The sequence below is a fragment of the Periplaneta americana genome, chromosome 4 (assembly GCF_040183065.1).
Source record: "Periplaneta americana isolate PAMFEO1 chromosome 4, P.americana_PAMFEO1_priV1, whole genome shotgun sequence".
Classification (NCBI taxonomy): domain Eukaryota; kingdom Metazoa; phylum Arthropoda; class Insecta; order Blattodea; family Blattidae; genus Periplaneta; species Periplaneta americana.
The window spans coordinates 176,533,902-176,659,487 of NC_091120.1; the positions used below are offsets into that span (position 1 = coordinate 176,533,902).

At 34.5% G+C, this 125,586-nt stretch overlaps 2 protein-coding genes across 3 annotated transcripts; one reads left to right on the forward strand and one right to left on the reverse strand.

Moving 5' to 3' along the window:
- The first annotated feature begins 40,591 nt into the window (after positions 1–40,591).
- LOC138698466 (uncharacterized) lies at positions 40,592–71,840 on the forward strand. Of its 2 annotated transcripts, XM_069824408.1 has the most exons (3): positions 40,592–40,893; positions 44,548–44,702; positions 66,240–71,840. In XM_069824408.1, exon 3 carries the CDS (start codon positions 66,270–66,272, stop codon positions 67,131–67,133), a length of 864 nt encoding a protein of 287 aa, XP_069680509.1. In that variant the 5' UTR covers positions 40,592–40,893; positions 44,548–44,702; positions 66,240–66,269; the 3' UTR covers positions 67,134–71,840. The 2 variants fall into 2 exon arrangements, with proteins under 2 accessions (XP_069680509.1, XP_069680510.1); XM_069824409.1 differs by lacking the exon at positions 44,548–44,702.
- On the reverse strand, positions 48,701–116,331 carry LOC138698465 (uncharacterized). Its single transcript, XM_069824407.1, has 7 exons — positions 115,918–116,331; positions 77,071–77,188; positions 60,766–60,795; positions 60,495–60,679; positions 57,199–57,309; positions 54,933–55,117; positions 48,701–53,657 (listed from the first exon to the last, which is right to left on the reverse strand). Exons 1-7 carry the CDS (start codon positions 116,224–116,226, stop codon positions 53,501–53,503), a joined length of 1,095 nt encoding a protein of 364 aa, XP_069680508.1. The 5' UTR covers positions 116,227–116,331; the 3' UTR covers positions 48,701–53,500.
- Between the last annotated feature and the right edge of the window lie 9,255 nt (positions 116,332–125,586).

Consider the following 125,586-nt stretch of genomic DNA (forward strand, 5'->3'; position numbering starts at 1 on the left):
GCAACGGATGCAGTATGCCTCTGATGTAAACACTGAGCAGTATACTGCGGTTACAATAAAACCTGTATCCTGCATTCAAGAAATATAATGAATGATCATTGAAGTAGCAAATGTCTAAACATGTAAATACACAATTATTTTGTAGTGAGATATATTAACTCTTAAAATTTAATGTAATATACTCACATCATCCTTGAATATGTGCATTGCAGTGAAGAGTTACGTACATTTTGAGCGACTGCAAAGTAACCTTCTCCGATGGTCACTTCAACAGTTTTTATTTTGGGAAAATGTACGTTCAACATCACACGATGTAATAGGTGCATTATTTGAAGAACGGGAAGTCATTACTTTTTAGTACATCAACTTCAGACGTCTTGTCGTGATATGATAGTACATCATTTATAGTACGAAGTTGTGAATAGGCAGAATTTTTAGCAATAATGTTTCTCAACTTACATTTCACTTTTTCTGAAATTAGTGAATTGTTATTTTGGATGACGGTTTGTGATACTTTATCCACTATATTTAGGGCTTTTGAGAGTTGTAGTTTAGACAATTCTAACAGGGTGATGCTTTTGGACACGATTTTAAAATTAGAATCAATGAACAGAATATCTTCCAATAGCTGTTCAGAAGGCAATGATTTTTACAACTGCAACAGCGGAAATGTCTGTGCTATCTAATGCATCAATTACCTCCATTATTTTGCCGTAATATTCTGAATAATAATTAACAGCATCCAACCACGTTTTTCAACGGGTCAAGACTGGCTGCGGGGGTAAGGGTATTCCAGGGGCAATTGTTTGGAACAGCAACACTCTCATTGTAGTATGTTTGATTTAATTCTTGTCTGCACTGAACAAATGTTAAGCTTTGACTATTCCAACCACAGTAATGCAAAAACATGTGCTTACATAGGTATACATTAGCTGTAGCTGCTCTATCTATTTGGATCGGTCACAACTCTTAACATGAACTGCTTATACTACGAGACCGGGCGGTCGCTCACCTCCTCTATACTACCGTATATCGGCAACCTGATAGCATGCTGCGTGTGGCAATTCAACGAAGTCTAGTAATAATAATGCAGGACGAGTCAATGCCTCTGTGACAAATCATGAGGAGTGATAGATCTCCCAGTGAGGAACACTTTTCTTAAAACAACCCATGTTCTCATACGCGTCATTTAGGAGCTATGTGCCATCGAAGAAAAGACAGGTTTTAGTGACATTCACAATTGAAGAGGTCGATTTCAAATTGGCCTAAAACCAAATGACAAGTTATGAGGAAAATGACAAAAATTGATAAAATAAATTTCACGCCGTCAGTTCCGTTTGAAAAGACATAAATCAGGGCTGGGCACATTACGTGATTCTGAGAAATGAGCGCTGTGTGCTTTAAAGAGCGGGTCTTGCGAGCGCTGTGACGTATGCATACTGTACGTCATTCAGTGACGGTGCAGTGGTGACTCTGCAGTATGATGGCGAACTATGAAGACGGAGCTTCCGCTCATACATTGAATCGGCCAGCTACTCCCAGTGCTTTTAATGTATCATGGGAGGAGGAGTTCTTTTTCGTAGAGAGCAGTGGATTAGCAAAGTGTTTAATTTGTCATAAAACACTCCAACTGATTAAGAAGTTCAATATCGAACGGCATTATTCTTTACAACATGCTACTGAATATCACAAATATGTTGGTAATGAACGCCATAAATTAATGCAACAACTTAAAGGAAATGTTTCTCAGGTACATTATATTAGAGAATCTATTTGATATTTATAATGCATTATAAGTTATTACACATTTAGTAATATATAATTTTAAATTATACAAGTATTATGTTATATCATAGTATAATATATTGCACTTCATGATATAATCATATATTTTATTATATTATATTATATTATATTATATTATATTATATTATATTATATTATATTATATTATAGAAAATTGCAGACTCCAACAACCATACGTACCTTCGTGTTACGAAATGACTTTAAATTTAGCTGCTGGTAACAATAGAAGAGTTAAAATAAAACTGAAGAGTGTCCTTGAAAAAATTCTGCATATTCTGAACTCTGTGAAGTCCAATATGAACTAAATAGTGAACATTTTTTTTTATTTTAGTAGGTTATTTTTCGACGCTTTATCAACATCTCAGGTTATTTAGCGTCTGAATGAGATGAAGGTGATAATGCCGGTGAAATGAGTCCGGGGTCCAATACCGCATGTTACCCAGCATTTGCTCATATTGGGTTGAGGGAAAACCCCGGGAAAAACCTCAACCAGATAACTTGCCCCGACCGGGAATCAAACCCGGGCCACCTGGTTTCGCGGCTAGACGCTCTAACCGTTACTCCACAGGTGTGGACAATAGTGAACAGGCATAACATTATAATAAATAAGAACTATTTCAAATTCGTACCAATAACATCGTGTGATGTCGAAGAAACTTGTTCTTGTTTGAGTGACAATCGAAACAGGTTTAGCCTATATTTAACTATTTACTGATGTATACAGTTGTACATTGAGGTCATAAAGTGGACGTAGCCCTCATGTATTACGAAACTACGATAGTTATGGTTGATTGATTGATTGATTGATTGATTGATTGATTGATTGATTGATTGATTGATTGATTGATTGATTGATTGATTGATTGATCGGTTGGATTGATTGATTGGTTGGTTGGTTGGTTGATTGATTGATTAATTGATTGATTGGTTGGTTGATTGATTGATTGATTGATATGTACTTGATAGTTTAACTATCCAAGGCATCGGTATGAAGATCTCCATTTTCATAGCACAGCTGAATTCTGCGCCATGTCCTGGCAAATGTTTTGCAGAGATACTCAAGGGTCACTTCATTGAAGGCATCTTCCACAGCCGCTCATAATTGTGCCGTTGTGTTATAGCGGTGATTTAGCACTTTGTCCTTGATGAACCCTCAAACAAAGAGCATTATCAGGTGTTGTGAGGTCGGGGCTTGGTGGAGGCCAGGCAAAATGAGCTTCATCATCTGCAGACCTCTTCCAATCCACCGGTTGGGAAAAGTCGTATTCAGATAACGGAACCTTGGAGGAAGAAGAAGAAGAAGAAGAAGAAGAAGAAGAAGAAAAGGGCGTTGTTGTCGGCCTTCTACTTCTGAAACGGTCTTTCACACTACCCGTTGTGAATGCACGCTTTTCCCATCCCAACATTGTTGCTCTTATTGGCGTCCCACACCAAAACGGTCACGAAATTTCATCTTCATTGTTTCCACGTTGTCGCCGATATGATGTCTTTCATGAAGCCAAACCGCTGTTACTAATCTGTGTTCGATGGTAAACGGACTCTGGTCAGCCATGTTTGTTTATAACCGCACGGTTTAACATAGTAGCATGGTATGATTCCATACCTGTGGAATAACGGTTAGCGCGTCTGACCGCGAAACCAGCTGGCCTAGGTTCGATTCCCGGTCGGGGCAAATTACTTGTTTGAGCTTTTCTCCGGGGTTTTCCCTGAACCCAATATGAGCAAATGTTGAGTAACTTTCGGTGTTGGGCCCCGGACTCATTTTACCGGCATTATCAGTTTCATCTCATTCAGACGCTAAATAATCTAAGATGTTGATAAAGCGTCGTACAATAACCTACTAAAATAAAAAAAATTAATTATAGGGTACCGAGCAATATTTTAATTCCAGCATAGCAGTGCTCTGTAGAAGTCCCTGTATTCCCTGAGTTATCAACTTTCGTATCCCTGAGTCGCAGAAGTCTGCCGCCTGGGATCGGTATCAGTGTGTGACAGCGGTCTGCACCTCTCTGTTGATTCCATGGTATGACAAATTAATGTTTCATTTCCGCTGGGAAATGTGTTGAAAAAAGCTCAACAATTGCTGTATATGATGCAATAAATTTTTCCAATGAAATTATGTTTTCTTTCTGTAAGCGATTCCAGGCCACGGAAACTTATTTCTTTACGGCCCTCGTAATTGCGCTCGAGTGGCCAAAATTTGTACAAGCACTGACATTATTAACATATCGGAAGAAAAAAATAACTTTTATCTCTGCTCCCATAAGAATGTTTGCTTGTGAGAACACTCCAAGACATTGTCTCCAAAAGTTGTGCATGGTGTCAAAAAGGAAATGGCGTTTGTTGAACAAGAGAACAACGGACATATTCTCATTTTGTAAAAACCAGTCCCTATTATTTACACAAAACAGTGGTGTTCATTTTCTTTTTACCTCAAATTTTACTATAATTAGTGACTTTCGAATTATTTATTTATTTATTTATTTATGTATATGTATTTATTTATTTTTATTTATTTTATTTTATTTCTATTTATTTTATTTAGGCTATGTTGTTTTTATTTATTTATTTTAATTAATTAATTATGTAATTAATTAATTATTTAATTATTTATTTTTTATTTATTCAATTATTTATTCATTTATTTATTTAATTATTTATTTATTCATTTATTTATTCATTTATTCATTCTTTAAAAAACAAAGTAAAGCCACACAAAAATATACACAGGTTGCACTCACACAAACTTTAGATGAGTGATTAAGTATCATGATTAATTATATCCTAACTAATTAACGAACATACATAAGAAACTTGCCATTTTAATCTAGAGTAAAGAGCACAAATCAGCATTTCTAGCAATACCTGAAAATCATTAAATAAGACAAAATTTTCCAATTCTTCTGCCCCGAACTCTTCTCCCGTTCACCATTCCTTCCAGTGCGTCCTTCAGTAGGCAGTTTCTTTTCAGCCAGTGACCAAACCAATTCCTTTTTATTTTCCTAATCAATGTACGAATAACATTTGTTATTAAATTAAAATTATGTTGAATAATTCGTTAAAATTTTACATTTACTATGGCTAGGTCATTCGTTATCTCGTGAAACCAAATGCATTCGTGCGCCGTAGCTCATAGTAAGAACTTTATGGTGTGGGTTTAAGCGAGTTAGCTAGCTTGCAAGTCGAAGCGTAGCGAAGGAGGGAAGCTTCTCAGTACACTTTTCCTTCCCCTCACGCGCAGGCAGGTTTCACGAGATGCCGAATGGCCTATGCACATATCAGTAGCCTGAACGGAACAGCGCGGGTCTTAGCGTGACGTAGCGTGCTTAGATGACGTCACCGGGTAACCACATTTCTCAAATGTCAACCGCATAAATGTTTCGCTTAAAATTATAATTTGGAATTGTCGTCAATTAAAACTAAAATTATGGCCTTCAAGGGTTACCTGTCAGTGAGAAGCAAGGTTTTCATCGGAAAGTTCATACTGGAACAGGTTAATTCATTTACATGTTTGGGATTCACCTTAACATAACCTAGAAGTGTGTGACATATGCATGAGTTTTGCTATTACCAAATTATTATTCTTTTTATTATGGATTGTTTTTAAGATTTCAAGATTTAAAAAATTAAATTGACTGTTTTGTGGCTTATTGATCTCGTTTCATTCATTTTCTGAGATACTGTAATTTGTATAAAAATATGTTTAATTAAAAAATATGACTCACCTATTTTATCATTTCAGGCGTAATACAACTTCCATTATATTTTAATATGTAGCTATATTTTGATGATTACGTAGGCAATTGTCAGATATGATAGCAATTTTTCTGTAACGCGACACTGGACTTTCAACGGGGACGAAGAACGAAAGTGCATTTTTCACTAAATTCAAGTGGAACATAATGCATGATAAATTACACTAGTCTGCAACATTTTTTGTGCCGACAAACAGAATGCTGATTATTACCAAGTCTGATGCGCTGATTACGAATATGTAATCAGATTTTGCCCATCACGTCAGGTTTCTGAGCACTGCAACAATATTATATTTTATGAATAGCCACAAATACAGTGCGGGCGGGAAGTAACTAGATATTATTAATTGGCTGTAGAATTTTTAATATCGATGGAACCATAATGAAAATTGTGTGCATATATAAATCATTTAATAGAATTTGAACTTTTGTTCGTCCGTAGTATAGATGATGGCCGTGAGGGGCAGTTCGGGCAACAATAGCAAAGATGGTCGATCACCTATGTGTTCGCGAGAGTGCGCAGATTGCTGCTCGCTAAGGACTTCCGTTGTTTTCGTTCGAGATGGTGCCAAATGGAGAAAGGAAGGAATGCCATAATCCGTCCAGAGACGATAAAGAATTGGAATCACGGATTCGGGGCATTATCACCAATGCCCCACGCAACTTCCTCCAGAAGACTGTGGATTCCATTACCGGCCGCTTGAGGACATTGGTGGAAGCCACAGGTGCCTAAGTTTAATTTTGATATATGCATACGTATTCCCATTTAGCAAGGTACACATGAAATAAATTTCAATAATTTAATGTTGTAAATATAGAATTTATACACATTTTTCAATACCTAGTATATATGTAGCAGCGCTTCTTTGGTTTCTATCCATTATGCCAAGTCCCTCTTCACTTGACACATCTGAATCATGGTTTGTTGATACTTGAAAGATAAGATAGACTTATAGGGTACCTGGTAATGAAAACAGAGACAGTCTGTACTTTGTTTAGTTCGAGTGTAGAGGTTTTGTTAGTAGTGTGAGCTGTTCTGTGTGAAATGAAATGAAGAAACAAAGGCGTAGTTTTAAAAACTTTCCGAACCAATGATATGGTGTGAGCAAAAAAAACCACTAAGATGATTGTTATTTCTGCTTAATCAATGTTACTGGATTTTCTTAAAAAAATAAGAGACTCATTCAGTATCCTAATCTCCCGTCAGCTATAAGACCAATACCTCACGGAGAAAATTTACCTGTTCCCATTCCACCTTCTACATACCAAGAAGAATCGGAATCTGACATAACGTCATCTGATGATGTGCAGCCCTCTACACCAAGGGATGACGTCTACATCCCAGATGAAGAGAGAGAGAGAAGAAAAGCCACATTTAATAACATAGGTAGAACTCAATGGTTGGTATACGTGATTTGTACTTAACTAAACAGCTGACTGAGCTTCTAGGATCTCGTCTTCAGGAATGGAAGGTGCTGGATAAAGATGCTAATGTTTCAGTATTTAGAAACATAAATAAGGATCTACCATTTTTCATAGTTACAGGTTCTGGAGTTTGTGCATGCAGCGATGTAAATGGACAGATTAAAACTAGGTATTACACATAATGCTGAAGAGCGGCGCTTATTTATAGATGCTTCTAAAATTAGTCTGAAAGCCATTTTGTTACACAATTGCAATAAACTTCCCTCCATATCTGTAGCATACAGCGCAGCAATGAAAGAAACATACAGTACAAAAACATGTGTCGTATTCTTGAAGCCATTAAAATATGAAAACCATTGTTGGCATATTTGCGGGATCTTAAAGTCTTCTACATGGAATGCAGAGTGGATTCACTAAATATCCTTTTTCCTGTGCCTTTGGGACAGCCGAGATACTCAACATCACTATACAGTCAAGGAATGGCCAAGAAGAGAAGATTTCACTCCTGGAAAACATAATGTAAAATTTAAACCTTTAGTGGACCCACAAAAAATATATCTCCATCCTTTACACATTAAATTAGGGCTCATGAAGAACTTTATGAAAGATATGGACACAACAGGCGAAGGTCTGAAATATCTAAGAAGAATATTCCCTAGTTTGAGTGATACAAAATTAAAAGAAGGAATATTCATTGGACCTCAGATTAAAAAAGTGATGGGTGACCAATTTTTTTTAGAAAAATTAACTCCAAACGAAAGTGCAGCATGGGACTCATTTAAAAATGTTGTGAATGGGTCCGTCGGCAACAAGAAGGAAGAAAATCATGACGAACTAATTCAGAATCTTTTTCAAAATTATAAGAATTTTGGATGCAGGATGTCTGCCAAATTCACTTCCTGCATTCTCATTTAGATTTCTTTCCTAAAAACTTGGGTGCAATTAGTAACAAACAAAGGGAACGCTTTCACCAAGACATTTTACAGATGGAACAGCGTTATGAAGGGAGATAGGATCCAGGGGCTGCTTTCGAAGAGGGGCTGCGGAGCTGCAGCACCCCCAGACATTTGTGGCTCTTGTCTCGTTTTATGTTGTGAATTACATTTATTATACAGTCTCTATTTAGCGGGTCGATTTTTTTTTTTTTTAATTTCGCTCTCAATAATATGCACGCAATCGTTAGTGAAGTCACTTCCTCCCCTGGTGCTGCCAGAGCGAAACCAGAGACAAGGACTATAGGGTGAAGCCATTTCCTCCCCTGCAGCTGCCAGTCTCGTCTCGGATGCTTTGCGCTTTAGTTTTACCCCTTCACCCTGCTGCCCCTTGCCGTGATTCCAGATTTTCCAGGCGCTGCAAAATTTGCAGCAGTTTGTCAGTAGCGCGCAGTTTTAAATACATTTTCTTTAATGTTGTGAGTATAACAAGTGCAACAATGTTTAATTCTGTACAATATTTACAGTCTATTCAGTTCAGTACCTTAACAATTCAGGAGAAATGTGAAATGAAGTGCCCATCATAATGGAAAGAGCCGCTAAACAAAATACGAAGGCTCGCATATTTTTTCATAATTTACCCAGTATCCCTGCTTTCTTCTGTCGATCTCCACACAGTCTGTATTAGATTAATGTGTTTCAAAGATAATTCCATCAGCTGGGGCAACAAGATGGATTTAAAATAAGAACAGTAAATGTTATTCATGAGAATAAGTAGGCATTGCTAGAATGTTTTCAAACCATAATGGAATCTGAAACATCTAACATCACAATAAATGAGGCAAGCGCCCTGGTCCGTACTCTTGAATATCCTGAATTCAATTTCTGGCTCAGTTATTTTTTTCATTTATTGATGTATCATGTATATATAACCAACTACAACATCGCCAGTTAGATATTTCTAAGGTTCAAATCTTCATATAAAAAATTAAATTATGGTTTATTTAACGACACTCGCAACTGCAGGGGTTATATCAGCGTCGCCGGTGTGCCGAAATTTTGTCCGCAGGATTATTTTAAATGCCAGTAAATCTACTGGCATGAGCCTGTCTCATTTAAACACAATTTACCCACGAGCCGCCACTGATAGGATTCATCTATGATGAGTGATTACTGCTGGTTCATACAAAGAGAGAATACTACAACATACACAAAAAAGTGTTTTAAAACGATGCCTGCCTTCCACTACGTAAATGTAAATAGCCATTTACATCATTATAACATGAAGGATACTTTATTTTTAGTACTAACACCACTATAGTAGTGGAAGACTATGTTTGTGCATTCTGAATTAGATATTAAAAATGTGGAACTGCTTAGTTAGTATCGAACTTTTCAGAAGTGTAATAAGGGTAATAACTGAAAATCTGAGGGTGCTGCTGAAAAAATGGGTTCCATTTTTGGATTCAGCATGGCAAATATGTGGATAGTAACAATGTTTCATTTCGGCACAATTTTCAAAGTTAAAATTTGTAGACTAGTGTTATCTGTTAAATATTGCCAGCTGCTAATGTTACTTCATACTGTCGGCTACATTTTTGCATCACAATTATTTACTATTAGAAACAAGAACTATATATAGAGTGTAACAGAATAACTATGAGGACATGAAATTAAACATGTTTTCTTGATAAAGTAATGTCCGAAATGCTTCGTTTTCAAGTGATAGTGATATGAAGGAAAACATGAAAGAACTTGGAAAGTTACTCTATAATCATAGAAAGTAAATAACTTTCTATGATTACCTACAGAGTAACTTTTTTATATAATATTAGATATTAAGAAAATGGTATTGACGAACTATTAGGAACTGTTCAAAATTGCGACCACCATTGTTGACACACAAATTATAACGCCGTATGATTGAAAGACGACTTCGAAATATCTATGATCGGTTTCAATATTCGTCAAAAGCAAAAATAATTCTAGCAAATAATTCTTCTGCTATGCCCATGGATGTTTCATAAACAATTGATTTAATAGGACCCGAAACACAAAAAAATCAACTGGAGTCGTATCTGGGGAACGTGCTGGCCAAACAACTGCTGAAACATAAATACAACCATAATGTAAATGATGAGCTCTGTCTTTTATATGAAGCATTTCGGGACACTACTTGATAAAAAAAATGTTTGTTTTCATGTCCTCTATCACACCAGAAAATTAGGAATAGTTATTCTGCTACATCCTGTAGGTATAAATGTATTGTGTATTCTGATTTTGTTTCAAACCTGGGTAAAACTGCTCTAGAATCAATTCATGTCCTTATAAATCATCTATGTTTTTTACCCATAGTGGAACTGGAACCTTGTCACAAGCTTCGTACACCTCTCAACTGGCTGAGTGCGACAAGGAAATAAAGGAAACGCCAACCCCGAAATTGCTGGATCATTGATCAATACTTCGATGTCATTTTCTTGACATAGTTTTGAAAACTGGTGGTGCTGTAATTCAATTTTCGGCTTAACTAGTGCTGAGGTAGTTCCCTTTGTACTCAGTTTATACACCTTGCATATTCGAGTCTGTGATAAGTTAGGTTTGGTTAGCTTAGGCGTTTGTTATGCCTTGCATATTCGATCCCTTCTAAAGTAAGTGATTTTCACTTCCGAAATCACGAGAACTACCTCAACGCTAGTTTCACCTAAATAACGGTTTCAGTTCATCCATAGACGCATAGCAGGGAGTGGGGCCGAGCGGGCGCAATTATATGCCATTACTAGGGCTAGGATTTTGATGACCTATAAATCATGAAAAAATGTCCTAAAACAAAGCATTTATGAACTAAAAATCTTTCAAAAATGCCCTTAAAAATGCCCTAAAAATTGATCTTACATAATTGGCTTAGTAGGAATATTAATATTCAGACTAGTAATTAAATTAAATTCTAGTACCAACATTCAAGTTTATTTAATTTTACATAATTTTTCTAAGTAGTACACTTTAATTAATTATTTTGCCTGATGTAGTTCCATGTAGTCCACCACAAGGCCACTCTTATCCGGAACTAGCAGGTATAGAGGAGTCTATATTGAAGGGATGGTTGGACTGATCCATTACGTGAGGGTGTACTACGTTAAAATGACAATATTTGTGTAGAAAAACGATTAAAATAGTATACAATATAATGGGTATTAATTGAAAAAATATGTAGAGAAAATATCGAAGAAAATGAAAAATATTTTGCATTAATAATGGGGATTTATGGCCAAAATTAAATGAAAATACCCCAAAAATGACGGAATAAAATAAAAATGCTCTTATGAGTTGTAAGAGGTAAAAAATGCAAAAAATACCCAAACAATTATGTTTCAAAACACTCAATTTATCACATAACATATAAATACTAAAGCAGCTATGTTTCTGGCTTACTAGAAAAAAGATGCAATTTCATCAAAATCCTAGCCCTAGCCATTACCATTTCTACAATTTAATAGGACACTGTAGTTGCTTTGTTGAAATAACTTGAGACCTATTGAAGATTCGATTGCAAAACTGAAACAGGAACACGAAACAAATGGGGTAATTTGATAACTTGAGGTAGGCCTACCCCTATTTGCTTTCTGTATTTGAATTCGTAAGCGTGATGATGAGCATTCGACAAACACAGACCCTTCTGCTCTTTTTTTTTTTAAGATAAATTGCTGGCAATGAGGAAATCGTACACGTATTGAAGTTTTCCGAAATAAACATAATTAAATAACGTTATCGCGCTTTAATACATTGCAATGAGGTTATTAATATTCATCAAGTGTAACTACCTACGAAATATTATGGTTATTTCTCATTTTTTGTGCCAAAATCAATCAAAACACTCATATTCCATTAGACATACATTGGCCTTCCCATATCCCATATCGCTTCTGCCCTAGATCAACTGATCGAACTCTGGTGACACTACCCAACAAGCCTTGCCCCTTCTATCTATTTTATGTTCGAAGGTTCGGTCAAACGTGCTGGAAGTGAGATGGTTCAGACTGATTGGCATAGGTAGCCATTACGGTGCGGTCACACGTCGCTACTTTTGCAGCGCAACTTTTGTACTGCAGCTGCAAAAGTTGCGTGTCGTGTTCACACGTAAGCCAAAAGCAGCGCGCTGCACGCTACTTTTCGTGCTGTGCAACCCGAGTGCTGCAAAAGTTGCAACTGGAGGTTGCGAGTCTGTTCACACACAAGGCGCTACTTTTGCAGCCGCAGTCATGCTGCAGGTTTCCATCTCCGTGTTGACTTTTAATATACATTTTGTGGTTATGTTCGCATTATTAATAAACTCATGCGAAAGCTTACTTATCTATTATTTGCTTTTCTATCCTAACTAGTATTCAGAAATTGGCATTATTTTTACTATAGAGCTTTTAAAAACGCCTATATACTTAAATGATAACCAACAGCATATTCACGTAATCAATGTTGGCAACCCTCCTATTTGAAACTACGCTACATAAAATTAAAAAAAGTGAATTATATCGTCAGCAAATATGCTCAGACTGTGTTGTGCATTTAATAACTGTTACAAATAATTTATTTTCATCACATCTAACATTAAAATATATCCAAACAATAAAAGTATCATTGGCACATTTGGGTGGCAACACTGGTCGCAACCGCAGCAAAAGTTTCAACAAAACCGATATCAAAAATGCTGCGGCTGCAACCCTGGGAACCCTGTTCACGCGTCGCTACTTTTAAGCTGCGCGCAGCATGAAAAAGTAGCGGGCAGCAGGTTCGGCAGCCGCTACTTTTCGGGTTGCACCGTTGTTCACACGTCGCAGTACGAGAGTTGCGCAGTTTTTTGAACTCATCGCTGCAAAAGTAGCGACGTGTGACCGTACCTTTACGGTGGCTGAAATATGACTCTGGATGCTGTGAACGAAATTAATGCGTAGCACTCCGTGTAAAATTTCCACGTGCTGTCGCCCACATAACCTACGCGAGGTGACTAGACCAAGGTTCAACTACAGATCTACAGTGCAATGGCTTCTACTGTCTGTGGAGGTGATGACGTAAGACTGTACTATACTAGACTAAAAAATACGCCGCGGAGGAATGCGGCGTGGAAGCGATAAGCTGGTAATGGTGTAAGATGCAAGAGCTAATGTTTGTTAAAGTGATCAGGTGTACTAGGGAGGAAATTCCCACACACACTCCCTAGCTGGCCGTGCTGAGTCACGTCCCCCCGTTCCCCACTTCCTCCAATGCACGGTTTCAGAGCTGGCGCCAGTGTTACCAATTTAGCGATTTTGTCGCTAAATCTAGCGATTTTTAACAGTTTTTCGGCGACAGTTTCTTGTATCTTTTCTATTGCTTAAATAGGGATTTAGTGACTTCTTCAACACCCTCTAGCGACAAAAATAATACTTTATCTATTGATAATAAGGAATCTAGCGATTTTTCAAATACTATTTGGAGATTTTTCGGATCTTCAGTTGACAACACTGACAGGCACACAGACGTAGTGATGGAGGAAATAATTTAAATACCGATATATTAATATTGCAATATATTGCAAACCTAATTTCGATAATCGATATAAATGGCAGAAAATATACAATATATCGAACGATTATCGATATATCGCTATTCCGTAAGCAAATTGCATTTTCAGGTGTACATTTACTGTATTACAATAAAATCACTTAAATTTTATATTTCTTTTTACAGTCCAAATTAACATCATAACAGTCAAAAGCAAAAATGTAAAATTGTAACAATAAACAATATGTTTCATTTTCAATATCATATGATGTAGGTCTTAACCTAAATCAAAATTATGATGGCGGTAAGATGAGCTTAAATGATATAGAGGGAAAGAGTTACGTGAACTCTACATTGTTGAGTATTTCATATTGGAACACGATTCAATTATTCTAATTTTATATAGGACTCAATCCAGGACACAGACATAATTTCTACCTAACAACGTAATCATTTTTAAATGTAAGTAAACAAAACTTGTAATTATTTTTAAAAATAAGTAAACCGTATTTAATATCACAAGTTTTAACAAACTTCACAGTTGATTTGATACAATCCTTCTTCTATAGTAAGTTCCCACTGCAAGTTATTGTTACACTCCAACATTCCAAACAACAATGGTGATGATAGGGATACAATTTTTATGCACTAAAGACATAATGAGAAAACAATGTCAGTACTAGGTTGTGCATAGAAATCATAGCCGTAAACAAATGTCACATCGGCATTAAATCTTGTTTATCTTTCAATTTCAGAATATAGAAATAAAAGTTTTGACACCCGTATTGAGGTCAGACGGTTCCCTTTCAGGGTGGGAGTTGCTCCTCCTTGGAGAACATTAATAACGATATTGAAACAATAGTAGATAAACCTCTCGTTTGTCTCACGTTCACACACGCTGCATTTTGAATTTGGTGCTGCATATTAAACAGTTTGAATTAGAATTCCAGTCCAGCCAATTAGAGCAAGGTATTGAGTGAGGTTGCACAATTATGTAACTATCCACCTTCATTAGTTCCATATCTCGGGATTTATCGGAATTATCTAGTGTGGATTTTGTTGTTGTTGTTGATAATGATAATAATTCCACAAAAAAACTATAACTTTATGAGAAAACCGTTATAGCCTATTATACGATATATTGAATAAAAATTTCAATACCGATATATCGCTATATCGAAACGAAAATATCGGTATTTGGTAAAAACCAATATATCGTTCCCATCTCTACACAGATAATACGCGAAGTATCATTTCTATGTCAGCATCAATCCTGCGCCACAAGCTTGAAACGGTGGAACCAAAAAGGTGTACTAGTATGGCCGTCAAATTACCCATAGTTCATCTCTTTTTCCGGTGTGTTTATCAGCTGTTTGGTTCATATTATTACGGTTACAAATTGTTTCATGTTGTTTTAAATATTTCAAAAGTGTAATCAAGTTCACCAAGTGTTACTTTTTTTAAATAAGCTAATATTCTGCTCTGCTGAACTGTAGAATATGTCCTTTGATATGTTCCCCTATGCTTTAACATGTGAAGGAGTGCCAACATCCTTCTTGATAAAAGAAAGAATTTGGAAATGAAGTGTTCAGTCCATGTCGCAACCATAATACTTTTAATAAATATATAGTGAAATGTACATTGATACAATAATCTGCTAATATTCCTGTTACCTCCACATCCATTCTAAACCGTTTACGTATGACCGAAACGGAAAGTAGCAATTGAATATTTGGTGATTGCGGTATTTCGCGGAGGATTATGGGGCATATAAGGTGTAGTTTGACGTCATATCCGTCGCACCGACTATCAAGCATATTTGCTTGGAGTGCTGCCTCCTTTCTTTTTATCCTCTCAGGTCAGCACTCAGATTTGTGTATTTCTTACCATAAACATTAATTCAGAAGATTGGTTGTGGTCCGTTATTGTACAGATAGGAGAATCACTTATGATTTATTATCTTATTGTAGACCTGGGCCCTATTCTATGAAAATATGAATATTTGTATAGTATTAGCACAGTCTAGTACAGTATATACAGTCACGAAGCTTGAGTTGTTGAGGGTACTAGAAACAATAGACTGTCCCAGTACTATTTCGCATTGTCTGTGATGAGGCGATAGTAACGATCCTAGAGGTTAGCAACTATCTATGGATGCATATTCCCTACATATTGAGCTTCGTGACTGTATATACTAGATTGTGGTATTAGCAAAAAGTTATTAATGACGTCATAAAAGTGTATGGTGGAGAAACGGTTGCTTGCTACATGACATCATACCTTGAATTAGGTTATATTAACATCCTTGGCAATACATTCGTAGCCACCAGAGTTGTGCTTGGGCGTGGGTTCGATTTCCGCTTGGGCTGATTACCTGGTTGGGTTTTCCCGAGGTTTCTCCAATTGTAAGTCGATTGTCAGGTAATCTATAGCGAACCCTCGGCCTCATCTTGCCAAATATCTGGCTATCACCAAACTCATCGATGCTAAATAACCTCATAGTTGATGCAGCGTCGTCAAATAACCAACTAAAAAATAAAAAATAAATTCGTATTTTAGGATGCAAAAAACTGTTTATTATCATTCATGATATTTGTGTGAATTACTTTATCACGAATAATGATAATTTAAATACTCTGTTGTGTACCTATTTGTCAATATTTAAACGTAGCCTAATCTTCAACTTTAAGATGACCTTTGTAATTTTCCGTGTGTAATTTTAGTCTAGATATTGTGCAAGTATCGATCTAATTTGTTTGTTATTGTTTCGCGAACAAGGAAAATTCTTATGAAACCTAAAAGAGACGAAATTACTTATTTTAAAAGAGCTAGAGGCAAGGAAAGCCTTTTTTTTTTTTTTTTTACATTTAGCTAAAGTCTTAAAAAAAAAGTAAAATAAAATAAAAATAAGGAGCTGTACTGAAATTGTATCATATCTGATAGTAGTATCACAGAGTGAATTGATCTAAACACTGAAAATTTCTATATTCCATGCATATCTGGTATGTCATATTACCATTACCAAACCATTGAAGTGTATTTAGTGACTGATGCTTAGCTGATAATGATTTATTTCGATTCGTTGGATGTTCTAATTTATGTCTAATGTTAATGAAAAGTTCTTCTACTTCAAGTGCACTTAACCTAAAACACAGGAGTGACGCGAACTGGTATTCAGCAAGTTCAGCAAGCTCAGCAGAACAAGACCTCAATGCAAGCGAATGGAAATAGTGGACATCAGATGGGAGCAATTCCGAAGCGGGTGAAGGACCTAAGATCTAAATCGAGGCTGACTAGAAGTAGAGTAACGCAAGTAAGAGATAGTTCAGGGAGCAGTGATGAAGGAAGAGGGGAAAACAAGGAAAAAAAATAGTATGACTTAAGGAAATGGTGTGGAGGGGAAGGAAAGAAAACTAAGAGCTAAAAAGTAGCAATGTGGAAAAGGGAGTAGTGAAAAGTGCAAATAATTAGAGATGTAGAGTGAGGGGGGTTACAGTATGTTTGGTATAATGATGAGTTAGGAGTAAAGTAGAAGAAGAATTGATGACAGACAAGAAACATTAGTGGAAGGATTGCAATAATAAATTAAAAATAAGTAATGTCCTAATTGACTTATACGAGAGGTGTGTAAAACGGGGAGACGGCACGGTATACTAATAATGTGAAGTACCGCCTCACCGAAAGGTATATTGCTTAAAGACACATATATACATTCAAACATTCATACTTAACCTAAAACATTCATTGCACTCAAATACAGAGTTAAAATGGAAATTTATTCTTTCTTTGTATACGCGTATATTCTCATTATCATTATCAGCACTTTTACTACTATTGGACTATTATTATTTCAGTCAACTGTTGTCTTGGATAATTACACAAAAAGTTCACCGGTATTTGAAGTTAATAGTAAAATTACAACAGACTGACTAAGACTAATACGTACGTGGAACAGATCAATGTACTGTTGTAAGTTGTTGTTGTTTAGTAAACTGTCCGAAGACAGGTCTGAACCTCACAAGTGATACCAAGAATACACAACTTATGAGGCAACTCGGCCAGGAGATAATGGGGTAGGGCATCCAGTTCCTTTCCCCCTCCGTATACATCGCTGACTAGACTAGACTAGCTACATATTGCAATAGTCAGGCTTCAGATGCATACAAACAATTATTTGTTCTCCCCCTGAGATATAGGCTATCCTATTGTAAGTACAGAGTAATGAAGTACAAATGTACAAGAAACCTTCGTGTAACACAATTCTACTAATAACTGTTAGTTACAGCTCAATACATTGTAATATATTATACCAGCGTTTCTCAAACTATGGTTCGCGGACCATCTGTGGTCCTAGAGGTCTGCCCTTGTGGTCCTTCAAAAAATACAGAAGAAAAAATATAATTCAAACGAATTCCGTATCACACTATAGCTCAAAATCTCAGAGTTTGTAAATGACACATCGCAATCGCCTTTCGCTTTTTCTCCCGGTACTGACATTTTATGAAATTTATTTACCCTACCCGTCTATCGACTTCCCACTCTTCTCTCAACAAAAACAAAAAGGATTTAAAGCACTATGAACGTGGTGTTTCTCGCTATCTTTCCCCTGCACATCTGGCGCCGCGCCTGTAACCCATATAAGGACTACCCGAATTCATAACAGGACCAAAGTACCGAACCTTTTCATGTATTTATGACCTTCTTAATAGTTTGCACATTGAAATGGTCACGTACTGTACGTCGTACACCAATAATAGAACATGCAAAATTGCATCTTTACCTGTTGAAAATCGGGCATGTTTCTGTATTAATTTTTTTTTATTTCTCTTTTTGCAGATATAAGAAATTTTCTTCTATTAACATTAACTTAATTAGTTAATACTAATATAAAACTAATTAAATTAAATTAATTTTAATTATATCTACATTAAAATGTAAGTACTGTATATTGATATTAAAATATGCTACATAAATGATAAATTTGCTTTCGAAGGGAACAAGAGTAAGGTGGTCCGTGGAACTGTTCTGACTTAAAAAAGTGGTCCCCACTTCAGAAAAGTTTGAGAAACGCTGTATTATACCATACTTTTGAGGAATAGACCCTTAACTCTGTCGGCCTTAACTCTGTCGGGTAGAGTAAAATAAAATTCAAATTCAAATTCAGATTTATTCATAACTTACATTTGAAATGGTACATTTGAATAGATACCCGAAATGAATCAATAATAATGATGATTATAGAAATAATAGTAATAATAATACTAATAATAATAGAATAAAAGTGACTGAGATAATACAAAAATAGTAATACTAATTAATTATTAATAATAATAATAATAATAACTAAGACTGATAAAATAAAATATAAAACCATTTAGCTAGAGTTAACACAACTTATATAAGCATAATAATAATCAGGAAAAAAAAATAACGAACTCGAAAATCAACAAAAAAATTTCGATGTATCGCAGACGACAGCAACCGCCGTATTGATATTGTGTTATGCATTACTGATAGGAGGGGGAGCCGAAGGTCTACATCCTGACGCTCTCTTCGAATCTTCTCATACAATCATAGGAAGTTAATGCTGAAAAACAAAGTGTCTACGAGTCAAACTGTACATTATTACCAGGATAAATACAAATAACACTGAAATATATTAATCAAGTTTCAGTTATACTGAGTGTTCATTTCAAAGTGTGTCATGACGTCACTGTTGTGAGTCAGCGATTTGAAGCGAGTTTCAGCTTTTATGTCAGAGAAGTTGCCTATTAATCAAGGCGTTCAATCTGAACTTGAGAACGTGTACGGCTTAACTTGAACGTCGTAGCAACAGATGGCGGTCTGTACGGTCTGTGTGCTACCATAACCTCTTTCGAACTATGTTTTGCGCGGCCAAGTCGTACGCAGGGTATTTGTTGTTGCGTACGACAACATTCCACAACACAAATCAAATGCTCCGTGTCCATGTTGACCGTCCAAGTTAATGTCAACAAATACGTAAGAAATCGTCTTAACCCTAGCAATACCAACGGGGGGGGGTACTTTGTGTCCACCTTATCCAAAATTTATATTTTCAATATCTAACTGATGTATTAAAAATACGAAAATACTATTTATTGTCGGTTATGAATCTTTCTATCTTACTGTGTTATTGTTTAATAGTTTTCACTGATAGTTTTACCAAAACACGACTATATGTCAAAAAATATCCGCCCCTTAGTAAATGGTGTAACCCATAATACAAGATTTCACGTTATTTCAACTATTTCAAGAATGATGCAGGACTCATGGCCAATATAATTTTTGTGCTTTTGTGTTACTACACATGTAATGCACCAACAATGGACATATTTATTCTTTTTTTTGTTACGCTCCTACTGTCCCTACAATGGGCATATTTGGTCTTTCTATTTCTGTTACACCTGATTGGTCTGATGAAGTGGTGTGATATTTATGTATCCTACTTGTTTCCGACAATTACATTTGTTGTTCAGTCTACTAGCAATGAGTCGAAAGACCACAGAAGAGTTATTGGAAGAATCTACAGATTCCGAAACTGAAATTGAAAATGATGACGATGGTGAAGTAGTGAGTGAACCTGAAGACCAGTGTATCATGCGTGACAAAGTGGACGGGGATGAAGTGGAATCCAGTTCTGAAGATGACCCTGACAACTTATCTGAAATTGAAATCAGTGATAAATATATTACTAGTACTGGAAGAGTTTACGTTTCCAAACCACCTCGAATATCAAGACGAGCTGCACAGAATATTGTGAAAGAACGCGAAGGACTACGAAGTGAAGGTAAAGTGGCCACAATAATAGAGTCGTTTGAAAAGTTCTTTACTCCAGAAATTGTAGACAGCATTATAAAGTATTCTAATGAAGAAGCGATTAGGCAGAAAGTACCAGGAACAAGTAGACTTGAATTCCTTGCTTATATAGGGCTTCTTATCTTTATGGGCAAAGAAAGTGATAGCAAGACAGCTGTTACAGATCTTTGGTCCAATATTCCTGGAAGATTTGTTTATACTGCTACTATGAGCCGAACTAGATTCCAGCAGCTAACTAAAATAATAAGATTTGATAACAAAAACACACGAAATGAACGCAGGGAGTTTGATAAATTTGCCGCAATGCGTGAAGTATTCAACAAAATGAACTCAGTTTTACCAAAATATTATTCTGCTGGAATGCACACTGTTGTAGATGAAATGCTTACATTATTCCGTGGAAGATGTCCCTTCAAAGTTTTCATGAAGGATAAACCTGGGAAGTATGGCATACTTATACGTATGCTTACAGATTCAAAGTCAAGATATGTTATCAGTATGCAACCATATGCAGGGAAGAATAAGAATACAGCGCAACAAACAAATTCAGCTACAGCTGTCGTAAAACGTTTGGTTCATCCTATAAATAACTCCGGGCGCAATGTAACCACAGACAGGTACTACACATCTGTTGACTTGGCTGAGGATCTATGGAACAATCACAAGCTAACTCTTGTTGGAACTTTGCAGGCAAATAGGAAACACATTCCTCAAGAACTCAAAGAAGTTTCTGGAAGAGAATTATATTCCAGTAAATTTGCTTTCAGTGATCCTGATACTGGAAGTGTTCCAATTACAATTGTTTCATACATCCCTCGTGAAAAACCTAAGCGGTACCTTCTTATGTTATCCACTCAACATTATGATGATGCAATTGGTGCACCATCTGATCCAAAGAAGAAAACAGTAATAAATCTATACTACAATGACACTAAAGGCGGTGTCGACACAGTGGATCAAATGGTACGCAAATATTCAACAAAAAGAGCTACCAGAAGATGGCCAGTGTCTATTTTCTACACACTTCTTGATATAGCAGCTCTAAATGGCTACACCACATTTATACTGAACTTTCCAGCCTGGAATAAGAAGAAACCAAATCAGCGGCGACTTTATCTACAAGAATTGGGATTGAAGCTCATAACTCCGTATATTGAACGGGCAAGAAATGTTACAGGACTGCAAAAGTGTGTGATTTCGGCAATGGAAGGAATTCTGAAAAGGAAAATCAAGCAGACAAGTGGAGCAAAAGAAGTTTATGGTGGTAAGGGTCGATGCCATTTGTGTACTAGAGACTGCCGATCAAAAATAGAAAAGTACAACAAAGTGAGCAAGACAACAATCATTTGCAGTGTTTGTAAAAGGTACACATGTAGTAAAAATAGCAAGAAAACTGTGGTCTGTTCAATATGTGAGGACGAGTGTGAAGAAAGTGATGTGTAGCATTTTACAATTTATTTTGTGACTGTTACACTAAAGTATTTGTTGGAACATATACAATAACATTTCAATTTTTTTCTTTCATAATAGTACATACTATTCGCTGATTGTAAGTGTGGTAAACAAAGCAAGAAAACTTGTGTCCTGTTCACTGTGTGAGAACTAATGTGAAGAAAGTGATGCATAATATTTTCCAGTTCTATGATATTTTCTGGACTGTTGCATTCAAGTACTTGCTGAAAAATATACGACAACATTTAAACGTTTTTTGCTTTATGTATCCGTATAGTACACAGTATTTGCAGATTGTAAGTTTGGTATAAGTAGCCTATAACAAGGAAACGGTGGTTTGTTCAATATGTAACAACGAGGGTGAAAATAATAATACGTAATATTTTCAGACTGTTTTGTTGAAGTAAATTGTTCGAAAATATACAATGATATTTAAATTTTTATCTTTTATAGTAGTACATGCTATTTGCCGATTACAAATATTTAAAAGATGCTCAAAATTAAACATTTTTATAGTGGTCACAAAATATCCCCCCCTTGGTACTACAGGTCATCAAAATAGCTTGGTATTGCTAGGGTTAACCCTCTCCCCATATCCCGACAGTAAGAAAAAACCCACCTCAGTACATGTTTCCAAACAGTTCATATTCCTGCCACTACCGGCGTTGCCGTACTTATCAGTAAGTACTCTTCAGAATGAACGCCGTACTTGCTATGCAACTTCTCTGACACATAGGTAATACACCTCTGCGGAAGTGTAGGAAGATTGAATTCTCTAGGCTCATCGACTAGCCACATGACGGCATACAGCGAGCCATGACACACTTTGAACTGAACATCCAGTAGATCTCCCCTTTGGTGCAAGAGGTATCATATCAAAATATTTTATGACAGGCGGGGAAAATATAAATTTTAAGAACTCTCTAGTGATAGAGATAGTGATAAGTACAATAAAGTGTATCTGTGGCGATGCTAAGAAAATTATTTATGTGGAAACATACACCGTTATTAATTAAGAAAATGATCTATTTATATTTATTACAATGTTTTATCTAATAGCTTACATGCATCAGATATAATGTTATTATTGTTATTGTTATCATATTTATTCACAGTGACTATTACACTTTTACTACGTCATACTACTTTTGACTAATAAAACGGTACGAGAGGACGTGTTTCAACCAATCATATCTGTTTATCGCTGCAATTTTATCACTACCCTAGTATTTGTTTCTTTGTTTGCCAACATTTCAAAATGCAAATTCTTTACGGTGCTATAAAACTTGCTTTGCGATCGTTAATTGTTTCCCGCATAGATAGTCAACTGAAAATGACGGCTCCGTTCAAACGTTTTGGTGAAGCTAACATTAGTGAAATAGAATTTTAGTAAATAAATTAATACCTATTTTATTATATTAGAGTACTTTCTTCTAATCTTTATATACTTTCTTCTGTTTTTATCATCTCCCTATCATTTGTTTCTTTGTTTGCCAACATTTCAAACTGCAAATTCTTTACGGTACTATAAAACATGCTTCGCGATCGTCATTTGTTTACCGCATAGACAGTCAACAGAAAATGGCGGCTTCGTTCAAACGTTTTTGTAAATTAGTGAAATAGAATTTTAGTAAGTCAATTAATATTTTATTGCATTAGAGTACTTCATTTCTTCTAACCTTTATAAACTTTTTTCTAATCGTGTAGGCTAATAGTCAACTAAATTCCACTCGAGTTTTGATTTTCTCTAGATAAATCAAAATCTTTAGTGAGGTTGTTGAAAAAACTGTATTATTATTATTATTATTATTATTATTATTATTATTATTATTATTATTATTATTATTATTGTTGTTGTTGTTGTTATTATCATTATTGTCATTATCATGTTTATTCACACTGAAAAACCTTACTGAAGTAAAAACAACAGTAATAATTAATAACCAGAATTGACAATTATGTGCACTAAAAACTAAATAACTGGTATACCAAACGTTTATTCGAACAACTCTGAACAACATTCAAATTATAGGAATTCAAAAAAAAAAAAAAAAAAAAAAGGATTTAGTAATGTTTCTTAGTCCTAATTTAATTATTTTTGCAGAGGAAAACCTAATTTTCAATTATATGGACTTGCGAAACGATGGCCTTCCGCTATAACAGGAATTACTATAAAAATACGATATGCTCTAAGATTTGAGTGTCTCCCATGAACGGAATGAAATAAGCTATGAATAACAGTAAATCCTCCAGTAATACTTTACTTACTTACTTACTTAAAATGGCTTTTAAGTAAACCGCAGGTTCATTACCGCCCTCACATAAGCCCGCCATCGGTTCCTATCCTGTGCAAGATTAATCCAATCTCTATCATCATATCCCACCTCCCTCAAATACATTTTAATATTATCCTCCCATCTACTTCTCGGTATCCCCAAAGGTCTTTTCCCCTCCGGTCTCCCAACTAACACTCTAGCCTATATGCATTTCTGGATTCGTCCATACGTGCTACATGCCCTGCCCATCTCAAACGTCTGGATACAATGTTCCTAATTATGTCAGGTGAAGAATACAATGCGTGCAGTTCTGTGTTGTGTAACTTCCTCCATTCTCCTGTAACTTCATCCCTCTTAGCCTCAAATATTTTCCTAAGAAGCTTATTCTCAAACACCCTTAATCTCTGTCACCTCTCTCAAGGTGGGACTCCAAGTTTCACAACCTTACAGAACAACCGGTAATATAGCTGTTTTATAAATTCTAACTTTCAAATTTTTTGAGAACAGACTAGATGACAAAAGCTTTTCAACCGAATAACAGACATTTCCCATACTTATTATGCGTTTAATTTCCTCCCGAGTGTCATTCATATTTGTTATTGTTGCTCCAAGATGTTTGAATTTTACTACCTCATCGAAGGATAAATCTCCAATTTTTATATTTCCATTTCGTACAATATTCTGGTCACGAGAAATAATCATATACTTCGTCTTTTCGGGATTTACTTCCAAACCTATAGCTTTACTTGGTTCAAGTAAAATTTCCGCGTTTTCCCTAATCGTTCGTGGATTTTCTCCTAACATATTCAAGTCATCCGCATATAAATCCTCCAATAATAATAATAATAATAATAATAATAATAATAATAATAATAATAATAATAATAATACAGGGTGGTCCGAAAGTTTCTCACCTTACTGGTTTAAAAATAGAATTATCATATTTATTTTTCAAATGTCAAAAAATATATCATTTAATGATCTACCATGGTTTTCAGTAATTTGTGTGACGTCCATTGTTGCTGTGGCACTCCCAAATGCATTTTCGGAAACTCTCTATCAAAATCATGATTATTTCTTGGTCAATAAATGCCCATTCTTCCTTAAAATTTTCATTGAGCGTTTGTCTGGTGCGTGGTCTATATCTCTAAACACACTGCCTGTAGTCTAGCCCATAAATTCTGAATGACTTTTAAGTCGGGATGGTTTTTCGGCCAATGAGTCCAAGCATCATTGAAGTTATTTCGAATGTCATTCCTAGTTTGTTTTGCAATATGTGCTGATGAATCATCTTGCGTTAGAATTCGAAGTGAACGAAGTTGAAATTGTCTAGGGTCATGCATGTTTTTCTGGTACAGAGACAGAATTTTTTCTCGGTAGTAGGCTCCATCAACAGTTTGTTACTGATGCACAATATTCAACTGTCTATTAATATTACGACATATACCCCAAGGAACCATAATTTTAACGAGAAATTGGAAGTTACAATAGCCAAGTCTGTTCAGGGTTATTAACCACATGTTTAAGTGTCTATGATGTCACTATCGTCATTCCTTTTCTACTTCTTAATGTATTTCTGGTAACTTTCAAAGTTCGACTGAGCTGTTTGATTGATATACTGGACTGATAATGATATTGAATTTTAGACTTTACATGCTCTCATGGTGAGAGTAACATCTGCAAACATCGATAAAATAAGCTTTAATGGCAATAAATGTTACTCTAAATAATGATTAATTATCACACTGTTGTCAACTGAAAGTATGGACGGAAAGTTCCTCACCCCGGATGAGAAACTTTTGGTTTTTAAGTAACCGAATGTTAAAACGCTTTACATTCATAAACTTCTTCTTACGTGTACTGAATCCCAAACATTAGACTCTGAAGATTTCGAAAATATATTTTAGTGTCTAACTTAACTATCAATGGTAAAAAAAGAGCAATGACGCTGAGAGGGGAAGAAAAATCATTCAATTTCAGATAACACTTCTTCACATGTAGGCCTATGCTGTTTACGCAATGGAGGTGGACTTCAATTCAGCCAGGACAATTGTTGCTAACGTTAATATTATTAGAACAGCATGAAAGTGCCAGTGTTTTGAAGTAATGATAAAATAATAAAGTTGATTGACAAAAATGCAATAGGAGTGAGAAACTTTCGGACCATTCTATAATAATAATAATAATAATAATAATAATAATAATAATAATAATAATAATAATAATAATAATGTTAACGACAATGATTATAATAATAATGATGATTACTTATTTGTTTGTTTATTTATTTATTTCCTTATTTACTTATTTATTTATTTATTTATTTATTTATTTATTTATTTATTTATTTATTTACTTACTTATTTATTTGTTTGTTTATTTATTTATTTACTTCTTTATGTATTTATTTATTTAGTTATTTATTTACTTATTTATTTACTTACTTATTTATTTATGTATTTACTTATTTATTTATTTATTTATTTATTTATTTATTTATTTATTTATTTATTTATTTATTTATTTATTTATTTACTTCTTTTTTTTTTTAAATTTAGTGCTTGGCGTGGCATCCTCGTTCTAGGCATCTTGAGTATATGAGATTTCCATTTCTGTCTATAATTTATAATTTTCTCTAAAACTGTGTCAATATTTAATTCTTTCAAAAGAAAGGTAATTTTTTTTTATTAGTATAGATTACAGTAAATGTATGTTATTATGAAACATTTCTTCTGAACCCAAGTATTCGTGTTATATATAATGTATAATCTGTATTTTCTTTATTTATTTACTTATTTATTTGTTTATTTACTTACTTACTTACTTATTTACTTACTTCTTTATTTACTTACTTTTTTATTTACTTACTTATTCATTCATTCATTCATTCATTTATTTATTTGCGTCAACGCTTAAGTATTGCTATTCAACGCGGAAATGCAATGAGCGTTTTAGGTACTCTTCCCGAATCCAGCCCTTTGGACTTACTCTTTCTTCTGTAAAATTTATTAATTTTTCTTTATGTAAATATTTGTATTTATTATTATGAATTTAATATTAGCATATTGAATTTATTTTGAAATAGGTAGATTAATCATGTTGTATTTGTGTAACAATGTACAAAATTGTTTATTTATTTATTTATTTATTTATTTATTTATTTATTTATTTATTTATTTATTCATTCATTCATTTATTTATTTATCTATCTATCTTTATCTATCTATTTATCTATTGCCCTAAAGGAGAACTACTGAGGAATAATCGCCACCATAAAGTGAGAAGCTCCATCGCAACCACTCTTCGGAAGGCCAAGTGGGAGGTTTACGAAGAAGTGCACTGCTTGGCTGAGAATGGGTCAACGAGAAGAGCAGACATTATAGCCATCGATCGCTGGAATCAAAGAAGCCTCATTCTTGACCCCACTGTCCGTTTCGAGAAGGATGATCAACAAGCCAATAACGTTAACAATGAAAAGAAGTCTATTTACAACCCATGTATTCCTCACTTCAGTGAGAGATACAAAATGAATATTAATATATGGGAAGTGAAAGGACTTCTTTTTGGCGCTAGGGGAACTTCATTTAAGTTAACCAAAACCACTCTCCTTTCTCTTAAATTTTCTAATGAGGACGTTAACAAAATTTATCTAATGGTATTGAGAGATTCCTTATCCATTTTACACAATCACTTGTATAATAATATGTAATTTTTTTTTTCACTTCATCTCATTACTCTTCAATGTATTTTCATCTCATGTTTCTCTGAAATCAAATTGTACTTTATTTTTAAATTTATCATTGTTCCGTATTCTCTCCGCAATCATATTATTTTTCATTTAACCTCTGCTTTGTAGTCTGGATCCTAGTGGTCAGTCGTAGATTTCGGCCAGATGTCCCATATTGTGGAATTTGTTGTGTCTATCTCTTTATCTATCTATTTATTTGTCTATGTATCTATTTATTTATCTATCTATCTATTTATTTATCTATCTATTTATTTATCTATATCTTTATTTATTTATCTATTTATTTATTTATCTATTTATTTATTTATCTATCTATTTATTTATCTATCTATTTATTTATATATCTATTTATCTATTTATTTATCTATCTATTTATTTATTTATCTATCTATGTAATTATTTATCTATCTATTTATTTATTTATCTATCTATTTATTTATTATTTATTTATTTATCTATATATCTATTTATTTAATTATTGATTAATTTATTTATTTATTTACTGTGTTGTACAACAGCCAGAGGCCAATAACAGTTCAACACATGACATTTTCATAACAAAAACATTAGCAATGATAGAAATTACAATAAAAATGCATAGGAATAATTAAAATAATGACAATTAAAAATAATGATAATTGAAAATGAAAAGATGGAATCATACAAATTATATAATACAAATGATATGAAACATGACGAGAATAATATTATAATAATACATATCAAAACAAAAGACATAATTTAATAACAACTGACATAAAACTCAAAAACGCATATACTATACATTAAATGGATCCAACTTCAATCCATGCAAATTAGCATATTTTATACTTCTGCAGACCGGAGAGAGAGATTTAGAATTTCTATTATAAAAGATTTTTTTTTAATCTTAAACTCTTAGCAGGAATACGAAGACCGATATCGCTTCAGAAGGATTCACAATCATTGTCACCCTTAATTACTTTACAAAAAAATAATTAATCAAGATCTTGACGTCTGGCAAATAAACTACAGCAGTTTGCAGTTAATCTCATATTTATAATCGTCAGAATTAGGTAAAACTCTGTAGGAACACAAGGAAATAAATTTTCTTTGAATATTCTCCAATTTAGCGGAGTCAGTGAAAGTAATGGCGTTCATACAATAGGTCCATATTTAAACTTGGATCTAATCAACGTATAGTATAAATTTATTAAACACATAGCAGTGGAAAAAGAATGTTATAGATCTAATTAGACCAAGTACTCTTAATGAATGGGTATAAATATATAGCACATTATCATGGAAATATAGTTTAGAATCAAGTAACACACCAAGATCTCTAATACAATCTTTCCTAGTAATTATGACATTATTAAGAGAATAATTAAATTTTAGGGAAGTAGTTTTCCGTGAGAATAAAATGACAAAAGTTTTGGATTGATTAATTTTCATTCCATTTTCAACAGACTATAGTGCAAGTGAATTAACATCATTTTGAAGAATTTGACAATCAGCCAGACTATTAATTTTACGAAAGATAAAAGGCAGCTAGAACTTATTCTTTTACTTGTGTCATTTAATAATAATAATAATAATAATTATAATAATAATAATGATAATAATAATGATAATGATAATAATAATAATAATAGTAATAATAATATAATAACAATAACAATAATAGTGCATTAAAATAGAATTAACTATTAAAAGGACAAGTAAAGAATTGTTTTTGAGCCACAGATAACTTATTAACAATTAATAGTGTAGCCTATATTGTAAGGTATAAGAAAATGAGAATATCACATAAATATTATTAGATCTACTATAGTTTAACCATCTATATTAAACGCTTAACCCTTAAATTGACAACAGGTTAATAGGTTATATCTTATAATTTTAACAGAACAATAGAAAAAATTGGTAGGAAAATTAAAATTTCACAATACTATAATATTGGACAACATATAAAATATGGACATTGCGATAGTTGTTTTCTTTACAGTCCGACAAGGTTTAATAAACTAGTGTGAGAGAAGAAGTTTTGCCAATTTAAGGGTTAAACCTCATATTTATTTTAGTTATCACGAATATTATTAGATTTTAGGTTAGGTACATGCTCATCAAATGTAAAATTCTTAATTTTTATAATAACCCACAATATTTCAACAATTTTGGATGTAATCCATCTGGACCTGTTTGTTTTACATTTTTTTGTTTTGTTCCTTTTCTGATCTAGTTTATTTCATATTCATTGAGTCAATTTTTAATTATATTACATTATTTTTTTATCACAGACCTAAGTCTAGACAACTATTATCGAAATTTAAATTGCTCCAGACATGAGCTTGACCTTGGACTTGGATTGCATTGTTTGTCTTATTACTATATGTGGTATTGATAATTGTCTGATTAGACCGAAAGATGAGTTTACTTTGGTTGCAAAACTGATATTCACTGAGTTAAGGGTAAGTTGATTCTTGGCAAATTATCCTCTTAACTGAAGAGGCTGTCTAAATGTGATGATGCAACGATGTGGCAATCCAGCGGTAATCTTATATGATTCTTAGATAAAGCCGAAGTGCTCGAACAGAATGGAATTTTCACGAGGGAGGTACTATAACTCAGCACTGCGACCTTTTGCCATCTATTGCGCTAACCCTCAAGCTAAACGCATTCCCAAACCCACACCGGCTGACTACACTAAGGTTCGCTGAGTACCCCGGTTTCGAGCAGGCAACCCCACCCTTTCCTATAAAATCTTTTCGCTGTAAGAAAAATCCTAATGTAAACAATAGCACGTGACTGAAGTGAGGCTTCATTGGCCGCTGTTTGGCGCCATAGATTCTCAGTACGTGTTCCCGCCTACTGTTGTACATTCTGTTTCATGTTAAACATTTCCCGTTACTCGTCAAGTAGGCCTAACCTCACTACTCTGCATTCGTAAACATTTATTTTATAATTACTGTAATTAAATTATTTTTAAGTCTTATGTCTTCACAATGGACAGTTGAGGTTGCAAAAGCCATACTTCAGTACCGCGTGCTTACGTGAACAACCACGAGCTCAAGTGATGTCAGCTTGTTACAAGAACAGACTATTGTCGGACCATGGGATCTGTGCCCCTTCAGCGCTGTCGTCGTTCTTGGAAAAGTTAACGCCTCTACTCACCCCATTCCACCCGTTTCTCTCCCACTACGTCAAACAGCAGGCCACGAAACTTGCCGAATAGGGATGTTGCCAAACTTCCGTTAAACAATGTCATGTTTCTTGAATATTGCTTCTAGTAATGTAAGGTTAATTATTACTTATTCATAATTTAATTTAAGTAGGTCTGATGACGCTGATTGACTTATGCAAAATGCTATTACTTGCTTAATAATATTTCTTTCACCACTCCGTGCTAGGGATAGAAAAGAGAGAAATAGGAATACAGAGAGAGAAATGAATTGCCGAGGCTGAAAAGGAATTAAGGTTCAGTTCGCATATCTTACTGGGGCATAGATCCGATGGTCGGACTATACCTCGGTATTACTGTTGGTATTCATCCGCGTTCATAGTACATATATTATTTATTTAAGAAAATATAAAAGTAGCTTTTCTTTTACATAGCATTTTACATATGAGTAAAGTTAAATGTTTCATCGCATTTAACAACTAGAATTCATTTTTTTTTAATAATACAAGATTGTGGTTTCCAAATACGAACTATATTTTCCTGCGTCATGTGAGTGTTTCGACTGGGAGCCAAACACGGATATGACAGCAACGTGCTTATGTTTACACTAGGATTTTTCGTACAGCGAAAACAATAGAGGTCAGCCCCTCCCTGCGTCGCCAGCTGGCGTTCTGGGAATGCTATGGAATGATGATGAAATGATGAAATGGAGAAATGTTGATGGAATGATGTAGAAGCCTAATATAGGGAAACGGGTGAACCCCGAGAAAAACTCTAACTGCGACCAGCTCTGGTTAGGCTACACCGTTCTCGTTGTTCTTCATGCCGTACTTCGAACTTCATTGGAACTTGGAACTCGACTTGGTTATGGAAGGGGAAGCATGGATATTTAAAAAAAAAAACCCTTGAAGTGTCGCGTATTTTAATATAAAAAATTGGAAGAGCGACCATAACCTATAACGTTGCAGTAAAAACTATAATTTTCATCTTATTCAATTCCAGCTTTATTTCACCTTTGCCAATTCACCATTCAGTTGTTTTTCTGTTGAAATATTAGTCATTAGATGCTATGTAATTTAGTAAAATAATAAGTGGGGTAGGAGTTAAAGGGATAGATACCGGTAAATCTTACAATATTAAAAAATAACAATATTAAATATTTTTTTTCTCTGAGCCTATGTCATGGACAAAAGTGAACATTTTGTGCAAGAAAAACACTCTTTAGCCATTACTATGTAGTCACTAATAATCACCGGAGTTAAAAACACCCACGCAATGCGATCAAGCAGCTCGGAAGTGTATGTTTAGATACGAATCCTGACTCAGGATTTTGAAAGAGTGGGATAAGATTAACGACTATGGATATCAGGGTTGCCAACCCTCCTGTATTTCCCGGTATCTCCTGCATTTGCCCATGATTTTTAATAGTCCCCCGTCTCCCATATTTTTCTTCTCTTCGAGAATTTTTCTCCCTTATTTTTGAATAATGTAAAAATTGTAATTCTAAACATTTGATTTTATCGTGAATAATAATTACCGTTTTTTATATGATGAATTTTGTTGTTCAAGAGGAATTAAAATGTACAGGCTTTATAGAACGTAATGCTAGCCAAGAATGGGTTTTATAGTCGCGACGCTGTTATTCCCGGCGTGGCTCCTCCTCTTTGCTTACACTTTAGGAAGTGAAGGCTCTATAAAGTCTAGGTAGGTAGCATCGTCCGCCATTTTTGTTCTTTCGTCGCCTAGCTACAAGACGAGGAATCTATTTGCCGCACCGTTAAACATTATCATGTCGTAGCTCCTATGATAATAAATCAAACGCACTGTAATTGAGCAAATAATTGAGCGGCAAATAACGTCCTCATGTGCTTTCTGCGAACGCCAACGAAAGAGCCAAAATGGTGGGCGTTATATTAAGTATTTATCGAACCTTAGAAAATGCATAACGTCATCAGCAGCGAATGACAAAACGCACACGTTTAAATGTAGCCGACCTGCAACGTGATTGGCTGCCGGAAATAAGAGCGACGGGACTATAGTACTCACTCGTTTAAAATCAAACCGTGTTACTATGATAAATTTAGAAAATCTGGCTAGTTATGTTCTAATCATACCAAGTAGTAATGCTCATACAAAATGGATGTTTTATCTCATGAACAGGGGCAGGTATTTATGGAGATTAATTTTTTCATTTGTGTTTTTTTAATATTGGTGTTGGCGGAGATTGTTAGAGATTGATTTGTACTTTTATCGTAGATTAATAGAAATTTTGGAAAATAGGCCTACAATTATTTTGGAATTGGAGTATTAACTCAATATGAATATTACTTTCCAAATAATTAACATTAAAGGTTCGTTGGATTCTGATAAATGTGCGGTATGGCCAATAGACAATATTTGTTGGATTGAGACTGTATTTAACACACATTCATTTAAAAAAAACCGTGCAACCCTCAAATTAACACTTCCAAATTATTAGTTAAATGTTGAATTCTCCGTCTTTTGTGTTCACTAATGTAATCACAACACCTGGAATACCATGTAATGTGGCCTACTTGGATATATGTATAACAAATTCAAGTGAAAAAAAAAAATCCGAAAAAACTCAGAATATGAAATTTGCTACAAAACGACGCAATAGTAATAAATTCGCGAATGTGTTCATATTTCGCTATTAGAAATCTATTTCGCAATTTGTCGCGATTGTTTTATCCGCATATTATAAGAATCACTTAATTTGTAAATATTAGTAAAAATCTATTGTATAGGCCTATCTATTATGTCGTGATTTTCACGATCTCCGTAAATACCCAGCCCTGCTAATGAACAATAATTGGACAGATGTTCAAAACAGGAGTACGACACATCTAATCAAATCATAGCTGAAAACTGCAGTCGACTTCATCTATTACGCGAGACAAAATCTGTCCCAAAATACTCTAAATAAAATTTAAACCTTGCTGTCAAAATGTAGAACAAAGTTGTCTTTTAGTAACTGAACCAAATAATTTATATATTTTCTATGTGAAATTTTATCGATTCCTTGTCTCCCGTATTTTCTTCAGTAAAAGTTGGCAACCCTAATGGATACCCTCCCTCTTCAATCATGATATAAGACAGAACAATATTATGTTTCTAAGTTTTGGCCAGAAAATCGCTAAAATTTCCCAGTCCAAATGTCGAAAATGTCGAGTCCCGGTCTAACCTGGAATTTTTTAATTGATGAACTAGTGGACTTACTCGTGTTAAATATGTAATATTCGTCCGGCTTACAGCTGTTTCAGTGCATCACGCACCATCATCAGAGCCTACTAGATCGCGGCGTCATCTCGAACTTCTCTGCCTGTTAGGAGGGTGTGTTTTATTGTTGGAATGTGTTGGATTGTGGAGTCGAATAGTGTGTGTGTACTGAAATTGATCTGTGTGTTGAGGATTTGATCAGGGTGTGTTTTAGTGTGTTTGTATATTTCGTATTGTTCTAGTGTGTTGAGTTTTTGGTTCTTGGGTTGTATGTGTAGGATTTCCATGTCCGTATTTATGTTATTGTATGTATGGTTGGCATTGGTTATGTGATCGGCGTATGTAGATGTGTTGTGTCCTCTGGTTATAGCTTTAATGTGTTCTTTGTAGCGAGTTTGGAATGATCTGCCTGTCTGTCCTATGTAGAACTTGTCGCAACTATTACATGTGAGTTTGTATACACCTGTGTGGTCGTATTTATTTGTTTGTGTTTTTTGTGTGTTGAGATGTCTTTGTAGTGTGTTTTCTGTTCTGTATGTTATGTTGTATTTCTGTTTTCTGAATGAAGATGCGATCTTATGTGTGTTTTTGTTTTCATATGTTAGTGTGATGTATTTCTTGCGTTCTTGTGTTTGTGTTGTGTTTTGTGTATTTATGTGTTTGTTAAGTTTTTGTTTTGTCTTCCTTATGATGTTGTCTATTATGTTTGGATTGTATCAGTTTTCTTGTGCTATGAATTTGATTGTGTTCACTTCTTCATTGTAGTGTTGTTGGTTCATGGGTATGTTGAGTAATCTGTGTACCATTGTCCTGAATGCAGCATGTTTGTGTTGTATGGGGTGGTTAGATGTATTGTGTATGTGTGTGGTGGTGGTGGTTGGTTTTCTGTATATTTTGAAGGTGTGTTTGTTGTCGATTTTTGTTATGGTGATGTCTAGGAAATTTATGGAGTTGTTGTTCTCAAGTTCTAGTGTGTATTGACAACAAACACACCTTCAAAATATACAGAAAACCAACCACCACCACCACAGACATACACAACACATCTAACCACCCCATACAACACAAACATGCTGCATTCAGGACAATGGTACACAGATTACTCAACATACCCATGAACCAACAACACTACAATGAAGACGTGAACACAATCAAATTCATAGCACAAGAAAACGGATACAATCCAAACATAATAGACAACATCATAAGGAAGACAAAACAAAAACTTAACAAACACATAAATACACAAAACGCAACACAAACACAAGAACGCAAGAAATACATCACACTAACATATGAAAACAAAAACACACATAAGATCGCATCTTCATTCAGAAAACAGAAATACAACATATCATATAGAACAGAAAACACACTACAAAGACATCTCAACACACAAAAAACACAAACAAATAAATACGACCTCACAGGTGTATACAAACTCACATGTAATAATTGCGACAAGTTCTACATAGGACAGACAGGCAGATCATTCCAAACTCGCTACAAAGAACACATTAAAGCTATAACCAGAGGACACAACACATCTACATACGCCGATCACATAACCAATGCCAACCATACATACAATAACATAAATACGGACATGGAAATTCTATACACAGAACCCAAGAACCAAAAACTCAACAGACTAGAACAATACGAAATATACAAACACACTAAAACACACCCTGATCAAATCCTCAACATACAGATCGATTTCAGTACACACACACTATTCGACTCCACAATCCAACACATTCCAACAATAAAACACACCATCGTAACAGGCAGAGAAGTTCGAGATGACGCCGCGATCTAGTAGGCTCTGATGATGGTGCGTGATACACTGAAACAGCTGTAAGCCGGACGAATATTACATATTTAACACGAGTAAGTCCACTAGTTCATCAATTAATTATATTCAAGTGTTAAAAGTGGTGTACGCAAGATTCAAAAATGGAATTTTTTCATAAAAAATCCATAGTGACACTTGTGTCATTGGTTCAACGGAACGAGTTCCGACTCTTGTCTCCGAGTCGGAAGATGACTTGCTTGCGCAACACAGTATTGCTGGCGCCCAACCACAGTCTAGTATATACAGTCACGAAGCTCGAGTTTTGAGGGTGCTAGGAACAATAGACTGTGCAGGTACTATTTCGCATTGTCTGTAATGGGGTGATAGTAGCGATCCTAGTAGTGAGCAACTACCTATGGATGCATATTTATTTACTGCGTATTGAGCTTCGTGACTGTATATACTAGACTGTGGCCCAACTCTGAGTTGAAATTTCGGAACGGTAGGTTCCGAGCTACTGTTCATTTTTGCTACAGTTCCAAAATAACTGTTGCGTTATTTTTTACCCACCTCTAGTGAGGTGAATGCTTGCAGCATGAATTCAATTCCTGGAAGTACGTAGATCATTTCAGTATATTAACCGGTACTTGTTTAAAATGATGATGGATATAAATAGTCTGAAATGAATTAATGAACTGATGTGAAGTACAGTAGAGATAATGAAAGTCGCGGATTCATGCAGCAAGAAAGTTATCAATCCAGTGACATCATGTCAAATTTCGGGTTAGGTTTTGTAGCTGTATTTTTCGAATGTGAAAAAATATTCCACCCCTATTGCCACCTGGTTAAGGAACACACGTTTGGTATTGGAGACCACAGCGCGGTTATTTCTTTCAAGGTTGCAAATGGAATATCTCAATATCCATACCATGTAGCTAGTCATGTTTGGTTTGAAACCATTCATGTAAAGAGATGACTCTGATGATTTATTTTGCCGTGATTTTGTTCTGATTTAAGATAATATGATAAATGAAGTAGTATACAACTGTCATGGTTAACTTGCAAAATTCAGTATTCTGTGTACATGCTCAGAATTATGCTGGAGAAGTAAAGGAAATGCGTAGACAAGATAACGACGAAACAAGATATCAGACGCCTGTTTCTCATTGATACGGAGATCAACATCGACTGCGATGTGCTTAATTCTAAATACAATTAGGCTTTATTATTTATTTGTTCATCATTTATTTATTTATTTATTTACTTATTTTTCTGTTTATTTATTTCTGTTTATTTATTTATCTGTCTATTCATTTATTTATTTATTCATTTATATATTTACTTATTTATTAACGTGTTTATTTATTTATTTATTTATTTATTTATTTATTTATTTATTTATTTATTCATTCATTTGTACAGTTATTTATTTACTCATTCATTCATTTGTATATTTATTTATTTATTCGTTCATTTGTTCATTTATTTATTTTTTGTTCATTTTTTCATTTGTTAGTTTATTATTTATTTACTTATTTATTTATTCATTCATTCATTCGTTCGTTTATTTATTTAGTCATTCAATAATTCATTCATTCATTCATTCGTGTATTTATTTATTTTTCGTTCATTATTTATTTATTTATTTATTTACTTATTCATTTATTTATTCATTTGTATATTTATGTATTTATTCATTCATTTGTATAATTATTTATTTATTTATTCATTCATTTGTATATTTATTTATTTATTCATTCATTCATTTGTTCATTTATTTATTTTTGTTCATTTTTTCGTTTGTTTATTATTTATTTAGTTATTTATTCATTCGTGTATTTATTTATTTATTTATCTATTTATTTATTTATTTATTTATATAGTCATGTATTCATTCATACATTCATTCATTCGTGTATTTATTTATTTTTCGTTCATCATTTGTTCATTTATTTATTTATTTTATTTATTTATTTAATTATTTATTCATTCATTTGTATATTTATATATTTATTTATTCATTCATTCATTCATTCATTCATTCATTTGTATATTTATTTATTTATTCATTCATTTGTATATTTATTTATTTATTTTTCGTTCATCGTTTATGTATTTAGTTATTTATTTATTTATTTACTGGTTTCGCCTGATTCTACGTCACAAGAATATATTACATTCCTAAGAAGTCCTACATGTGCAGATTATTCAAGTCAAGTATCACCGTCACAGGTGAAAAGTGTTAATTAATTTATTTATTGTTTATTTATTTTTATTTATTTATCTGCTGTCTGTCTATTTATTTATTTTATTTGGAATATGATGAACTGGTGGAATATTTATTCGCAAGTTATTAAAATAAAATGAACAAACGATTAACATAATAAAATTTGGAATTATATACACACCATACAAAAGTTTTGTTTTATATTCGTAAATTTTTTCTCTTGTTTGCGGGTATTTCTGTTATTTTTTTCTTTTGTATTACGAGATATATTTTTTTATAAAGTATAGTAATTATTTGATAGTTCAGAAGTAAAATGCATATTTGTCTCTAATCTCTTCTAGTAGGTCCCAATAGTTGTTTAGTATATTGTGGTCTAATTGATTGGCTTGCGAAGAAAGAGGATCATCGAGTGAATTTGTTGCACAAGTATGTAGTAGTAATAACACGTGTCAGACCCTATATTTTAAAACTGTCTAATATTTAACAATGTAACCTTATTCTCTTGAAAAGCATTAATTAATTTCCTGATCAAAATAAAATCTTTCAATACATCATGTTGGAAACCTTATTCTATACTATGTTCCAGAAGTAATTTTAATATAATATTTCGTTTTTCAATAGTAGTTGGTTTCATTTTATTTGTCCTTGAGATAGGTCTAAATATACTGCAGAAGTATCATTATAAAATTGTGCCTTAAATAACTTTATTAGTTATCCATATCTTTATTGTATTGCACAATGATTGGTGATGGTTTCCTAGTTTCAGGCAAATTATACACTTGTGACAGACGCAGTAGTTTCGGGAGTAAAACTTGAATGATCCATTTGTTCAGATGTATTCAGCATTTCATATAGATTACATTGCTGGTTTCAATATTGCTTGTGATTTATGATGTTTAGAGAGAGAGAAAGAAATAAATCCCCTGGCCTTCATTAAGGATAACCACGAGGGTCTGGAAATTAATAGCAAATAAATATAATTAATTAAATATGAATATTGCTATAAAAATAAAATGTAATAATTAAACACCATTTATTATCAATTATAAAATAAAATCTTAGAAGATGACCTTAAAATTATACTTATAAATAAAATATTTTATTTAAAATTAGCATATCCTTAATTAAGACCTTCTGAGTGGTATAAATGAAATTGTTTAATCTGCAGGGAATCTTTAAGAATTTGCGAGATGATTTTTTGAATTTCAAAAGATGGTAGGCCTATTGATAATTGTTTTAAAAAATTATATGTAAATTTAGGTAAAGAACTCCGAGCACCAAAAAATAAACCTGTCACTGACCAATTGAAGAGAGGGATGTTATACTTGGCACAAGACTCATAAATGGCCCTCTTTTCATGGCCAACCTGATGAGCTTGGTTTAAATCTCTCTCCATGCGTGTAGTTAAATCTATGATAATAGTCTTTTGTTGTTGCCTTGTTTCACCTGGTAGTTGGAAACCATCTTCAAATTGTTGTGATCGATTGTCTTCGTTTAATTATCTCTCTGGTGATAGAGCTTTCTATATTGATCTGTTCCTGCTTCTTTTTTTATTAGATTATGTTGATATAGGCTAAATCTGGGTTAGTGTATTGTTTAAAGGTGGAAATTATTTTGCTTTTTCTCTGCATTTCTCTTTGAAATAAGGTACTTGATCATAGACAGACATTGTGAAAAAAAATGTTCAGACTAGAAATGTTATAATTTTAACATATCACAAAACTAGACGTTTATAACTATTTAATTGTGTTTAGTAACACCAATAAACCAAAAACAAGGAAAATAAAAACGATAATTATCATAAAACAAGAGACTCTCAACTTTCACTATTTTAGTTTGAATTTCGCGGCTCTCTCTCCTGGTTTTTTTCACCCCATCGTTCTTCAAGTAGTTTCATTGTAGCTACTAAAGATGGCAGCTAGAGAGCAGAACTTATTCTGAATTATATCAAAATTTGTGCGCATTGCCTCATTACTGTATGCAGATATAATTGTAATTAATGGAAATTGTAGATTAATTTTAATTTGTTATTATATGATTTGTTTTGTCCTACATCATGCTCAATTAACAGCAGTCGTAATATGAATAAAGGAATAAATACAGTGCACTGATACTCCACATAACTCAGACCAACTCGAGCTGTTACGAGTGTGTCGTTTTCATGGTATGAGTGCTTTGGTACATGTAAGGGAATGACAAAAGTTACAGCTTTAACAACCACCGCATGAATTCACTATTGTTTTAATCTTTAATATATATAAGCAACATTTGTTATATGTTTGAATAATTGTATGTAATGAAATTATTTAAAGTATTACATATTTGTAAAGTAAAATATTACCCAATTAAGACATAATAAAATCTTTAATAATCGGTATAGTGATTTTCACTCTGCGAATTTGTTCTATTGGCTGCAGTGCGACGCTTATTGTTTAGGTGTTTTGGTATTAATTGTGTGTGGTATAAAAGAACGAGGGCGATTCAAGGATACAAGAAGTATTGAAATTGCGTTTTATTTTCATTTGAGTTTTCAAGTGCAGGGATCATGACCTCAATAGAAATATAAGTTATATTCGTCATGACATCAATTCCTTGAAGAAAAGTTACTGTCACAAGGTTAATAATGAACAGTTCACCTTCTGCTATATAAGAATACGAACTTAAAAGTCTGCTTAAAATATATCGGGACAGTGTCACGAAGAGTGGTAAGTTAATTCGTGATATTTTTTGCTAAGGCGTATATGTAAAGGTACATTTTCGTTAATTCAGTGCATGGTCTTGTGAGAGTCGTACAGTAATACACTACTTTACCAAAGACCATTGCGAATGTTTCCAAGACTAGTAGGTACACTACACTCCGAAACAAATCAAGAGCAGGACCATCTAATTTCAATAGTGATGTAATGTAGAAAATTACATTGTCATGCCATTACATAGTTGAAATATTGCTGTGTTTTATTGCTTCAATGTCCAATTTCAAATTCCGAAGTTACTGATCATGTGAAATGACATGTTACGAGAATGGAACAAGAGTGGAATGGTTGACAGGGGAATGTGGAATAGTTAGGAAATCCGCTTCTAGCCGTAAGATAAATTGTTGGCAGTGAGGAAACCGTGGTTGAACTTCGGTATCCTCCCCACACTACATAGGGGGAGAAAACGTATTTAAATAATTTTCACATTCCTCGGCCTCGTATCACTACATAATCCCCTCAACTAACACACTAACCTTGTCACATAACTCGGCTTAATGTCACTTAGCTATACCCGCATTTAATCCATAAACAAACTTATAAATAAGACGTCAGTCCCGTGTATAGTGTGGGGCGATATCGAAGATTGGCCCTGTTATTATTATTATTATTATTATTATTATCATCATCATCATCATCATCATCATCATCATCATCATCAAACCTGGGAGATAAGCTTATTTAAGTTAATTCTAATTTATTTTTTAGAATAGTGTTGAGGTAATTCCGGTGATTTTAGAAGTGAAAATAGTTGAATTTGTAAGGGATTTCATGCGGAGATGGATTTCAGAAGTTTGGGATTTTATAGGGAATATTTCAAGAAAAGAAAATTGTTCGGAAATGTATTAAATTACGTGTGAAATGAGAGATGCGTGGTAATGGAAGTGCAAACGTTGTGGTTTCTAGTGAAGGAAAGGAATGTAGGGACATAAAACACAAGATACGATGTAATGTGAAGAACGTAAAACTTGTATTAATTCAATAACCACTGGAATATAGTGAAGCACAACAAATAATAATGAAATAGACACAAAGTTTCTATAATACGGAAACAATATTATTGTAACTTCGTTTCAAAGTCCGTCATTACGCTAGCCCTTTTTGACATCAGTAGGCCTAAACAAAAATCACCAGGCTTTGAAAATCCTGCAGAGATTGTATATGCAAGGCAAAACAAAAGCCTAAACTAACCTATCACAGATTCATATATTCATGGCATAGTGTGAGTGTACACTAGCGTGAAACTTTCGCAATGTCACCGAAGTTATGTTGGTATGAGAGGTAAAAACTTGAAGGTGCATAAGGGAAGTGGGAAGGAAACTACCTCAACTCTCGTTTAAATTTTTTTTTTACTTGAAATTGTCTCCTAACTAAAAATTTAGTTTAGCCTAGTTATTTGTGTGAGGTGGTATTATTAGTCCTTAGTCGGTATCTCAAAACAAATCTTTATTTATTCAACACAGTCTCCTTTTAGCTCCATTCACGTAGCACAAGGGTCATAAAACAATGCTAAGCCTTTTAAAAAATGTGGTACATATCGTCTTGATCTACAAACTGTTTTTTCATAGTTACTTAATCTTGCTTCATTAGATGAAAACTTCTTTCCTATCAGTATTTTCTTCTTTGTTTTATTTTTAAGATTCGTAAACGAGTAATAGTATAATTGGACTAAATCAATTAATTCAGAGTCACTTTCATCAGTTTTCTGTAATTCAGTCAGGGTCAACCAGTGCACTATCTTGCAAACACAGCACACCCCGACATAGTTTTCAAAATTGTGGTAGAGCAACATGGAAATTGTCACTTTGAGTATTTTCTATCAGTTTTCAGGCGTTTGGGGATCCATTTAGCAGATAATTGCTTATTAGGGCCTACTTAAATGATAATTTACGTTGTGAAAGAAATTTGATACGAAATTTTCAGTGTCTCTGATACACATTTGAACCCAATTCGTCAGTTCTCCAAAATCTTGTCCTGCATGACAATGATATTTTCTGGAATGATCACAGAAACAGTTTTCAACAGGATGTTCATCTTTCACCTCTGTTTTTCCTCTCTTAAAATCAGCAACTTCTTTGTGGTGATGAATGAAGGACAGTACATCCATTGTATCATCATAAATATTCTTGCTGGACAACCCTTTCAAAAATAGACAGGCCTACATTAACACCGGACATCCCTACTGCCATTAAATGCTGATTATCTGTGAAGGTGGAAGCCTTGACCTCTCGCCACCCTCTGGGCCAATTTGATTTGTCATGAAGATGACTTTACCTTTACATTATCACCAACTGATACTTAATTTTATCAAAATTGAATTTTTTTATCTGACATTATTTCTTTAAAAATCCACATTAAAGAACCGCTTAATCTTATCACCAAACCTGGAGTAACTATTAAGTGAAAAAAAACATACATGATAACTACTTTTACTTTTGTTTGTAACTGTGGTCCAGAGTTATGTAACAATTCCAGTAATTTCATAGAAACAGTGTACTAAATTCCAGTAGTTGTGGATAAGCATATAAGCCGGTGGTTTTGTGTGGGACAACATGTTGTAACTGATGTCATAATTATAGGCCCTATATAGTAGAAATAGAAATAAATATTTTTTTTATATCATAAGATAAGAGTAGGCGAAACTAGCGCATGGAAAGTTCATGTGATACCTTTAACCCCTGATCACATATTATACAGTATAACAGATTGGCCATCCTCATGTTAAAAACGGTAACATGTGGAAAAGAACAACCAGTAATGACCGCTAGATGGAAGTACAATTGCTCCATGCAATTCATGCTACCGCCTCCCCCCCACACCCCTGCTTATATGCTATCTCTCCCAAACCCCCCACTGGTGCTTAATAAAAATAAAAGAAACAGCATTATAACCAATTAAATACACAAAGACAATACTTCCAGCGAGGTTAAGTTGGTGGAAAAACTGTGTATTATGTAAAAGTAAGGCTTCTCCTATACAATTACCGAAATTTTTACATATGCTATAATTATTATTAACTTACCATTTTGAAAAATAATTTGTCTCTTTTTTTTTATTCTTTAGCATACGTAGGCCTAGTAGCATCTTAAGTATGTGCTTTGTGGTTTGCCTTTGTACCCAGTACACCACTTCTGTGAAATTACCGCAGTACATTTTGTACAGCTTTCTGTTACCATGCAGTTGCCATATTTAAAAAGTGAAAAACAGGATGAACCGAGAGGAATCATGCACTTAAATCGCATGTTTTATGTATTCGTGAAGGAAGTTCTTTATTTTCTACCCTTTTGAGCTGCCATATTCATAAATTGAAGAGAATAAAATTGTGTAAAAAGAAAGGAAACATATTTTTTTTTCCATTTATGTCGTGTTCGCTGGAAACTGGACATTTATGCATTCCAAAAATTAATGGGTACTCAGAGATCTCGATCCTGGTATGGTCCTGAAAAATCCAGGATGTAAGTATGGCAACCCTGTGTTACCGTTACTACTGACTGCAGCTATAGCTGGTGCTTACATTTTAGTGAAGGCTGTAAATAAATTTTCATTTATACAAAAGTTTTTGAAGGTGAATATTAAACTGTGTTGTGTATGCTTAAATTATTTCAGATAAGTTTAATTGAAGCCTCTCTCAGATTGCTGATGTTCATAGGGATCTCCTACAGAACAAAATGAAAATTATTAAATACATCAAACAGCTTCAGAGCCATCTTGCTGATGCAAAATATAAATGTGAAAAAGCAGCTGTGAGCATTGCATTATAGGTATGTAATTTGTTTCTTAACACAAATGAAGGGTACACGGGAAAAACGAACAATGTCACAATTCCTTTAAGGCTGATGTCATTAACTAATTCACTGTATTACTACAAACTTTAGTGTTATTTTTACCAAAAGTGGTAAAGGAGAATTAAAACCACGGATACACTCATCATTTCCTTCATTTCAAGTAGAAATATCAATAAATTTTGCAGTAATATACTGAAATAGATCATTATCTCACCCTTAATGGAAATGTGACATTGTTCGTTTTTCCCGTGTACCCTTCAAATGTAACACATCAGTTCCTATAACCTTCCAATGATTGGGAATTGGAGATAAACTAATTAGAAGAATTATCACTTTCCTTTCTCCTCTTCCTAATATTGTTTAACTTACTACTTAATTACTTAAGGGAAAATTTATAGATTCTGTAAACCCCTATGCAATACTATTCATTTTACATTGTTTGCAGACTTCATAAGGAAAAGTACTTGTTTCCGGTTTCAACCAAAATGCAATATTACCATGCGAGAATATTGATATGTTTGTTAGCGTAGTCAGTATAGCGCTGGCTTTCTGTGCTCGAGGTTGCAGGTTCGATCCTGGTCCAGGTCGATGGCATTTAATTGTGCTTAAATGCGACAGGTTCATGTCAGTAGATTTACTGGCATGTAAAAGAACTCCTGTGGGACAAAATTCCGGCACACCAGCGATGCTGATATAACCTCGGCAGTTGCGAGCGTCGTTAAATAAACCATAATTGATGATATGTTTGTTTTACTTCACTCTGAAGAAGTGGGTGGTTGGAATTGAAAGGGGAAGTATTGCCCCAAAGAGTGGCAGTTTCCTATCCTTGTTCGTGCTCCCATCTTCCACTTCAGCCGTCATGATACTGAGTGTATAGATTATAGAGAAGAAGAATCACAATGCAGTGGCCCAAACTATTAATGTATAATATCACTCAATAATTATAAGCAGTTAAAACATTTACTCACTCACATTACGATAGGAGATGTTGAATCTGTCTGCTTTCTTGTTCCAAATATTTGTAACACCTGTTCAAGAAGTGATGCATCATTCGCTGTAGTCTGTGTTATCAAATGAGAAGTTTTCGTGGATACTATTTTTCATTTCTTCCATGTTACTGGTAGCCTATGTAGATTATTTTTGTACACTTTGCTCGATTTCTCCAGAGATAAGTGACAAGAAGTTAGGCTTGGGTGACTTTGCTGGGATCACACTACCAATAATAATTCTATCCTCGAATACTACAATGTCCGTCCATAAAAGAGTTTGATATGCAGTCAACTTTGGATATAGTGATTTCGGTTATAGTGAACATTCAGCTGTAGTGAACCTAAATTGTTGGTCCCGACCTGCATACATTAAAAAGTACATTAATATTTCCGTTTATAGTGAACTCTCGCTTTGGTTATAGTGAACCTTGTATCCTGACAAATTCTTATTTGAAGTCAGACCTTCTTGTATAAAATTGAAAGAATATGTTGAGAACAACATTCTAAGTTTCTTACTCCTTTAGTCAAAGGACAAAAGTAAGATTAGTGATTCCTAGACAATGAGCTGTACTGTAAATCCAGGCAATGCGTGACAACAACCTTGCCTCACTCCACCGTCGAAGGTTTCCCATTCTGTTCTCAGGCACTCTACTGTTATTTCTAATCCTCCACCGTCAAAGGGTTACCTTTTGTTCTCAGAAACATTTCCATTACGACAGATAGCATTGAAACAATGAAATTGGCTTCCTTTATTAAAAGGGGATGGACATTATGCCCAGAGCATAAACGAAGATTTCGATGGCTTTCAAACTCCATCAACCCTCTCCCAGTTTCCATGAAGTGACCTGGGAAATTCCAGCTGAATATGCAGTCACACTATAACAGCATTTGTCATTTGTACCTTATCGTCTGTTTCTAGTGTTCCAACAGTGAATGTACTGTATAAATATGTTGAAGCGTAAAGTGTTTTTTTTTTTTTTTTTGAAGATAAGGCGAATATTATAAGTGACATTGAACGTGGTCTTTCGCAAGTGGACGTGGATCCACAGCATAGTTTAAGTAAATCAACTGTGAGTAACAGTATACAGTGTAATTCAATCCACAAAAATGAAATGTTTTATTTTCTTGTTCACAATTTCATTCATTTCTGTCATTTAAGATTAGGAAAGAAACACTTCGGATATAGTGAACGAAATATGCAAGTCCACAGAGGTTCACTATATCCGGAGTTGACTGTACTACGTGGTAGATTAAAAAAATTCTCGTAATCTTATTTCACTCAAACGAGAAATACTGTATGGGATATTTTAGTGCCAAGAATTGAAAGCTTTTGTGGTGTCACTTAAGAGTGAGTTTTATCATCTTAGATATTGTCATTAAATAGCAATCATTTGTTTGCTTGTTTCTGTGCATTGATGAAATGTCGCAATTGAAAATGTCATTTTCAGAACAACGAACGAAATTTTTGTGTTTTGCTGGAAAAAAAAAATCAGAGACATTAATGGCGTTAAGAATGCTTGAAGAAGCATAATATATGGTGAAGCGGCACAAGTCTGAACATCATTCATGTGAATGTAAATCGAAACCGTCTCCTAAGAAACAAAAAATTGATCAGGACAAGAGCAGAGGCAAGATCATGCTGAAGAATTTCTTTGATGGTAGGGATCTGGTCTAATGAATTCATTCCAGATGGGTGTACCATAAGCAGAGAAAAGTACATCGAAATTCTTTGTCACCTCCAGGATGCGGTAATAAAGGAAACATCCAGAAAGATGGACACAGAACAGTTGATTTCTTTTGCACGAAAATGCACCAACACATTCGTTACTGGTTAAATAATTCCTTGCCAAGCATAATGTAACAGTTTTGGAGTTTCTGCCATATTTCCTGGATCTCTCACCACCCAATTTTTTCCTGTTTCCGTGGCTCAAAAAGGTTCTGAAAGGACAACGATTTGCAAGTGCTGACAAAGTCATTGCAACTAAAATGAGGGCACTGAAAGACATCGAAAAATGGTTTCCAGAAATATTTCCATACACTTTACAATCATTGACTAAACTGTGCGTCATTGCCGAAGGAAATACTTCGAAGAAACTGTTGTGTAAATGGCTGTAAGGTTGCTGATTTGTGTGTAATAAACCAATTCCGGAATTTTTTTTTTAACTTAGGCCTAGTATGTGCTGTCACAGAATCCTGTTGGAAGGGGAACATGATTTTTTTAAATAATTTCAAGGGAAAAATTGTTCCGTGGCCGGGTATCGATCCCGGGACCTCTGGTTGAATGTACCAGTGCTCTACCACTGAGCTACCCGGGAACTCCACACGTCTCAACTTTTCCCTTTATATCCACACAACTCGCATGGGCTGACGAAACGCCAGAGACCCACAATGAGTGCACACAATCTCTGTGTGACTTGGAATTGTGGTTTTCTGTTAACGTACACAGTAACGTATATATTATGTAAATCTAGTCTTTCAGGTGAAGCTCCCTGTAAAGCAGATTTGAATAATTTCAAGGGAAAAATTGTTCCGGGGCCGGGTATCGATCCCGGGACCTCTGGTTGAACATACCAGCGCTCTACCACTGAGCTACCCGGCAGTGGTAGAGCGCTGGTACATTCAACCAGAGGTCCCGGGATCGATACCCGGCCCCGGAACAATTTTTCCCTTGAAATTATTCAAATCTGCTTTACAGGGAGCTTCACCTGAAAGACTAGATTTGCATGATTTTTTTTCTTTTTTCTGTGTACATTTCTATAAGTGTTGTTATTTCTTGTATAACTTATTGTACTACATCTATTTGTTTATTAATAATGATTTTACTCATTTTAATATTTTGGCCAGTAAGTACTAATACTTCAGTTTTAGGGAAGATATTATGAAACCATTCTTTGACAATATTTGCCTGTGTGAATGCTGCTTTTATTCTGTCATTTCACTTCTAGCATTATAACATCATTGCCTGCAAAAATGAAATAGGTCTAATAGTAATCCACAGCAGTCAATCATACTTTTATGCAACGGATCTCCCATGAAGATTATACATATACTGTATATATTTTACATGTTATGCTTTTTACAGAGGTTTTATATTATATTCACTACAATAAATACATGTACAATTGTGTTAGCTTCAAATTGCATTATTAAATGTTACTACAGTCTCATAACAAATACACAACTTTAATTTTCAACGATTCCCTCGTTATATTTGTAGACTAGTAATAATTCCAAAACAGTCTGATGTCCTTTCATATATTCTTTGGAATGGCCTATTCAAAAGTCTGTAGTGCTGAAGTTGCATGGAGTATAGTAGGGGTGGTTCCCAATGCTGAATACTAGATATCAGTTCCTCTTGACCAATCTTGGAGCATATTGTTGTTCATTTTAAATGTGTGCACTTTGTTAATATATATTTCAGTGAGTATCATTAGATGTAAAGAGCAGTGAACCAATGAAAGTTTGTTAGTCAGCATGTTCCCAGCGTTTTTATCAGTGACTTCCTACAGTTACAACAATAATGTCTTTACCAGACTGAAATATACAAAGCAATTCATATATAACTAGTGGTTTTTAAAATCTCATATTTCTGTTTGATAGAAGCTACAAAGGTGCAACTTCTTTCTAAGTATAAAGTATCTCTGGATGGATTGTTTACCCTCAGAGTAGATTTTGAAAATGACGTCCTCCTTCCTGTACATATATCTGTACCCATTGGTCTATGTTTCTCGCAGTTCACTGCAAGATTTCCTCATGAATTCCATTGATTTCGGTGTTTATTTTGTTCTTCAAATCGTCAATTGTTCGTGATAGATTCTTATAGACTCTGTTTTTAAGATAACTCCACAAGAAAAAAATCCAGTGTTGTTAAGGTAGGTGATTTGGGTGACCACAAATTTTTAGAAATTACTTTACCATCAGAGTAATTTGTGATCAGGTTGAAAGATTCATCTGACATATGTTAATGACCTCTCAAGTAATGTGCTTCATTGGCTGACCATGATAATATCTTTGAAGAAGTAAAAAATGGATTCTGTAGAGCAAGATCGCAAAGACTCTGGCGACACAAGCGACCTCGCGAATTGTACTACGTGTATGGTTAATCGTATTAGGGCCAGTATTATAAATGATTTGAAAAATAAACAATTTCCTTTTTATTTTAAAAACATTCCATTGAACCTCTGCATCAGTTACTTGTGCTGGTCTTTTTTCCTCTGTGGTAGAAGATATACTGTAAACGATGGGAGATTTAGGAGGTATCCGTAAATCTACTGTAAGCCTACTGTGTATTGTATTGTATGTGGCAGATATAGTCTCCTGGTAAGATTTACTACAGGACCTGATTTATAAACACAATAATAATATTATCTAATTTTACTAGATACATAAAACTAATTTTAAACAAAAGTGGAGGTAACGAAAATTAATGAAAACCACTTAAGCAAACTGTGATGTTAAAATTTATTTTAAAATACATTTTTAGGGGGAATGGAATTGAATTGGTGAAAATTTTGATTTCATTTTTATTTTCCAGATTTATTATTTGGTTTTCCTCTTTAAAAATGGTATTTCACATATGACTACTTGGAGTGCAAGAGGTCAAATGACTTTATTGTCAAACGCCTGGCATTAGAAAACAACAACAACATATGTGATCTCACTACCTTCTTCTGTTTCACTTGTTGCTGTTCATTTGTTATTGTTTGTGATCAAAATGCCACACACATTGCCTCAGCATATGTTTCCTCGCCAATCTCATTAAAGAAAGATCTTGTTTCCAATTTTCTGACTATGGTTAGTATTGTCTCTTTTTGGAGGAATGCACACTCTTTATTCTCTCTGAAAGGCCTTTTGTGTGGTAGTGATGGAGTTTGATTCCCAGTAATTTTTCAGGAGATAGTAGCTACATTACACATGTCAGATGAATCACAAATTACTTTCATGATAGAGTAACTTCTAAAAATTTATGACCACCCAGATCACCTGACTTAAGATCACCGCAATTATTTCTTGTGAGGTTATCTCAAATGTAGAGGTTATAAGAATCGACCACGAGCAATAGACGATTTGAAGAATAATATAATCACAAAAATCAATGGAATTAATGAGGAAATGTTGCAGCGAACTGCGAGAAACATGGAGTGATGGGTATGGATGTGTGTATAGGAAGGAGGAGGCCATTTTCAACATCTGCTGTGAAGGTAAGCAATACTTTATGTATAGGAGGAAGGTATGCACCTTCACAGCTTCTATCAAACAGAAATAGGAAGATTTTAAAAACTACCCATTTTATATTAACCATATGCAACTCAAAGAAGCAGTTGTAAAATTAAGAATGTATGTTGGACATGATTGCTTGGCTTCACGTCTACACTGCTTTAAAATTATCAATTCAGACAGTTGTCAAGTTTGTAAGGATCCTATTTCCATCATGAATGTAGAACATCAACATTAAGTACAACAACAAAAATTTACATTAATTCTGTCGGTAATGAAATATTGGGTGTTTCGCTTTTCTATCAAAGACATGAACTTTGAGATCATATAACTGCCTGTATCCTTAGATCAGAATCATAAACACTTATATCATTAATATATCCTGTCCCTTCAGCACAGTCTCACATAATATAACAGTCTTTTGTGAATGCATACAACTTTACAAGAAAAATACACAAATATACATTTATAAGATACTGTTTAGTTCTTAATAATCTAATGTTTATCTAGCTATACTATGCTTAAAATGCTACAAATATTACTTGAGTTCTCTATGGCCCAAAGGACACTATAATCCTATCTCCATGAACACTCACTCCTCTTGTACAGTGAGTTAGGATGTCACAAAGAAACAATTATACAGTAGAATCCCTTGTATCTGGCAACTACGGGACAAAGCCAGTGCCAGATAACGGAATTTGCCGATCAATTGGAAAATATTTTACAGGTTATTTAAATACATAATAGATATGCTTGTTCGGAGATTCCACCATCTTTCAAGTACTGTTCCCAAACCTATCTAGATGTCTTAACCGGCTATTTCTAAACGGAGCTGAGGTCGTGAATTAACTGTTCCGCCATTTGTCGAGCAGGCAAAAAAGTACATATTATTCACCTAATAGATATTTGTGTACCCGAAAGAGTCACATCTATGACATATAACAGAATTCTGTGAAGTGAACACAATTTGATTGTCTAGTTCAAAAATGCGACAACTCAAAAAAACAAGTTTTGAGATATCTTCAGTTGAAAGTTTCAAATAAATCACTTAGAAAGGAACAGAGTTCTGGTTCATAACCACGACAATTAGAAATGAGTCAGTATTCAGGACGAGTTTATTACAATCTTCCAGTTCATTATTAATGCATTTCGAAATGTACTAAAACTGAATTAGTAAAGTCCATAGTTATAATTATTTCTAAAGTAGTTTATTTAGTTTTTTTTTTCTTTTTGGTTGTAAATATGACTTATCTCAATATTGAATCGGAAAGAGCTCCGAAAGGGGCTTTCAGTAGTATAAAAAACTAAAAAATTACAATTTTTGAGTTGTCGCACTTTTGAACTGGACGATCAAATTGTCCAATATAAAATATACAGACACACAAAAACACACCCCAATGAAATTCTCAACACACAACTCAATTTCAGAACACACACACTCTTTGACTACATTACACCACACGAATATACCCTCACAGGAAACAAAACAAGAGGTGCCATGACCAACAACGACCAGTTCTGAGGATGACCCATAAAAGGTCGAAACATGTAAACCAGGTACGATAGAATTTAACACAAGAAAGTCATATAATACATATTCCGAAGTGATACAGTGTTAAAAGTTGTGTAATCAAGATTTACAATTGTCCACTTCAAAAATGGCAGCTTCCGAAAATCTAGATGGCTGTTTCTTTGTTTAGTTCTGAGAAGATAGTCTTTCTGTTCTCGAAGGTTTAGTTTGTGCAGTGACAGTTTGAACATTGATATTACTGCAATCTAGTGGTGCCTCATTAAAAAATATAGGTCGCTACATCAATTTGTAATCTACTTACTGGCTTTCCATCATATTTTTATTTTATTTTTTCCTTATTCAAAAGTGCCATTGTTTTGGAATTGCCGGATATCTGGGTGCCAGATATGAGGGATTCCACTGTACTATGTAATTTGATTTTTATAATTTTGTGATTCAATTGTTAACTAGTGGCACTTGTTGCATAAATAAATTATTTACATTAAGACTTTTTCTTGTACGTACTTACTAGTAAAGTGTTTTGTATCTAGGCCTATTTTCGTATAGCAGACCAATATTATTGCTCATGTTTCATTGTCCTTAAATTCCATTCATTAATTTGATGCTGAAAACCATATAAGCCTCATATTTAATGAAACACATTCATATTGGTTGTCTTCATCTCTACAATAATCTTTTCATCCTCATGTCTCCTCGGGTTCTGATGTTCTTTTTATACAATAACTAAACTGCTTTTGGTTATTGAGTTTTGTTAAAAAATATCTGACTGAATTTTTTATTAGAATGAAAAGTGTCACCAGATTATGCGAAAGTTACTGATGTACAAATTATACAGTTATAGAAGTCCATGAAACAAGAAGTATGATATTCTCTTATACACAATTTCTGCAGTAAGCCAAAAAGAAATGATCTTATTATACCAAAGTTGTTCTGTTTGTGAAATAATGCCACTATACCCTGTCGACAGTCTATCAAATAGATAGTTATTAATGTTTTGATATGGGCCATGTGATTTGTGTAAGGGTATTAAATCCTGTTCATTCATGCTCAACTTCCGTATCGGCAGAATTTTTGAGTGGGACAACTGCTTGTGGTGTTACTTTGTATATTAGTCGTGAGTTATTTCCTCTTCTGAAACGTGCATCCATGTTGCTTTCACTTACTCGTCGCCTGATTATAGGAACTGGTGAGCAACTGAAAATTAAAGTGCAATTTACTGACAAACACTTTCTCATTACCAGGCTTCGAGACTTTGGACCCGATACAGTAAGTTTACTGTGCATGCACTATGAGTTGTTGACTCGCTGCAGGTAGATAGAGATGTGTTGAGGTAACAACGTTGCTATTTAGAGTAGAGTACGGTAGTATGGGGAAACACACATATGTACATTCTGAAAGTAAATATACATTACACAATGATAATGCCAAAAGAATGTGAAAAGCATTTATTCTCCTGTCTTTTATAAGCATTTGTGTTTAATTATACACAGTGTTAATGATGGAAATAAGCATGTAGCAATTTTAATTTTTTCATTTATCCTATTGGTCGTCTTTAGGAAGTGCAGTTACAGTACCGAATTGCAATGTACCTACTACAAGATATATTCTCAGTGTCTCAAACGCAAATATTTTTCGGTTATCTGCCAAAGTTTGTACTGTAGAAAGCTGCGCTCTACGTCGCATGACGTGATAGGAGCAAAACGAAAAAATCTAACATCATGGCAGTCTCTAAGAGACAGTCCTTTATTCTCGGGGGAATCTATGTCCACTAATTTGCTCTTTATGTTACACAATGTTCCATATCCGTTATTTTTATATAAAATTGATTTCCACTTCTGTTTTACACGTTCAATACCGGTGTACTTGATGTCTCATTAATTCTCTGCATCATTTTCTAAATTAATTTGAGGGCTTCCGGCATCTCTTGCTCTGACTTTTCTAACCGTGTAATAGTTTCAGACACAGTTTGTATGAAAACCAAGTTATTCGTCAGAACCTTCAAATCCGAGCGTTTTCCTTTGCGTATTTGTTGGCATTCATTCTACAGTACCCCCACCCACTGTACGCTTTACCACTATACTCAGTACGCTGTTATGCGGATTTCCCACTGACCTGCTCCATTGCGTCCGAAGTCTCGAAGCCTGCTCATTACATATATGTTAGATACAGAATAAAAGTGATAGCTGTATTAAATAAAGGTTTATCCAATTAGCTATTAATACATTACAAATCTGTTCCTTTTCCAAAATCACAAAATTCCCATTGGTGTTTCTGTGCATTCTAAGAGGAATATAGTTCATATATATTGGATTAATACTAGTTAGAAAGAAAGTTTTTCCTCTGGAAGCGAGAAGCTTGTACTGACATAAAGTATTTTAACTTTAAATTCATGTCACTTATTCAAGACCTCTGATAGTCTGAAAATGTAAAGAATTTTATAACAAAATATGCTGAAACAGACACACTTACTTGCACGTTTTTTGGTCATAGTAAAACCCAGTGCTGCATTCTTTTATGTATCGGCAAGTACAGGCACACTCCTGTGGATCCCACAGTTTGGTGTCATTGTCTGCGATACATTTCTGTTCTTCATCTATATTTTGACAGACACAATTGCATTCTCCCTTTTCATATTTTTGCAGTTTATTGCAGTGCTGGAAAAGAAATTGTAAGCATGAATCAAAGATATGTAACAAACAGGTTTTCCAGGACAGAATGGGACTGTATATTTCGTAATAATTCTTTATGGTAGAGAGAGTAAGTAGCTCTGCTATTGCTGTTATCACTAGGGGGCGGAGTTTAGCATATTTGCATGTTTTATTCCTTTGTTGCTTTTGTGTGCTTTTGCTTCAGTAAAGTCTCATTTTATAAACCTATGGTTCAACAATTGGCTCTCTTCTGACGAAGGAAAAATTTTACAGTCTGTACAAGAGAAACCAAATGACCTGGAAATGTACAAAAACTTTCCCAGACATGTTCAAACATTTTTAACAGAGCCAGAACAGGTCACATTGTCACACAATTGTACCTACACCAATTTCACATTTCTGATAAATAATCCTACTTGTCTGTGGTGTAATAATCATGATGAAGATCTGGAACACATTCTTCTATACTGTCCATCCATAAACCACAAAAGAAGTAAATTAAAATCATCAGTACCAGTTGCAGAAGACACAGCCCTGCAGTATATATTGACTACCGGTACACCTCAACTCTGGCTACTAGCAAGAGGCATCTATAATGAACACTGATCAAAATACCCCTCATTTCTCGTGAAAACCAACAACTGAATAGACTACAGTGGACTATAGTGGATTTTATGTTGTCAGCAAACAGTTGGATACATTAAGAAGATTGATTGATTGATTGATTGATTGATTGATTGATTGATTGATTGATTGATTGATTGATTGATTGATTGCATATAAATCATATGCTCCCATTATATAAATGCACGACACCTTTTGAAGTAGAATGTCACCAGTCAGCCGAGGTCCACTTTGAGAAGAAGTCGATCTATGAGCTTACAGTCAACTATTTCAATCTGAAATATGCCTTAATTCACGTTGAGGTATTCGGCTTGCTCATAGGTGCTCGAGGGACTATACCAGCTTTTTTCGAAGAATTTCGACGGAAGTTTGCTCTGCCAACATCTCTGAGGGATGACATTGTGATAACTGTGTTTAAAAAATCCTGCCAAATCCTAATTAATCACATGGTGCCACATTAATAGCAATTGTAATTTTTCACGCCCTTTTCTTTGTTTCCCTTCTTTAAAATTTAATATCCATGTTTACATATGTATAATATATATATTTTTTTTTTTTGAGGATATACTGAGTCCGTAAGGGCTGCCCTCAATGGGGGGCAGTTTACTATCTATCTATCTACATGCATATTTAAGGGGTTAATGCATACTTCAGCTTTTAGCTCATATAAAAGCATATTTTCTTATTTTTTTAGCATTGTGATGCTTAAACCAAGATTAAGAATTCGAAAAATGGGAAAAACAGAATACCGAAGAAACTCAGACATTGAAACACATTACAGGAGTTACATTTTATTTATTGCAGACAGTGCACTGTTGTCGGCAAATCATTTTAGACAAATCCTTGGCAGTCAACAAAGCACTCAATTCTCATTTTATGGGTAATTGTCGTGGTTCTCACTAGAGTTAAAAAAAAAAAAAAGTTCCACAGAAGGCCTTGTTTTGAATTTGATACTGAGACTGAATTCCAGTCAAGACAAATATAAATTGTCTATACTTGAGGCAGTATCAATGACGCAAAGACATAGAACTCAGTCAACAAGGAAACCACTGCTAATTGCTTTAGAAAGGCTGAGTTCAGTGCGATTGCAACAGCACATGAAGGAGATGCTGATGGAAGTAAATCACAACTAAGAACAAGAAATGGAATCCATGGAGTTTTTGGACATTTATGACTATTTTCTTCAGTTGTCAGTGTACCAGAGCATATCACAAAAAGACTGTGGGTACTAAAAGATTATATATCCAACCCCTATAAAAAAGTGCCAAACGAACAACATTGGACAAATTCTTTGTTAGATTAGACTGCTACATTATACTTGTAGGATAAAAAATAATTGTACATGAGTAGTGTATGTCGTACATTGAATTCATCAGTTTCACGTTCGGGAATGTTCCAGTTATAATAAGATAAAATATATACGGTAATTTAAATTTGTATGTATGATGAATAATATAGCTTACCTCTTCCTTGATCTTACAGTCGCATTTGCATTTGGTATGCTGCTCCACAGTAATGTACTTCTTGCCTTTGAAGTTGAGTGTAGTTCCTCCCTCATATTGTGTCTCAATAACCTAAAAGTACACAAAATGAACATTTCTGCATTATTGTATTCATGAATGTAATCTTACTTCTTAATACTTTTCTAGTGCACATAAGCAGTAAAGATCATTCTGGTAATAACTATATTCTCATTGTAACATGATTGTCAGCTGTTTGCAGTTAGAGTGATATTGTTTTTGCAGATTACGAATGCAGAAAATGCAAGAATTTAGTATGAGAACTAATCTGTGTTATAGGATTTGTTCAAAGTGGTGTCCATCTGCATTTACACATTCCCTACATTTGACAGAATTGTTATTCACATGCAAAAGTACTACATATTTCCATTATGCTTGCAATTTCTCTTCTTATATTGTCTCTTAAGTTCGTCTATAGCGAGAGGTTATTCCTGTTTACTTAATTTTTAGTGTTTTTAGTATGTGGATAACCATTTCATCAAAATATATTTACAAAAGATCAGAAATCACAGCAAATAGTCCAAACAAAGCCACTTGTTCACACAGAACAAGAATTTAACAAAGATCGACACTCATTGGACAAGATGCACTGTGTAATGTCCTTCGCCATCTTTTATGAACTCCACACACACTGTTACGTAAAATGGTCGGGCACTGCAGTTAAGTATGTGGTACTGAATTGTGCCTACTAAACACCAAAACATATTGCTGAAAATTACATCGAAAATATTCTACAAAAATAGCATATTATGCAGGACTTGAGCACAACAAATGGGATATTTTATATAGGTGTTATATAGGAAATGTGCAGGGTCTGGACAAAAAAAAAGTGTATTACACGAGATAGCCTAATAAGCAGGCACGTATTATCGAGGTTTTACTGTATTACCAGACGTTTAGTTTACTTACAAATGGCTTTTAAGGAACCCGCAGGTTCATTGCCACCCTTACATAAGCCCGCCATTGGTCCCTATCCTGTGCAAGCTTAATCCAGTCTCTCTCATCATATCCCACCTCCCTCAAATCCATTTTAATATTATCCTCCCATCTACGTCTGCCCTCCCCAAAAGTTTTTTTTTTCGCTCTGGCTCCCAACTAACACTCTATATGCATTTCTGGATTCGCCCATAAGTGCTACATGCCCTGCCCATCTCAAACGTCTGGATTTAATGTTCCTAATTATGTCAGATGAAGAATACAATGCATGCAGTTCTGCATTGTGTAACTTTCTCCATTCTCCTGTAACTTCATCCCTTTTAGCCCCAAATATTTTCCTAACAACCTTATTCTCAAACACCCTTAATCTCTGTTCCTATCTCAAAGTGAGAGTGCAAGTTTCACAACCATACAGAACAACTGATACTGTTTCATAAATTCTGACTTTCAGCTTTTTTGAGAGCTGACTGGATGACAAAATCTTCTCAACCTAATAATAGCAGGCATTTCCTCTATTTATTCTGCTTTTAATTTCCTCCTGAGTGTCATTTACATTTGTTACTGTTGCTGTACTATGTTCTAGTCACGAGACGTGATCACATACTTTGTCTTTTCGGCATTTATTTGGAAATGCATCTCTTTACTTGCTTCAAATGTTTTCCCTAATAATTTATGGATTTTATAATACGTGTAACTTTCTCCATTCTCCTGTAACTTCATCCCTTTTAGCCCCAAATATTTTCCTAACAACCTTATTCTCAAACACCCTTAATCTCTGTTCCTCTCTCAAAGTGAGAGTCCAAGTTTCACAACCATACAGAATAACCGGTAATATAACTGTTTTATAAATTCTAACTTTCAGATTTTTTTATGGCAGACTAGATGACAAAAGTTTCTCAACCGAATAATAACAGGCATCTCCCATATTTATTCTGCGTTTAATTTCCTCCCGAGTGTCATTTATATTTGTTACTGTTGCTCCAAGATATTTGAATTTTTTCATCTCTTTGAAAGATAATCTCCAGTTTTACCAAATCTATACTAATAATAAATCTGTAATCGAAATTTTTCTGGTAATTTTCGCTTTTCCAAAAATAATTGGTGTTAACATGTATAATTAATCATCCTGAAACCGAAAATCGCTTTTTTGAAATTTTTTGTTTGTATGTCTGTCTGTCTGTCTGTCTGTCTGTCTGGATGTTTGTTACCTTTTCACGCGATAATGGCTGAACGGATTTCGATGAAAATTGGAACATAAATTAAGTTCGTTGTAACTTAGATTTTAGGCTATATGGCATTCAAAATACTTTATTTAAAAGGGGGGTTATAAGGGGGCCTGAATTAAATAAACTGAAATATCTCGCTTATTATTGATTTTTGTGAAAAATGTTACATAACAAAAATTTCTTTAAAAATGATTTCCGATAAGTTTTATTCCACGCAAAATTTTGATAGGACTGATATTTAAGTCTGTCTGTCTGGATGTTTGTTACCTTTTCACGTGATAATGGCTGAACGGACTTCGATGAAAATTGGAATATAGATTAAGTTCGTTGTAATTTAGATTCTAGGCTATATAGCATTCAAAATACTTTATTTAAAAGGGGGGTTATAAGGGGGCCTGAATTAAATAAACCGAAATATCTCGCTTATTATTGATTTTTGTGAAAACTGTTACATAACAAAAGTTTCTTTAAAAATGATTTCCGATAAGTTTTATTCCAGGCAAAATTTTGATAGGATTGATATTTAAGGATATACAAGAGTTTTAAAATAACAATACAATACATTTCCACCGCCGCCTCAGATTATAGTGTCGTTGTTCCGTAACTGCTATGTGCAAAATATTAAATTTTTTAGTAGGAAGAAAAGCAAATTTAATCATTCTATGGCAGTAGTGCATAGGAGATCGTGAATTCTTATATTTTTACACAATCGACTCTATTAATTTGGAGTGATTTATTAAAGGATGCATTCAAGACTAATTTAGAAAAATGTTAAACGAATTATCTTTGCACCAAATGAGTGGTCTCTGGACCAAAATGATAGCATTTTAATTATTTAAATACAATTTAAATTAAGTAGCATGTTAAACGATTTATTCTTCTATCAAACACGAATGTTCCCTGGACCCAATGTTCTATTTTAATTATGTAATTACTTTATATTTATTTCTAATAAGTGCAGCTGAGCGCACGGGTACAGCTAGTGTTTAATATAGATATTAAATGAGTCTTACACAGTTCTGACAACTCTTTGGAGAGAGAAAAAAACACTTTTGCATTGTTTTTTAGTGAAATTACCTGGAATGTTATCACTTCTGTGGCAGTTGGCTGACAACTCAGTAGATCGTGCGAACAGCATCCCCCACAGCGCTCCACTCGAGTGCATTGTGGGTAATAAAAGATGCTTCGGTCTTCCAAGTTCTGCAATGGAACTGTGACCAGCTCAGGTGCACATGTGCCAGGCTTTGGGGCTATGGCAGCTTCTGTGAGAAAAAAATATCATTATAGTTTTTTCCTTATTTGTCATAAGCACTTGATAATGCAATAGTACTTGGATTCTTGTACTCACTTCTTTCGTCGTCAGCACTGCCAAATCTATCTGGAAAAACAAAACAAGATATTTCGTTAATATTTTATGACTAATTTTCTTGTAATGTTTCATTTCTTGAACAATTTCGAGGGAAAAATTGTTCCGGGGCCATTAAACGTACCTATGCTCTACCAACTGAGGTAGTTGGTAAAGCGTTGGTACATTTAACCAAAGGTCCCGGGTTCGATGCCCATCCCCGGAACAATTTTTCCCTCGAAATTGTTCAAATCAACTTTACAGGGAGTTATACCTGAAAGTTTGATTTGCATAATACACGTCACTATTCGTTAACAGAAAAACCACAATTTAAGTCACACTGAGTTGGTGTGCACTCACTGCTGGTTGCTTGACGGTTGTCAGCCCACTTTGAGGTCTGTGGATATTTGAGAGAAAAATTGGATCGGTGTCTAGTAGAGTTCCCAAGTAGCTCAGTTGGTAGAGGGTTGGTATGTTTAACGAAAGGCCCGGGTTTGATGCCCGGTCCCGAAACAATTTTTCCCTCGAAATTGTTCAAATCAACTTTATAGGGAGTTATACCTGAAAGTTTGATTTGTGTTTCACTTCTTGCAATTCGTAGTTCAAATTTAATCCAATTAAATAATATACGTAGTATTGCAGTTATAATCTCAGAATTTCAGTTCCTTTCACTTTGTTAATATTTATTTATTTATTTACTTATAATGTGATAACTTGAGCTATATATAATCATAATTTTCCTTACTGTGTGTACCTAAAAATATTGTGTTCATTGTATGCTTTGCACTTCACTATTTTATTATTATTACTACTACTGTTATTATTATTATTATTATTATTATTATTACTACTATTATTATTATCAATATTATTATTGCCTTATATTTTTATACTTTGTATGTCTCACTTATTTTGAACTACTGTTCACATTTTATTATGCATTTTCCTTTCTTTCTATATGTTATATATTACGTCTGATTTCCACTGACTTGTTGTTTACATTATATTATGATTATCTACTTCAGTTTTGTGTGTAAAGTTGTAGTGTACTTTACTTTGCAAATTTCTAGTGTTCTTTGTATCTCAGTTTTACTCCTGGTTGAGTGTTAGAGAAGGCCGTATGTCCTTAACTCTGCCAGGTTAAACAATTATTATTGTTATTATAATTTTACACCTAATATTAAAATTCACTTACAATTTAAGATTGTAGAAAAGAAAAGTAAATTTGTTGTTTACAGTACAGTATTCTCTCGATTATTCACACAGTTTGAGCACCTATGCCACATTAATTTGTTAATTTACTGGCCGATTCTCCTTTCTCAATTTTTTCTATGATTTCTAATTTTTGTTTCACAGTTAATATAACTTCGTTTAGTACCTGACATGATTATTCACACACAATGTTTTCACAGATGACTGCAGTGAGAACAACATGTAGACAGCAAGTACACATAAAAACAGACTGGCCATTTGTATGACAGTATCAGGTACCTTTGGCTCAGATTTATCCCCTTCTTCTTTCACAAAGGGACAATCCTTTTCCCACCCCCTGAACAAGAAATCGTAAACTTCGAAGCAGCAAAGCTTAGTTCATAACCTACCATTTTAATTTGAAGACCAATATAATTTTTTCATGATTTCTTGTCACTTTGTATTAATAAGTAATAAATTATTTTCGACCATAAACCATGCATGGATAATCGAGAGTATACTGTATTAAATTTTTTTAATACATTTTCTAGCTGTGAAGTGTACGAACACCATGGAATGTAAATAAATACAATACAATACGTGCACATCATCAAGTCTGTATATAGTAGGATTTTTCAAAGGATCCCCAGTCGGTCTCTTTTGTTGCTGGAAGAACTTGGCCACACTGTCCAGCCCGGTCATTAAGGGACGCGTGCGGAAATTTCTAGGCGCGCAATTGTCACATTTTACATTGACTTCGCCACGTGGGTATGAAACAATCGTATATTTATTTCTATACAACAAATTGTACTTTCATTCAATCAATCACGAATTAATGAATGGTTAATTTTGAGTTACTGTGTACATAAAGATCCGTTATAGAACTATTGTAGGGTCAACTTCTTCAAATTAATATTATTTTCATACTTATATCAATAATAATAATAATAATAACACCAAAAGAAGATAATGTCAATTTGTATTTCGGTTCTAAATCCGCAGCGAAATCTAAAGTGGTATGTAATAAAATATGACAGCATTTTGTTTCTTTTACCTCTATTCGCCTTCACTCTCTCCTAAATGAATCACAAATCTCTCTTGGTTACTGTCCCTGTCGTGCTTCATGTAATTCTCTTCCGTTTTAATTGCATGTTGAACACAGGAGAACCAATTATGGGGACCGATTGTTGCAACTACGTCACACAGAAGTTAACACACTAGACTCATATCAGGGTAATATTGTTTTTCGTAACATAAGGCTTTAGTTGGTGCCAGATCATTTGCCAAGGATTTAGAATGCATTGGTATGGAGGAAGTCGTAACACTTCGTGTCCATATGAGGCTGCGAGCTCTCCACTGCATTTCTTACTAATATTGGCTGATTTGATTTCCTGCAACATAACTGCCTTGCTGGGTATGGGGTTGGGCACGGTAATATTATTGTGCCTCATAAAGTTAATTATGTCTTTAACATTGCTGTTCATCTATCATTGGTGTCTTGGAGTTGTAATTTACAATATACTCCACAAAACAATTGTAATAATAATAATAATAATAAAATTATAGAAGACTTTCAAACAGTGAACAAAAACACTATTTTTTTTTTCTTAACTCTACATTCACAGTACTTTAGTCCCTTTCACCATTGCTGAAAACAGTGCTGGAACTCTTGAGGCAGGATACTGTTCAAAGCCGTTATCGTGTTTTCTTTGATGTCATCCACATCACTGAATCGCTTTCCTTTCAGACATTTCTTCATCCGTGGAAACAAAAAAAGTCCGACAGAGTCAGATTGGGTGAGTAGGGTGGATGAGGCACAAGCACCATGTTGTTGTTTGTCAAAAACTGTCAGACTGTCAGAGCTGTGTGGGTTGGAGCATTGTCGTGGTGAAGCAACCAGTTCCCATTTCTCCACATTTCGGGGCGTTTTCGTTGCACACACTCTCGTAATCTTCGTAACACATCCAAATAGAAATGTTGGTTCACTGTTTATCCTGGCGAAACGAACTCTTTGTGAACAATGCCATTCACATCAAAAAAGCAAATCAACATTGTTTTCACATTGGATCGCACTTGACGTACTTTCTTGGGTCGTGGTGAATTTGGAGTTTTCACAGACTCGATGCTTGCTTTGATTCTGGATCGTACCCATAGCACCAAGACTCATCCCCAGTCACAGTTCTTTTAAGAAAATTTGGATCGTTCTGCACTTCACTCTTCAAGTTGCGGCAAACTCTTACGCAGTTTTCTCTTTGGTCATCTGTGAGCAAGTGAGGAACAAATTTTGCAGACACCCGTCTCATGTGCAAATCTTCGGTTAAAATTCACTGGACTGTGCTCCGTGACAGGTTCGTTTGCTCAGGAACTTCGTCAATGGTATTTCGACGATCTTCATCAATGCACGTTTGATTTTGGCAATGTTTTCGTCATTTTTTCCTGTCAAAGGATGCCTGGGGTGTGGGCATGTCTTCAGTTGACATGTTGCCAGATTTGAAACGGGAAAACTACTCGTAGACCTGTGATTTTCCCCAAAGCATCATCATTAAAGGCTTGCTGAAGCATCCCAACGTCTCAGCTGCACTTTACCCTGACAGAAAACAAAATTTCACACACACTCTTTGTTCCTTGTGGTCGACCATCTCACTAATCACCAAACGGTTGAAACAGGAATGTAAACAACACAGCACTACAAACAAACCACTTAACTCAGACTGACGCCAGCTCACTAATGATTGCGGGAGATCCCAAATTAACACCACCTAACAGCACAACTCTTAACTACAAAGCATGCGCTTGCAACAGTTCGGTTCCGGTTCTTTTGGGTCCATTCTCGTATGTTTGCTTCAAAAAGCGGAAACAAAGACTACCCCATCCCCCGAGTGGACAGAAAAGGTTGGGGGATAGTCTTGCTTCAAAAGGCAACCACTCAATGTGCAGTAGCCTCTGTCTTTAACTGGGGATGCATAGAACGATCCTACTATACATTTTATCAAGAAAGCATGAGTTATTTATTAGATGACTAGCCGTACCCATGCACTCCGCTGCACCCGTTAGAAATAAATATAAAGTAATTACATAATTAAAATAGGACATTTGATCCAGGGGACATTCGTGTTTGATAGAAGGATAAATCGTTTAATATGTTACTTAATTTAAATTGTATTTAAATAATTAAAATGCGATCATTTTGGTCCAGAGAGCACTCATTTGGTGCAATGACAATTCCTTTAACATCTTTCTTAATTGTTATTACATGCAACCTTAGTTTAATGAAGATTGACATCATTTAGGTTTATTGTGTATACTTTACATTACTTGCTATATGTTTCCATTGAATTATGGTAATAACTTAATTTTAACCCTTGTTTTCTACGTCTTCAGTAAATGGCGCTTGGCCCACTATGGTTCTGAAACCTTCATATAACTTAAATAGTGATACGTGATATGTAATTATATTTCTTTCTTTCGAAAATGTAAGAATTCACGATCTCCTATGTACCATTGCCATGGAATGAATAAATGTGTTTTTTCTTCCTACTAAAAAATTTTATATTTTGCACATAGGAGTTATTGCAGGAACAACAACGCTATAATCTGAGGCGGTGGTGAAAATGTATTATATTGTTATTTTAAGTCTTGTATATCCTTTAATCGATATTACTTCATACAAACACAGAAACATACTCTGTAGGCTATGTTTAATAGCTTTTGTTTATTGTTGTCCAAGGCCCCTTATAGATGAAGTCATTTGTTTTTTATTTCATCATAGCGCCTTTAGATGGCATTGTTACATAAATTTTAAAACTCATTTATCTCATGAAATATCAGTCCTATCAAAATTTTGCACAGAATAAAACTTATCGGAAATATTTAAAAAAAAAAACTTTTGTTATGTAACATTTTTCACGAAAATTAATAATAAGGGAGATATTTGGATTTATTTAATTCAAGCCCCCTTATAACCCCCTTTTAAATAAAGTATTTTGAATGCCATATAGCCTAAAATCTAAGTTACAACGAACTTAATTTATATTCCAATTTTCGTATAAATCAGTTCAGCCATTATCGCGTGAAAAGGTAACAAACATCCAGACAGACAGACATAGAAACAAAAATTTCAAAAAAGCGATTTTCGGTTTCAGGATGGTTAATTATACATGTTAACACCAATTATTTTTGGAAAATCGAAAATTACCAGAAAAATTTTGGCTACAGATTTATTATTAGTATAGATTTTAAATGTATACCTTTGCCAACAGTATTAAAATTGGATTTTAATGTTGCAGATGCTTATGTGCAACGTCTGATTTGTCACCATGGCATGTATGGGTGAGAAACAAGCTGCTGAACACTTCGCTGAAGTGTATTGCAATTTGCTAGATAAGCATCGTGAACGACTGGGATTTTACCTGGCAGATGATGCTGTTTTAGATTGGTTTGGTCGCACTGTTAGTGGGAAAGAATCTATCGCTGGTTTCATTAACCTAGAAGTGCCAGAAACCCAACACTGTTTAACATCAATTCTGCCTTCAGATCCCATTCAGCATCGTAAGAGGTCGTATGTTGAACCAATGGATGACAGTGTAATGTCATCTAAGGACCAGAAACACCTCGATGATTCTCTGTCAGATGATGAACTCGCAAAGCCATTGGTTAATACAGATTTTATTACTTCGTCAACCAAAGATATTGTGTCTGAAATTAACTTGAACAGGTTGTCTTTAGAACGCACTGGCCTCGAATCCACATTTGAATCTGTAGAATCTTGGGAGTCCCGTTTTACAACTCCAATGAACTGTGAGATTCCAACAGCCTCTGAGAATTATAACAAGTTTGAAGAGGGTCAAGGAGACTGTTTTCCAAAAGCCAGCATTAGTACTTCTGCCAAAGCAAACAGGTTTTTGGAAGCAAGAGGAAGCATTCAGTTCCTGCGTACCAAGCAGCCCAAGATGGCACCAAAGAATATGAAACTGCTGTCTGACACCATGAAATGGGGTCGCCACTTCAAGCTGCAGATAGCTTACACTGGGCCAAACACAGGATTTCATCAGGATCGCGGTGATGGGTTTACAGAAGACTTTAAGATATGGCTTCTGGTATATCAAGATAACACAAGCTGCAGAAGAAATCTCTCTAATGATTTTGATCGAGTAACCGGTAAAGCAACAGAAACTGGCTGATGTAAACTGTTTCACAGTCTTCAAATGCTTCTTAATTGTTGTTGTATAGTTCTATATTGCCTGTAGAGTTTCTTGCCTTATTGACTTGCTTTTAGAGATTATTTTAATACTGTAATATTAAGGCTCCTAGGCAATAATATGACATCACATTAAAAGTTGTGATCTGTTTTTAATTTACAGTACACTCTAGATTAATTTCCTTTTTAATTTAAAATATTGATTTGTGTATTTTCAGTCAAACGAAGACTTTGTATGCATTTCCGTTTCTTCATTATAAAAAGCATTCCAGTTAGCAGTTAAAAATAGTCTTTACACATTTAAAAATAGTCTTTTAATTTTATTACAATCCACTTTTTTTGCATACGGTTTGACCTCGATTTCTCAAATCGCAACAGGACCAAAAAATAGTTTTACTTGTAGAAATTTCGAGTTATTGAAATTTCATTTTAAAATTACAAAATAACATACTGTAAAAGATTACCTGTACATGCAGGATTATGTTTTACAAGAGGAGCACTGTATGACTGCAAATAGTCTGTCATTTTTTTCTGTTTCTTATCTTGTTTTCTTCCACGTAATTTTCCAACACATTAACAACACTGAAAAGATTATCATTCACATATGATTGTCCCTGGATGTAAGATCGAATTGTTGCTAGAGCACCTAATGTCTGGTTCACAGATGGTGTTAGATAACATTCAACCTGGCCAACCTCGACTAACTCATCTTCTTCTGATTCCCCCAGATCCACTGTTGCATTACTCTGGTCCATTCTGGCACTAAGTACACTTGCATCCATTGGATTCTCGGCCATGATAACTTGAGAGTCGAAGGTATCATAGTCAGCATCACAACTGACAATCCATTGGTGCTGTAACCATTCATCAAGACCAGAGGGTGGTTAGCTCCTTTTCATCTTCTTCACCGTCAACAGGCCTGAGTCACCGTACGAAAATCCTGCTTTTCGAAAGCAATTTGAGATTGTTTCTGTTTTGATATCGGTCCAAACTTGGGAAGTAACATTATAGAACCAAAAAGGTTAATCTCAGACACTATAGAATTCTAGATAAGAGTATTTTCTGTCTCTTGGGATCAAATTTTTGTCTCTAATTACCGAAAATTCGAAATATCGATGATTATTAACACGTAAAGTACATGTAATATGGTCGGGACCAAGAAAATTCTTCGAGAAATAGAATATTCGAGTTAAGCAGTTCGAGAAATCGAGATCAGACTGTATTATATATGAGCTCTTGGGAAAATTCACTACTTTCAAATGCAGTTTTGGAGAGGATGCATGTTTGTCTGTTATTGAAGGATTGTAAATTGTATCCTACACTGTTTTATCTCTTAACATAATTATATGTTTGCTTTCATGTAATAAAATTGTATTTTAACACTTTTAAAATCTTTACAGATGGAATTGAAATACCCATATTTTGGCTCATAATATTATGTATCATTGAAGTAATGCAAAATTATTTCATGGTGTGTTCATACTTGCAGTCCTCCCTTTTTTCTTTTTTTGTTTTCGGCTACTTATTAAGAAGATTTTTTTTCCACATGTTACGCTCTTGGCTCAGAGCATATGAGTTTATGCTAATAGCGTTTTTCTTTTCATTTTTATGTGCAAACATTCCAGTGTGACTACTTCCATAACATTTCAGCTATAGTAAATATACTCTTTCTTTTCTTTCCAGTATATGAATTAATACTTATTAAACTATAATGCTTATTTACGTCATTGGTAATTTGAATGATACAGGTATCAATTAATTCAAAAGGTGACAATCTTTTCCCACTGTTGTATAATAATTTTGGTTACAGTTTCTGACAATTTAGCCGCTTGAGTAAAACAGTCCAGTCAGCAATACCTTTAAAGTTTTTGCCAATCACATGTCACCCATGCTCACAACTCTTCCGCATTAGCATCAAAATGCGATATTGAAAAAGGACAGAGCTCTGAAAATATGGTACGAGTAATTTTATATCTTGTATCCTGAGTGCAGCCCTGCTTTGAATTGATGGTACTATTTTTATTGTAACATCATTGTCCTTGTTAAATTTTTGGGTATTTCAGCTTATTTAATCAAGTAAAAAGCTCCTCTCATTGTGTTGTTTTCACCCATCATCCCCTTAAAGAACTAATAAGTACTTGGAAGCAATAAATAACACTCAAGGAAGAAAAACAGCATTGAAACTAATTAATCTATAGTCCATACTAGATACAGTACTCATCAGACTGTCAGCAAAAAGGAAAATTAAAAAATAAAATTAGAATCAGTTTTCCTTGGAAAGAATTAAACTAATTGCTCCTCAGAAGAATAGTCATTGCCTACAAACTGATAATGAAGTAATAGAAGAGTTAGTATATGTATACCGCCGTTATAATGAAGATCTTTTTAGGGTAAATTGAATTTTCTTGATTTAGTTATATAAATTATTTCAGGTCAAGGTGCAGTTTATATTTTGGTGGAGATGGATTACATTTATATTTGTTATTGGATTAATATTTGAAATTTTGTTATGAAATTGGTATTTTCTCGCTGTTTAGCCGTTGTATTTCAGTAGGTTAGAACAAAACTTCCTTTGATGCAGAACACTAAGCAGTAGAAATAAAATTGTCTTCATTCAGCCATCATTCATACCCAAAACACCCAGAAAAATAGTGCTACTGGTTGATTTAAAATCAATAATAGAAGCAGTCACTTATGATACAAAACTTCAGTCAACGATTGATGAAAAAGAGTAACTGAGAGAAGTACAGAAATGTATAAGCTTTAAATAAATTGTTTTCATGTTTGTTTACATGATAATTAACGCATAATCTTTTGGCAAATGAGAGAAAAATCATAACAATAAAACATTTAATAAACTTAAATTAAAAGAATTATGAAAACAAGATCCAAATAATTTACACAAACAATTGCAATAAAATAATTAAAAGAAAAAATTGAGAAAATGTTCAAAAATGCCAGAAAACAAGTTTTACACGGCCAAAAAGAGGCAGTAGCACTTCTTGAGACTTTTCACAGTGGTCAGATTTTGTTGGTCACAACTTAATTCATTAGAGTTAGTCGTACATGAATAAATTACCCCAAGTTTTAAGTTATTTTTCTTAGTAACTTGTCATACAAGTAATAGTTCTACATTTCTTCCTTGACATAATGAATTCCATTTGTTGTCATTTCTTTATGCAATTTTCTTCAACTTATGAATTAGTTCATACTCATCGATGAAATGTTGTTCATTAATACATATGTTTTGATTTCATTATAGCATGAAGAGATGCTATAGCAATATATTCTGTTGGTGTATAATTTTAGTTTGAGCAACTTGCATTTTCTTGAAATAATTTACAAGAACAAACTTTGTTCACTATTCCAACATACAGGAAAAAGGAAATTACACTGTATTATAATTGATCTAAGTACTAATGTTATTTTTTTGTACCAAAGGCTTCATTTAATTTCTTTCATATTCTTGAAAATAGTTACATTTGCTGCCTTGCAAAGGTGGCAGGCATTAAAACATTTCATTATGGTTTCTGATTTTTATCGTAATCCAGTATATATTATAAATGAATTCATTCCACTTATAAAGATGATAAAAAATAGAGAAATGTAGTAAAATGTATAAGAGATGAATAGAATAAATTGTGTTTTATTTGCATTTGAACTTATAATTCACACCATGATAATTGTATCAATCATAAGTGTGTGTGTCGAAGGATATAAAAATCACTGGCAGTTTAAATCTGTAAAGTTATTTGGAGACTTCTTTTGCAGTATTTTTCTAAGCCTGTCTTCCTGTTTTAGTAATGAGATATTTTAACAGGGTTCAGTTAATCTAGAGTGTACAGTAATCAGAAAGTGAATGTTGTTACCTAGCATATGTCAGAGATATAATCTTGAAGCATAGGTTAACATTCTTAATAGCAACTTACCGTAATGAATATTTCCATCCAAACATTCTAATGTTTGTTCAATTTTTGGTAATTTATTGAATGATACGATAATCCATTTTTTATATAAAACAATTGTTCAAGAGTTGATCATGTCAGGGAAAAATATTTTATAAATTTATATCAAGTGTCTTAATTACGATATTATGTATAGATTAAGCTGTTTTATAAAGTACTTGAATTGCCTTAAATACTTAATTTAGTTGCTTTCTTGTAAGAGAGTATGATGAATATTTATTTGAGTCCTTCACAGAAGTTTTAGCCTTTCACTGTTGACATGAAAATACTCATTAAGAGGTCAGTACACAATGGCAATATATCATGTTATCAGTGGAAAAGGATTTATATATATTAAAGATGGAGAGTATTGACAACTGGTATGAAATGCAATGTGAGAATAGCCTATCATACTTTAGTTTTTTTCATCACTTTATGGTTATGTTATTGAATTAGCAGTTCTGAAGATGATAATATAGCTACAGATAGATTGTTGAATTCACATAGTAAGTTTTTTTTTTAACAAGTTTTAGTACAAATATATATTCTGTAAAATCTTAGAATTTTACTTGTGTACCTGATATAAACAAATTTGTATGTCTGTGTGAGTTACAGTAACAAAGTTGATTCACTTTTTGTTTAATGTAATCAAAGATTGAAGGACAATAATTTTCTTGTTCCAGTTTCTATTTTGTAACATCAAGTTTGTAACAAGATTTAATTAAAAATGTTCTGTGTTAATACTGCATTGTTTATTTTTTTTTTTTTTTTTGGTTTAAAATCTCGTACATCATCAGAATTTGTCAACATTTTATTGGCTGGTTTTTAAGGGTATATGTACGTGAACGACCACAAATATTATCAGAAAATGCAGGCTCTAAACTCCTAAAATTTTATAAGGAAATGAGCTCACAATTGGACAAAAATTACATGGTACCACAACAAGATTTATTAGAACTTAAATATCTTATAAAAGTATAGAAAAAGGTTACTAATAATATTTTTCAAAGCAGTTTTATCAGAGTATAAAAAAAAAAAAATTTGCAGTTACATCATTTGGTAACCATAACATTGTTATGGTTCCTCTGACATCTTTAATATTTTTCCTGCATGTAATAAACACTTATTTCTGAAAAGTAGACAATTCTCAGACATGTAGAGTTGTATTTTAATACAGTTAATTTTTTATTTGTCCTATATGTTGTTGTTGTTTTCTAATGCCAGGCGTTTGACGATAAAGTCATTTGACCTCTTCCACTCCAATATTTTTCAAAGATATTATCACGGCCAGCCACTGAAGCACAGATTTTGAGGTGTTCCGAATCCATTTCTTGGTTTGAGTTGCACAATGGGCACCTAGGGGACTGATATATTCCAATTCTATGCAGGTGTTTGGCCAAACAATCATGGCTTGTTGCCAACCTAAATGCAGCTACAGACGATTTTCGTGGTAAATCGGGAATTAACTGTGGATTTTGATGCAGAGAGTTCCATTTTTTCCCTTGAGATTGTGTTATCAAATTTTGTTTGTTGAAGTCTAAGTATGTAGATTTAATAAATCTTTTCACAGAGTAATACGTAGATTTAGTAACAGGTCTGTAAGTAGCAGTGGTACCCTTCTTTGCTAAAGCATCCGCATTCTCGTTTCCCAGGATTCCACAGTGGGATGGTATCCATTGGAATACAATTCTTTTATTGAGTGATATTAATTGAGAGAGCATTTTAGTTATTTCTGCTGTTTGAGAGGAAGGTGTGTGTTTAGAGACTATTGATAGAATAGCTGCTTTGGAGTCTGACAATATAACTGCATTCCTAAATTTATTGATGTGGCATAGAAGATTCCTGACACTTTCACTTATTGCAATGATTTCACCATCAAAACTTGTTGTTCCATATCCAAGAGATCTATAAAGTGAGAAGAGACAGCACGTAACACCTGCACCGCCACCTTGTTCTCTGGAGATCAAGGATCCGTCGGTGTATAAATGAAGCCAGTTTTGTGGAGGGTACCTAATATTAATTGTCTCTAAAGACAATTGTTTCAGTATTTCAGTGTTTACTTCTGATTTCAGTATTTCTTCTGTTAAATTTAGATTATATTCTGTATTTAATAGAGTTAAAGGGTTTGGTTTAATCTGTGAGTTTTCTTTTAAATTCTGGATAATGATTTCCTGTTTTAATTCTTGAACCATGGATATGAAACTTTTTTGAGTTTTCAATCTACAGAGAGGACTGTATGAATGCCAATTGTTTCCTGGTAATCTGATAAGTTTTTCATATTGAATCAGTGCTTTTTCTTCTATTGTCATTTTGATGCTGTTAATATTAGTGAGGAAGCTCATAGAATCTATTGGAGTTGTTTTGATTCCACCAGTAATGAGTCTGAGAGCTTGGTTTTGAACATATTCTATTTCGTTTATGAAAGGTGAAGTAATTAAAATTTCTCCGCAGTATGTCAGCACTGGCTGTATAAACATTTTGTATGTGGTGTTCAAAGTATTCCTAGAGCATCCCCATTTCTTTCCATTTGTCCTATATAAAATATATTAAAATTTACATAATTTCTCGTGACCTAGTTTTTCTATTTTCAAATAAATAGGCATTATTGTAGTCTACCTTTTGCATAAATTCATGTTAGATCAGTGTACAAAATTTCAGAAGTCTATTTCTAATAGCTGTGGAGTTATGAAGTAATGTGTGTGAAAATTTTCAAATTTTGGAAAATTTAATTTAAAGTAAAAAGTGAATTTTTTAAAATATTATTAGTAACCTTTTTATACTTTTATGCTCGACCATGCCGAAGTGTAGTAATTATACACCTGGTAGCAGTCCTTTAATGCATGTCATTAAAGTACACCTACTCATTAAAGTATAGGTGTTTTCAGCCAATGACAACTCAGCTTACAGGTGTTCAGCCAATGACAAGTCAGCTTTGTACCGTTATAAAACCGCAAGTATCGATTATTCTCGGATATGCAATCAAAAGAGAATTAGCGAAAAGTCACGGAGGCTGGAAATCCAATACTGTCGCAGAAGGTTATGTTCTGTTACTATAATAATTAGCGTTAATTGTAAATAATATTCAAATAAATTCAATTTGTCATCTCGTTTTTCAATGTCGAATTCAATAATCAAGGTTATACGAAGTTTAACAGGATTACACAAGGTCAATGACATTATTGTTCCTCGGAAAAAATCAATACTTTCGCATCTGCGCACATGTCATAATTCACGACCTAGAACAAGGTCACTTCCGATCTTGTCAGATACAAATAAAATGTATACATCTGAATAATTTCAAGTTAGAAATATGGTCGAGCATAAAAAGTCGTATGAAACTCGCCTATAATGTTAATTAAGAAGCTCTTATGAAAATTATGAAACTTGCTTGCGCTCATTTCATAAACATCCATACCCTCTTCTTAATTACTATCATTATAGGCTCGTTGCATAATATACTATTGTCAGATATTTAAGTTCTAATAAGTCTTGTTGTGGTACCTTGTAATTTTTGTCGAATTGTGAGTTCATTTCCTTATAAAATTTTAGAAACTTAGAGCCCGCATTTTCTGATAATAATTGTGCTCGTTCACGTACATATACCCGTAATGCCGACCATTTGACAATCATCTAATCCAGCGTTTCTCAAACTTTTTTGAAGTGGGGACCACTTTTTTAAGTCGGAACAGTTCCACAGACCACCTTACTCTCGTTCCCTTCGAAAGCAAATTTATCATTTTTATAGTACCATACTTATATTTCAACATCAATATGCTTATTAGAGTTTGGAAAATCTTTAACTTATTAACTAAAAAAATTAATAAATAAATGTTGGTACTCAGGAGATGGATGAGCCTGCCGATTCTTGCACATTCTTGTCTTGGATGTATGCTGGTAAGCGTAAGTCGGATATCATCACATACATCGAGTCGATTTTGGTAGCCTACTTTGTTTTTATTAGAGTTAGTGATGAAAACCCTTTCTCACAGAGATACGTAGAAACAAACTGAATTATAATCTCTAAAGCATCATTGTACAGTTCACTGTATTCTCTTTTCACTTCTGATGCGATCCAGAAATTAACTATACCTTCCGTTGGAATTTCATTTTAAGTCTGGTCTCATTCGAGAGTTCAATTAACTGTTCTCTTTCACTCAATGAAAGTTTGTTAGTTTCAGTATCGCAATGAAAGTGATCATGAACCCATGAAATACGTCATATTTACTTGGAAAATAAGTTTCAAATTGTGACCTCAGAGTTGTATTATTGGTGTACGATGTACAGTATGTGACCATTTCAATGTGCGGACTGGGTGTCGGCAAAACTATTAAGAAACATAAATACATGAAAAGGTTTGGTCCTCTGTTATGAATTTGGGTGAGCCCTGGCTGAATTACAGGGGCGGTGCCAGATGTGCAGGGAAAAGATGGCGAGAAACACCACGTTTATAGTGTTTTAAATCCCTCTTTTGTTGTTGAGAGTAGAGTGGGAAGTTAGTAGAAGGATCGGGTAATAAATTTCATAAAATGTCAGTACTGGGAGAAAAAGTGAAAGACGATTACCATGTGTCATTTCGAAACTCTGAGATTTTCAGCTATAGAGTGATACGCAATTCGTTTGAATTTGATTTTTTCTTCTGCCTTTTTTGAAGGACCACAAGGGCAGACCTCGAGGACCACAGGTGGTCCGCAGACCATAGTTTGAGAAATGCTGATCTAATATGTTAATGTCTAATGATCACACTTCCTTGAAACAGAAAAGAAATGTTTATTTTAATTATGAGAAGTTAATCATTTTATTTCTATTTTTTTTTTTGGTTTGTTTTTTGCAAAGAAAATATTTTCAGTATTTCCGAAGTTCTGTAAGAAGGGAGAGCTACTGCGTAACAACAGACACCATCGTGCCCGTACAGCAATTGCCAACCTGCTAAGAAACAGAGGATGGGAAGTACATGAGGAGATTCATTGTGTGCCTAAAGATGATTCTCATAGAAGAGTCGATATAATTGCCATCAATAGAAGAACCCAGAAAGCGATGGTCTTAGACCCTACGATTTGCTTTGAACGAGACACGAATCAAGCACTGCAGATAAATGATGACAAGCGAGCTAAATATGTACCTTGTCTTCCATACCTCAGTGAAAAATATGGCATTTCGCTTTACAACTGGGATGTTACAGGCTTACTATTTGGAGCGAGGGGCTGTTTACCAAAATTTACAAATAATATCCTTAAATCCTTTCAAATTCCCTTTTATGAGGTTCAGAAGATTGTAATGGAAATTCTGAAGGCCTCTCTTCAAATTCTACACTATCATCTATATGTTAACACGTAAATTTTTGTTTTAATGTACAAATCGAATCATTATTTTGCTCGTTTCATTTCCCTTTATCTTTTCTGTTTGTTAATTCCGGATCCCAGTGGTCAACCTCACTTGAGGACGGATGATTTATAATAAATCTTAGTAGTATGCAATATATACATGCTTAGATTTACTCTGTCTTTAGTTTATTTATAGAAAGAGCATTATTATAATTTAATCCTACTTATTATCCGTTAATCAACTTCAAACAATTTTTTTACAATTAATTTTATAGCCTATATGTTCTGTCTGGATGAATGCATATGTTTTACAGTTAGAGTTACAATTTTAATCTCCCGGACAACATTTATGCAAGTCGTATTCTCAGTCATTACTTTAGTGCATCATTAAATCCGTGCATGACCTTGTCCTTACCCCTCCCACAGTCACCACCCCTACATTGTTTCATGACAAAGAAATCTTTCATTTAGTATACAGACCACGTTAGATGAAGGATGATATGTAAAATCAAGGGTAAAATTAATTATAATTCAAAAAATGAAAAAAATAAATACATTTTAAACCAGAAAAGATGAAAATTATGTTTGATAAAATTATTATCATGGTAAGTTAAGTGATGCAACTTATATTACATTTATTACAGTTTATACTTACTTCCAATATCAGAATCATCATCATCATCATAATCATGCAGTGTATCAGGATCCAGAAAATTTCGTAGTTGTGTTACATTTTCAATAGTGTTAAGGCGCTGTATGAGGTCGATTGGAATCTGTAATATTAAAAGAAAAGACATTGTTAATTTGTTATAAGTAAAGACAAGAATTTCATGCACTATAAAATCCAATAGCAAGACCTGCCCTCATGTATGGTAGTGAGGCCTGGACTGTCCGAAACTCAGATGCTTAACGCCTAACAACTGCGGAAATGAGATTTCTAATGAGGACTGCCGGCTACAGCTTGCTTGACCACAAAAGGAATTAACTAATTACAAAAGAATTGAAAATTACACCTATTTATGAACATCTCAACCACTATAGACAAAAATGGCTTAACCATGTCAATAGGATGGACCGTTCCAGACTCCCAAGACAAATTCTCCGCTATATACCACATGGAAGACGATCTTTCAGACACCCCCTGAAAAGATGGGCGGAGACAGTAACAGGCCACTAGGCCTAATACCTGCAAGGACGATGATGATAAAATCCCAAAATATGCATGCATTCATGCACTATCTAACTATGAAACGTGCACGATCAAGCGAAAAATACATTAAAATATGCACTTTCATTTTTGTTCCAAATGTCTTATTTCAAATTAACTTTTTTTTTTTCTCAGATAACAACCTAACAATCTTTCTAAATTGGTTTCTGTGAGATTCCTGCGCTTGTCAGTCAATAATAGGCTTAAGGACTTTACTAATAGACAGTAATTATACACAGTATTTAAAGGGTGTAAATGATATTTTGTTATTGAAATGTTGTATCAGTGAAGAATTATGTTGTGTCAGTGAAGTGTGTAGTGTAAGTGAAACGTGTTCCTGTCAGTGAAGCTTTATAGTTTATAGTGGCAGTGCAAAAGTATTTGAACAGTGAAATGTTTTTGAAGTGTTAGTGAAATCAGAAAGAATCAGTAAAATGTGTCGTAGTTCCAGTGCAGTGAGTGAGAGCGAAATGAGTGTAATGTTGAAAGGTACTTGTGCAGATATGAACATGTCATACTCGTGGGTTTTAGTTCGAACTTAGGTTTAAGATACAAATTAGATTTATTTCAAATGTTATTTTAAGTGATCGTTTCATTTAATTTAGGATATTCACTGTTGTTATTATTATTATTATTATTATTATTATTATTATTATTGTTATTATTATTGTTAGTATTATTATTAATTGTATTTTTAATTTTAAGTTTATTGTCATTATTGAGTGTAATTAGTTACCACTGCCACCAGGTATATACCCATTGCAGTATGAATAAGTACATACATACATAGAATGTGTTTTTGTAGGCAGAGAATGACTTCTCTACAGCGCAGAAAGTTATGGGTGCAAACTTGAATGAACCTTTTTCTGTTATTTAGTTTTTTTTTTTTCTTTTCCTTCTTAAAATCTGATTCCTGAAGCTAAAATAAGGGACATAAAAATCGAGAAACTGTTTATTATTCATCTCGCCAAGTATCTTATTATCACCAAATTGATCGGCACTAAATAATCTAGTATTGGTTCTAGATGTTGCTTATTAAAGAGGATGAATGTGACTGCCGCTGGACACAGTGAAACTACAATACGGACTTTCTGATGGCTTACATTGTATACTGTACAGCACGCTTCATTGATGACCTTGGAATCACCTCAACCTATAAAACATTAGGCAAAGTGCCATTGTAAGTCCCAGGAAGGATCGCGATAATGAGTCATTCATCTGTTTAGTGAGTGGACATTTAAATGTCATAAAGTGGTTAGAATCAGTTTTAAAGTTGATCAGATGTAAGGTGTTAATGAACAAAAACGCAGTATTTTCACTGAGAAATGATACATGTTAAAAGGGCGGATATCCTGGACAGTTTTTTTTTTCTCTCTCCTGTAAAATTTGTATTTTTGGACTTCCTTTTAATATGTAGCGATTCAAATACTGTTTGTTAAAATCTGTTCGTCTTGGGAGATCTCGATTTGTATATTTTTTTTAAGTAGAGTTTCTGAAATGAGAATTTTAAGCTTTCGAAAACTGAATAATTAGCAGCTGCCATAATTTCACATTTATTGAAAAAATTCAGATTTATAACTGAAAATGCTTCTTCACTGTTTTTGCTTGTAGGCAAATTAATATTTTTCCTGTGTTTTATAGAATTACTTTGACGTTTTAGTTATTGATGTTTTAATCCCTTAAATTCATCTTACACAACTTACATAGTATTTTTTTTTCTCCTTTTACTGTGACATATTGACTTCCAAATTTCTCCATAAGCACATTCAATTTGGGAATACGTGATGTTGCTTGTTCCATCTTAATAAAATTGCACTACACGTAATATACGTAACTTCACTCGGGAACTGTCACACTGTTCACTTACGAAGACAGGGACGTCGCTAGGGGGGTGCGAAAGGGTGCGCAAGCACCCCATAAAAAATCTGAGCACCCCAAAGGGCAATTTATTAACAAAATACTAGGCATAAATTATTTTGAAGAACAAAAACAAACAATTTCTTGGATGTGAAAAAACAACTACGTCCCATAGTGTATCGTAATGGATGTGATGAGCAATAATAATGATATTAATATTAATAAACAGATGTATAGTATGCGCGCAAGTGCATGAAAGAACATTTTTTATTTTTTATGTACCACATTTTTACAGCTCGCACCCCATTTTTAAATCTCACACCCCATCCGCACCCCCCTTTGCTCTGATCCTGGCGACGTCACTGTACGAAGACACTTCAGTACCGGTACTGTTACTGAAATGAGACTGTACGCTCACTCCTCCCCCTGACGTCATGTATCCTAACTCGCGTCTTGGTTATGCTGATATCACAGTCTAGTATACAGTCACGAAGCTTAATAGAAGTAAATATGCATCCATAGATAGTTGCTAACCCCTAGGATCTAGTGAACAGTGGACCCTTCAGATATGACATTACAAGTGACCATCATTCCCGGAGTGGCTAACCGGGAACTGTTTGACAAGCCACCCTGCATAGTCAGGAGGCCCTTGCCCTTCATGGGATTTCGTGGCTAATTCTAATTCTAAAAGGATCGCTACTATCGCCGCATTACAGACAATGCGAAATAGTACCTGCACAGTCTACTGTTCCTAGTACCCTCGTAAACTCAAGCTTCGTGGCTGCGTATACTAGACTGTGCTGATATCTTGTTTACGAAGGAATTTGTTTCATCTCTACTCATGACGTTTCGTCCATTGTATGGGACCGGTTCCCATGCAGCATCATGATGAATCTGGGGAGTTAGTAGTGAAATCAGGTTTCGTAAGCCACCTATAACTGCTGGGGGCATCGTGCTGATATCACGTTATCCCTGTACTCACTGGATGATCGTGAACCTCTGCTGAGGCGTGTGAACGTGAGGCCAGCAGTCTACTGATCGGTCTTGGCCCTTCATGGGCTGTCGCGCCACGGATTTTATTAATTTAAAAAGACGTTCGGAGATGCCGATTTATCACGTAATAGGAAGGAGAAATCTTTTGAAAATTGTGGTACATTTTAATCCAAGGTCTTGCAAAGCAGAACAACACGTAGATGCTAGGTAGGTCTACTTAAACAATAGCAGGCTTGTGGTGTCAATGCTATTCGTAGAAGTAATTTACATTACATGGAAATCCTTTTGCAAAGCGATAATGAGTTAACAGTAGACGTGTTTGTTGTTGTTGTTCGTAGAATCAACACATTTTCGAATGTAACTTAACCTCGCCCTCAAAAAAATCCGAGCTGTATCGTATCGGAGGTACGTACAATACGTTGGTCGTCCAGTTTCGGGAATGAAACTGTTGTCGGTTACACAGGAGCGGAAAGAATATCATCTTCTTGACCGTGGATGTTGATATTATATAAGGATTCCAGTAGTAAGGTTATTACGCATGCCGAAAACATTAGTAACAATGTGCGTATGGACATTAAAGGATACTAATTTTATTTTAATAAAGTGATCACTAATAAGTGTTTAATCTAGTACGAATTATTGTAATTAATAGTCTAACTTGTCACTTTCTCCTTGGCGAAGGTTTTAAGAGGCTTTTGAGGCTTAGCCTATCCAAAAAATTTGAGTTATTATATCTAGTAACAGTAGACCTATAAATTCGTAATGACCATGGGTGGGCAACTCGTGCTCTCAAAGTGTCAACACAGCCTCAGTGCAGGTAGAAAGGACTCTGTACTAGCTGTAGTGTCTGTATGCGGTTCTTGCAAGACGCAAGTTGGCTCTCGTTTGCAGTAAGTGGCGGCTCGGATTAAGTGAAAAACAATATAATCCCCAGATCATTTCCCTTTAGTGATGAGTCGAAAGAGATTTTTTTTATTAAGAAGGGAGGTAAAGCTTGTATTATGTTCTATTACACTTTCTCACGCATGACATTTTATGTTACAAATGAACACAGTGAAGGTTTTAGTAAAGAAATACTGTCTAGATCTGCTTTAGAATAGCTAAAGGTAAAAATGGGATATCAACAAGGTAAGACTGATATTAAATATCGTTAGCACGAGAATTGCACGATATACGATCTACTAGCTAAGAGCATTCGTGGATAAATTTGAATTATGGCAGTATCATGTAGAACATAGACAACTTCACTTTCTTTGACTATAAACTATCTTGAAGAGTGACAAGAAAATCTTATCAAATATAAGATCCTACTTCAAGACCTACAGCAGAATTCACTGGTAAGTTTGGAGAAACAGTGACAATTGACAAGGAATCGAGAATTTTCTGAAATCCTTTTGGCTTATAGCCGATAGAAAATCCTGAAAGTTTATAGTCTGAATTGATAAATCTACAGAACGGCATGCCTCTCAGAGTCTGGCGAAATCAGGAATCGAACTTATTCCTTCAGAATTACCTACACTCCGTTTCTGGAATCTTTAGAGTAAGTCGACGCATTTGGGTGGAGACTACGAGAAGCGAATGGGCGGAGCCTATCAGTGCTTGGAGTGTATTGAGAGCTGCATCCAGTGTTGCCAACTGGACGGAATTTCCGTCAAAAGTGACGGAATTTCAATGTAGCGGACGGGAAAAGAATGGCTTTGACGGGTGATGGGTTTTCTGGCGGAAATTACGATTTACACCGTCCTTTGACTTTTTAGCTGCTGTCATTTGTAATTGTTAATTTTTGGGGGAGCGTAGACCAACAAAGCACATCAAGTGCAGAAGTAGAGGCAGATGATGTGGATGAATTATTATTTTAATCAAGATTGTTAAGAAAGTTGCGTTAATATTTGCTTTTATTTGTATATACAGTATATATATATATATATATATATATATATATATATATATATATATATATATTGAGTGGGTCTTACTTATTTACTTACTTACTGGCTTTTAAGGAACCCGTAGGTTCATTGCCGCCCTCACATAAGCCCGTCATTGGTCCCTATCCTGAGCAAGATTAATCCAGTCTCTACCATCATATCCTATCTCCCTCAAATCCATTTTAATATTATCTTCCTATCTACGTCTCGGCCTCCCCAAAGGTCTTTTTCCCTCCGGCCTCCCAACTAACACTCTATATGCATTTCTGGATTCGCCAATACGTGCTACATGTCCTGCCCATCTCAAACGTCTGGATTTTATGTTCCTAATTATGTCAGGTGAAGTATACAATGCTTGCAGCTCTGCGTTGTGTAACTTTCTCCATTCTTCTGTAACTTCATCCCTCTTAGCCCCAAATATTTTCCTAAGCACCTTATTCTCAAACACCCTTAATTTCTGTTCCTCTCTCAAAGTGAGAGTCCAAGTTTCACAACCATACAAACAACCGGTAATATAACTGTTTTATAAATTCTAACTTTCAGACTTTTTGACAGAAGACTAGATAACAAAAGCTTCTCAACCGGATAATAACAGGCATTTCCCATATTTATTCTGCGTTTAATTTCCTCCCGAGTGTCATTTAGATTTGTTACTGTTGCTCCAAGATATTTGAATTTTTCTACCTCTTCGAAGGATAATCTCCAATTTTTATAGTTCCATTTCGTACAATATTCTGGTCACGAGACATAATCATATACTTAGTCTTTTCGGGATTTACTTCCAACCCTATCGCTCTACTTGCTTCAAGAATTTCCGCGTTTTCCCTAATTGTTTGTGGATTTTCTCCTAACATATTCACGTCATCCGCATAGACAAGCAGCTGATGTAACCCGTTCAACTCCAAACCCTGTCTATTATCCTGAACTTTCCTAATGGCATATTCTAGAGCGAAGTTAAAAAGTAAAGGTGATAGTGCATCTCCCTGCTTTAGCCTGCAGTGAATTGGAAAAGCATCAGATAGAGTGGGTCTTACTTTTTTTTAATTTTGACGGATTTACAGGTGATAGACTGACGGGGATACAATTTATATGTTGGCAACACTGGGTGCATCGGCTCACTGTCGCTAAGATGCGCGTGGCAGAAGGTGGTAGGTAGAGGTGACATTTTAGACGCTCGTCTTAAAGCAATGCTTTCCCCAGAGCGGTCATTGGATGGCCCCCTCCACGCACCACTTGCGCAAAGGACCTGTTTCGTCTCTATACTCTATAGATTTCAGAAACGGAGTATAGGTACTGTTCTCCAACCAGGAGATCAACCGTGAAAGGAATGTGCTTACTATTGCGGCATGTATTAAAGCGAAGTAGATATACATTGACATCATTTTATTTTTACTTCAATTTTTATTGTACCTGAGTTTTTGAATGTACTTCATTCCCACCCCCTCTACTAGTGAACTTGCAATCGTTCTCCACACAGAACCAAGCGTATACAGTCAAAGTCGCTTTACGGCCTTAGTAAACACAAACAGTACTGAGTTAGTGAGTATAGTATGTTCCAGAAATATGTTCGCTTTCAATATTGAATCATATTCTCGCACAGGTACTGTCGTCCGTTTGCCTATGTCGCATCCCGGTTTCCTCCACCCACTTCTGCCCGTTCCTTTGTGGCTGGGCTGTCTTAGTTCTTTTCTGAACACATTAATTTCTGTTAGGAATTGGACGTCTACGTAATATTATATAACTGTTTAAAATAACTTAAATAAAACGGCCTCGTTAAGTAATTAACTGTCACGTGATTTCCCTCCTTTCTACGACCCTCGACAAAACCACTTGAACGGATAATAAATAGCATATCTGAATCATTTTATCTTTTCGGATCGGACAGAAGTGAAGATTGAATATACAGTACGTAAGGTACTCTTTTATAGAGTAGGTACAGAATTATTTCAATATGAGTTAGTAGTACGAAAGACGAAACTGGTAATTGGAATTAGGTACAATAGTATATAGTGCGATAATATGCAAAAAAAGAACTGAAACCTGTATAGAAATGAATGGCCATCATTTTCAAATATGTGTTTAAATATCCATATTATGATTATTTTTCAATTTAACGTCATTCTCTATATTGTACGCTAATGTGTTATAGACAGTATAATATGCGCTGCATAATGAATACGTCCGAACGGACAGCTCAGTTCGTGAGTAAAAACACATATTGTCAATACAGTACTGTATTTTGATTAAAGAAAACCCCAATGAAAATTATCAAACTCAAAATTGCGATATTTCCTACTTTACGTAAATGGATGAACTACTTTTCATCCCTCCTATACCTAGTAAAGTGATTTGTTTGTATCTTACGCCAGTATCATCGAACTCCAGTGGAAGGGGGTATCAAACGGTGTTTCCGGTTCACAACCTTTAAGCCAAAGGTATAGCCAGGTTAATATTAGAAATGTTAGTAAAAATAAAATGATGTCCCTGTATAATATTATCGTTATAACGTCTGTTTCAAAACCATGCGCTCTCCTGCATTTGTTATTTCCTGTATGGAGAGATTAAAAGACCAGGGGTGTTATTCATAGACATTTCGCAGCACGCGCTACGAGCGTACTAAGCTAGCCCCGGCTATCCACTGGTTACTAGTACATAATTCAAATCATATCATATCGCTAACACTGGTTTATGAATACGAAAAATGCTGATCATCCACCGGAAGCCCGCGCTAAAAGTGTCTATGAATACGGCCCTATGAGATTAACAGTGATCTAATTTTGTAATTAGGGTAGTATAAACATGTGTGTATCAATATTATTGTTTGTGCTGTGACAGCGAGCCAATAGAGATATGAGTACCCACGTGTGTGACCTTATGACATCTTATGACATCAACATTCATTCACAGCATTAAGCTCGATTCACATTATACGTCACATCACCGTCACATCACGGACCAGCAGCATTGCATCAAAACATTGTACAATGCGTTTTGTATGGTAGCGTTCACATATACAGGCAACGTCACAGCCCATCAACGGCACGGACCGTCTGGGATTCTCGAGGAGATGTTTTGATGTGACGTGGACGGTTTGATAGCGTGAATTGTTTATGCTTTCTTCTTCCTCCCTGTTATTTATACTCGCTTTAACATCTTTGGTCATATTGCTAGTATCCTTTGATTGAAATCCGAAGGTCTGTTCTATTGTTGCGAACTAGATGGTGACTGTATATGTATTACTGATTTGTTATGAATATGATTTCGGTGATGAATGAGGCCGATTCAATCTTTTCAGGTCCAGAATGCAAAGTGAGGTGGGTTTCATTAAGGGATCAGTTTAGAAAGGCATTAAAAAAGAGGAAGACTAAGAGCGGACAGGCAACCAACACCGAAAAAAAATGGAAATATGAAGATTATATGTTATTTCTGATCCCTTTTATTAAAGAAAGAGAAACTATAGGAAACGTTGAACCTCAAGGCAGTGACGATTCGAACAATCAAGGAGAAGAAGAAAGTTTGAACAATGATACAAATGAAGAGACTGCTGCTTCACATCCACAGGACTTAAGAAAATCAGTACTGCCAGAAGCAAGAACACTGATCCTCTAGTTACAGGGTCACAAAGGCGTCCAAAGAAAAAGGTGCAGGAGAAGGAAACAGCGTCATCTCTCGTTATGAAATATTTATTAGAAAACAATGAAAAATAAAAGCAATTGACGTCTACCTGCAGTGCGGACCCAATAGATGCATTTTTCAACGGCATAGCTGCCACAGTGAAACAATTTTCACCATTAAGACAAAATCTGGCAAAATAAAAAATTGTCAATATAATTTCTAATCTTGAATACGAAAAAATTCAAGAAAGGATGTTCCAGTCCCAAAACAATGGGCAGCCTTCGATTTCTTCAGCACCACCAGCTCACTATCAGCATCCCGTGCTGCAACACAGCTGCAAACAGTTAGGGTTACTTATCGGACGACCTCAACTACGTCACATGATCTGACAACTATGCAAACACCGTCGCCTACACCATCACACGTGTCAGGAATATCATCAGTTCAAACCTACTATTAACAATTTTCCCCTGTGGAATAATTAACGTTTTCCTGTGAGTGATTTTATGCAAGGAATGACAAACAATAATTTGTTTTAATTGACATAATTGCTTTTCCATTTCATTGTTTAGACTACAATCTAGAAGGACTTACCTTAAACAAACCATCAACTTTTCTTTTGCTGAAATTGCTTCTCTAAATGTCGTGTTTTGTTTTTGTATTTGTATTTCTATTTTTTAAGCAAAATATAAAACTGATATTTTGACATTCTAAAATACTTATAGAAGCAACTTTCATCATCCTCCAACTGTCGGTATAGTGTATGATATTCACCTATATTCCTCTTTCTGAGCATTTCTTTCATCCATATTCTGTTTCGTTTTCTTCTTTCGGCCTCTTCTTCGTCCAACAAGACAGCAATCATCGCAAGTTTTTGTTTGCTAAATATCGGCATGTTCGAGAGCACAGTTCCTACAGTCTTGATGGCGGCAAACTGACGGTCAGTTGCCGATAAATGTGAATGAGTTTGCATTGGACGGTGATGGTCCGTGACGGTGATGTGACGTATAATGTGAATCGAGCTTTACTCCCTTTCGTCTCATCCGGCGGAGACTTTCTCGTGGTTGGAGCTCAGTAGTACATTTTGAAGACCTTTTAATGAAACCCGAGGACAGTAGTCTTTAGGCTACTTAACATAGTGGTTTCTGGAGCACAAAATGGTTATAGTAGGTAACTTTCTGAGTAGATACTTCAGTTTCCCCTTCCAACTCATTCCACCATTGATCCATTACCTCTGTATCACCTCGCTTTCCCATAGGCATATTCTGTATTTAAAAATGGGCGTTAAGAAAATAAATGCCATTTGCATGAGTCAACAAGATAGCCTCCTGTTTTTCGTGGGTTACTGCAAGCTCAACACAAGAGTGACTCACGAACATACTGTACATACCTGGACGTGTAAATTATAGCCGTGGTTGGAGGCGATAGACTGGTACTTCCTAGTACCGCCACTCATTTCGTGGTATCGCTCCAGCATTAATCACACATGCCAGCTCATCCTGTGTTTACTTTCAGCTTTCACAATTATCAATACTCTGTTCCTGTGGCGAGGCAAAATTGTGTGTGCTTCTTTTCAGTCCAAATAATAACATTATGATTGTTCTTTCTATTACACATCTAAATTTTAAGACACAAAATCTAATCTCTCTCCTTTCAGATATCTTAAATGCTATAGATGTAATCTCCCAAGGCCGAGTGGTTAGCCTTCCTGCCTTCCACTATGGCGACTCAGGTTCGATCTCTGTCTGGCTCAGGGTGAAATTTGTGGTTGATAAATCGGGCGCAGAAGAGTTTTTCTCGGAGTTCTCCCGTTTTCTCTCATCATTATCATCATCATTCATCAGTTCATCACTAATATTCTACATTCACCATACGAGGTCTCTGTCCAGACTTTCAGAACAAATAAAAAATGGCTAGAAAGATTAGCAATTTGTAGCTACACACTATGTTTAATAATGGCATTAAATATAGCAGCTTTTGTGTTAAATAAATATATTTGAATATCGTGGCTTTTGTGTTAAAAAGACATTTAAACATCGTGGTTTTTGTATTAAACCCATTTGAATATCGTAGCTTTTGTGTTAAATGAACATTTAAATATCGCAGCTTTTGTGTTAAATCCTAGATCATATATACCCCAGATAGGTCGGCCTTACAGGGTTTGACGTTAACAACTTTTGTCAGGTTTACTACGCTGCCATCTAGTTGTTACATAAGGAGTCACGTCATAATTCCCATTTGAATTATATTAGCAACTGTACTGCCATCTCGTGTTCGTTTACGGCGGACGGGTGGCGATCCTGGCGGTTGTTCTCTTCAAAGCGCAAACGATTTTAACACAGCGATAATCTACTGTTACATAATATATGATCTAGGGTTAAATAAGGACATTTAAATATTGTAGCTTTTTTGTTAAATAAATACGTTTAAATATTGTAGCTTTTAGAAATATATTTAAATATCGTGGCTTTTGTGTTAAATAAAGATATTTAAATAGCGTACTTTTGTGTTAAATAAAGACATTTAAATATCGTAGCTTTTGTGTTAAATAAAGACATTTAAATACCGTAAATTTTGTGCTAAATAAATATATTTAACTGTCGTAGACTTTTGTGTTAAATAAAGACATTTAAATATCGTAGATTTTGTGCTAAATAAAGATATTTAAATATCGTTGATTTTTGTGTTAAATAAAGATATTTAAATAGCGTACTTTTGTGTTGAATAATGACCTCTACAATAAATATCGTAGCTTTTGTGTTAAATAAAGACATATAAATATTATAGCTTTTGTGTTAAAGATATTTAAATATCGTTGATTTTTGTGTTAAATAAAGATATTTAAATAGCGTACTTTTGTGTTAAATAATGACCTCTGCAGTAAATATCGTAGCTTCTGTGTTAAATAAAGACATTTAAACATTATAGCTTTTGTGTTAAATAAAGATATTTAAATATCGTTGATTTTTGTGTTAAATAAAGATATTTAAATAGCGTACTTTTGTGTTAAATAATGACCTCTACAGTAAATATCGTAGCTTTTGTGTTACATAAAGACATTTAAATATTATAGCTTTTGTGTTAAATAAATATATTTAAATAGCGTACTTTTATGTTAAATAATGACCTCTAAATATCTTAGATTTTGTGTTAAAGACATTTAAATATTGTAGTTTTTTGTGTTAAATAAAGGTATTTAAATATCGTAGTTTTTTGTGTTAAATAAAGATCTTTAAATATCGTAGTTTTTTGTGTTAAATAATTATATTTAAATATCATGGCTTTTGAAGGCCTTTTTTTTTACTGTCTCATTAGCAAAGAACAAACATGAAGTATTCTGATGTTGAAAAAAATAAAATTAGAGATTTTCAGGGAAAAAGTGGATTTTGGTATGCCGTTTTTGTGTCTTTCTCTCTGTGTACAACGCTTTCTTCGAAACTGTTAGATACATTAAGTTTTTATTCAGTATCGAGTCATTTTATTATAGGAATAATGCAATTGAAATGTAACCATTTTTATTTAAAGAACTATGTATGTTTATGTTTATTTGGAAATCTAACACAAAATCAAAATCAAAATGGGCTGTAAATATATTTTTCACGATTACCCCCCCAACCCCCCGTGAATAACTTCTTTTTCGACCGTCACAGGGGAGCAGAACCGAAGATCTAAAACCTTCTTAGACACCCAACTGTATGCAGCTAATTACAGATATAAATTTCATTATCCGCAGATTTCCATGAAAGACCCAAGCACTTCTCTTTGAAGACATTCCGTAAGTTACAAGTTCTGATTACGTTTTTACAAGAAGACTGGTAGACAAGTCTGAACTTGTTATTTCCATTTACGTAGGTAGAGCAGAGCCTTCTGCACTGCCGTGAAATAATAGGTACTTGTTTACCTCTAAATTGCACCAAGCGTTTTTTTATATGTTCGACGTAACTGCGAAGGCGGATCTTGTACAGTAGCCTTTCCCAGGCCAGATATTCAACTACAGTAGGTCAGCAACAAGAATATATTTCTATTTGGTTGTTTAATGACACTGTATTACTTGCTCCGTTATCTAGAGACGATGGAATTGGTGATGACAGCGATACGATATTTTGACAAGACGAGTTCGAGATTTAGCCATGGGAATACCTAACCATACAGTTAGTTAATTATTGTTAATTTGATCTATAAATTGAACAATATTATTTCGTGTTACAATTATTATACTTTGTGTTTTATTTATTCATTTATTGATATATTTATGTATTTACTTATTCATTCATTCATTCATTCATTCACTTATTTATTGATTGATATATTTATGTATATTTATTTATTTATCTACAATATAGAGCAGTTTATCAATTTATCAGTTTATTTATTTACTCATTTATTTATTTATTTATTTTATTTTTTATTTATTTTTATTTATTTATTTACTTACTTATTTACTTACTTACTTACTTATTTACTTACTTATTTACTTACTTACTTATTTACTTACTTTCTTATTTACTTACTTTCTTATTTACTTACTTACTTATTTACTTACTTACTTATTTACTTATTAATTTTATTTATTTATTTATTTATTTTATTTTTTATTTACTTATTTTTTATTTATTTATTTACTTACTTATTTACTTACTTACTCACTTATTTACTTACTTACTTATTTACTTACTTACTTATTTACTTACTTATTTACTTACTTATTCACTTACTTACTTATTTACTTACTTATTTACTTAATTTCTTATTTACTTACTTATTTACTTATTTATTTTATTTATTTATTTATTTTATTTTTTATTTGTTTATTTTTTATTTATTTATTTACTTACTTACTTACTTATTTACTTACTTATTTACTTACTTACTTTCTTATTTACTTACTTATTTACTTACTTTCTTATTTACTTATTTATATTATTTATTTATATTATTTATTTATTTATTTATTTAAGTTTGCACGCTTTCGCGGCCGGTGTCTATGTCATGAAGGTTTTCCAATGAGATGCCGTGATCTACTGGTGTTGTTTTTACCAGACGTTTCATCACATTATTCATTTATTTGTTTGTTCATTTGTTTATTTATTGGTTATTTGTTAGTTCATTCATTCAACTATAGGTAACGCAGCCAATCCTTTTTATAATATGAATGAATTTTTTGAAAATGATGTAGTATTTTAGTTGAATTTTATTATTTTTTAGCTTTTAACATTTTTAATATTGACACATTTTATTTCATATTATTACATTGACGAGGCCTCTTGTACTGTTATACATGTTTTAGCTTGCGTGTTGGTATGAAAGCCATGAGAAGTCGCAATCTTTATTACAGTAGAAAGCCTCTACTTTAATAGGGAAACAGTGGTCAGGAAGGAAATAAAATGTAACATCCTAAAAAGTGCTTCTTACTTTAACTTCCTCTTCGAGTTAAGGGCTACAGAGATGAAGACATAATATGGCGGTAATGGAGGAATGGTAGAATAATAAGAATAGTAAAAGAAACGGGGGGGAGGGGGAATTCTAAAAAGCTGGACTCAGGTTTTGTATTTCAGAAATTGAGTGGAAACGATTAATAGTAATATGCGTTACAAGAGCGGTATATTGAAGTTTTCATGTTCGAGGAAAAGTTTGAAAAAGCGAAACGTAGTTGAGCTTTTTTAATTTCCGACAATTGAAAGAAAACATACCGCTCGTGTATCGTACATTATTTTGTGCGAAGATCGTTTATTACATACCTGAAAGAGGAATTTCTAATTAGTTGCAATGAAATCTCCATCTTGGTTTCTGTTCAATGACGGCAAATTTGAAAAACAAAAATATCTATCTTCAACATTGTTGCTTTAAAATGTTTTCTGTGTTTACTATACTCCAGCAGGCCGTGTATACGTCTGTCTTTTTTCCCCCAGCCTATAAATGCGAACTTGAAAGAAACGGTAAGGTTATGTAATGATTTATTTTCATTTTAATATTTTAACAATATTATTTATATAACATATTGCAGTAATAACATCGGCAAGTTTAATTTTGCCGGTAAAGGAGATTTTTTCACGGCTTCCTTAATGTTACTTGCATCACGAATGCAGTAACTTTAGTGGAGTTGTAGAGTTTACTTAATTTTTGCAAATATTTAAAAACAATAATTAACAGTGCAATTTAGGTGAAATTGCAGTGGTAAGTTTCCAAATTATAATTATTACAATATTGAACGTCTCTAAAAATAATATGTTAAAAGCCTAAAGCAGTAAAATCAATGTGTCACTTAAGCGGTAAGAAGAGGGAAATTGTTATGTGTGTTAGGTTGGGAATACTGAATGTGGAATTTTAGACTTTCCGCGGATTGGTTTTGTGCGGAAACCAAGCAAATACGCACGATCTCGCACAAATGCAATTTGTCAACTCTTCAGTTTTCTGTACGCACGCCTTATGTATACAGGGTGTTTCAAAAATACGGGGCATAATTTCAGGTATGTATTTCCCACATGTAGACAATCAAAATAGTTCATTACAAGATGTGTCCGGAAATGCTTCATTTCCGAGTTATGGCCTTCACAACATTGAAATTCACCGGAACGTTTTTCTTTCCTCAGGTCGTTGCCGTCAAAGGAGACATTAAGAGGGCACTCTGACAGTTCATTCCGAGGCGAAGGTTACATTCAGTGTTGTGTAGGCGTTAGACTGTGCGACATGTATTCAAATCAAGAGCTGGCAGAGATACACTTCATGTACGGTAAGGCGGACGGCAATGCTGCGCTGGTTCGTCGTTTGTACCAGGAGAGGTACCCACACCGACAATGTCCAGATCGGAAGACATTTGTACGTCTCCATTACCGTCTGTGCGAGTATGGAAAATTAAAAAATTTAACTCTCCTGGTTTGGGAAGGGGACGACCAAGATCTACAACTCCAGAAGTACAGGAGGAGATTCTGGAGGCTGTGAACATGACTCCTTCTATCAGCACACGAAGGTTAGCGTTGCAAGTCAATGTTCCTCATACGACTGTCTGGAGACTGTTGAAAGAGTATCAATTGTATCCTTATCATTTGCAACGTGTACAGGCAATGTCACCAGCAGATTACCCTGCACGAGTTAGGTTCTGTCAGTGGTTCTTGCAGCAGTGTGGTGTAAATCCGAACTTTCCTGCCTTATTCAAGCAGGAGGTGGACATTTTGAACATCTTCTGTAATGACAACGACCTGCGGAAAGAAAAACGTTCCGGTGAATTTCAATGTTTTGAAGGCCAGAACTCGGAAATGAAGCATTTCCGGACACATGTTGTAATGAACTATTTTGATTGTCTACATGTGGGAAATACATACCTGAAATTATGCCCCGTATTTTTAAACACCCTGTATATATGGATTTTGACAGTTGAATGTGATACTATTACCTCTGCCTTTGATTGAGGTTCTGACTGATACGTTTATCAGACAGTACATCTTCTCAGAGGAAGAACAATTGTTTGTATACATCTGAAGTCTGACTAGTGTAACATGTAGTTAGTCGATTATGTATGCAATGGAGGGGGAAAGGAACTGGCCACCTTACCCCATTATCTCCTCGCCTAGTTGCCTCATAAGTGGTGCCTTGTTGGTATCACTTGTGAGATTCAGACCTGTCTTCGGACAGTTGACTAAACAATAACCATTACCTCGTATCGTATTCGATGTGGCGTGAGGACAATATATGAGGCCAGACCTGAATGTCCGGGAACTCTTGGCTATAAGTAGAACGGAAACCAGGAAACCAGCGGATGTCCGGAAATAATAATACACAAAAACTGCAAGATATGTATGATATTCTTCTTCAATATCCACATAGTCCTTGTGTCCTGTTCCATCGTCGAAGGAAACTTCTAGTCTTGTCAAGGCCTTCCTATGTTCATTTTTGTACGGTTCATTTTTTTATCCCAGCATTGGAATGGATGTGAATTTATATGCTAGTGTTGTGGCGAAGTATGAGAAATCCCTTACAATTTTAAAAATACAGTATTAACAGCAAGTGCATATAAATTACATAATATCATATAAGTAATATATGAATTTAAATCTAGGCCTATGTGTGGAAACTAGAAGTCTATTTGCAACTTAAAATAATTAAAAAATAATACTTAAGAAATGGATAAAAAGCAATGAACATCAAAAATATGTTCAGTGCGTCTGATATGAAGGTTTAAATCGTTCTTATGGTCAAATTTACCCCATGTCACAATATGGAAAATAGTTCATTTCAGAGGAAATAAAGTTGGAGTACTCCACGCGATACCCTATGTTTGCCTTAAAAAATCTTGTCCCATCTCCCAAGCAAAATCTGAACTGACTTCCCTGTTCTATAAATTTATAAAGGAAAAATAATCACTAATAATACAACACATAAATTGTATTAAATTTATTTTAACTTTCAACCAGGATTGCCAGACTTCTTGGATTTCACAGGATGGTTCTGGATTTTATGGTGTAGGCTACCCTGTGTCGAGTTATATTTTCGCCGGAATGATAAAAAATGGAAAAAATACAGTTTTTTCTCATTTCTATAAAATGATTTCTGAAATTCCTTACTCCTTTTTTTTAACACCCTGTCCATCCAATATTCAACGTCATCGTCAATGACGCCTGGCGCCTGCTATCGGATTGTACTGAAATAAAAATGATAATGCTATAGTATGTATTAGGTGTTATACTGTCATTCTTTATGGAAGTTGATTTATTATTGATTGGATTTATACACTGTGTCATGCATTTGTCTATGCTGCGTTGTTGAGTGTTAGTTTAATGAAAAATGCATGCGCGCATATGTGTGTGTGTTACATATTAATTTTGTGTAAAATGGCTCGTACTGAGAGAACATTGATATCATTATCTGTAGAATTAAAAGAGAAACCGTTTTCAAGTTGGACGTATGAAACAAAATGTGCTTACAAAGATAAGGGATCGACACTACATTTAAAAATTAAAATAGCGGATGAAGACGAAATAGAAATTTTCAAATTTCGTGGTATAATAAATATCCTTGGCTAACAGGGTGCTCTGAGACAAATAAGTTACATTGTTTCATCTATATTCTGTTTGGGGCTGATAAAGTGGTCATCATCTTCTTGTGGGGTTTGTGTCACAAAAACGTTTCATAGAAGAGCCGATAAACATCTACTCTATAAAAAGATGTAAGGTAAGCAGATTTTTTCAGCCTACCCAGTATTTACACATTAGCTTAGCCACTGCTAAAATGAAGTATAAAATTAATGATTTAAGGGATTAGGTACATCTTACAGGAGCAAAATTTTGGAAATATTCAACATTTTTTTCCTCCATTACTGTATCTTGTACAGTAATGAAAATTGGTATGTGTAAAACACTGTTCTTCTGCTATATAAAAAAATTACGATTTAAAAAAATTATTTATATAATTTTTTTTTTCAAAATTCAGTTCACTGTGCAGTGATGACTTTTCCACGTAACTCAAAAACTATTTAATATTCTGTGATGAAATTTTTTGTGTGTATTTATGCATGTCATAGCTACAATATGATGCAAAATCACTTCTCTAGCTTTGACAGATTGTCCGATAAAAAATAAATTCATTTAAAAATGATCAAATATCAGTATTTTCTTCTAATACAAAAAATATATATTAGGCCTATTTATTAAGGAATGTAGTTGAAAGAGCATGATATTGTAAACATGAGGTTCAGCAATAAAATAAAAGAGAGAGAACATGAAAAAGTTAACAAGTTTATGAGTTATGAGGGAAACGCTTCAAGAATTATGAGGGAACTGCCACCATTTTGAATTTCGAAAAAAATATTTATGCTCGACCATGCCGAAATGTAGTAATTATACACCTGGTAGCAGCTCTTTAATGGACCTCATTAAAGTTCAGGTGTTCCACCAATCAGAGAACACCATCGTAGCAATGTGAAAGCGCAAGTATCGATTATTTTCAGATATGCAATCGAAAGACAACTAGCGAAACGTCACGGAGGCTGGAAATCCAATACTGTTGCAGAAGGTTATGTTCTGTTACTATAATAATTAGCGTTAATTGTAAATAATATTCAAATAAATTCAATTTGTCATCTCGTTTTTCAAAGTCTAAATCAATTTCAAGGTTATATCAAGATTAATCTTTATTTTACTCTCTAGATTATATCAAGGTCAATGACATTTGTTTCTAGGAAAAAATCAATACTTTCGCGTCTGCGCACATCTCACAATTTACGAGATATTGCACAAGGTCAGTTCCGCTCCCCAGTCAGATAAGAATAACATGAATACTTATGAATAATTTCAAGTTAGAAATATGGTCGAGCATAAAAAGTCGTATGAAACTTGCCTATAATGGTAATTAAGACGCTCGTATGAAAATTATGAAACTCGCTTGCGCTCGTTTCATAAACATACTCGCGTCGTAATTACTACCATTATAGGCTCGTTACATAATGTACTAATAAATAATTTTTTTAAATCGTAAAAATATTTTTTTCATATAGTAGAAGAACAGTGTTTTACACATACCAATTTTCATTATTGTACAAGATACAGTAATGGAGGAAAAAAATGTTGAATATTTGCAAATATTTTACTGCTGTAAGCTGTACCCGACCCCTTAGGGGTCCGGCAAGATGCACATTATATGAAAGGGATCCTCGAATTCAAGTTTAAGAACAACTGATACATGAAATGCATGTTGCACTGTTTACTAATAATTGTACAAAACACTCCGTATTCAACCGCAAACATTCCCAGTCCCCGAGCAGGAAGGATGGCGCACCCAGACAAGTATGTCGTCCTTGAATGACCTTCACTTGAAAAGAGTGAGAATTCAATTTGTTGTCACTTAAAACGCCCACGAATCCGGGCCACCGCTTGGTCATCAGCAGGGATGTTGCTTTGCATTCTTGCCATATTACTCATTGCCTGTATTTGGAATTCTTATATCGGATGAATGGGTGCAATCAACCGTACAGTTTTCTGATTAACCTGTTCCGGACTTACAACACAGTCATTTTTTCCAATCTTGCGGGATTTACCTGAATCCGTGGAATAAAAGCCCGAATGAGTCACGAAAGAAATTTCTACAAGTCTGTCTGTCTTCTTCTATCAATGCCCATGTAACGATTTAATCCGAAATATTAATAAACGATGTCATGTAAATGAAACACGTTCTCATACGTTTTGTTATGGCTAAAGCCCGATGTTTAAGGATTTATAACAGTTAAAATAGGCAGGCAAAAAGCTGCAAAATAAATTTTAAAAAGGTGTAATATATTTTCAGTCTTACTAATAAACCGTGTATAGTTTTTATACGAGACTTATGCAGAGTTGAGACAGAAAACGTTACTAATAAACCGTGAATAAGCTATGGACGTATAAACAGGCTGTAACTATACAATGGGAATTGCTTTGCAGTAGTTATATTCACGAAACACCTTGTTTAAGCGTCCCTTTAACAGCTGTTCGTATCGACTGTCATTTTATGATGATGTTTACCTTGTAACCACAGAAGAACAAACCAAAGATCATAGAATTATTAGAATGCTGTAGCTTGTACTCTTTGACCAAAATGTAGTGTGGTAATCGATTAGAGCCAGTTGTACTATCGATATTTAACACGCCACACTAGAGCACTCTACCGGATCCAGTAGAGAACCTCAGATATTCTATTACCTTTCATAACGAAGTAATGACGAAACTATGACGTAGCTGTGTAACAGTTATACTGTTATACACGACGTATGTAGTGATTATTAGTAAGGAATTTACTCACGACTTATAAACGAGCTACTCATTGTATAATTATAAGACAGTTAAACGTCTGTTTATAGAGTTTTTATTAGTAAGACCGTGTAGCAGTAAATTTAAATTATATCAACATAACTCACATTTTTACTTCGTAGTTGACACATGTTGACTTAGAAAATACATTCTCGGTCGGAGCAAGTTACCTGGTTGTGGTTTTTTCGGGGTTTTCCCTCAACCCAATATGAGCAAATGCTGGGTAACTTTCGGTGTTGGACCCCGGATTCATTTCACCGACATTATCACCTTCATCTCATTCAGACGCTAAATAACCAGAGATGTTGATAAAGCGTCGTAAAATAACCTACTACTTCACTTATAAAATACTTTTTTTCTTGATTAACTGCCTTTTCACAAACCTTGCATAACAAAACTGTTCATCGGTCGAAAACATACTGTATGGGCACCAAATTCATTAACGTAAGCATGAAGTTTACTTTTCAATGGTTTACTACTGAATTTAGGCATTCTAACTAACCGATTTTATACCTTCTGTCATCCGACAATAACTGACTGTTCCTCACTCAAATTTCTTTCTCCTACAATAATAAACACGTGTAGCACAAAGTTGTAACAGTAAGATTTGAAAATATGAAAGCAAACAATTGGAAATTCTACGTGACATCTTCCATGAGAACGAACTTAATATTTAAAATTATAAAGCTGATTGTTGGTACCATGAAGACATGACAATATTATATTTGTAACTGTGGATTGTCGATCATTATTCATATTACACCAATAGTATTAAAGCACGCTTATTAGCAGATTAAGCACTAAAATAAATTACTTTTATTTACTATTGTTAGTAAAGTTAGTCATTGTTTCATATAGTTAAATTTCATACACATTACATTACAATTAGATTTAGATTTAGATTTATTAGATTTATTTATTTATTTAACCTGGTAGAGATAAGGCCGTCAGGCCTTCTCTGCCCCTCTACCAGGGGATTACAACTATAACATGAACAATAAGATTACAATTAATATTAAATTTACAATTACAATTACAATAAAAATTAAAGTACGACAAGAATACCTGATTAATGAAAGCTAGACATTTTATCATAGAAGTTAAGAACAAAGAATATTTTTGTATTTACTAAATTACAAATTAAACCTACAATAACAAAATTCTATAGTGATGAAATTACCGGATATTGAGATATTTTGTGGTAGATTAAAAGAACTATTTACAAGAAACCATGTCTGAACGAGTCTCAATTTCTGACCAAGTGCCTAGTAAGTTTGCGTTTGAATTGAATTTTATTTCGACAGTCCCTGATGCTAGCAGGTAGCGAGTTCCAGAGTCTTGGCAGGGCTATTGTGAAAGAGGATGAGTATGAAGAGGTGCGATGGGATGGTATTGTTAGTATTGTTTCATGGCGAGAGCGTGTGTTCAGATTGTGGTGGGAAGAAAGGTAAGTGAAGCGAGACGACAGGTACGAAGGAATAGAAGAGTTCAAGATTAATTAGAAAATTGCAAATAAGCAAGAAATTTAGCGTCAATGGGATTGGTGATAGCGAGATGATATTTGGCGAGATGAGGCCGAGGATTAGCCATAGATTACCTGACATTCACCTTACAGTTGGAGAAAACCTCGGGGAAAACCCAACCAGGTAATCAGCCCAAGCGGATTATGTTGCAAATACATATTTTTAATTAATTAATTAAAGTATAAATGTGTTTTATTAAATTCTATTTGTGAAAAATGGTAAGCCTATGTATTACCTCTGCAAACTCGTATCAGGGCTTATTTAATGTTATTACGAATGTGGACGCAGTTTTTGAGCAGCAGGTTGAAGATGGGGTGGCGAAAACTGTACAGTAAATGGTGCTCACTATTTGAATATGCTTTAAAATTATGCTATACAGATTTTAAGAAATCGAAATATTGGAAATTAATCTCTTCTTTTTGGTAGAGCATCAGTCAATTTACATAAATTTCAGTAAGACGACAAAAAACTATATTAAGAGGTTTAAAAATAATTGTATTTTCTTCAGGTTTTTAATAATGTACGTGGTATTTTGAGAATAATGTGTAATGTATTAGTGATTTTTGTGCATTTTCTTAATTTTCATATGATGAGAATTGAGGCTATCAAATGCAAAACTCGCCTTATCCAGGTAAAGTGATGTCAAAAAACAGGAAAAACCGTTATGGATATGGACAGTTTTGCATTTGTTAGTAGTTTTCTGAACTCTATGGAAAAGGAATTAGACAAGATTTGTACAGGGACATCATTTTATTTTTACTTCAATTTTTATTGTACCTGAGTTTTTGAATGTACTTCACTCCCACCCCTTCTACTAATGAAGTTTCAACTGTTCTCCAGACAGAATCAAGGCCGCTTATAGTAAACAGCACTGAGTTACTGAGTATAGTACGTTCCAGAAATATCTTCGCGTTTTCCAGTGACGAAAGAACTTTTAATATTGAATCATATTTTCGCACAGGTACTGTCCGTTTGCCTACGTCGCATCCCGATTTCCCCCACCTGCTTCTGCACGCCTCTCTGTAAAAGCAGGGCTGTCTTAGCTCTTTTCTGAAAACATTAATTTCTGTTAGGAATTGGACGTTTACGTAATATTATACAACTGTTTAAAATAACTTAAATAAAAGGGCCTCGTTAAGTAATTAACTGTCACGTGATTTCCCTCCTTTCTATGATACTGCGGCATAACCACTTGGACGGACAGTAGATAGCATGTCTGAGTAATTTTATCTGTGCGGGTCGGGCAGAAGTGAAGATTGAATTTACAGTACATAAGGTACTCTTTTGTAGAGTAGGTACAGAATTATTTCAACATGAGCTACTAGTACGAAGGACGAAACTGGTAATTGGAATTAGATGCAATAGTCTATAGTGCGGTAATATGCACAAAAGAACTGAAGCCTGTAGGCTATCGGAATGAACGGCTACCATTTTCAAAAATGTGTTTAAATATCCATATTATGATTATTTTTCAATTGAACTTCATTCTCTTTAGTGTACGCTAATGTGGTGTAGACAGTATAATATACACTGCATAATGAACACGTTCGCATGGATAACTCAGTTCGTGAGTAAACACACTTATTCTTAATACAGTACTGCATTTTGATTAAATAAAAACCTAATGAAAATTATCGAACTCAAAATCGCAATATTTCCTAGTTTACGTAAATGGATGAAGTACTTTTCTTCCCTCCTATACCTAGTAAAGTGATTTGTTTGTGTTTTACGCCAGTATCATCGAACTCCGGTTGTGGAAGGGGGTAGCGAACGGTGTTTCCGGTTCTCTAAAGGTATAGCCAGGTTAATATTAAAAATGTTAGTAAAAATAAAATGATGTCCCTGTACAAACCGACTATATCAGTACATAGAGAGCTGCAAGAAGTACAACATCCCATATGTAACTCATTTTTTTTTATTTTGGATAGGCGAATTTTGCACTTGATAGCCTCAATTAGTAACTGATGCCCCTTTCAAAACAAATGCATCCCAATATCACATTCATGCAAGATGGTACAGTACATTCCCTCACATCTTTAACCTGATAAAATAATTTTTAGACAACATTTTTGGTGGTCGTGTTATCAGTAAAGGCTGGTCCACAATAAACCGAAAAAGAGAACAGAATGAGAACAAGAAGCGAAGAACGTGAACTTGAAGATTTTTATTACCAATAAAACGAGAACGGAAACGGCTATGCATATGTATGTCAATAAAGATAGTAAAGTCGATATTACGCATTTTTATGTTATTTGTGTATATTTGACCAATGGCATTCTCTCATGAGTACAAGCCAGCCAACATGAACACAGGTTAACTAACTTCGAAATTTAAGACACGGAATATTTAAGAATTAAAGTCACATGGTAATCTGGTCACATATACACCATATGAAAAGTGATTCTATTGAATTTCTGCATTAGTTACAAGAAATGAATGGACAAGATATTATGTCACGGCCTCCTTGCTACAAAATATACAACGACCAAATAGCTTTTTGATGACAACAGAATGAATCTAGTAGTTAAAATTTGGCCAACTCTCCGTTCCGGTTCCAGGGCTTCGGCAAGTTTCTCGTTAATTATGAATGCTCAGATTTAAATAAATTTATTTAAAAAAATCCGTTCTCGTTCTCGTTTCCGTTCCCGGTTTATTGTGAACCAGGCTTAAGCACTTTTCTGTAACTTGGCCTGCAAGATCGCCAGATATTAACCCAGCAGATTATTGGTTGTGGGGCTACCCGAAGGAAAGAGTGTCCTTGAAGAAACGTATGAAAATTGAAGAGTTGAAGGCCATCCAACGTGCACACTGTGATGGTAAGTATTCTGAATATGCTATAAGTATACATCATTGAAGAGAGTCTGTTATTTGTACAAGAACAAAATTGTGGACACATACGATGAAGTTATGGCAATGGATGGTGATGAAAAAATTTCCGATTTCTTGTGTAATAAGCTAGTGCCAGATTACTTTTTAAAAACCCTATACAATTTATGTTTTCTGAATTTTAAGATTTTAAGTTGCACAATTGAAATTATATGTGACCTATTCTGAAGTTCACTTGATTAATCTGTATTACAGTTGATGCTTTCTGAATGTAGTGGGATTGAAAGAAGCTGGCCGAAACTTGAGTGGGGAAAGGGTGAAGGGATAATGGAAGTAAACTTGTAGTTCTTCTCCTCACATGCCCGTGTGCACCATTCTCGATTAAAATTTGACGATGGTTAAGTCGGCACTTGACCATCTTCAACGCCAATTTGCGGAGTATCAATCTCGATCAAAGTTAAACAAGCGAGTTGATGATAAAATTTGATCACGGGTGTGGGACCGATTATCTTGAATTGAACATGGTCAAGTTGGGAAAACCAAAATGGCGGCACGATTTGACGTACTTGATGGAATTGAAGATGAAATTATATATCTTGAACACGCAAATCACTGCGGAAATAACAGAATTGGTGTTATTGTAGAAAGAGTAAGTTTGTAGATGAATAATAAAAATGTTTTTTTTTCTCAAAATAGACTAACGTTTTTTATATATGTTTCTGCTTTGGAAGATCGGGATTTTACTTGAGGACAAAATATTATTTAGGTCTAACTGTCCAATTTTGTTAACATAATAATAAAGTAGTTATTCTATGCCGGTAATAATATAGCAAAACTAAATGACCATTTTGTAGAATGCGAGATTATCACTTACTAGCTATAGATTTGCCGTTTGAAACTATTAGGACCTACATGACGTTTTGGACAATTAGGCTATTTACGCTTCAATTAAGAGAAATTACACGGATAACTTCCTTTCCCTCTTACTCCAAAATTCCAACCTTGTGAACACAAAATAAATGGATAAAATTCAGAACAAGGATATTTTTCTTTCCCTCTTACTCCAAAATTCCAACCTTGTGCACACAAAATAAATTGGCACTGAAAACTTCCTTTTCGTATGCATGACGATGCGTATTCGACATACACAGACGAATTGCTTTTTTTATTTATTTTTTTTATTTTAAAATAATTGTTAGCGAGGTATCCGTATACTGAAAATTTCCCAAATAAATTATTGGCACTGAAATGTGTCTTTTCGTAAGCAAGATGATGAGCATTCGACAAACACATACAAATCTGCTCTTTTTAGTAGCCTATTTCAAGACAATTGTCAGTGAGGTATCCGTATACTGAAATTTTCCCAATTATTATCAATAATATGAAATAACCACTGTATAAATTACGTTACAAATTATGTAGAATTATGTAAACACGTATAACTCATGTTGAATTCTGAGGTTAAATCCAACCAGGTAGCCTGCTTTTCTCTTAGAGAACTTCCGTCATTATTTTTATTCTCTAATATGGATGCAGAATTGCTGATGAGTTCTAAAAGAATTCGCACTTCGAACTGTGAGAAGTTGGGTGCTCTTTTCTTTTTTTTTTTTTTCTTCCATGATTATTGAAACTTATTTGAAAACTGCGAGGATGTTTGAAACAGTCCGACAAACAAAAACGAAGCGATAATTGACATAGTGCGTTCTTCGCTGTTTTATACGCGGTAACCTAGCGCTCAGATGATTCTTCTCAAGTGAGCGTACCGTCAGCTGACGGTGCTGAGATGATCGAGGGAAAATGTCGGTGCACCGCATCTGTAACTTGATCACTGTCAAGAATTAACCATGTTTCCGTGATTTCTGATAAACGGGCTAGATGATCGAGAATGGTGCACACGGCCAACAGACTCTCTTTATTTGTTGGACGGTCAGTACCAGTTACAACTGACAATAACCATGCTTGGCGCATACATCTATACTAATAATAAATCTGTAGCCGAAAATTTTCTGGTAATTTTCGGTTTTCCAAAAATAATTGGTCCTAACATATATAATTAACCACCCTGAAACCGAAAATCGCATTTTTGAAATTTTTGTTTGTATGTCTGTCTGTATGTTTGTTACCTTTTCACGCGATAATGGCTGAACCGATTTATATGAAAATTGGAATATAAATTAAGTTCGTTGTAACTTAGATTTTACGCTATATGGCATTCAAAATACTTTATTTAAAAGGGGGGTTATAAGGGGGACTGAATTAAATAAATCGAAATATCTCGCTTATTATTGATTTTTGTGAAAAATGTTACATAACAAAAGTTTCTTTAAAAATGATTTCCGATAAGTTTTAATCTTTACAAAATTTTGATAGCTCTGATATTTAATGAGATAAATGAGTTTTAAAATTAAAATAACGCCATCTAAGACGGTGCAATGAATTAAGAACAAATGACTTCGTCTATAAGGGGCCTTGGACAACAACAATCGAAACAGGGGCCTTAGACATCAACAATCGAAAGCTATTAAACATAGCCTGTGTTTTTATGAAGTAATATCAGAAGTTAAATTAACCGATTTGTATAATTAATTATTATTTCACCATTGGAAAGTGTAGTTTCTCTAGATGGACATAATGCTATAATGTTATTACAGTAACGTCTGAGTAAATCGAGGACAGGTAAGATTAAAATAGCTTCTTATGCACAGAAAATGTGATGGGCTATTTTGTACATTCGTTTTCTGTATTTCTTAAAATAATGTTTATGTACACTCATTTTAATCTCAGAGAATTAACGAATAACGAGAGTGTATTGATTTAGTATGCAGTAATAGTACGTTAGCTTAGCAATCCATTAATTTATAATTCAAATTTTAACTATGCTCAATTGAATCGTATTAAAATACATATGCACAGAAAATGTGATGGGCTATTTTGTACATTCGTTTTCTGTATTTCTTAAAATAATGTTTATGTACACTCATTTTAATCTCAGAGAATTAACGAACAACGAGAGTGTATTGATTTAGTATGCAGTAATAGTACGTTAGCTTAGCAATCCATTATTTTATAATTCAAATTTTAACTATGCTCAATTGAATCGTATTAAAATACATAAAATATATATGCAATAAATGCAATGCAAAAAAATTGGGTAATGAGCGAAGCAGATTATCTTGCGCTATTGTAAAAGTTGTTCCCTGGATCAAACGTCCTATTTTAATTATGTAATTACTTTATTTCTAACAGGTGCAGCGGAGCGCACGGGTACGGCTAGTATGTTATAAGAAAACAAATGTGTGTCATTGTTGAACACCTTCACTGGCAGTAATGGTACAGGGGTAACCAGAGTTTTCTCCAATTTCAGATGATTAAAAATAAATTTAAAAAACAATTCCTAGAAAAATATAGTAATAGTAATATTAGTTCAAGAGTTTCAATAAAGGTGTTAGAGAACGGGATCACATAATGAGCCTGGAGGGTAATAAATTCGCATTTCCCTGCTTGAAATGAAATCCTGGTTCCTGGATCTGTAGGCAGTAGTTGGACACTCTATCCCTTGGCCCGCAGCGGAGTAAAAATGGAAGTTCTGCAAGTTATTTAATGCGGATGTGTTTGTTGTCTTACGTAACTGATTGGAGAGAAGATGAAAGCGCTCAAGGGCTTAATGAGCAGTCACCTTGAGGAGACGGACTCGGTACTCTTTACTGTTAATGTCAGCTTGCGACTTGAGAGAATGTGAATTAAACATGACCCCAATACATATTCAAGGATAAAAACGCTTCTAGTTCTGCTGCATGGCAATTTAATATCACAAATCAAAGACTTCAAAATCAGATCAAAGGATAATCATCCTTTCAAATACAGTGGATTCTCCTAAATTCCACTGAACACAATTGAAAGTTCAGTCCGATAAGGGTAGTGGGTGAGACAGGTGAAATGAATACAAATTCTTATTGGTTATCCATCAACGAATACAGTACTGTGCTTGCATTTCCTGCCCACCCCGAGACTTGTGTATGCTCTTCTATACTTGTTTTTTTTAAAGATGGGACATGGCAGGAGCGTTGCGATCGGAAAAACAACTGAATGTCACATAGCGTGGTAGGCTTGTTGCTATGGTAACAACGGTTGAGTTGCCAAACTTACCGTTCCCACATGGCGAGTGCTTAATAGCTCTCTTGGCGACATTTATTGTGCACACAATGTTAGCATTGGTACGTTTCGTCTTTCATTCTCTGTCGATTTTCGTATTGTTTTCTTACCTTCGCGTCAATTGTCAATGAATGTTTTAACGTCAGCTATCGTAACGTCAGTTGATACCTTCCAACAGCTGGCAGCATGTAGTCCATATTGGCAACATGGCACTGTAGTTCCAAGTTCGGCCGCTTAACTGTCATGTCCCATCTTTCAAAAAAACAAGTATAGTGCCACAGTGGGTTTCGACAGTTCCGTCTCACAAACGGCACAATTCTCAAATAGAAAAAGAAGAGTTAATTAATTTAAAATCAGTGATAAATATGGATGTCGTAATCAATAAAATATTATGTTTTCCTTTAACAAACGTATCGCTACAAGATACAAAACCAATTCCATTCAAATGGCAAACCCACTTCTTAGTGCCCGTATAGGGGCATGTCTAATTCTCCTACGTAAGCAGTCGAACTATAGGATGTCGAACTTATGAACTTCCACTGTAATCGTTTGTGATATCTTTCAATGGGTTTTTTCCCCTCGTGGTAAATAGTAAGAGGTTTCGTAGTTATTCATGGATTTCAAAAGGCATATGACTCGATTAAGAGAGAAGCTTTATATAATATATTTATTGAATTTGATGTTCCCAAGAAACTAGTTCCATTAATTAAAACGTGACTCAGTGAAACGTACAGCAGAGTTTGTATAGGCCAGTTTCTGTCGGATGCTTTTCCAGTTCACTGCGGGCTAAAGCAAGGAGATGCACTATCACCTTTACTTTTTAACTTTGCTCTAGAATACGCCGTTATGAAAGTCCAGAATAACAGAGAGGGTTTGGAATTGAACGGGTTACATCAGCTGCTTGTCTATGCGGATGACGTGAATAAGTTACAAGAAAATCCATGGAAAAAATGATGCTGAAGTAATCAACCCTTCACCCCTGCGATGGTTGAGTGGTCAGACCTCTGACCTGTCACGCAGGTGGCCCGGGTTCGAGTCCCAGTCAAGTCTGGGATTTTTCATTTGAAAAATCTATAGTGACACTTGTGGGGGACAAGGTCACAGTTGGAGTTCTTTTTCAGGGTTCTCCCGTTTTTCTTCATATTAGGCATTTAAATCATTTCGTCACCATTTCTCTATTTCGTCATCATTCCATAGCATTCCCCGATCGCCGGCTGGCGGCACACGGAGGGGGCTGGCCTAGGGACGATGGGGGTTGCGTGCTCGACACCTGGGTACGCAGCGAACCTTAGTGTAGTCAGCCGGTGTGGGTTTGGGAATGTGCCTAGTTTGAGGATTAGCGCAATAGGCCTTCGGGTCGCAGTGCTGGGTCATAGTGCCCCTCCTCCCGTAAATTCAATTCAATTCAAACAACCCTTCCATCAGTGACCCTGGAATAAATTCTCCAGCCCGGGAAATGAAGAGGTTGTAGAAAATAGAAGCTTTTCTCCGTCAGACATCCTGCTAGTTCCCAAAGCTAATGCCACCGTTAACACTAGGCGATCAGAAATCATTACTGCATTCCATATAAAAATTCTCTTTCTGAGATTGGCAAGAAGAAAGAACTGGATCCACAAGGAAAATAGCCAACAATATTGAAGAGCCGTCCTGTTGGAAAGAGAGAACACCAGTTGAAGAGGTAGCAGGGAAGGAGGATATCTTCTGTCCAGGATGCAATGAACAGCTCGAGGAGCCAATTATTGAAAACTGGATTCAATATGTTAAGTGCGAAATGTGATGGCATGAAGAGTGCTCTTCACTTGAGGGTGGCATTTCTTTCATTTGTCCATTTGTGATCTTTGCTAAGTGCGTTCTCTTAGGGAATTCGCGGCGCACCCTTAAGGACAAGCGAGCTTAAGAGCTTAAGGGACATCACTTCATTTTTACCAACATTTTTAACATTAACCTGGCTATACTCGGAAACACTGTCACCCCCTTCCATTACAGGACTTTGGTGTTACTAGTGCAATATGTAAACAAATCATTTTACTAGCTATAGGAGGAGAGTAAAGTAGTGTATCCACTTATGTTAGAGGGAAATGCGATATTACGATTTTCAGTTTATTTATTACTTTTACGGTATTTTATCAAAATACAGTAGAGTAGTAACAGTTTTTTTTCAAAAACTCAACTCTTCAGGCGGTTGTATTCATTATATAATGGCTACTTTATTCAGCATATTACCGTACTTTCGATAACTCTAATTTCACTTCTGCTCAGTCCACACAGATAAAGTTATTCAGTCATGCTACACACCGTACCTGTGCGAAATAAGCAGGGCGAGGTGTTTATGGAGATCGCGAAAATCACGACGTAATAGATATACAATATATTTTTACTAATCTTTACGAATTAAGCGATTCTGATTAATAATATCGGATAAAATAATCACAAAAAATCGCGAAATAGAGTTCTAATAGCGAAATATGAACACATTCGCGCATTATTATTGTGTCGTTTTATAGCGAATTTCATATTCTGAGTTCTTTTTTCGGACTATTTTTTCTTTTGAATTTGTTATAATATCGAAGTAGGCTACATTACATGGTATTCCAGGTGTTCTGATTACATTAGTGAACAAGAAAGACGGAGAATTCAATATTTCGCTAATAATTTGAAAGTGTTAATTTGAGGGCTGCAAGTTTTTTTTTCGTGTTTAATGCATGTGTGTTAAATACAGTCTCAATCCAACAAATATTGTCTATTGGCCATACCGCACCTTTACCAGAATCCAACGAATCTTTGATAATAATTATTTGTAAAGTAATATTCAAACTGAGTTAATACTCCGATTTCAAAATAATTGTATTTTTCAAAATTTCCATTAATACCCGCAAAGAGTACAAATCAGTCTCCAACAATCTCCGCCGACACCAGTATTAAAAAACACAAATGATAAAGTTAATCTCCATAAATACCTGCCCCTGGAAATAAGCTTCAATAATATAGGCTCTTTCTTCTATAGAAAACGCAACCATATTTCTGAAACACGCTATACTCTGGACTGTTTACTTCACTGCTAGCAGACTTCGAATGCAACAGCGGCCGTAAGTTCGTGTGGCTGACGGGAGCAGGAACATTAGTGAAAGGGGTGGGAGTCAAGTACATTCAGAAACGCAGGTACAATAAAAATGCAAGTAAAAATAAAGTGGTCCCTGTATATATATATATATATATATATATATATATATATATATATATATATATATATATATATGTAATTATATAGAAACATGACTTTTCCTTTGTAAATATGCAAACATGTAACTAACACATTAACAAACATGCACAGCAGATTATATAGTTTCTCTACTGAACATGACTGTGTTATTAAAAGTTTCTTTCTTAGCTGTGCATTTTTAGGTACTTTTACCCTACGCCAGTGATGTCAACTGAAGCCCATTGGAGCAAGCGCGCGCTTTAGAGCCCTGGAGAGCCTGAGCGCTTTACAGCGGAAAGGAAAACGACAGACGAAAGAGGTAGTACAGGGACATCATTTTATTTTTACTAACATTTTTAATATTAACTCGCCTATACCTGGATCAACGCCGTTTGCTACCCCCTTCCACGACTTGAATTCGATGATACTGGCGTAATATACAAACAAATCACTTTACTAGGTATAGGGGGAAGAAAAGTAGTTCATCCATTTACGTAAACTAGGAAATATTGCTCTTGTGAGTTTGATTATTTTCATTGGGTTTTTGTTTAATCAAAATACAGTACAGTATTAACAATGAGTGTTTTTACTCACGAACTGAGCTATCCATGCGAACGTATTCATTATGCAGTGTATATTATACTGTCTACAGCGCATTAGCGTACAATATAGGGAATGAAGTTAAATTGAAAAATAATCATAATATGGATATTTAAACACATTTTTGAAAATGGTGGCCGTTCATTTCGATACAGGCTTCAGTTCTAATGTGCATATTATCGCACTATAGACTATTGTACCTAATCCCAATTACCAGTTTCGTTCTTCGCACTAGTAGTCTAACTCATGTTGAAATAATTCTGTACCTACTCTATAAAAGAGTACCTTACGTACTGTAAATTCGATCTTCACTTCTACCCGATCCGAAAAGATAAAATTACTCAGACATACTATCTACTGTCCGTCCAAGTGGTTATGTCGTAGTGTCGTAGAAAGGGAGGAAATCACGTGACATTTAATTAGTTAACGAGGCCTTTTTATTTAAGTTATTTTAAACAGTTGTATAATATTACGTAGACATCCAATTCCTAACAGAAATTAATGTTCTCAGAAAAGAGCTAAGACAACCCAGCCACTAGCTGGCGAATAATAGCTGGTGGGGGAAACTGGGATATGACGTAGCCAAATGGACGACAGTGCCTTTGCGAAAATGATTCAATATTGAAAGCTCTTTCGTCACTGGAAAACGTGAACATATTTTTGGAACGTACTGTTTACTATGACCGTAAGGCTACTATGACTGTATAAGCGGTTTTGGATCTGTGTGGAGGACGGTTGAACTTCATTAGTAGAAGGGGTGGGAGTGAAGTACATTCAAAAACTCAGGTACAATAAAAATTGAAGTAAAAATAAAATGATGTCCCTATATATGCCGCTTGGTCGAGCTATATTCAGGGATGGCCAGGACTGATTCAATAGATAAAGGGAAGAGAACTTATTAAAACTGTATCCATGTTCATTTTTAGATTTGTTTGAGAAGTATAAGTGCATTATAAGGTGTAAGTTTTAATTTTAATGTTCATTTTTCACAAGTTTGCGTTTATATTCAAAAGGAATATTTTCTCAAATTTTTTTACAGAAAAGTGAAATTTTCAGATATGTTTGTTTAGTAGCCTTACAGGTACTAAAACAATGTAAATCTAATATATCTTAAATACTGTACGTAATACTGAAGATAGTGTATTAAAATGTTTGAAAATATTCTCATGGAAAATGTTTGTAAGAAAATGAATTAACAAAGTAAATACTGTTACATCACAAACAAAAGATATGTGCCTATGTGTTGGTAAAACCTCATCTCTATAGCTTCAGCATATTTCGAGATAATTTAATATTCTGGTAACAAAAAGTTGCGCACCAATATCACCTAAAAGCATAATGCGATAAAATTTTTATTATGTAATATTAGTTACAGTTAAAACATGTACCTAGACAACTTTGCTATGCACTATAATATTGTTTTGATTACTTTTATAAGGCTAAAGATATCATCAATATCAATTTCAACTTATCATGTCATATTCAGTGTCTTTCTTTGGGATAACACTTTCTTTATGAATGATATATTTAATTCACTTAGTACAGTATAGTTGTAGTTATTATGGAATTTGTGTGAATATTCCTTCTTTACTCTTTATTATGTTATTAACGTTTAAAACACAACTGCAGTATTAGGCTAAGAAATCAGTGTTAGTACTTTTGTTTTACAGACAATATAGAAAATAACAAACAGAAAGAATCCATATAAAAATAACGACATAAAATTTCACGTTCCGTTTGGAGTTTGTGCACCACTGTTTTCTTAATCCAACAGGCTGCTTATTCCTTCTAGCGTACCCAGCGCTTAATGCCCGCGCACGACGTCAAGGTCAGAAAAATGCGCTTGCTTTGACATAACTGCCATACGCCTTTGTTTACCTGATAGATTTCACTTACACTAACATCAGTCTATTTTCGTCTTGTTTCCATATAGTCCAGATTTCACTTTCATCTCTGTTAGAATTGAAAATATGCTGTGTGATCTTATTCCCGAACTTTCTTTCGCTTTCATAAACGAGGGCCAGTAGTGCCAACCGCCCTTACTGAGAAGTCAGATTTTTTTTTGATTTTTTAAATATATTATGTAGGTTTTTTAAAATAGTGTGCTCACGACTAAGTTTATTTTCCATATGCGTTGGATTATTAATTCCATGAGGTACTTCACATTTTTATTACTTACATGTTTTTTTTTTAACTAATGGTGGATACTTGGCTGATGGTCATTCACCTAAATGCGACCCCTAAATGTCACTGGTCTGCTAATCCGCCCGGTTCCAAACGATTCATTTTGTACCAGAAACATACTAGGCCTACTGGAGATCTGAGTTATTAACACTCCCGTGTAATTAGGGGAGAGTCGGGTAGTATCGGACAGTGCGTTTTTTTCAACTACCACCATATGGTATTACCTGAATGACATGGTTACATTTCTCTATGCGATATCACAGAAACGTAACCATGTCAATCAGGTACTATCATCGTGTGGTAGATGAAAGAAACTCACTGTCCGATATTACCCGATGTCCGATACTACCCGACTCTCCCCTAAACAATTATTTCGCTGACGTCTCGTTCTTGAAAAACACACTTGATCGATAATAATTAACTTATCGCACTATTTGCTTAAATAACTATTATTAATATTACCATTATCATTATCAGGATTATCATAATCATCATGAAAGTACATTCACTCTTCGCTCATAAACTGTATGACGGGTAAACTTACAAATCGCAGTTTAGTACACATCTTTTTTAAGAAAATTAAAAAAAAAACACAGTATGGAAAATGAACAAGTGTCAAAACAACTTCACTCCTGTATAACTACGAAAAGTATTGCATTTTGGCGCGAAAATTGTATACATAATGTGGAAGCTTGCATAAAAAAATGTTGAAGCGATTTTTTTTTTTTTAATTTCGGACAAATTGCTTTTTGAATGTCTACTCCTCCTCCTCCCCAGCTGGGGAAGATAATATTCTCCACTTTTTCACTGAGTCCTGTTAGGGGGGTTCGATCCCAGGTGGTGACAGGATTTTTTCTCGTTGCCAAACTTTCAGAACGGCCCCGAGGTTCACTCAGCCTCCTATAAAATTGAGTACCGGGTCTTTCCCGGGGGTAAAAGGCGGTCAGAGCGTGGTGCCGACCACACCATCTCATTCTAGTGCCGAGGTCATGGAAAGCATGGGGCTCTACCTCCATGCCCCCCAAGTGCCTTCATGGCATATTACGGGGATACCTTTACCTTTTACCTTTTACCTGTTAGAAACGACTCTGTAAAATGTACACTTTCAAATACGTTTATATAATTTTGGTCGCTTATTTATCGACGCTGTATGAACTACGAAGTGCTCTATCTTCGATGGAATTGATGATAATCCAATGGTATTTGACGAGATGAAACAGAAGATTTGCAATGAATTATCTGACAGTCGTCTTTGAGTTGGGAAAATATCGGGAAAAACCAAACCAGGTAATCGGACGTAGTGGAGTATTATTATTATTATTATTATTATTATTATTATTATTATTATTATTATTATTATCATCATCGGTATTCATAATATTGTTATTGAATATAGAGGTGGTAAAGGATATATTAGTCCATATATTTTATAATCATTTAAGAATAATGCACATAAAACAAAGTAGGTATTTACTTTTCCATAAATCTGTCACGTATTTATGGTCTGATGTTTTATGAATGATCCTGCTATGAAACGCCTGACAGTTTAGACTAGACGCACGTCTCTAGATCACATGCACTCCAGCGTAAACATGTCTGTCTGTTGGGTATTGTTAAGGGGAAGGACCTACAGGAAATCTTTTTTCCTATATTATTTTAAGTAGAGCTTCTACTTCCCTAACATAGTTTCATTTCAATGTATGAAGCCTCTTAAACACTGTACATTTTCACTTTTGTCCTTTGTGGTACATGAAAAATGCAAGAAATCCACTAGGCCTATTATAAAGAAAATTATGTATCTGCTCTCATGTGTATCACAGAATCACAAATGTTGTCTTATATGAAAGCTAAAAGACTGCTAATAATCAATTTTGTTTGATGATTTTTAGAAATTTTAATTATGTTTTCAGCAAGTTTTAAGAAGTACGGTACTGTTTAAGGTTTAAGATTAAAGTAGCTTCCTTCTCAAAATCTTCAATAAAATGTGATGTTTCACTTAGGATACAACTATACAACAGTTAGGCTACACTACGCTGACTCGGTTATATCCGCATATAAATTGTTCTTAAATATGAATAATTTCAAGGAAAAATTGTTCCGGAGCCGGGTATCGATCCCGGGACCCTTCGCTTAGCGCGCGAACGCTCTACCGACTGAGCTACCCCCACATTTTTTCCTCTTATATCCACAAAACTCAAATGAGTTGACAAGACGCCAGAACTCAACTATGAGTGCACACAATACTGTGTGACTTAATTCGTGGCTTTCTGTTAACGTACCTCCAGTAACGAATGTACAGTAGGACCCCGATTATCCGTCATCCTATCACCCGATTGGTGGATTATCCGACTGTCATTCTCTCTCGCAGAAAAAAATATGAAGTATTGTGCATTATATTAGTATGAAATTTTTCTACATAGGGTTTTTACAAACCTTTACCCTTACGAATTATGACCTCCTCTTCTATGCAAGATGTCTTCTACAAATGTTAAAAGAAAACATGTTGGGAAAAGAGAAAATGTGGTTCATCTCACATCACAACACGAGATAGGAATTACAACTGTGCGCGATTTAGGCTATTGAAAAACAAAATATAAACTGTATAAAATTTGTAAATCTACAGCATGAGAACTCTACCATTCCTATCTTTCCACTGACAGTCGTCATAAGGAGCTTCCTTGGCCATTAAAAACCCGTCGTTGAAAACCAGACTTAAGTACAATAAATAATGTTGACTTATTGGAAAATAGAACATGAATTGTTAAAAAACAGACTTATTTTAGTGAACTTCTGATTCACTACCAAGCGTATTAAAAGAAAAGACCATGGAGGAAATTACGAAAATATTATGTACTTAGTTTATGATAACTTTTTATGATATGGATTATCCGATTTTTTCGATTAACCGTTCACTCCACCCCCTTCATTACCACGGATAGTAGAGGTTATACTGTATTATAATACTCGTACATTCGTTACTGGAGGTACGTTAACAGAAAGCCACAAATTAAGTCACACAGTATTGTGTGCACTCAAAGTTGAGTTCTGGCGTCTTGTCAGCTCATTTGAGTTGTGTGGATATAAGAGGAAAAATTATGGGGGTAGCTCAGTCCGTAGAGCGTTTGCGCGCTAAGCGAAGGGTCCCGGGATCGATACCCGGCTCCGGAACAATTTTTCCTTGAAATTATTCAAACCTGCTTTACAGGGATCTAATACCTGAAAGCCAGATTTGTGTTCTTAAATATGCTTATTATATTTTCATTGATGTGTTCTTGGATTTATTTTTAAAATTGCATCTTTTTTTTTTTTTTTACTGATTGTAAGACTGATTATGAAACGTGTTTATAAACTGAGTTTTTTCATTTCTCTTCCACAAATAATATTTCATTTTCAGTAACAAACAAGGTTGCCAGACATTGTAAAACAATTTTCTTAGCTTGTTGTCTTAGTACTGTATTTAAATTACAGAGTTTCAACATTCGTTGAAATATTGACGATCGGGGAGAACCCTGACAAATGTTTACGGAGAGCTCACAATTCCTAATGGCGGCACTCAACGACGGTTATGATTGTAATGATACCGAGTGGTGCTCTTCGTTGCTACGCATCAAGCTCTGTGCCATAGTCGTACTCTTGTCGGTACTCACCTGCAGTGGTTTATTCTTAGGCGGCGCTACATTTCCGGGCTTTTCCGTAGAGGGCTTGTGGTCGTGATCAGGATGTACATGACCGTGGTCATGATGTTTGTGATCATGATCGTGCACGAAGACAATAGCGTCGTCATTCTTGGGAGAGAGCCTCGCCTGCACAGTCTGAGGGATCGCCGGTTCTTCTTCCGAGGGAAACTTCACTGACGCCCAAGAATCGGCATCGGCCCTCGACGTCCAGATGCAGACGTTGGCCAGCACGAAGGCGACGACGAGGACACCGTACACGCTACTGACTCGCTCACCCATTGCCACTTTCACCTGAACCGGAGTCTGAGAACGTACTGATGTGTTGGCGCGGAGACGGGTGTTTAAAACTCAGCTGTCTGGCGAGGAACTGCGACCAGCCCTCAGCGCTGAGACGTCACTGCACACTGATGACGCGGAGCCAGGCCGATGAATGAAGTGCTGTTACACACGCAAGGGGTGTCCATATCTTCGACATCTATCTATCTATCTATCTATCTATCTATCTATCTATCTATCTATCTATCTATCTATCTATCTATCTATCTATCTATCTATCTATCTATCTATCTATCTATCTATCTATCTATCTATCTATCTATCTATCTATCTGTCTGCCTGCCTGCCTGTCTGATTATCTATCTATCTATCTATCTATCTATCTATCTATCTATCTATCTATCTATCTATCTATCTATCTATCTATCTATCTATCTATCTATCTATCTATCTATCTATCTATCTATCTATCTATCTATCTATCTATCTATCTGTCTGTCTGTCTATCTAATCTTATCTATCTATCTATCTATCTATCTATCTATCTATCTATCTATCTATCTATCTATCTATCTATCTATCTATCTATCTATCTATCTATCTATCTATCTATCTATCTATCTATCTATCTATCTATCTATCTATCTATCTAATCTTATCTATCTATCTAATCTTATCTATCTATCTAATCTTATCTATCTATCTAATCTTATCTATCTAATCTTATCTATCTAATCTTATCTATCTATCTATCTATCTATCTATCTATCTATCTATCTATCTATCTATCTGTCTGTCTGTCTGTCTGTCTGTCTGTCTGTCTGTCTGTCTGTCTGTCTATCTATCTAATCTTATCTATCTATCTATCTATCTATCTATCTATCTATCTATCTATCTATCTATCTATCTATCTATCTATCTATCTATCTATCTATCTATCTATCTATCTATCTATCTATCTATCTATCTATCTATCTATCTATCTATCTATCTATCTATCTATCTATCTATCTATCTATCTATCTATCTATCTATCTATCTATCTATCTAATCTTATCTATCTATCTAATCTTATCTATCTATCTATCTATCTATCTATCTATCTATCTATCTATCTATCTATCTATCTATCTATCTATCTATCTATCTAATCTTATCTATCTATCTATCTAATCTTATCTATCTATCTATCTAATCTTATCTATCTATCTATCTAATCTTATCTATCTAATCTTATCTATCTAATCTTATCTATCTATCTATCTATCTATCTATCTATCTATCTATCTATCTATCTATCTATCTATCTATCTATCTATCTATCTATCTATCTATCTATCTATCTATCTATCTATCTATCTATCTATCTATCTAATCTTATCTATCTATCTAATCTTATCTATCTATCTAATCTTATCTATCTATCTAATCTTTTCTATCTAATCTTATCTATCTAATCTTATCTATCTATCTATCTATCTATCTATCTATCTATCTATCTATCTATCTATCTATCTATCTATCTATCTATCTATCTATCTATCTATCTATCTATCTATCTATCTATCTATCTATCTATCTATCTAACGGTCCGTAGTGAAACAACAGTAATAATAAATATTATTTATTTATGATTGATCTAATATTAAAACGTATTTTCTCTGAAGTCTTAAAATAAACATTAAAAATTACGGAGAAAAAAAAAACTGAAGCATTGGCCATTGGTGTATAATAAAATTATCGAAATAATAATTAATAATATAGAAATTATAATCCACGAAAACATTTATAATAAGCAAAATGAAATTATAAATTCATTAACAAAATTATATAATCAACCAACAAAACAACTTATGATTCATAAGACCTAACCTAAAAATTTATTTCGTTTGACCACTCCGAAAACCGAATACCACTTTAAAGTGTATACTGTTTAACCTACTTACTATTACATTATGATTTGTTAATATTATTATCAATTACAATCAAATTTCAAATAACACTAGCTAGTAACTTTCTTTTCAAGAACTTTGCCACACTCTTCAAGGACAAACTGTTCTGTCAACATAACAGAAAGTAACTGCCAGTTTCAGTGTCTGTCAGTACTCAAATTCGAAAAAAAGGAAGTTTACAAAAGAAAGTCAACCTGATAACTATAAAATCACTAGAATCTACCAGTATATGTAGTAACAGTAGTAATCTATATAACTCTACTGATAAATTGTTTGTGTTTGTAACTTGAAGTAGTTTGCATGATATGTATTATCAATTTCTGTATATCACAACTGGTTGAATTGTTTATACCTTAAATTTAATTAAATTGTTTTGTATTATAATATAGCTCAACTTATGAATGATCGTTTGCGTTTGTAAATTTAATAATCTGATTGGCTATGTATTGTATACTTTTAGTAGAGCCATCGATGTAGCTCAGTCGGCAGACTCGCTGGGCTGCTGTTCCGGAGCTGCGTTCGGGCTTGGGTTGGATCCCCCTTTGGACTTTGGTTTCTTCCGAGGTTTTCCACAGCCGTGGGACTGAAGCCGGATGGTCTATGGCGAGTCCTTGGCATCAACACCTTTGATTTGATTACCCCCGTTGATTTGATTACCTGGTTGGGTTTTTCCGAGGTTTCCCCCACCGAAAAGGCAAATGCCGGGTAATATTTTGGCGAATCCTCGGACCTCATTTCATCTCACTACATCTCGCCAAAATGCAAAAAAAAAAAAAAAAATGTAAAAAAAATGTAAAAAAAAATTGTACAACATTGCAAAAATTGTAGAAAATTACTAAATTGTAAAACTATAAAAATTTGTAAAAATTGTAATTGTAATATTTTAAAATGTTGACATGTTCCACATCTTAAAGCTTCATTGCTCATGTAAGATCTATGGAATAAAATAAATGAATGAATGAATGAATGAACAGGAGGAAAATGGTCAGATTTTACCCTTCGATATAAAGTAAGAAGACTCGCACTATTAACTAGGAAGACCCACACATTGTGTCCTGCGCCGGGCTTAGAGGAAGGAACACAACGCTCTCTCCGTCAAAAAGTGACCTCGTAGATCTGTAAGAATACCGGTATCTTAGGTTTGACTCACTCTGTAATTCAGAGAAATAAACTACATTTGGTAATATAATAGTCCTATTCTCAATACCAGTATGACTAAGGAACTGGATTGTTGTGAAACGCATAAGACGTATGGTGAGAAAGTAGGTGCCAACTGCGTGACTCTTTTAAAATGTGTGGAACATGTTTTCATTGCCAAATTTTATCAGATAGTTGAACCTTGCAAAAGAAGTTCTCCAGTCTCTCAAGGTCTGTAGCGTACGTGAGGCTCCTAATCAATGGCGAGAGGCCTACGTGCTCAACTGCTGCAGGATCACCTCAAATACAGTTTACTTTCTCTTGCGAATACGCTCTAACCGATTGACGCAATAGATCCACACATTACATTTTTTACCGCGCTGCTCTCAGATAGAATTTTAGCAGTCTTGATGCTACTTTTCCTTTCTAGTACATGAAAGTCTCTGTTGTCGTTGCATGGTTTGAAACCCAGCGAAGGGCAATGTGTTTAGGATGAAAGAGTGCATGGAATTATCATATGTACTTCGGTACATTATAATAATATATATATAATGTGTTTAGGGTTACCATACGTCAGTATTTAGATCAGGCCTGCACAAACAGCGCTCAACGAGCGCGCGCGCTCCTTCGGGGCGGGAGAGCGGTGTTTACGGCTCGCCGAAACGGAGAGGAAGATACGTCAGAATGATATAGACTTGCTATAGGTAGAGGAGAGGGAAACGACCGCTCAGTTATCTAGTGGAGTGCAGTGTGTAGGTCTATTCTCAGTAACTGTTTCACGTTGCTTACCTACTGCTACAGTACAGTATGGAGGAATCTAAAAGACACGGAACATAACATTTAACATTTAACGATTTACAGCTCGAACTTATTGATCTTCAATGTGACCTAAGGGCTAAAGATCGTTTGAATAATATACTACTAGCCTGGCTGAGTTTTACAAGACTAAACATTAGCAATAATATCCACGACTACACAGGCTGGCTGTGAAAATGATTGCTATGTTTGGCTCAACATTCATATTTGTGAGCAACTGTTTTCTATAACCACCTTTAATAAAGACAGACATCGAACATCTGTAACTGATGTTTCATTATGATCAGTAGGCTACTGTTCCTTTCAGCTGTCAACAGCATAAAACCTCGTTTTGATGTACTGATAAATAAAAATATAACAAAATGATATTGTACATTCAAGTAACTATAGAATTTCTATTACTTCTGTAAAATAAATATTTTTTTATTAATTAATAATAGTCGAAGATAGTTTTGCAAACACTGAACGGGAGTTCATTTCATAAGCACTCGTAATAGTACTTCCTTTTGTGTATATTTTGTACGAGATCACCCCTTCTTCCAGTCCACCCTTATACAGAGCGCAGCTAATATCTGCATTCCGCTCATGAGCTGTGAGCCGCCTCGGAGAGCGCAAACCTTGTGTAGGTCTGATTTAGATAATACAAATAGCCGTCCGCATAAATTTTTTGAAGTGCTCTAATTCGTCCGCATTTTTTCATATTGTAGTTTTATTCATTCATTTTTGTTTCGCTTGGTCTCGTGTTGCTGTGAGAGGCTTATTGCCGTGTATGTGATTGTTAAACATGTAAATGCTGTTCATTCAGATATATCCTTAATTTTGTTCATTGTAAATAGCAGTCTGCTTATCAGAGATCTGCATCGGACGTTTTCGCTCGAGCGCCAAGTAGTTCATAGCATAATCCGATAGGTAGCGCACATACATGATGGGTCAAATTGTCACGAGCGATAAATCCTCGAACGGTATAAGACGAGCGTTAGACATTCGTTCTTGTTACAATGATGAACTGTGTAGTAACATCATAGATGTTTATGATTTCAAAACTTTGCAGTGTTTAACTAACCTCTCCATAGTACAACTACTAAACTTGCTTTAAAATATAATATAAATGTTGTAGGATCTTTTTTTTTTTCCACACAGCAGTGATTTTGTTTTTGTCACATCTGATAGATGTTATTGGACGTAAATGTAATTATTATAAACGGAGAGCACAATCACGATAATGCAAGAACTGTATCAAGTTTTCTAGTAGTAATAATAATAATAATAATAATGATAACGATAATGATGATAATAATAATAATAATAATAATAATAATAATAATCTCTAATAATTAGTGTATCAATCTTTGCGTCTGCAACAGTTGTGCAGCATGATTATTCGTTTTATTATATTTTCTGTGACGTTATCTCTGTACTAATATTGTTATTAATCTACTGCTATATCAATAATATTTTGTGAAACGTTTCTACATTGTCGCAGTATATAGGCGGAACACTATGTATGGACCTATCATATTATATATGTGGTAAATCAAATATTGAATAATTATTAATTAGCAATAATAACTGTATATCGAAGTTTTTCATACTATTTTATTTATAACTTCATGTTACTGTTGTGGTACGTTCCATTAGACGTTTGTCATAAACGCAGAAAATAAAGCCTTATTTTTACCGTGTGAGCAAAACATATGTCTATCTTATCTGTCGCCTTCCATACAAGATAAGACATGTCGGTGAGATGACCCTGTACTGTGCTTCTATTTATTACGAGCGTATCACGACCGATCGTATCTTACTCGAGGGTGCGACACTCGACCGAGTTCAAGCGAGCGAATTAACTCCAATGCAGCACTCTGGTACTTATCAAGCAAGTTATTAAATTTCACGGATTAGACTTCGGTAGATTCTGTGGAAAACTTGTTTTAGTGAAATTTAGTTTCACATATTTTGCATGCAAACGTATGTTTGACTATTTGTATAGTAACAAAGAATTGTTTAAAAAATAGGTGTATTGATAAATATGCAGAAGCTGCAAACGTTATAAAAATGACAATTTTGGTACAAGGAGTTTATTGGTAAGAAGAATGCGTCAGCATTTTCAGAATATAGTAACCGTAACTACACTGTTACTACATGAAAATTAAATACATTTCTCTTCTGCGCAATTGCTTCCCTATTCCAGCCAGCCTTTCGTCCTGTAAAAATAATTATTCAGGCGTTCTTGGCTTATTTCCATCCCAATGAGAGGAACTGCTGTCTTTTTCGACATGCTTATTAGCCTTTGTCATCCCCGTTTTTGATACTGACATATTCTTTGTCCATTTTTAATCTTGCGTACACTACTTTTAACACTTGAATATAAGTAATTGATTAACCAGCGGACTTACTCGTGTTAATTATGCAAGTCTGTGCGGCTTACAGCTGTTTCGGTGCTTCATCACACCATCCTCAGAGCCTTCTAGATCTCGGCGTCATCCCGAGCTTCTCTGCCTGTTGTTTGTATGTATGTATGTATGTATGTATGTATGTATGTATGTATGTATGTATGTATGTATGTATTTATTCACACTGCAGTGGGTATATACCCGGTGGCAGTGGTAACTAATTACACTCAATAATGACAATAATAAACTTATTAATTAAACATACAATTAATAATAATACTAATAATTAATACTAACAATAATTAATAATAATAATACTAATAATAATAATAATAACAACAACAACAGGGAATATACTAAATTAAATGAAACGATCACTTAAAATAACATTTGAAATAAATCTAATTTGTATCTTAAAACTAAGATCGAACTAAAACCCACGAGTATGATATGTTCATATCTGCACAAGTACCTTTCAAATTACACTCATTTCGCTGTCAACTCACCCACTGCAATGGAACTACGACACATTTCACTGATTCTATCCTGATTTCACTAACACTTCAAAAACATTTCACTGTTCAAATACTATGCACTGCCACTATAAACTATAAAGCTTCACTGACAGGAACACGTTTCACCTACACAGCACACTTCACTGACACGACATACTTCTTCACTGATACAACACACTTCACTGACACAACATTAATTCTTCACTGATACAACACTTCAATAACAACATATCATTTACACCCTTTGAATATTGTGTATAATTACCGTCTATTAGTAAATCCTTAAGCCTATTTTTAAATACATTCTTGGTTGTTGGTAAAGCCTTTAGTAAGTCTGCAGGTAAAGCATTCCAGTCCCTGATAGTACGATTGAGAAAAGAAAACTTTCCAGTGTCCGTCCTCTGCCTTCTTTCCCTCAATTTATATGAGTGGTCGTTCCTTGAAGAGTAATTTGGCGGCTGCAACCTATTTGTTGTGTGGGTGCGTTTGATTGTTGAAAAGTGTTGAAAAGTGGAGTCAAATAGTGTATGTGTACTGAAATTGATCTCTGTGTTGAGAATTTGATCAGGGTGTGTTTTAGTGTGTTTGTATATTTCATATTGTTCTAGTGTGTCGAGTTTTTGGTTCTTGGGTTGTATGTGTAGGATTTCCATGTCCGCATTTATGTTATTGTATGCATGGTTAGCATTGGTTATGTGATCCGCGTATGTAGATGTATTGTGTTCTACAAAATGCGGACATGGAAATCCTACACATACAACCCAAGAACCAAAAACTCAACACACTAGAGCAATATGAAATATACAAACACACTAAAACACACCCTGATCAAATTCTCAATACACAGATCAATTTCAGCACACACACACTATTTGACTCCACTTTTCAACACTTTTCAACAATCGAACGCACCCACACAACAGGCAGAGAAGTTCGAGATGACGCCGAGATCTAGTAGGCTCTGAGAATGGCGTGATGAAGCACCGAAACAGCTGTAAGCCGCACAGACTTACATAATTAACACGAGTAAGTCCGCTAGTTAATCAATTACTTATATTCTTTGTCTTTCAGTAACTTTTTTTCCGATATCTTTATGTTCTTTCATGTAATATTGTTTTATACTGTCATTTTCTTGTCTATTTCTACTGTAGTTGGTTTCAGTATTACCACAATATCTTTCTTTGCTGGTTGATCTGCATACTCATTTCCTGCTGTTTCAATATGGTGATGATATTGTAAAACAGCTTTGTCATTTCTTGCTCTTGCTATGTTAATCAGATTACTTATTTTTATTTATTCTATATATTCATTTGTTATTATAATTACCTATCTATATCAGAATTCAGAATTACTAGGCCCATGTTTGTGTAATATGTGGTCTGTATAAAATATCAAGAAGTGCTGTTTTAATTGCTTCTATTTCCACATCAAAGTGACTGGCATTCTGTGCAAAGACTTGACTGGAACAGCGTCCTTTAATGCTTACATTATGTACTTGATGTTTTATAGGTTATGTTGTGTAAATTCTTATGAAGAAGCAATATAATTTATAGCTTATGAACTGCAACCGTTACCTCCAGCGGGAAACAATCTGAACCATCACTTGATTTACTTCTGCGGTGTTCCACAATCATCTTCTCTTTCTTTAGAAATAAGAATAATTTAGAGTGTAGAACACACTTCTCAGTGCCTGCGTTTTATGTTGACATAATTTATTATCAGGGAACGGATTTATATGGACTAAAAATATATGAAATATGTAAATATATATGTAGTTATTTTTACCAAAATATGGAATTAAATATGGATTTTTACCAAAATATGGAATTAAATATGGACTTAAAATTATAAAAAAATGACTATGTACGTTAAATATTGGTACATTTTAATCAAACTAAACAAAAAATATAATGGACGTACCTTATCTTCCAATGTAGTTTCAACAAAACACAATTTTTATTGTCTGTTACCATAACAATAGGTTACAAACATTTCTTTCAAGTGCTGAAAAGTGAATCTTCTTCTATTGTCTCTGAGGATAGATTTATACTGACTAAAAGAGCGTTCGACGTCACAAGAAGTAACTGGTACATAATTCAATTTCACAATGTCTGCTGGGGATAAGTCCAAGTTAATCTTCACTGTTGATTCACCACTCATCACAGCAACAACCTTTTGTAGTTCTTCATATCCAGGGTTTTTTGAAAGTACAGTGTCCACCTTAGCTCTTACTGCATCTGCAACTTTATCTCTACCACGATTCAGTTGTTCCACAGTACTATTTATAATTTCAAAACTTTCAGATAGTGAAAGGTGCCTATTTTGGAGACTTTTGAGCGTTTTTATGATGCATGAAAATGTATGCTGAATGTGAGCTAAGTCATTCTTCACACTTATGTCACAGGTAACTGTTTTCGCAGTATCAATTGAGACTGCATCTTCAGAGTCCAATGCAAGGAGAACATTGTTAATAGAGTCTATATGTTCGGCATAATATTCAATTGCTTCTAGCCATGTACCCCATCTAGTTAAAATTGGCTTTGGTGGCAATGG

Coding starts and splice junctions, on each gene's coding strand:
- LOC138698465 (XM_069824407.1), bottom strand. CDS start 116,226: ATGGGTGAGCGAGTCAGTAGCGTGTACGGTGTCCTCGTCGTCGCCTTC. Junction 77,189..115,917: donor CTAAGAATAAACCACTGCAG/GTGAGTACCGAC, acceptor TTAATATTACAG/ATTCCAATCGACCTCATACA. Junction 53,658..54,932: donor TATGACCAAAAAACGTGCAA/GTAAGTGTGTCT, acceptor TTTAATTTTCAG/TTGCTCACCAGTTCCTATAA.
- LOC138698466 (XM_069824408.1), top strand. CDS start 66,270: ATGGCATGTATGGGTGAGAAACAAGCTGCTGAACACTTCGCTGAAGTG.